The sequence below is a fragment of the Aythya ferina genome (assembly GCF_964211825.1).
Source record: "Aythya ferina genome assembly, contig: HAP1_SCAFFOLD_46, whole genome shotgun sequence".
NCBI lineage: Eukaryota > Metazoa > Chordata > Aves > Anseriformes > Anatidae > Aythya > Aythya ferina.
This window is the reverse complement of record NW_028181457.1, coordinates 1,497-140,683: the sequence shown is the minus strand read 5'-3', so window position 1 is coordinate 140,683 and position 139,187 is coordinate 1,497. Positions and strand designations below refer to the sequence as shown.

The window sequence follows — 139,187 nt, the reverse complement described above, 5'->3', positions numbered from 1 at the left end:
ATCATGGTGGAAAAGGGTAAGTTGCGGGTTTTGGAGAACATCAGGTAGGTTTGGGGGGACTTTGGGGGTGGATTCTTGGTATTTGGGGTTTTCTTCTCTTTTTTTTGGGGTGATCCCTTTCTTTTTTGGGGTGTTTTTGACGTGTTTTACGGTCTTTGTTGGGTTTCATTGGGTTCTCGTTTGACGTTAAGGTAAATGGGAGCGGATTGTGGGTTTTGGAGAAGATCATGTGAGTTTAGTGTGGTTTTGGGGGGAAATTCATAGTTTTTGGTGTTTTTTCTTGTGATCCCGTTCTTTTTTGGGGTGTTTTAGACGTGTTTTGGGGTCTCCGTTGGGTTTTGTTGGGTTTTCCGTGGTCATCATGGTGGAAAAGTGTAAATTGTGGGTTTTGGAGAAGATCAGGTAGGTTTAGGGTGGTTTTGGTGTGGATCTCTGGTTTTGGGGGTTTTCTTTCGTTTTTGGGGGTGATGCTGTTCCTTTCTGGGGTGTTTTTGACGTGTTTTGGGGTCTCTGTTGGGTTTCGTTGGGTTTTCCTTGGTCATCATGTTGGAAAAGTGTCAATTGTGGGTTTTGGAGAAGATCAGGTTACTTTAGGGTGGTTTTGGGGTGGATCTATGGAATTTGGGCCTTTATTCTGGTTTTTGGGATGATCCTGGTCTTGTTTGCGTTGTTTTTGACATGTTTTGGGGTCTCCGTTTGGTTTCATTGGGTTCTCCTTGGTCGTTAAGTTAAATGGGAGTGGATTGTGGGTTTTGCAGAAGATCATGTGAGTTTAGGGTGGTTTGGGGGTTGGATCCGTGCTTTTTGGGGATTTTCTTCCACTTTTGGGGGTGATCCCATTCTTGATTGGGGTGTTTTTGTCGTTTTTTGGGGTCTCCGTTGGGTTTCGTTTGGTTTTCCATGGTCATCATGGTGGAAAAGTGTAAATTGTGGGTTTTGGAGAAGATCAGGTAGGTTTAGGGTGGTTTTGGGGTGGATCTATGGTTTCGGGGGATTTTCTTCCAGTTTTGTTTTTGATCCCGTTCTTGTTTGGGTGTTTTTGACGTGTTTTGTGGTCTCCGTTGGGTTTCGTTTGGTTTTCCGTGGTCATCCTAGTGGAAAAGAGTAAGTTGTGGGTTTTGGAGAACATCAGGTAGGTTTAGGGTGCTTTTCAGGAGGATATGAGGTATTTGGCATTTTGTTCTATTTTTTCGGTTATTTTTGTTCTTTTTTGGGTGTTTTTGGCGTGTTTTGCGGTCTCTGTTGGGCTTCGTTAGGTTCTCGTTGGTTGTCAAGGTAAATGGGAGTGGATTGTGGGTTTTGGAGAAGATCAGGTTAGTTTACGGCGGTTTGGGGGAGAAATTCATAGTTTTTGGTGTTTTTTCTTCTGATCCCTTTCTTTTTTGGGGTGTTTTAGACGTGTTTTGGGGTCTCCATTAGGTTTCGTTTGGTTTTCCGTGGTCATCATGGTGGAAAAGCGTAAATTGTGGGTTTTCGAGAACATCAGGTAGGTTTAGGGTGGTTTTGAGGTGGATCTATAGTTTTGAGGGGTTTTCTTCCAGTTTTGGGGGTGATCCCGTTCTTGTTTGGGGTGTTTTTGACGTGTTTTGGGGTCTCTGTTGGGTTTCGTTGGCTTCTCGTTGGTCGTTAATTTAAATGGGTGTGGATTGTGGGTTTTGGAGAAGATCAGGTGAGTTTAGAGTGGTTTCGGGGTTGGATCCGTGCTTTTTGGAGATTTTCTTCTTGTTTTGGGGGTGATCCCGTTTTTGTTTGGGGTGTTTTTGACGTGTTTTGTGATCTCCATTGGGTGTTGTTGGGTTTTCCGTGTTCATCGTGGTGGAAAATGGTAAATTGTTGGTTTTGGAGAACATCAGGTAGGTTTAGGGTGGTTTTGGGGTGGATCTATGGTTTAGGGGATTTTCTTTCATTTTTGGGTGTGATCCGGTTCTTGTTTGGGGTGTTTTTGCCGTGTTTTGGGGTCTCCGTTTGGTTTCGTTGGGTTCTCGTTGGTCTTTAAGTTAAATGGGAGTGGATGGTGGGTTTTGCAGAAGATCATGTGAGTTTAGGGTGGTTTGGGGGTTGGATCCGTGCTTTTTGGGGATTTTCTTCCAGTTTTGGGGGTGATCCCGTTCTTGTTTGGGGTGTTTTTGTTTATTTTTTTGAGGTCTCCGTTGGGTTTCGTTGGGTTTTCCATGGTCATCATGGTGGAAAAGGTTAAATTGTGGGTTTTGGAGAAGATCAGGTAGGTTTAGGGTGGTTTTGGGGTGGATCTATGGTTTTGGGGGATTTTCTTCCAGTTTTGTTGTTGATCCCGTTCTTGTTTGGGTGTTTTTGACGTGTTTTGTGGTCTCCGTTGGGTTTCGTTTGGTTTTCCGTGGTCATCCTAGTGGAAAAGAGTAAGTTGTGGGTTTTGGAGAACATCAGGTAGGTTTAGGGTGCTTTTCGGGAGGATATGTGGTATTTGGCATTTTGTTCTATTTTTTCGGTTATTTCTGTTCTTTGTTGGGTGTTTTTGGCGTGTTTTGCAGTCTCTGTTGGGCTTCGTTAGGTTCTCGTTGGTCGTCAAGGTAAATGGGAGTGGATTGTGGGTTTTGGAGAAGATCAGGTTAGTTTACGGCGGTTTGGGGGGGAAATTCATAGTTTTTGGTGTTTTTTCTTCTGATCCCTTTCTTTTTTGGGGTGTTTTTGACGTGTTTTTCGGTCTTTGTTGGGTTTCATTGGGTTCTCTTTTGACGTTAAGGTAAATGGTTGTGGATGGTGGGTTTTGGAGAAGATCATGTGAGTTTAGTACGGTTTTGGGGGGAAATTCATAGTTTTTGGTGTTTTTTCTTCTGATCCCGTTCTTTTTTGGGGTGTTTTAGACGTGTTTTGGGGTCTCCGTTGGGTTTTGTTGGGTTTTCCCTGGTCATCATGGTGGAAAAGGGTAAATTGTGGGTTTTGGAGAACATCAGGTAGGTTTAGGGTGGTTTTGAGGTGGATCTATGTTTTTGGCAGATTTTCTTCCAGTTTTGGGGGTGATCCCGTTCTTGTTTGGGATGTTTTTGACATGTTTTGGGGTCTCTGTTGGGTTTTGTTGGGTTCTCGTTTTTCATCATGGTGGAAAAGGTTAAATTGTGGGTTTTGGAGAACATCAGGTAGGTCTAGGGTGGTTTTGGGGTGGATCTATGGTTTTGGCGTATTTTCTTCCAGTTTTGGAGGTGATGCCGATAGTTTTTGGGGTGTTTTTGACGTGTTTTGGGGTCTCCATTAGGTTTTGTTAGGTTCTTGTTTGTCATTATGTTAAATAGGAGTGGATTGTGGGTTTTGCAGAACATCAGGTAGGTTTAGGGTGGTTTTGGGGTGGATCTATGGTATTTGGGGTTTTCTTCTCTTTTTTGGCGTAATCCTGTTCTTTTTTGGGTTGTTTTTGATGTTTTTTGGGGTCTCCGTTGGGTTTTGTTGTGTTCTTGTTGGTCATTATGTTAAATAGGAGTGGATTGTGGGTTTTGGAGAACATCAGGTAGGTTTTAGTTTTTTTGGGGGTTATATCATAGCGTTTTCTTTTTGTTTTATTTTTTTTTTAGGATCTGGGTTGATTTTGGGGTTGTTTTGAGTTTTTTGGGTCTCTGTTGGGTTTCGTTGGGTTTTCCGTGGTCATTGTGGTGGAAAAGGGTAAATTGTGGGTTTTGGAGAAGATCAGGTAGGTTTAGGGTGGTTTTGGGGTGGATCTATGGTTTTGGGGGATTTTCTTCCAGTTTTGTTGTTGATCCCGTTCTTGTTTGGGTGTTTTTGACGTGTTTTGTGGTCTCCGTTGGGTTTCGTTTGGTTTTCCGTGGTCATCCTAGTGGAAAAGAGTAAGTTGTGGGTTTTGGAGAACATCAGGTAGGTTTAGGGTGCTTTTCGGGAGGATATGTGGTATTTGGCATTTTGTTCTATTTTTTCGGTTATTTCTGTTCTTTGTTGGGTGTTTTTGGCGTGTTTTGCAGTCTCTGTTGGGCTTCGTTAGGTTCTCGTTGGTCGTCAAGGTAAATGGGAGCGGATTGTGGGTTTTGGAGAAGATCAGGTTAGTTTACGGCGGTTTGGGGGGGAAATTCATAGTTTTTGGTGTTTTTTCTTCAGATCCCGTTCTTTTTTGGGGTGTTTTAGACGTGTTTTGGGGTCTCCATTGGGTTTCGTTGGTTTTTCCGTGGTCATCATGGTGGAAAAGGGTAAATTGTGCGTTTTGGAGATCATCAGGTAGGTTTAGGTTGGTTTTGAGGTGGATTTATGGTTTTGAGGGGTTTTCTTCCAGTTTTTGGGTGATCCCATTCTTGTTTGCGGAGGTTTTGACGTGTTTTGGGGTCTCCGTTGGGTTTCATTTGGTTTTCCGTGGTCATCATGGTGGAAAAGGGTAAGTTGCGGGTTTTGGAGAACATCAGGTAGGTTTGGGGGGACTTTGGGGGTGGATTCTTGGTATTTGGGGTTTTCTTCTCTTTTTTTGGGGGTGATCCCTTTCTTTTTTGGGGTGTTTTTGACGTGTTTTACGGTCTTTGTTGGGTTTCATTGGGTTCTCGTTTGACGTTAAGGGAAATGGGAGCGGATTGTGGGTTTTGGAGAAGATCATGTGAGTTTAGTGTGGTTTTGGGGGGAAATTTATAGGTTTCGATGTTTTTTCTTCTGATCCCGTTCTTTTTTGGGGTGTTTTAGACGTGTTTTGGGGTCTCCGTTGGGTTTTGTTGGGTTTTCCGTGGTCATCATGGTGGAAAAGGGTAAATTGTGGGTTTTGGAGAACATCAGGTAGGTTTAGGGTCGTTTTGAGGTGCATCTATAGTTTTGAGGAGTTTTATTCCAGATTTGGGGGTGATCCCTTTCTTGTTTGGGGTGTTTTAGACGTGTTTTGGGGTCTCCGTTGGGTTTCGTTGGCTTCTCGTTGGTCGTTAATTTAAATGGGTGTGGATTGTAAGTTTTGGGGAAGATCAGGTGAGTTTAGTGTGGTTTTTGGGGGAAATTCATAGTTTTTGTTGTTTTATCTTTTGATCCCGTTCTTTTTTGGGTGTTTTAGACGTGTTTTGGGGTCTCCGTTGGGTTTCGTTGGGTTTTCCGTGTTCATCGTGGTGGAAAAGGGAAAATTGTGGGTTTTGGAGAACATCAGGTCGTTTTAGGGTGGTTTTGAGGTGGATCTATGGTTTTGAGGGGTTTTCTTCCAGTTTTTGGGTGATCCCATTCGTGTTTGCGGTGGTTTTGACGTGTTTTGGGGTCTCCGTTGGGTTTCGTTGGGTTTTCCTTGGTCATCATGTTGGAAAAGTGTCAATTGTGGGTTTTGGAGAAGATCAGGTTACTTTAGGGTGGTTTTGGGGTGGATCTATGGAATTTGGGCCTTTATTCTGGTTTTTGGGATGATCCTGGTCTTGTTTGCGTTGTTTTTGACATGTTTTGGGGTCTCCGTTTGGTTTCGTTGGGTTCTCGTTGGTCGTTAAGTTAAATGGGAGTGGATTGTGGGTTTTGCAGAAGATCAGGTGAGTTTAGGGTGGTTTGGGGGTTGGATCCGTGCTTTTTGGGGATTTTCTTCCACTTTTGGGGGTGATCCCATTCTTGATTGGGGTGTTTTTGTCGTTTTTTGGGGTCTCCGTTGGGTTTCGTTTGGTTTTCCATGGTCATCATGGTGGAAAAGTGTAAATTGTGGGTTTTGGAGAAGATCAGGTAGGTTTAGGGTGGTTTTGGGGTGGATCTATGGTTTCGGGGGATTTTCTTCCAGTTTTGTTTTTGATCCCGTTCTTGTTTGGGTGTTTTTGACGTGTTTTGTGGTCTCCGTTGGGTTTCGTTTGGTTTTCCGTGGTCATCCTAGTGGAAAAGAGTAAGTTGTGGGTTTTGGAGAACATCAGGTAGGTTTAGGGTGCTTTTCAGGAGGATATGAGGTATTTGGCATTTTGTTCTATTTTTTCGGTTATTTTTGTTCTTTTTTGGGTGTTTTTGGCGTGTTTTGCGGTCTCTGTTGGGCTTCGTTAGGTTCTCGTTGGTTGTCAAGGTAAATGGGAGTGGATTGTGGGTTTTGGAGAAGATCAGGTTAGTTTACGGCGGTTTGGGGGAGAAATTCATAGTTTTTGGTGTTTTTTCTTCTGATCCCTTTCTTTTTTGGGGTGTTTTAGACGTGTTTTGGGGTCTCCATTAGGTTTCGTTTGGTTTTCCGTGGTCATCATGGTGGAAAAGGGTAAATTGTGGGTTTTCGAGAACATCAGGTAGGTTTAGGGTGGTTTTGAGGTGGATCTATGGTTTTGAGGGGTTTTCTTCCAGTTTTGGGGGTGATCCCGTTCTTGTTTGGGGTGTTTTTGACGTGTTTTGGGGTCTCCGTTGGGTTTCGTTGGCTTCTCGTTGGTCGTTAATTTAAATGGGTGTGGATTTTGGGTTTTGGAGAAGATCAGGTGACTTTAGAGTGGTTTCGGGGTTGGATCCGTGCTTTTTGGAGATTTTCTTCTTGTTTTGGGGGTGATCCCGTTTTTGTTTGGGGTGTTTTTGACGTGTTTTGTGATCTCCATTGGGTGTTGTTGGGTTTTCCGTGTTCATCGTGGTGGAAAATGGTAAATTGTTGGTTTTGGAGAACATCAGGTAGGTTTAGGGTGGTTTTGGGGTGGATCTATGGTTTAGGGGATTTTCTTTCATTTTTGGGTGTGATCCGGTTCTTGTTTGGGGTGTTTTTGCCGTGTTTTGGGGTCTCCGTTTGGTTTCGTTGGGTTCTCGTTGGTCTTTAAGTTAAATGGGAGTGGATGGTGGGTTTTGCAGAAGATCATGTGAGTTTAGGGTGGTTTGGGGGTTGGATCCGTGCTTTTTGGGGATTTTCTTCCAGTTTTGGGGGTGATCCCGTTCTTGTTTGGGGTGTTTTTGTTTATTTTTTTGAGGTCTCCGTTGGGTTTCGTTGGGTTTTCCATGGTCATCATGGTGGAAAAGGTTAAATTGTGGGTTTTGGAGAAGATCAGGTAGGTTTAGGGTGGTTTTGGGGTGGATCTATGGTTTTGGGGGATTTTCTTCCAGTTTTGTTGTTGATCCCGTTCTTGTTTGGGTGTTTTTGACGTGTTTTGTGGTCTCCGTTGGGTTTCGTTTGGTTTTCCGTGGTCATCCTAGTGGAAAAGAGTAAGTTGTGGGTTTTGGAGAACATCAGGTAGGTTTAGGGTGCTTTTCGGGAGGATATGTGGTATTTGGCATTTTGTTCTATTTTTTCGGTTATTTCTGTTCTTTGTTGGGTGTTTTTGGCGTGTTTTGCAGTCTCTGTTGGGCTTCGTTAGGTTCTCGTTGGTCGTCAAGGTAAATGGGAGTGGATTGTGGGTTTTGGAGAAGATCAGGTTAGTTTACGGCGGTTTGGGGGGGAAATTCATAGTTTTTGGTGTTTTTTCTTCAGATCCCGTTCTTTTTTGGGGTGTTTTAGACGTGTTTTGGGGTCTCCATTGGGTTTCGTTGGTTTTTCCGTGGTCATCATGGTGGAAAAGGGTAAATTGTGCGTTTTGGAGATCATCAGGTAGGTTTAGGTTGGTTTTGAGGTGGATTTATGGTTTTGAGGGGTTTTCTTCCAGTTTTTGGGTGATCCCATTCTTGTTTGCGGAGGTTTTGACGTGTTTTGGGGTCTCCGTTGGGTTTCATTTGGTTTTCCGTGGTCATCATGGTGGAAAAGGGTAAGTTGCGGGTTTTGGAGAACATCAGGTAGGTTTGGGGGGACTTTGGGGGTGGATTCTTGGTATTTGGGGTTTTCTTCTCTTTTTTTTGGGGTGATCCCTTTCTTTTTTGGGGTGTTTTTGACGTGTTTTACGGTCTTTGTTGGGTTTCATTGGGTTCTCGTTTGACGTTAAGGTAAATGGGAGCGGATTGTGGGTTTTGGAGAAGATCATGTGAGTTTAGTGTGGTTTTGGAGGGAAATTTATAGGTTTCGGTGTTTTTTCTTCTGATCCCGTTCTTTTTTGGGGTGTTTTAGACGTGTTTTGGGGTCTCCGTTGGGTTTTGTTGGGTTTTCCCTGGTCATCATGGTGGAAAAGTGTAAATTGTGGGTTTTGGAGAAGATCAGGTAGGTTTAGGGTGGTTTTGGGGTGGATCTCTGGTTTTGGGGGATTTTCTTCCAGTTTTGTTGTTGATCCCGTTCTTGTTTGGGTGTTTTTGACGTGTTTTGTGGTCTCCGTTGGGTTTCGTTTGGTTTTCCGTGGTCATCCTAGTGGAAAAGAGTAAGTTGCGGGTTTTGGAGAACATCAGGTAGGTTTGGGGGGACTTTGGGGGTGGATTCTTGGTATTTGGGGTTTTCTTCTCTTTTTTTGGCGTGATCCCTTTCTTTTTTGGTGTGTTTTATACGTGTTTTGGGGTCTCCGTTGGGTTTCATTGGGTTCTCGTTTGACGTTAAGGTAAATGGGAGCGGATTGTGGGTTTTGGAGAAGATCAGGTGAGTTTAGTGTGGTTTTGGGGGGAAATTCATAGTTTATGGTGTTTTTTCTTGTGATCCCGTTCTTTTTTGGGGTGTTTTAGACGTGTTTTGGGGTCTCCGTTGGGTTTCGTTGGGTTTTCCGTGGTCATCATGGTGGAAAAGGGTAAATTGTGGGTTTTGGAGAAGATCAGGTAGGTTTAGGGTGGTTTTGGTGTGGATCTCTGGTTTTGGGGGTTTTCTTTCGTTTTTGGGGGTGATGCTGTTCCTTTCTGGGGTGTTTTTGACGTGTTTTGGGGTCTCTGTTGGGTTTCGTTGGGTTTTCCTTGGTCATCATGTTGGAAAAGTGTCAATTGTGGGTTTTGGAGAAGATCAGGTTACTTTAGGGTGGTTTTGGGGTGGATCTATGGAATTTGGGCCTTTATTCTGGTTTTTGGGATGATCCTGGTCTTGTTTGCGTTGTTTTTGACATGTTTTGGGGTCTCCGTTTGGTTTCGTTGGGTTCTCCTTGGTCGTTAAGTTAAATGGGAGTGGATTGTGGGTTTTGCAGAAGATCATGTGAGTTTAGGGTGGTTTGGGGGTTGGATCCGTGCTTTTTGGGGATTTTCTTCCACTTTTGGGGGTGATCCCATTCTTGATTGGGGTGTTTTTGTCGTTTTTTGGGGTCTCCGTTGGGTTTCGTTTGGTTTTCCATGGTCATCATGGTGGAAAAGTGTAAATTGTGGGTTTTGGAGAAGATCAGGTAGGTTTAGGGTGGTTTTGGGGTGGATCTATGGTTTCGGGGGATTTTCTTCCAGTTTTGTTTTTGATCCCGTTCTTGTTTGGGTGTTTTTGACGTGTTTTGTGGTCTCCGTTGGGTTTTGTTTGGTTTTCCGTGGTCATCCTAGTGGAAAAGAGTAAGTTGTGGGTTTTGGAGAACATCAGGTAGGTTTAGGGTGCTTTTCAGGAGGATATGAGGTATTTGGCATTTTGTTCTATTTTTTCGGTTATTTTTGTTCTTTTTTGGGTGTTTTTGGCGTGTTTTGCGGTCTCTGTTGGGCTTCGTTAGGTTCTCGTTGGTTGTCAAGGTAAATGGGAGTGGATTGTGGGTTTTGGAGAAGATCAGGTTAGTTTACGGCGGTTTGGGGGAGAAATTCATAGTTTTTGGTGTTTTTTCTTCTGATCCCTTTCTTTTTTGGGGTGTTTTTGACGTGTTTTTCGGTCTTTGTTGGGTTTCATTGGGTTCTCGTTTGACGTTAAGGTAAATGGGTATGGATGGTGGGTTTTGGAGAAGATCATGTGAGTTTAGTACGGTTTTTGGGGGAAATTCATAGTTTTTGGTGTTTTTTCTTCTGATCCCGTTCTTTTTTGGGGTGTTTTAGACGTGTTTGGGGGTCTCCGTTGGGTTTCGTTGTGTTTCCCTGGTCATCATGGTGGATTAGGGTAAATTGTGGGTTTTGGAGAACATCAGGTAGGTTTAGGGTGGTTTTGAGGTGGATCTATGTTTTTGGCAGATTTTCTTCCAGTTTTGGGGGTGATCCCGTTCTTGTTTGGGATGTTTTTGACATGTTTTGGGGTCTCTGTTGGGTTTTGTTGGGTTCTCGTTTTTCATCATGGTGGAAAAGGTTAAATTGTGGGTTTTGGAGAACATCAGGTAGGTCTAGGGTGGTTTTGGGGTGGATCTATGGTTTTGGCGTATTTTCTTCCAGTTTTGGAGGTGATGCCGATAGTTTTTGGGGTGTTTTTGACGTGTTTTGGGGTCTCCATTAGGTTTTGTTAGGTTCTTGTTTGTCATTATGTTAAATAGGAGTGGATTGTGGGTTTTGCAGAACATCAGGTAGGTTTAGGGTGGTTTTGGGGTGGATCTATGGTATTTGGGGTTTTCTTCTCTTTTTTGGCGTAATCCTGTTCTTTTTTGGGTTGTTTTTGATGTTTTTTGGGGTCTCCGTTGGGTTTTGTTGTGTTCTTGTTGGTCATTATGTTAAATAGGAGTGGATTGTGGGTTTTGGAGAACATCAGGTAGGTTTTAGTTTTTTTGGGGGTTATATCATAGCGTTTTCTTTTTGTTTTATTTTTTTTTTAGGATCTGGGTTGATTTTGGGGTTGTTTTGAGTTTTTTGGGTCTCTGTTGGGTTTCGTTGGGTTTTCCGTGATCATTGTGGTGGAAAAGGGTAAATTGTGGGTTTTGGAGAAGATCAGGTATGTTTAGGGTGGTTTTGGGGTGGATCTATGGTTTTGGGGGATTTTCTTCCAGTTTTGTTGTTGATCCCGTTCTTGTTTGGGTGTTTTTGACGTGTTTTGTGGTCTCCGTTGGGTTTCGTTTGGTTTTCCGTGGTCATCCTAGTGGAAAAGAGTAAGTTGTGGGTTTTGGAGAACATCAGGTAGGTTTAGGGTGCTTTTCGGGAGGATATGTGGTATTTGGCATTTTGTTCTATTTTTTGGGTTAATTCTGTTCTTTTTTGGGTGTTTTTGGCGTGTTTTGCGGTCTCTGTTGGGCTTCGTTAGGTTCTCGTTGGTCGTCAAGGTAAATGGGAGTGGATTGTGGGTTTTGGAGAAGATCAGGTTAGTTTACGGCGGTTTGGGGGGGAAATTCATAGTTTTTGGTGTTTTTTCTTCTGATCCCTTTCTTTTTTGGGGTGTTTTTGACGTGTTTTTCGGTCTTTGTTGGGTTTCATTGGGTTCTCGTTTGACGTTAAGGTAAATGGGTGTGGATGGTGGGTTTTGGAGAAGATCATGTGAGTTTAGTACGGTTTTTGGGGGAAATTCATAGTTTTTCGTGTTTTTTCTTCTGATCCCGTTCTTTTTTGGGGTGTTTTAGACGTGTTTTGGGGTCTCCGTTGGGTTTTGTTGGTTTTTCCGTGGTCATCATGGTGGAAAAGTGTAAATTGTGGGTTTTGGAGAACATCAGGTAGGTTTAGGGTGGTTTTGAGGTGGATCTATGGTTCTGGGGGATTTTCTTCCAGTTTTGGGGGTGATGCCGATACTTTTTGGGGTGTTTTTGATGTGTTTTGGGGTCTCCATTAGGTTTTGTTGGGTTCTCGTTTTTCATTATGTTAAATAGGAGTGAATTGTGGGTTTTGCAGAACATCAGGTAGGTTTAAGACGTTTTTCAGGGTTAAATCATGGCATTTTTTATTTTTTTTTTTAGGGTCTGGTTTCATTTTGGTGTGTTTTTGACGTGTTTGGGGGTCTCCGTTGGGTTTCGTTGTGTTTCCCTGGTCATCATGGTGGATTAGGGTAAATTGTGGGTTTTGGAGAACATCAGGTAGGTTTAGGGTGGTTTTGAGGTGGATCTATGTTTTTGGCAGATTTTCTTCCAGTTTTGGGGGTGATCCCGTTCTTGTTTGGGATGTTTTTGACATGTTTTGGGGTCTCCGTTGGGTTTTGTTGGGTTCTCGTTTTTCATCATGGTGGAAAAGGTTAAATTGTGGGTTTTGGAGAACATCAGGTAGGTCTAGGGTGGTTTTGGGGTGGATCTATGGTTTTGGCATATTTTCTTCCAGTTTTGGAGGTGATGCCGATAGTTTTTGGGGTGTTTTTGACGTGTTTTGGGGTCTCCATTAGGTTTTGTTAGGTTCTTGTTTGTCATTATGTTAAATAGGAGTGGATTGTGGGTTTTGCAGAACATCAGGTAGGTTTAGGGTGGTTTTGGGGTGGATCTATGGTATTTGGGGTTTTCTTCTCTTTTTTGGCGTAATCCTGTTCTTTTTTGGGTTGTTTTTGATGTTTTTTGGGGTCTCCGTTGGGTTTTGTTGTGTTCTTGTTGGTCATTATGTTAAATAGGAGTGGATTGTGGGTTTTGGAGAACATCAGGTAGGTTTTAGTTTTTTTGGGGGTTATATCATAGCGTTTTCTTTTTGTTTTATTTTTTTTTTTAGGATCTGGGTTGATTTTGGGGTTGTTTTGAGTTTTTTGGGTCTCTGTTGGGTTTCGTTGGGTTTTCCGTGGTCATTGTGGTGGAAAAGGGTAAATTGTGGGTTTTGGAGAAGATCAGGTAGGTTTAGGGTGTTTTTGGGGTGGATCTATGGTTTTGGGGGATTTTCTTCCAGTTTTGTTGTTGATCCCGTTCTTGTTTGGGTGTTTTTGACGTGTTTTGTGGTCTCCGTTGGGTTTCGTTTGGTTTTCCGTGGTCATCCTAGTGGAAAAGAGTAAGTTGTGGGTTTTGGAGAACATCAGGTAGGTTTAGGGTGCTTTTCGGGAGGATATGTGGTATTTGGCATTTTGTTCTATTTTTTGGGTTAATTCTGTTCTTTGTTGGGTGTTTTTGGCGTGTTTTGCGGTCTCTGTTGGGCTTCGTTAGGTTCTCGTTGGTCGTCAAGGTAAATGGGAGTGGATTGTGGGTTTTGGAGAAGATCAGGTTAGTTTACGGCGGTTTGGGGGGGAAATTCATAGTTTTTGGTGTTTTTTCTTCTGATCCCTTTCTTTTTTGGGGTGTTTTTGACGTGTTTTTCGGTCTTTGTTGGGTTTCATTGGGTTCTCGTTTGACGTTAAGGTAAATGGGTCTGGGTGGTGGGTTTTGGAGAAGATCATGTGAGTTTAGTACGGTTTTTGGGGGAAATTCATAGTTTTTGGTGTTTTTTCTTCTGATCCCGTTCTTTTTTGGTGTGTTTTTGACGTGTTTGGGGGTCTCCGTTGGGTTTCGTTGGGTTTTCCGTGGTCATCATGGTGGAAAAGGGTAAATTGTGGGTTTTGGAGAACATCAGGTAGGTTTAGGATGGTTTTGAGGTGGATCTATGGTTTTGGCAGATTTTCTTCCAGTTTTGGGGTGATCCCGTTCTTGTTTGGGATGTTTTTGACATGTTTTGGGGTCTCTGTTGAGTTTTGTTGGGTTCTCGTTTTTTATCCTGGTGGAAAAGGGTAAATTGTGGGTTTTGGAGAACATCAGGTAGGTTTAGGGTGGTTTTGGGGTGGATCTATGGTTTTGGCGTATTTTCTTCCAGTTTTGGAGGTGATGCCGATAGTTTTTGGGGTGTTTTTGACGTGTTTTGGGGTCTCCATTAGGTTTTGTTAGGTTCTTGTTTGTCATTATGTTAAATAGGAGTGGATGGTGGGTTTTGCAGAAGATCATGTGAGTTTAGGGTGGTTTGGGGGTTGGATCCGTGCTTTTTGGGGATTTTTCTTCCAGTTTTGGGGGTGATCCCGTTCTTGTTTGGGGTGTTTTTGTTTATTTTTTTGAGGTCTCCGTTGGGTTTCGTTGGGTTTTCCATGGTCATCATGGTGGAAAAGGTTAAATTGTGGGTTTTGGAGAAGATCAGGTAGGTTTAGGGTGGTTTTGGGGTGGATCTATGGTTTTGGGGGATTTTCTTCCAGTTTTGTTGTTGATCCCGTTCTTGTTTGGGTGTTTTTGACGTGTTTTGTGGTCTCCGTTGGGTTTCGTTTGGTTTTCCGTGGTCATCCTAGTGGAAAAGAGTAAGTTGTGGGTTTTGGAGAACATCAGGTAGGTTTAGGGTGCTTTTCGGGAGGATATGTGGTATTTGGCATTTTGTTCTATTTTTTCCGTTATTTCTGTTCTTTGTTGGGTGTTTTTGGCGTGTTTTGCGGTCTCTGTTGGGTTTCGTTAGGTTCTCGTTGGTCGTCAAGGTAAATGGGAGCGGATTGTGGGTTTTGGAGAAGATCAGGTTAGTTTACGGCGGTTTGGGGGGGAAATTCATAGTTTTTGGTGTTTTTTCTTCTGATCCCTTTCTTTTTTGGGGTGTTTTTGACGTGTTTTTCGGTCTTTGTTGGGTTTCATTGGGTTCTCGTTTGATGTTAAGGTAAATGGGTCTGGGTGGTGGGTTTTGGAGAAGATCATGTGAGTTTAGTATGGTTTTGGGGGGAAATTCATAGTTTTTGGTGTTTTTTCTTCTGATCCCGTTCTTTTTTGGGGTGTTTTAGACGTGTTTTGGGGTCTCCGTTGGGTTTTGTTGGGTTTTCCCTGGTCATCATGGTGGAAAAGGGTAAATTGTGGGTTTTGGAGAACATCAGGTAGGTTTAGGGTGGTTTTGAGGTGGATCTATGGTTTTGGCAGATTTTCTTCCAGTTTTGGGGGTGATCCCGTTCTTGTTTGGGATGTTTTTGACATGTTTTGGGGTCTCTGTTGGGTTTTGTTGGGTTCTCGTTTTTCATCATGGTGGAAAAGGTTAAATTGTGGGTTTTGGAGAACATCAGGTAGGTTTAGGGTGGTTTTGGGGTGTATCTATGGTTTTGGCGTATTTTCTTCCAGTTTTGGGGTTGGTGCCGATAGTTTTTGGGGTGTTTTTGACGTTTTTTGGGGTCTCCATTAGGTTTTGTTAGGTTCTTGTTTGTCATTATGTTAAATAGGAGTGGATTGCGGGTTTTGCAGAACATCAGGTAGGTTTAGGGTGGTTTTGGGGTGGATCTATGGTTTTGGCGGATTTTCTTCCAGTTTTGGGGGTGATGCCATTCTTGTTTGGGGTGTTTTTTAAGGTTTTTGGGGTCTCTGTTGGGTTTTGTTGGGTTCTCGTTGGTCATCATGGTGGAAAAGCGTAAATTGTGGGTTTTGGAGAACATCAGGTAGGTTTAGGGTGTCTTTGAGGTGGATCTGTGGTATTTGGGGTTTTCTTCTCTTTTTTGGCGTGATCCTGTTCTTTTTTTTGGGTGTATTTGACGTTTTTTGGGGTCTCCGTTGGGTTTTGTTGTGTTCTTGTTGGTCATTATGTTAAATAGGTGTGGATTGTGGGTTTTGGAGAATTTCAGGTAGGTTTAGGGTGGTTTTGGGGTGGATCTATGGTTTTTGCTGATTTTCTTCTCTTTTTTGGCGTAATCCTGTTCTTTTTTGGGTTGTTTTTGACGTTTTTTGGGGTCTCCGTTGGGTTTTGTTGTGTTCTTGTTGGTCATTATGTTAAATAGGAGTGGATTGTGGGTTTTGGAGAACATCAGGTAGGTTTTAGTTTTTTTTGGGGTTATATCATGGCGGTTTCTTTTTGTTTTATTTTTTTTTTTAGGATCTGGGTTGATTTTGGGGTTGTTTTGAGTTTTTTGGGTCTCTGTTGGTTTTCGTTGGGTTTTCCGTGGTCATTGTGGTGGAAAAGGGTAAATTGTGGGTATTGGAGAAGATCAGGTAGGTTTAGGGTGGTTTTGGGGTGGATCTATGGTTTGGGGGGATTTTCTTCCAGATTTGGGGGTGATGCCGTTCTTGTTTGGGGTGTTTTTGACGTTTGTTGGTGTCTCTGTTGGATTTTGTTGGGTTCTCGTTTGTCATCATGGTGGAAAAGGGTAAATTGTGGGTTCTAGAGAACATCAGTTAGGTTTAGGGTGGTTTTGGGGTGGAACTATGGCTTTTTGGGTTTTCTTTCATTTTGTTGAATGATCCTGTTATTTTTGGGGTGTTTTTGACGTGTTTAGGGGTCTCCGTTGGGTTTCGTTGGGTTTTCCGTGGTCATCATGGTAGAAAAGGGTAAAGTGTGGCTTTTGTAGAACATCAGGTAGGTTTAGGGTGGTTTTGGGGTGGATCTATGGTTTTGGGGGATTTTCTTCCAGTTTTGGGGTTGATGCCGTTCTTGTTTGGGGTGTTTTTGTCGTGTTTTGGGGTCTCTGTTGGGTTTTTTTGGGTTCTAGTCTGTCATCATTGTATAAAAGTGTAAATTGTAGGTTTTATAGAACATCAGGTAGGTTTAGGGTGGTTTTGGGGTGGATCTATGGTTTTGGCGTATTTTCTTCCAGTTTTGGCGGTGATCCCGTTCTTGTTTGGGGTGTTTTTAACGTGTTTTGGGGTCTCTCTTGGGTTTCGTTGGCTTCTCGTTGGTCGTTAATTTAAATGGGTGTGGATTGTGGGTTTTGGAGAAGATCAGGTGAGTTTAGTGTGGTTTTGGGGGGAAATTCATAGTTTTTGGTGTTTTTTCTTCTGATTCCGTTCTTTTTTGGGGTGTTTTAGACGTGTTTTGGGGTCTCCGTTGGGTTTCGTTTGGTTTTCCGTGGTCATCATGGTGGAAAAGCGTAAATTGTGGGTATTGGAGAAGATCAGGTAGGTTTAGGGTGGTTTTGGGGTGGATCTATGGTTTTGAGGGGTTTTCTTCCAGTTTTGGGGGTGATCCCGTTTTTGTTTGGGGTGTTTTTGACGTGTTTTGGGGTCTCCGTTGGGTTTCGTTGGCTTCTCGTTGGTCGTTAATTTAAATGGGTGTGGATTGTAAGTTTTGGGGAAGATCAGGTGAGTTTAGTGTGGTTTTGGCGGGAAATTCATAGTTTTTGGTGTTTTATCTTCTGATCCCGTTCTTTTTTGGGGTGTTTTAGACGTGTTTTGTGATCTCCTTTGGGTGTTGTTGGGTTTTCCGTGTTCATCATGGTGGAAAATGGTAAATTGTGGGTTTTGGAGAACATCAGGTAGGTTTAGGGTGGTTTTGGGGTGGATCTATGGTTTTGTCGTATTTTCTTCCAGTTTTGGAGGTGATCCGGTTCTTGTTTGGGGTGTTTTTGCCGTGTTTTGGGGTCTCCGTTGGGTTTCGTTGGGTTCTCGTTGGTCTTTAAGTTAAATGGGAGTGGATGGTGGGTTTTGCAGAAGATCATGTGAGTTTAGGGTGGTTTGGGGGTTGGATCCGTGCTTTTTGGGGATTTTCTTCCAGTTTTGGGGGTGATCCCGTTCTTGTTTGGGGTGTTTTTGTTTATTTTTTTGAGGTCTCCGTTGGGTTTCGTTGGGTTTTCCATGGTCATCATGGTGGAAAAGTGTAAATTGTGGGTTTTGGAGAAGATCAGGTAGGTTTAGGGTGGTTTTGGGGTGGATCTATGGTTTTGGGGGATTTTCTTCCAGTTTTGTTGTTGATCCCGTTCTTGTTTGGGTGTTTTTGACGTTTTTTGTGGTCTCCGTTGGGTTTCGTTTGGTTTTCCGTGGTCATCCTAGTGGAAAAGAGTAAGTTGTGGGTTTTGGAGAACATCAGGTAGGTTTAGGGTGCTTTTCGGGAGGATATGTGGTATTTGGCATTTTTTTCTATTTTTTCGGTTATTTCTGTTCTTTGTTGGGTGTTTTTGGCGTGTTTTGCGGTCTCTGTTGGGTTTCGTTAGGTTCTCGTTGGTCGTCAAGGTAAATGGGAGTGGATGGTGGGTTTTGGAGAAGATCATGTGAGTTTAGTATGGTTTTTGGGGGAAATTCATAGTTTTTGGTGTTTTTTCTTGTGATCCCGTTCTTTTTTGGGGTGTTTTAGACGTGTTTTGGGGTCTCCGTTGGGTTTTGTTGGGTTTTCCGTGGTCATCATGGTGGAAAAGGGTAAATTGTGGGTTTTGGAGAACATCAGGTAGGTTTAGGGTGGTTTTGAGGTGGATCTATGGTTTTGAGGGGTTTTCTTCCAGTTTTGGGGGTGATCCCGTTCTTGTTTGGGGTGTTTTTGACATGTTTTGGGGTCTCCGTTGGGCTTCGTTAGGTTCTCGTTGGTCGTCAAGGTAAATGGGAGCGGATTGTGGGTTTTGGATAAGATCAGGTTAGTTTACGGCGGTTTGGGGGTTAAATTCATAGGTTTTGGTGTTTTTTCTTCTGATCCCGTTCTTTTTTTGGGTGTTTTAGACGTGTTTTGATGTCTCCGTTGTGTTTCGTTGGGTTTTCCGTGTTCTTCGTGGTGGAAAAGGGTAAATTGTGGGTTTTGGAGAACATCAGGTAGTTTTAGGGTGGTTTTGAGGTGGATCTATGGTTTTGAGGTGTTTTCTTCCAGTTTTTGGGTGATTCCATTCGTGTTTGCGGTGGTTTTGACGTTTTTTGGGGTCTCCGTTGGGTTTCATTTGGTTTTCCGTGGTCATCATGGTGGAAAAGGGTAAGTTGCGGGTTTTGGAGAACATCAGGTAGGTTTGGGGGGACTTTGGGGGTGGATTCTTGGTATTTGGGGTTTTCTTCTCCTTTTTTGGGGTGATCCCTTTCTTTTTTTGGGTGTTTTTGACGTGTTTTGGGGTCTCCGTTGGGTTTCATTGGGTTCTCGTTTGACGTTAAGGTAAATGGGAGCGGATTGTCGGTTTTGGAGAAGATCATGTGAGTTTAGGGTGGTTAGGGGGTTGGATCCGTGCTTTTTTGGGATTTTCTTCCAGTTTTGGGGGTGATCCCGTTCTTGTTTGGGGTGTTTTTGTTTATTTTTTTGAGGTCTCCGTTGGGTTTCGTTGGGTTTTCCATGGTCATCATGGTGGAAAAGTGTAAATTGTGGGTTTTGGAGAAGATCAGGTAGGTTTAGGGTGGTTTTGGGGTGGATCTCTGGTTTTGGGGGTTTTCTTTCATTTTTGGGGTTGATGCTGTTCCTTTCTGGGGTGTTTTTGACGTGTTTTGGGGTCTCTGTTGTGTTTTGTTGGGTTTTGCGTGGTCAACATGTTGGAAAAGTGTGAATTGTGGGTTTTGGAGAATTTCAGGTTAGTTTAGGGTGGTTTTGGGGTGGATCTATGGAATTCGGGCCTTTATTCTGTTTTTTTGGATGATCCTGTTCTTGTTTGCAGTGTTTTTGACATGTTTTGGGGTCTCCGTTTGGTTTCGTTGGGTTCTCGATGGTCGTTAAGTTAAATGGGAGTGGATGGTGGGTTTTGGAGAAGATCAGGTAAGTTTAGGGTGGTTTGGGGGTTGGATCCGTGCTTTTTGGGGATTTTTGTTCTTTTTTGGTTGTGATCCCGTTCTTTTTTGGGGTGTTTATGACTTTTTTTTGTGGTCTCCGTTGGGTTTTGTTGGGTTTTCCATGGTCATCATGGTGGAAAAGTGTAAATTGTGGGTTTTGGAGAAGATCAGGTAGGCTTAGGGTGGTTTGGGGGTGGATCTATTGTTTTGGGGGTATTCTTTCGTTTTTGGGGGTGATCCTGTTCCTTTCTGGGGTGTTTTTGACGTGTTTTGGGGTCTCTGTTGTGTTTCGTTGGGTTTTCCTTGGTCATCATGTTGGAAAAGGGTCAATTGTGGGTTTTGGAGAAGATCAGGTTGCTTTAGGGTGGTTTTGGGGTGGATCTATGGCTTTGGGTGTTTTCTTTCGTTTTTGGGTTTGATCCTGTTCTTGTTTGCGGTGTTTTTGACGTGTTTTGGGGTCTCCGTTTGGTTTCGTTGTGTTCTCGTTGGTCGTTAATTTAAATGGGAGTGGATGGTATGTTTTGCAGAATATCAGGTGAGTTTAGAGTGTTTTGGGTGTTGGATCAGTGCTTTTTGGGGATTTTGTTCCAGTATTGGCGGTGATGCCGTTCTTGCTTGGGGTGTTTTTGACGTTTTTTGGGGTCTCCATTGGGTTTTGTTGGTTTTTCCGTGGTCATCATGGTGGAAATGCATAAATGGTAGGTTTTGGAGAAGATCAGGTAGGTTTAGGATGGTTTTGGGGTGGATCTATGGTTTTGGGGTATTTTCTTCCAGTTTTTGGGTGATCCCGTTCGTGTTTGCGGTGATTTTGACATGTTTTGGGGTCTCCGTTGGGTTTCGTTTGGTTTTCCATTGTCATCATGGTGGAAAAGGGTAAATTGTGGGTTTTGGAGAACATCAGGTAGGTTTAGGGTGGTTTTGAGGTGCATCTATAGTTTTGAGGAGTTTTCTTCCAGATTTGGGGTGATCCCTTTCTTGTTTGGGGTGTTTTTGACGTGTTTTGGGGTCTCCGTTGGGTTTCGTTGGCTTCTCGTTGGTCGTTAATTTAAATGGGTGTGGATTGTGGGTTTTGGAGAAGATCATGTGAGTTTAGTGTGGTTTTGGGGGGAAATTCATAGTTTTTGGTGTTTTTTCTTCTGATCCCGTTCTTTTTTGGGGTGTTTTAGACGTGTTTTCTGTCTCCGTTGCGTTTCGTTGGGTGTTCCGTAATCATCATGGTGGAAAAGGGTAAATTGTGGGTTTTGGAGAACATCAGGTAGGATTAGGGTGGTTTTGAGGTGGATCTATGGTTTTGACGGGCTTTCTTACAGCTTTTGGGTGATCCCATTTGTGTTTGCGGTGGTTTTGACGTGTTTTGGGGTCTCCGTTGGGTTTCGTTTGGTTTTCCGTGGTCATCATGGTGGAAAAGGGTAAGTTGCGGGTTTTGGAGAACATCAGGTAGGTATAGGGTGATTTTTGGGGTGGATCTATGGTTTTGGGGGATTTTCTTCCAGTTTTTGGGTGATCCCGTTCTTGTTTGGGGTGTTTTTGACGTGTTTTGGGGTCTCCATTGGGTTTCGTTTAGTTTTCCGTGGTCATCATGGTGGAAAAGGGTAAGTTGCGGGTTTTGGAGAACATCAGGTAGGATTGGGGGGACTTTGGGGGTGGATTCTTGGTATTTGGGGTTTTCTTCTCTTTTTTTGGGGTGATCCCTTTCTTTTTTGGGGTGTTTTTGACGTGTTTTGGGGTCTCCGTTGGGTTTCATTGGGTTCTCGTTTGACGTTAAGGTAAATGGGAGCGGATTGTGGGTTTTGGAGAAGATCATGTGAGTTTAGTGTGGTTTTGGGGGGAAATTCATAGTTTATGGTGTTTTTTCTTCAGATCCCGTTCTTTTTTGGGGTGCTTTAGACGTGTTTTGGGGTCTCTGTTGGGTTTCGTTGGTTTTTCCGTGGTCATCATGGTGGAAAAGGGTAAATTGTGGGTTTTGGAGAACATCAGGTAGGTTTAGGGTGGTTTTGAGGTGGATCTATGGTTTTGAGGGGTTTTCTTCCAGTTTTGGGGGTGATCCCGTTCTTGTTTGGGGTATTTTTGACGTGTTTTGGGGTCTCTCTTGGGTTTCGTTGGCTTCTCGTTGGTCGTTAATTTAAATGGGTGTGGATTGTGGGTTTTAGAGAAGATCAGGTGAGTTTAGAGTGGTTTGGGTGTTGGATCCGTGCTTTTTGGGGATTTTCTTCCAGTTTTGGGGGTGATCCCGTTTTTGTTTGGGGTGTTTTTGACGTGTTTTGGGGTCTCCGTTGGGTTTCGTTTGGTTTTCCATGGTCATCATGGTGGAAAAGTGTAAAATGTGAGTTTTGGAGAAGATCAGGTAGGTTTAGTGTGGTTTGGGGTTGGATCTATGGTTTTGGGGGTTTTCTTTCGTTTTTGGGGGTGATCCTGTTCCTTTCTGGGGTGTTTTTGATGTGTTTTGGGGGCTCTGTTGGGTTTCGTTGGGTTTTCCATGGTCATCATGTTGGAAAAGGGTCAATTGTGGGTTTTGGAGAAGATCAGGGTGCTTTAGGGTGGTTTTGGGGTGGATCTATGGAATTTGGGCCTTTATTCTGTTTTTTGGGTTGATCCTGTTCTTCTTTGCGGTGTTTTTGACCTGTTTTGGGGTCTCCGTTGGGTTTCGTTGGGTTTTCCATGGTCATCTTGTTGGAAAAGTGTAAATTGTGGGTTTTGGAGAACATCAGGTAGGTTTAGGGTGGTTTTGAGGTGCATCTATAGTTTTGAGGAGATTTCTTCCAGATTTGGGGGTGATCCCGTTCTTGTTTGGGGTGTTTTTGACGTGTTTTGGGGTCTCCGTTGGGTTTCGTTGGCTTCTCGTTGGTCGTTAATTTAAATGGGTGTGGATTGTAGGTTTTGGAGAAGATCAGGTGAGCTTAGTGTGGTTTTGGGGGGAAATTCATAGTTTTTGGTGTTTTTTCTTTTGATCCCGTTTTTGTTTGGGGTGTTTTAGACGTGTTTTGGGGTCTCCGTTGGGTTTCGTTGGGTTTTCCGTGTTCATCGTGGTGGAAAAGTGTTAATTGTGGGTTTTGGAGAACATCAGGTCGTTTTAGGGTGGTTTTGAGGTGGATCTATGGTTTTGAGGGGTTTTCTTCCAGTTTTTGGGTGATCCCATTCGTGTTTGCGGTGGTTCTGACGTGTTTTGGGGTCTCCGTTGGGTTTTGTTTGGTTTTCCATGGTCATCTTGTTGGAAAATTGTAAATTGTGGGTTTTGGAGAACATCAGGTAGGTTTAGGGTGGTTTTGAGGTGCATCTATAGTTTTGAAAAGTTTTCTTCCAGATTTGGGGGTGATCCCGTTCTTGTTTGGGGTGTTTTAGACGTGTTTTGGGGTCTCCGTTGGGTTTCGTTGGGTTTTCCATGTTCATCGTGGTGGAAAAGGGTAAATTGTGGGTATTGGAGAACATCAGGTAGGTTTAGTGTGGTTTTGAGGTGGATCTATGGTTTTGAGGTGTTTTCTTCCAGTTTTTGGCTGATCCCATTCGTGTTTGCGGAGGTTTTGACGTGTTTTGGGGTCTCCGTTGGGTTTCGTTTGGTTTTCCCTGGTCATCATGGTGGAAAAGGGTAAGTTGCGGGTTTTGGAGAACATCAGGTAGGTTTGGGGGGACTTTGGGGGTGGATTCTTGGTATTTGGGGTTTTCTTCTCCTTTTTTGGGGTGATCCCTTTCTTTTTTGGGGTGTTTTTGACGTGTTTTGTGGTCTCTGTTGGGTTTCATTGGGTTCTCGTTTGACGTTAAGGTAAATGGGAGCGGATTGTGGGTTTTGGAGAAGATCATGTGAGTTTAGTGTGGCTTTGGGGGGAAATTCATAGGTTTCGGTGTTTTTTCTTCTGATCCCGTTCTTTTTTGGGGTGTTTTAGACGTGTTTTGGGGTCTCCGTTGGGTTTTGTTGGGTTTTCCCTGGTCATCATGGTGGAAAAGGGTAAATAGTGGGTTTTGGAGAACATCAGGTAGGTTTAGGGTGGTTTTGAGGTGGATCTATGGTTTTGAGGGGTTTTCTTCCAGTTTTGGGGTTGATCCCGTTTTTGTTTGGAGTGTTTTTGACGTGTTTTGGGGTCTCCGTTGGGCTTCGTTAGGTTCTCGTTGGTCGTCAAGGTAAATGGGAGTGGATTGTGGGTTTTGGAGAAGATCAGGTTAGTTTACGGCGGTTTGGGGGGGAAATTCATAGTTTCTGGTGTTTTTTCTTCTGATCCCGTTCTTTTTTTGGGTGTTTTCGACGTGTTTTGCTGTCTCCGTTGCGTTTCGTTGGGTTTTCCGTGTTCATCGTGGTGGAAAAGGGTAAATTGTGAGTTTTGGAGAACATCAGGTAGGTTTAGGGTGGTTTTGAGGTGGATCTATGGTTTTGAGGGGTTTTCTTCCATTTTTTTGGTGATCCCATTCGTGTTTGCGGTGGTTTTGACGTGTTATGGAGTCTCCGTTGGGTTTCCTTTGGTTTTCCGTGGTCATCATGGTGGAAAAGGGTAAGTTGCGGGTTTTGGAGAACATCAGGTAGGTTTGGGGGGACTTTGGGGGTGGATTCTTGGTATTTGGGCTTCTTCTCTTTTTTGGGGGTGATCCCTTTCTTTTTTGGGGTGTGTTTGACGTGTTTTGCGGTCTTTGTTGGGTTTCATTGGGTTCTCGTTGGTCGTTAAGTTAAATGGGAGTGGATGGTGGGTTTTGCAGAAGATCAGGTGAGTTTAGAGTGGTTTGGGTGTTGGATCCGTACTTTTTGGGGATTTTCTTCCAGTTTTGGCGGTGATCCCGTTCTTGTTTGGGGTGTTTTGGACGTGTTTTGGGTTCTCCGTTGGGTTTCGTTGTGTTTTCCGTGGTCATCATGGTGGAAATGCATAAATAGTGGGTTTTGGAGAAGATCAGGTAGGTTTAGGATGGTTTTGGGGTGGATCTATGGTTTTGGGGGATTTTCTTCCAGTTTTTGGGTGATCCCGTTCGTGTTTGCGGTGATTTTGACATGTTATGGGGTCTCCGTTGGGTTTCGTTTGGTTTTTCCATAGTCATCATGGTGTAAAAGGGTAAATTGTGGGTTTTGGAGAAGATCAGGTGAGTTTAGAGTGGTTTTGGGATTGGATCCGTTCTTTTTGGGAATTTTCTTTTAGTTTTTGGGGGTGATCTCGTCCTTTTTTGGGGTGTTTTAGACGTGTTTTGGGGTCTCCGTTGGGTTTCTTTTGGTTTTCCTTGGTCATCGTGGTGGAAAAGGGTCAATTGTGGGTTTTGGAGAACATCAGGTAGGTTTAGGGTGGTTTTGGGGTGGATCTATAGTTTTGGGAATTTTCTTCCAGTTTTGGGGGTGATCCCGTTCTTGTATGCGGTGATTTTGAAGTTTTTTTCTGGTCTCCGTTGGGTTTCGTTAGGTTTTGCGTAGTCATCATGTTGGAAAAGTGTAAATTGTGGGTTTTGGAGAAAAACAGGTGAGTTTAGAGTGGTTTTGGTTTGGATCTATGGTTTTGGGGCTTTCTTTCATTTTTGGGGGTAATCCCGTTCTTGTTTGGGGTGTTTTTGACGTGTTTTGGGGTCTCTGTTGTGTTCTGTTGGTTTCTCGTTGGTCGTTAATTTAAATGTGTGTGTATTGTGGGTTTTGCAAAAGATCAGGTGAGTTTAGAGTGGTTTTGGGGTGGATGTATGGTTTTAGGGGATTTTCTTCCGGTCTTGGGTGTGATCCCGTTCTTGTTTGGGGTGTTTTTGACATGTTTTGGGGTCTTCGTTGGGTTTCGTTGGGTTTTGCGTGGTCATCATGTTGGAAAAGGGTAAATTGTGTGTTTTGGAGATCATCAGGTAGGTTTAGGGTGGTTTTGGGGTGTATCTATTGTATTTGGGGTTTTCTTTCTTTTTTTGGGGTCATCCCGTTCTTGTTTGCTGTGATTTTGACGTGTTTTGGGGTCTCCGTTGGGTTTCGTTTTGTTTTGCGTGGTCATCGTGGTGGAAAAGTGTCAATTGTGGGTTTTGGAGAAGATCAGGTAGGTTTAGGGTGGTTTTGGGGTGGATCTATGGTATTTGGGGTTTTCTTCTGTTTTGGGGTGTTTTCCTGATCTTTTTTAGGGTGTTTTTGACGTGTTTTGGGGTCTCTGTTGTGTTTCGTTGGCTTCTCATTGGTCGTTAATTTTAATGGGTGTGGATTGTGGGGTTTGGAGAAGATCAGGTGAGTTTGGAGTGGTTTTGCCGTTGTTTCTGTGCTTTTGGGGGATTTTCTTTAGTTTTGGTGGTGATCCCGTTATTGTTTGGGTTGTTTTTGACGTGTTTAGATGTCTCTTTTGGGTTTGTTGGGTTCTCGTTGGTCGTCAAGTTGGAAAAGGGTAAATTGTGTGTTTTGGAGAACATCAGGTAGGTTTAGGGTTGTTTTGGGGTTGATCTATGGTTTTGGGGGTTTTCTTTCGTTTTTGATGGTGATCCCGTTCTTGTTTGCGGTGATTTTGACGTGTTTTGTGGTCTCCGTTGGGTTTCGTTTGGTTTTCCGTGGTCATCATGGTGGAAAAGGGTAAATTGTGTGTTTTGGAGAACATCAGGTAGGTTTAGGGTAGTTTTGGGGTGGATCTACGGTTTTGGGGGTTTTCTTTCGTTTTTGGGGGTGATCCCGTTCTTGTTTGCGGTGTTTTTGACGTGTTTTGGGGTCTCCGTTGTTTTTTTTTTGGTTTTCCGTGGTTATCGTTGTGGAAAATTGTAAGTTGCGTCTTTTGGAGAACGTCAGGTAGGTTTGGGGGACTTTTGGGGTGGATTCTTGGTATTTGGGGTTTTCTTCTGTTTTTTCTTCTGACCTTGTTCTTTTTTGGGGTGTTTTAGATGTGTTTTGTGGTCTCCGTTGGGTTTTGTTTGGTTTTCCGTGGTCATCTTGGTGGAAAAGCGTTAATTGTGGGTCTTGGAGAACATCAGGTAGGTTTAGGGTGGTTTTGAGGTGGATCTATGGTTTTGGGTGATTTTCTTCCAGTTTTTGGGGTGATCCCGTTCTCTTTTTGCGGTGATTTTGACGTGTTTTGGGGTCTCCGTTGGGTTTCGTTGGTTTTTCCTTGGTCATCATGGTGGAAAAGGGTAAATTGTGTGTTTTGGAGAACATCAGGTAGGTTTAGGGTGGTTTTGGGGTTGATCTATGGTTTTGGGGGTTTTCTTTCGTTTTTGATGGTGATCCCGTTCTTGTTTGCGGTGATTTTGACGTGTTTTGTGGTCTCCGTTGGGTTTCGTTTGGTTTTCCGTGGTCATCATGGTGGAAAAGGGTAAATTGTGTGTTTTGGAGAACATCAGGTAGGTTTAGGGTAGTTTTGGGGTGGATCTACGGTTTTGGGGGTTTTCTTTCGTTTTTGGGGGTGATCCCGTTCTTGTTTGCGGTGTTTTTGACGTGTTTTGTGGTCTCCGTTGGGTTTTGTTTGGTTTTCCGTGGTCATCTTGGTGGAAAAGCGTTAATTGTGGGTCTTGGAGAACATCAGGTAGGTTTAGGGTGGTTTTGAGGTGGATCTATGGTTTTGGGTGATTTTCTTCCAGTTTTTGGGGTGATCCCGTTCTCTTTTTGCGGTGATTTTGACGTGTTTTGGGGTCTCCGTTGGGTTTCGTTGGTTTTTCCTTGGTCATCATGGTGGAAAAGGGTAAATTGTGGGTTTTGGAGAACATCAGGTAGGTTTAGGGTGGTTTTGGGGTGGATCAATGGTATTTAGGATTTTCTCTCATTTTGGGGGTTGATCACGTTCTTGTTTGCGGTGATTTTGACATGTTTTGGGGTCTCCGTTGGGTTTCGTTGGGTTTTGTGTGGTCATAATGGTGGAAAATGGTGAATTGTGGGTTTTGGAGAAGATCAGGTGAGTTTAGGGTGGTTTTGGGGTGGATCTATGGTATTTTTGCTTTTCTTTCGTTTTTGGGGTGATCCCGTTCTTTTTTGGGGTGTTTTTGACGTGTTTTGGGGTCTCCGTTGGGTTTTGTTTGGTTTTGCGTGGTCATCGTGGTGGAAATGCATAAATTGTGGGTTTTGGAGAACATCAGGTAGGTTTAGGGTGGTTTTGGGGTGGATCTATGGTATTTTTGATTTTCTTTCGTTTTTGGGGTGATCCCGTTCTTGTTTGGGGTGTTTTTGACGTGTTTTGGGGTCTCCATTGGGTTGCTTTTGGTTTTCCGTGGTCATCGTGGCTGAAAAGGGTAAGTTGCGGGTTTTGGAGAACCTCTGGTAGGTTTGGGGGGACATTGAGGGTGGATTCTTGGTATTTGGGGTTTTCTTCTGTTTTCTTGGGGGGTGATCCCTTTCTTTTTTTGGGATGTTTTTGACATGTTTTGCGGGTTTTGTTGGGTTTCATTGGGTTCTCATTTGACGTTAAGGTAAATGGGATTGGATTGTGGGTTTTGGAGAAGATCATGTGAGTTTAGTATGGTTTTGGGGTGAAATTCATAGCTTTTGGTGTTTTTTCTTCTGATCCCGTTATTTTTTGAGGTGTTTCAGACGTGTTTAGATGTCTCCATTGGGTTTTCTTGGGTTCTTGTCGGTTGTCATGGTGGAAAAGGGTAAATTGTGGGTTTTGGAGAACATCAGGTAGGTTTAGGGTGGTTTTGGGGTGGATCTATGGTATTTGGGGTTTTCTTTCGTGTTTGGGGGTGATCCCGTTCTTGTTTGGGGTGTTTTTGACGTGTTTTCGGGTCTCCGTTGGGTTTGATTGGGTTTTGCGTGGTCATCATGGTGGAAAAGTGTAAGTTGCGGGTTTTGGAGAACTTCAGATAGGTTTGGGGGACATTTGGGGTGGATTCTTGGTATTTGGGGTTTTCTTCTGTTTTTTTGGGGGTGATCCTTTTCTTTCTTGGGGTGTTTTTGACGTGTTTTGCGGTTTTTGTTGGGTTTCATTGGGTTCTCATTTGACGTTAAGGTAAATGGGATTGGATTGTGGGTTTTGGAGAAGATCATGTAAGTTTAGTGTGGTTTTGGGGTGAAATTCATAGGTTTTGGTGTTTTTTCTTCTGATCCCCTTATTTTTTGGGGTGTTCTAGACGTGTTTAGATTTGTCCGTTGTGTTTTGTTGGGTTCTCGTGGGTCGTCAAGGTGGAAAAGGGTAAATTGTGGGTTTTGGAGAAGATCAGGTAGGTTTAGGGTGGTTATGGGGTAGATCTATGGTTTTGGGGGTTTTCTTTCGTTTTTGGGGGTGATCCCGTTCTTGTTTGGGGTGTTTTTGACGTGTTTTGGGGTCTCCGTTGGGTTTCGTTTGGTTTTACGTGGCCATCATGGTGGAAAAGCATAAATTGTGTGTTTTGGAGAACATCAGGTAGGTTTAGGGTGGTTTTGGGGTGGATCTATGGTATTTGGGGTTTTCTTCTGTTTTTTGGTGTGATCCCTTTCTTGTTTGGGGTGTTTTTGACGTGTTTTGGGGTCTCCGATGGGTTGCTTTTGGTTTTGCGTGGTCATCATGGTGGAAAAGGGTAAGTTGCGGGTTTTGGAGAACATCAGGTAGGTTTAGGGTGGTTTTGGGGTGGATCTATGGTTTTGGGGGTTTTCTTTCGTTTTTGGGGGTGATCCCGTTCTTGTTTGTGGTTATTTTGACGAGTTTTGGGGTCTCCGTTGTGTTTCGTTTGGTTTTCCGTGGTCATCGTGGTGGAAAATTGTAAGTTGTGTGTTTTGAAGAACGTCAGGTAGGTTTGGGGGACTTTTGGGGTTGATTCTTGGTATTTGGGGTTTTCTGCTGTTTTTTCTTCTGACCTTGTTCTTTTTTGGGGTGTTTTAGATGTGTTTTGGGGTCTCCGTTGGGTTTTGTTTGGTTTTCCGTGGTCATCTTGGTGGAAAAGCGTAAATTGTGGGTTTTGGAGAACATCAGGTAGGTTTAGGCTGGTTTTTGGGTAGATCTATGGTTTTGGGTGATTTTCTACCAGTTTTTGGGGTGATCCCGTTCGTTTTTTTGCGGTGATTTTGACGTGTTTTGGGGTCTCCGTTGGGTTTCGTTGGTTTTTCCTTGGTCATCATGGTGGAAAAGCGTAAATTGTGTTTTGGAGAACATCAGGTAGGTTTAGGGTGGTTTTGGCGTGGATCAATGGTATTTAGGGTTTTCTCTCATTTTGGGGGTTGATCTCGTTCTTGTTTGCGGTGATTTTGACGTGTTTTGTGGTCTCCGTTGGGTTTCGTTTGGTTTTCCGTGGTCATCGTGGTGGAAAAGGGTCAATTGTGGGTTTTGGAGGACATCAGGTAGGTTTAGGGTGATTTTGGGGTGGATCTATGGTATTTTGGGTTTTCTTCTCTTTTTGGGTGTTTTCCTGTTCTTGTTTAGGGTGTTTTTGATGTGTTTTGGGGTCTCCGTTGGGTTTCGTTGGGTTTTGTGTGGTCATAATGGTGGAAAATGGTGAATTGTGGGTTTTGGAGAAGATCAGGTGAGTTTAGGGTGGTTTTGGGGTGGAACTACGGTATTTTTGCTTTTCTTTCCTTTTTTGGGGTGATCCCGTTCTTCTTTGGGGTGTTTTTGACGTGTTTTGGGGTCTCCGTTGGGTTTCGTTTGGCTTTCCGTGGTCATCGTTGTGGAAAAGGGTCAATTGTGTGTTTTGGACAACATCAGGTAGGTTTAGTGTTGTTTTGGGGTGGATCTATGGTTTTGGGGGTTTTCTTTCGTTTTTGGGGGTGATCCTGTTCCTTTCTGGGGTGTTTTTGACGTGTTTTGGGGTCTCCGTTGGGTTTCGTTGTGTCTTGCGTGGTCATCATATTGGAAAAGTGTAAATTGTGGGTTTTGGAGAAGATCAGGTAGCTTTAGGGTGGTTTTGTTTAGATCTATGGTCTTGAGGGGTTTTCTTCCAGTTTTGGGGGTGATCCCGTTCTTGTTTGGGGTGTTTTCGACGTGTTTTGGGGTCCCCGTTGGGTTTCTTTGGGTTTTGCGTGGTCATCATGGTGGAAAAGGGTCAATTGTGGGTTTTGGAGAAGATCAGGTTGCTTTACGGTGTTTTTGGGGTGGATCTATGGTATTTTGGCTTTTCTTTCGTTTTTGGGTGTGATCCTGTTCTTGTTTAGGGTGTTTTTGACGTGTTTTGGGGTCTCCTTTGGGTTTCGCTGGGTTCTCGTTGGTCGTTAACGTAAATGGGAGTGGATTGTGGGTTTTGGAGAAGATCAGGTGAGTTTAGGGTGGTTTGGGGATTGGATCCGTGCTTTTTGGGATTTTTCTTTTAGTTTTTGGGGTGATCCCGTTCTTTTTTGGGGTGCTTTTACGTGTTTTGTGGTCTCCGTTGGGTTTCGTTTGGTTTTGCGTGGTCATCGTGGTGGAAATGCATAAATTGTGGGTTTTGGAGAACATCAGGTAGGTTTAGGGTGGTTTTGGGGTGGATCTATGGTTTTGGGTGATTTTCTTCCAGTTTTGGGGGTGATCCCCTTCTTTTTTGCGGTGATTTTGACGTGTTTTGGTGTCTCCGTTGGGGTTCGTTTGCTTTTGCGTGGTCATCATGGTGGTAAAGCGTAAATTGTGTGTTTTGGAGAACATCAGGTAGGTTTAGGGTGGTTTTGGGGTGGATCTATGGTATTTGGGGTTTTCTTCTGTTTTTTGGTGTGATCCCGTTCTTGTTTGGGGTGTTTTTGACGTGTTTTCGGGTCTCCGTTGGGTTGCTTTTGGTTTTGCGTGGTCATCGTGGTGGAAAAGGGTAAGTTGCGGGTTTTGGAGAACATCAGGTAGGTTTGGGGGGACATTGAGGGTGGATTCTTGGTATTTACGGTTTTCTTCTGTTTTTGGGGGGTGATCCCTTTCTTTCTTGGGGTGTTTTTGACGTGTTTTGCGTTTTTTGTTGGGTTTCATTGGGTTCTCATTTGACGTTAAGGTAAATGGGATTGGATTGTGGGTTTTGGAGAAGATCATGTGAGTTTAGTATGGTTTTGGGGTGAAATTCATAGCTTTTGGTGTTTTTTCTTCTGATCCCGTTATTTTTTGGGGTGTTTTAGACGTGTTTAGATGTGTCCGTTGGGTTTTGTTGGGTTCTCGTTGGTCGTCAAGATGGAAAAGTGTAAATTGTGGATTTTGGAGAGCATCAGGTAGGTTTAGGGTGGTTTTGGGGTGGATCTATGGTTTTGGGGGTTTTCTTTCGTTTTTGGGGGTGATCCCGTTCTTGTTTGCGGTGATTTTGACGTGTTTTGGGGTCTCCGTTGGGTTTCGTTTGGTTTTCCGTGGTCATCGTGGTGGAAATGCATAAATTGTGTGTTTTGGAGAACATCAGGTAGGTTTAGGGTGGTTTTGGGGTGGATCTATGGTATTTGGGGTTTTCTTCTGTTTTTTCTTGGGGTGATCCCTTTCTTTTTTCGGGTGTTTTTGACGTGTTTTGCAGTCTTTTTTGGGTTTCATTCTGTTCTCGTTTGGCGTTAAGATAAATGGGAGTTGTTTGTGGGTTTTGGAGGAGATCAGGTGAGTTTAGAGTGGTTTTGGTGTTTGGATCCGTGCTTTTTGGGGATTTTCTTCCAGTTTAGATGGTGATCCCGTTCTTCTTTGGGGTGTTTTTGACATATTTAGGGATCTCCGTTGGGTTTTGTTGTGTTTTCCGTGTTCATCGTGGTGGAAAAGTGTAAATTGTGGGTTTTGGAGAAGATTAGGTAGCTTTACGGTGGTTTTGGGGTGGATCTATGTTTTTGAGGTTTTTCTTTCGTTTTTGGGGGTGATCCTGTTCCTTTTTGGGATGTTTTTGACTTGTTTTGGGGTCTCCGTTGGGTTTCGTTGGGTTCTCGTTGGTCGTTAAGGTAAATGGGAGTGGACTGTGGGTTTTGGAGAAGATCAGGTGAGTTTAGGGTGGTTTTGAGGGGAAATTCATAGTTTTTGGTGTTTTTTCTTCTAATCCCTTTCTTTTTTGGGGTGTTTTTGATGTGTTTTGGGGTCTCCGTTGTGTTTCGTTGCGTTTTCCGTGTTAATCATGGTGGAAAAGGGTAAATTGTGGGTTTTGGAGAATATCAGGTAGGTTTAGGATGGTTTTGGGGCGGATCTATGGTTTTGGGGTACTTTCTTCCAGTTTTGGGGGTGATCCCATTCTGTTTTGGGGTGTTTTTGACATGTTTTGGGGTCTCCGTTGGGTTGCTTTTGTTTTCCGTGGTCATCGTGGTGGAAAAGAGTAAGTTGTGCATTTTGGAGAACACCAGGTAGGTTTAGGGTGGTTTGGGGGTGGATGTATGATTTTGGGGGATTTCTTTCGTTTTTGGGGGTTATCCTGTTCCTTTTTGGGGAATTTTTGACGTGTTTTGTGGTCTCCGTTGGGTTTTGTTGGGTTCTCGTTGGTCGTCAAGGTGGAGAAGTTTAAATTGTGGGTTTTGGAGAACATCAGGTAGGTTTAGGGTGGTTTTTGGGTGGATCTATGGTTTTGGGGGTTTTCTTTCATTTTTGGGGGTGATCCCGTTCTTGTTTGGTGTTGTTTTGATGTGTTTTGGCTTCTCCGTTGGGTTTTAGTGTGGTTCTTGTTGGTCAGCATGTTGGAAAATGGTCAGTTGTGGGTTTTGGAGAACATCAGGTAGTTTAGGGGAACTTTTGGGGTTGATCTATGGTGTTTGTGGTTTTCTTTCATTTTTGGTGTGATCCTGTTCTTTTTTGCGGTGTTTTTGACGTGTTTTGGGGTCTCCGTTGTGTTTTGTTTGGTTTCCATTGAGTTTTCTGGTGGTTGGGAGTGGATTGTACATTTAGGAGAACATCAGGTAGGTTTAAAGGTTTTTCGGGGGTTAAATCACGTTTTTTCTTCTGATCCAGTTCACTTTTGGGGTGTTTTTGATGTGTTTTGGGGTTTCCGTTGTGTTTCGTTTAGTTCCTAATGGATTTTATGGTGGTTGGGAGTGGTCTTTGGGATTTGGAGAACATCAGGTAGGTTTAGGGTGCTTTTCGGATTGTATCCGTGCTTTTTGGGCATTTTCTTCCAGTTTTGGGGGTGATGCCATTCTTGTTTGGGGTGTTTTCGACGTGTTTTGGGGTCTCCATTGGGTTTCGTTGGGTTTTCCGTGGTCATCGTGGTGGAAAAGAGTAAATTTTTTTTTTTTGGAGAACATCAGGGAGGTTTAGGGCTGTTTTTGGGTGGATCTATGGTTTTGGGGGGTTTTCTCTTTTTTTTTTTTTTTTTTTTTTTTTTTTTTTTTTTTTTCTCCCAAGAACCATATAAATTACATGTAAAACATTGTACATAGAGATTAATATCAAAATGCAATACACATCACGTGCACTTTAAGCTGGACTCTAGTATATGGCAAACACCCAAGGGTACATATTGCGTTGAAACCACCATTTTTTTAAATGTCATGCATACCACATAATATTCAGTCTTTTGTTTTGTATTTCTCTGATTTTATACAAATATACCAGTGCTTATTATACTATTTACTGGAAAAGAATAAAAAAATCAAATCTGTGTGCCCTCTTCAAATCAAAATTTTGTTGTGAGAGCACCGGATAAATATATATACACACACCAACAAGTGTCATAAGCTTTGCCTTTGCTGAAGGAAGATGAATAGTACAAAGAAAATCTGTCTAGTTTGTTTTACAAGCTTGTCTTTCTCAGTACGGAACAAACTGACCTCCCTGGTCGAACTTTGCAGTTGCCCATTCTGCCTTTGTCCTGCAGAGAAGAGCAAGAAAGGAACAAATCTATTTTTGCACCCCAAAAACGCATTAGAGGAGGATTATCACACCCACCTAAGGGTACTGCCTTGTTTGTTTATAAAGCACAAAGCATTTCTCTTGGACAGTCTCTCTTGCTGGCCTCTTTTGTGCCTTCCATTTATAATAAAGATATTAAGATGCTTACCCCTTGCTTCACAGAATCACAGAATCACAGAATCACAGAATTTTCTAGGTTGGAAGAGACCTCAAGGTTTTGTTTGTTTGTTTGTTTGTTTGTTTGTTTGTTTGTTTAAAGAACAGTGGAAGTGGAGAGTCGGATGACAAGCAAGAACAAACACTAGAAACTCCTTGTTCTGCCCCTGCTTTTTAATCACCCAGCATCACCCCGGCTGCAAAACAGCCTCTGCTGATTTACCTGCTTGTTAAAGCACCCCACAGGCTGCAAGTGCGGTGTGCTAGGTGTCAAGTTATATTTAACGGTGCACACGTAACCATTCATCTTCCCACAGTCGAAGCACAGAACAGCCTCTTGCTAACAGAACTCATCCCTGCTGCTGCAAGAAACCTCAAGGCCTGCAGGAAAACCTCAAGCTAAGAGTTCCAAAGCAAAAGCAGAAAACGCATCATTTGTACTCTTTCTATTTGAGGGAATTCTAGCTGCTAAACGCTGCCTACATCTGAGGGCACGTTCTGAGGCTGCCGGGAAGGACACTCAACACCCACTGACAGCAGGAGTGCAAAGATGCCAGCCAAGAAGGCAAAGGTTAGAGCTGAACGCTGCCTCAGCTTCCTCCAGCAGCCAGCTTTCACCACGCTCTCTGAGACTCGGAGCCCCGAGTTACCGCAGCCGCCACGTACAGCTGCTCCTTGCTGGCCCAAACTATTTGAAGAGTCTTCAAACTTCAGGGACCTGTTTTACGACAGCCTCAAGATCAAATTCATCTGTTCCTGAAGGCGCTGATCGTCCTGCTGTTTCTGTAGCTGTCAAAGAACAATCCTGAACCGAGGCACTCGTCTGATCAAACAGTGCTTCGGCACAGATTTGTCTTTAGCTTGACACATCAAGGTGAAGAGGAATCGATTCTTGCAAGCAACCTCTCAAGCAGGGATCTAATAAGGTGAGCAAAACGACAGATCTGTTGTGCAGATCTGAGCACGTCACTCTGCAGGGAATCACTTTCAAGCCTAAGATGTTTCATCCATCTCCCTGCCCCAGAGCGACACAAGGAAAGCTCTTAAGCAATTGCTAGCCTCTCCTCAGTGCTCACGAGTCCCAAATCACTAATTTTACAATATATAAACCATGGCAGCTGGCACCTAGTTGGCACACGGTGACACTGCACACGTTGGCAGTGTCGTCAGGAGCTGGAAAGTCAGGGGTGAGGGGGTTAAGGGAAAACCACACATCAGTTTAGCAACTTGGCTCCCGTAGGATACTTCCTACGGCAGGACTTTTAGCAAAGTCCCTCCCTCAGAGGGACCTGCTGGCTAATTAAAACGGGACTTCTGCTGGAGCAGTCAGAAGGCAGCAGGGTATCAGGAGATATCCAGTGGGCATCACCGTCAGTCTGTGGCAGTTTGGGGTCCAGGTATCAGTGGTTACGTGTGGTTTTCTCTGCTTCACTTTCTCCAAAGCTGTGAAAAAATATTTCTTTTACAGCACTGTACAGTCACACTTTACGGATGGAACCAGCTGCATCAACTTCCAGTACGACGGTGTTGGAAAAAGGTGCCTTTGGTGGTCAGGAGCACAACAGCTCTGGTGAGGTGTTATTTAAGTGTGTTCTTACATCTGAGTTTCCTCATAGCAGTATGGAGCTGAGGGGGTCCGGGTTTCCCAGGTAAGATTGATGGTTTTTCTCCTACCAAGCACCAGCTCAGTATACAAAGCTCTGTTAATAACACCCAAGCGTGTAGATGTTAAACTGAAACTCCTTTTAAACCTATTTGTTGTTACGAAAATAGCTTCATACACCATCTTCACAGGGTAAAAATTCACATGGAAGGACAGAAAAACCCAGAAGCGCTTCCTGAGCTTCACTTTACCAACAGCACCATCGGATTTAGATCCTGGCTGCCAGGCCAGGATGCAGGGTCTGTAAGCATTGCTGCGATGTGCAAGTGCCAAGGCAGGTTTCTGGCCTGCCCTGAATAAAATACCTTTTTTTTTTTAATACAAACAGCGTGCCAGGTACGCTGTAATGCCAATGTGCCAGCTCAATAGAGGATGTCAAACAACAGAGGCGTTTATCCTAATTTCTGGCATGAAAACACTTTTAACAGCATTCTTTTCACGAAGAAACCCCTCTCTATCTTCTCCAATGCTCCAGGATCTGCTGCTGCTGCAGCAGCCGCGCTGGTACAACCCACATCTTTGCCAAATCTTTTCAATAATTGTGCTTTACCTCGGCAATGTTGAGGTCACTCCTCTTCCTCCTCCAGCTGAGCAAGCAGCTCGCTGGCTCTGCCACACCGCAGGTGCGGAAGCGAAAGCTGGGAACACAGGAGTCAAACTCTCAGTGCTCACGAAGCCACCAGGGCAGAGGGCTGACACAGAGGCACCCCGGATCCGCTCTCCCTCCCCGCTGCGAGGCTCGCAGCAGCCCCAACCCGAAGCGCACACAATGCTTCGCATGGTGATGTCACCGCTGATTCTGAGTCCCCACGTGAGGATCTGCCTCACCACTCTCAACGTTGGTGGTTTTTTTTGTTTGTTTGTTTGTTTGTTTGTTTTTCTTTTAAACATTCTCAGCTTATGGGAAACCATCAGGTAAACCACAGATCGCTAGGGAAGAAGGCCCACACGAGGGAAGTCCGTGCTTTTCTTCCAGGCAGTGGCACGTGCTTTAACACGCCGCGTTCGACAAAGCAGCTCTCCCCGTTTTGCTCAGTGGCAACAGGCACGACTGCAACGCACACAGCTGTAGGCAGCACCTGCAGGTCCCAAACCCTTAACCCGTTTTTAGAGAGCACCAATTTTTTAAGTAGTGCTTTTCCCTTAATCCAGGACCCCTTCTTTCCTTTATTTCTATTGGGTGGCTCTCCTCCATTTTCCTCCTCAGTGTCTGAGCAGACACTGGGAATCGTTTCCGGAGGAAGGGCACTGCTGAAGCTCCTCCATCTACTCTCCGAGAAAAGAGAGTATGTTAAAGAATACATCTTTCCTTTCTTTTCCCTTTTTTAAATACAATTTCTGAAATCAACGCTGCGGCCTGGCAGCAAATACCTACGGGACTAAAGATGATTCCTCATCCTCACTGTAACGTTGTAGTTTACCTCCCAACGAACCCATCTCCTGAATCTCAGCTGAATCTCAGCTTTGTCCTCCGCAGAGTCAGTGCCCACGCCCAAGCGCGATGCTGATGGCACCCGAACATTTGCTGTAGCAGGCAGCAGAGCCAGCAGCTCAGGGGAGCAAGTTTTAAAACCAAGAGGCACTTAAACAACCTTTCATCGACCCCGTAACTGCGGCAGAGTCCCGACTGCTCGCCCCGGAGTCCTCACACCAGCAAAAAGCACCAACCAAAGCCTGGGGGAACTTTGGTACAGCACAAGAGAAGGGAGTGGGGGTAGCGGAGCCGCATGGCAGAGCTGCTGCTTTTCACCATTTGATCCTCCCTGATAATTGAAAGGAAGGCTGGGTGGGCTGACCCCCACCCCCACTCCTGGCAGCAAGTTTGGTCCACAACACACTGCAATAACGATTCTGCTCCCTCCCACCCCTACAGCTTCATCATCTGACACGGGTACAGTCAAAACAATGGCATACACGAGTAAAAGTCAAGAGTTGACATAGTAACTCCAGGATTTGGCTATCAACTGTCCGAGAAATCAGAACACCGAAGCTTCACAATGTGCCCAACATCGAGTTGTGCCAAGGGCGGAGGAAGGAAGAAGCTTTACGTTTCAGCCTTCAGAGCATCGCTCCATCAGAAGATCGATTTGTAGCCACCATGGCGTGCCAATGGAGATCTTTCTGTGCCAAAAGAAGTGCTTTGTCCTCTCAATATCGAAGGTAAGAGAACGGATGCACAAGACCTTAACTCTGACCAGCAGGGAAATTTAGGACAACTGAGCGCAGATCCTGCCAATTTCTACCACTTTGGACCGTGCTTTAAGTCTCATTGCAAAGCCTCAGTTAGAAAAAGGATCACCTCAGGGTATCTAACAAGAAGAACAGTTTTAATTTTTTTTTTTTTTTTAATTCTACCATAGGACTACGCAGTTCAACTGTCAATCATCTCGGAGAGTTCAAGGAGGAGGTCATCCTCGTCCTTCCCTGGGTCTAAGTCGATTTCGGCTTCCAGTCTGCCTCCTGAGATTTCCCAAAGTAGCTTCTCAAAATCTTCATCCGCAGATAAGGGCGCGTTCCCTGTGGAACTCAGCCGGCGTGTCCGTGCCTCTTCTAGCTGGGAAGAAGCTGAGGTCGAGGTCTCGAGATCCATCTCCATCTGCTCCTCAAATCTTTCCGGGCTTCCAAGATGCACTTCAGGTCTTGGGAGAGCAAGAAAGAACAATCAGGATATGCCATTTCTTAACGGGAAATCCCTTTCCTGCAAACCGGCTCTTAAAACTGTAGGCAAGCCCTCCTACGCTTCAATCTTACACAGGGATTGTTATCAATCAACCCAGGGCTACATTTAGAGCCCGATGCGTTACCAGGTACATTTTTCAGTCTGGGGGTTTATCTGTGAAGCCAGGGCACCTGGAGTTGAGGTGGCATTCTTGAGGACCAAAAGGCAGAGGACACTACTCATCATCTATCACCTCACGAGGAAGTAGAACTTCACCTCATCCTCGTTCAGGTATTCAGACAACCCAAGAAGTCACCGGAAAGCTGTGCTGACTTGCAGCATTTCAAGAAAGCCTAATTAAGCAATCCTGCTAGCTGCTAGAAAGTGGTTTCAGGTGACTTATTCCTTTGATGGATTTGGGCTTTAATTATCTCAGAACCCTCATTTTTTCCCACATGTGACAGAACTTATGTTTCCCTGGGGATATACACTGATTAAGAAAAAGAACAAGTTGGGGTTGTCACCTGTTTGGGGGATTTTCTTCAAGTCTGATGGCTGGGACGTGCTCCGGCACGTCTGAAACACCCTAGAAAGCAGCAAAACAGTATTTATGACACATGGGTAAAAGATTCCTTAATAGCTTTTTCCTCCACACTGCTTCTCCTCTGGCATTGCGGAGCCGTGGCCAAAATACAAAACCAAGGTGCTCCTGAAGAAAGTTCACATTCACCTGGAGGTTACTCATGATCTTGTGTCTTTTAAGAACATGGCATTAATGGACAAAATCCCCCACACCAGAGAAATCACAGCATCAGAGTACCGGTTAAAGAGTGCCATTCATCTCATAAATACAGAAGGGTTCTACAAGCATCCTGGAGACAGCTACTGGATTTCAAAGGAAACAGAAGGCCTGCAGAACGTTTGAGTTTTCCACCTTTTCAAATAGAGGAGGGTAGAAATTTAACAAGGGATCCATCGCTGCATTAGCCCCTGGCCTTACCATGGCTGCTTTTCTGGCTGGAGGTCCCATCATGTCAGCATCAAAGGCAGTCTGTAGTTCCACAGCTGCTATGACAGAGGGATAACTCCCAGGTGCCTTACGTTTCAGTGCCTTCTTCTTGGGGAAAGTGACTTTCCCACGCGAAGGCTTCGCAGGTGTCATAAAGCTGGCTAGAGTAAAAGCAAGAGAGAACTGATACAGTCTTGCTCTGCCTCAGGAAAAATCCAGGTTCTCTTAATCATTTCCACAGTCCTTCTACACACTTAAATGCATTTGGCCAGCACAATTACACCGCCATTGCCTGGATTCTCAGGAATCTTTTCCACATAGGAAACTCTGTCTACCAACAATCCATACAAAGGAACAAAGAAACCGAAGAGCTACAGTAAATAATAATCCAGGACAAGGGAAACCTCAGACACATAGCAATCCTAAGTGCAAGCTAGGTTCACAAATATAGACGGCTTTTATATTTAAAGTCCTGCTCCCGCTAGGAAAGGAAAAAGCAGCAGTTATAGTAGGACAAGAGTGTATGCAACTGTTGTACCAGCTTCCTCTCCCTTGCAGTGATGTCCCACAGTTAAGTTGTTCTACAAAGTCCACATTTGTAGTGTCATTTTCTAGTCTCCCGTTCCCTACCTAACATCTGGCTGGCAGGAAAAGAAACAAACTAAGAAAAAGAAAGTACACCCTTCGCTTCGTAGCATTGCGTGGCCAAATGCACCCAGCCAGAGTTACAGCATGAGAATTGTCATCTTCTGTCTGTATTTCAGAAGACAACCTAAGTAACTCTTAACCTTCAACACTTACTTTTAGCTTCCTGGCCCTGAAATTCAGCTGCCACTTTCCCTGCTGGTTCAGTATTAAAGAAGCCAGCAGTAGATTTGACAGCAGCTTCCTCCTGCCGAAGCTTCTCTTGTTGTTTTCTCTGTTGCCACTTCTCCCACCGTCTCTCTTCAAAGCTCTTCTCTGGACATTTACGAGTTCCACTCTGCTGAGTGGGCTAGAAGGAAAGAAAAGGAGTGCATGAATAGGACAAAAAAAAAAAAAAAAATCCGTGGAGATTTCGTTAAGAAAATCTGATCAGCAATCCCTCCAAAATGGTCTTGATGTGGAACAGCATATTAATATTGTTCAGGTTACTGTTGTGTTTTTTTTTCTCCATAAAATTCTGCCTGTAACAAGAGCCATGCTTTACTACGGACACAGTCTCACATATCTGCAATATCCACTATGGCAAGCTTCTTTAAACAGCTAGGGTGTTCTGCTGTACATCTATTTATCACATTCTTTTTAAGCAGCAGAAAGTCATACAAGTTCCCCTATACAGTATCCACTGACAGATTGATTTCCTTGAACACAGAACTCTGGCCTTCTGTATTAAATCCTTCATGTCTGACAGATCAAGTCAGTAAGAACAAAAAGAATTCCCTCCACGTTAACTGTGTAGATTTCAGCTGGTGCTAACAGGGTTTCTTTGTTGCTGTGGTATAGACAGACTGATTCCAAGTTTGAGGATTACAGAGCTGTCTGGAAATGCTGCTGGCGATAGGATTTAGACTGCACTGCAGCTCCTACCAGCTGCTGAAGGGTAAGAACACACTCAAGAGGGTGGCACACGGTGAGTAACAAAACTTGTCAGAATTATCAGAAATTGTACGAATGGATGTGTGTCTTCACAGAGGACTCACCTGTACATCAGGTCCAGAGGAAAGTTTAGGAAAAGGCCGGTTCAATTCCACTGTCTTCTTTTCTTCTTTTTCAGGTGCTTTAAAAAAAGACAAAAAAAAGTGTTGTCAACGGCAGAAATAAAGAAAGCTGGGTACTTGTTTCCTTTGTGCATTTATTTCCTTGTGTCCCATGAGAGAGAGAGAGAGAAAGGCTACAATGTGCAAGCCATTCAGCATTTATCCATGAAGCAGATCCTGAGCAAACTGAACTTGCTCAATATGGGAAGCACCTCACTGGGTCAGGCATTAAAGCATCTTATTACCTGTTAGTTTTGTGCTCCATACAGATTTCTGCTCTGCTGGGGCAGGTCCGGGTTGTGCTGAGGGAGCTGGCACATCTCCTTCACTCTGCTGCATCCGCAGAGCTTTCTCACGCTTTATTTCTTCCAAGGTTTTAACACGCACTTCTCCTTCCGGCTTGACTTTTCCTGCCGGCTCCTTCGCCTGCCCTTTGCTGGGCCCGGACAGAGCGAGCTGCTTCTTGGACTCACCCTGAATTTTGCTCTTGCTATGGCATTCTCCTGCTTTTTTCTTCTCTTCTACCAAGCGATTATTCTTTTTTTCGGACAAGGCTTCAGAGAAAGTTTGGATGCGACCTGCACGAGCAGCTCTTGCCCCTGCGCTGGAATCTTCAGTTTTACCATGCCCTTCAGCCTCGGCTTTGGCTTGAGTTTCGCGTCTCTGAAGAGCTTTCTCACGACGGATTTCCTCCAGTGTTTTCACATGGATCTCTCCCATCGGCTTGGCAGCCTTCCCTGTCATCATCAAGAAATGAGGAGAAGCACCAACATTTAAAGAGAGTCCAGCAATATTTTAAGTCTCCAAAATTTGTCAGAGCACTAAGGAAAACTCATCTTGAGCGTTCCCAATAATGCATCTTAGAACAATATCCTTAGGACAACATTCTCCTCTTCCTCTGAGCCACTTGTATTTTGAAGACCAGCCCTATCCAGAGAGAACTGCTACACAGAAATGCTGCTTTACTTTATTACTTTTTCAGACTGCATTTCAAATTCCTGCTCCTGGCAGTGGTTCTATTCTAATTGTACGTAACGGTTCACAGAAGCAGCTAAAAACCTCGACAAGGCACAAGTAGAAAATAAACACACACCTAGAGCCAGAGTTCTGATAGTGGCTGTCAGAAGAGCTTCAGCACTCAAGCAAGAGGCGTCAGTTCTTTGTTTTCGTTTAAATTAGTTTGTAGGGATGTATGAAAGCAGTCCAAGTTCGTGGAAAGGAAGGAGGAGAAAGCATATTTAATATCTAGCTGTTACCTCTCTCAGTACTGGTCTGCTTAGGAGGTAATCCCAGCCTGTCCTTCAGAGACTTGGGAACTCGAACTGCAAAACAGAAAAAGAACGAATTAGGGAGGCTGCATAATGTCAACTTCAGGTTCACATTTCAAAACAAGACAGGAAAGGTGACTTTGAATCCCAGTGATTACGACCTCAGCCAACATGCAAAAAGAAACATCACTGGAAAAGGACAAACAGAAAGACTAAATACGAAACCCAGGAATCCAATCCAGATGCCCGTTTAGTACCTGTCTCTCTCTTGGGTGCTTTGTCAGCATTTCCCGGAGCCTCTACCTTCTTCCCCAGCCTTTCAGCATGGCTGCGCTTCACTGGAAGGCTGCTTACATCATCTTCAGAGAAAACAAGGAATATTGTAAGAACTTTTCTTTGCAGGAAGGTTTGAGAACAGTCAACAATAAGCTTCTCTTTTTCAAGCATATTTTCATAGAATTGCCTTTCAGCTGCTAAATGATTTATTTATTTATTTATTTGCCATTTCTGCCGTCAACACAGATCTCCACTGCAATGTATTTTCCTTTCATACATCACAAATACTCTTTAATGCAGTCATATATAGAAGGCAGCACCTACGTAACAGCTTGTAAAAAGTTCTTACCTGCAGAGGCTTTCCGTTTTCCTTGTCTATCAGCAAGATCTACTCGAACCACAGGTTCCTCCCCTAAAACAAAAGGGAATTTTTTTTTCTATTTCACAGAAACCAGTAGCCAACAGAAATAGTATCCTGTTAGCCCATGTCCAAAAAACCCCAGTCAGACACTCTTTTGACAGCTAAACCACATAAACTCATATTTTAACTATAATTAACATAGAAAAAAATATTAATAGTCTCAGTGCTTGCTTCAAATTCCAGCTGAGATAGTAGAGAGTGAATCTGAGTCTGCTTGACACCTATACTTTGTGCAGAACAAAGCTGCATAAGCAAGCAGAATATTCTTAGGTACAAATGCTGAGAAATATTCCTTTCTAAGGTGAATGTCTACTAGTAAAAGTACTTCCACACTTTTTTCCCTTTAAAAGGCATTTGCACAGCTCTAAACAATTTATATACAAACTCCTGTCATACTGCGTCCACACCTGCCACTGTACGCCTCTTTAATGCTTCAGAAATTGCTTCTTATATAGCACTGGCTTCTACAGCTCTTTCTTCTCGTTACTCTTCTGTTTTTCAGTTACCCCCCTATTTGCATACTGACACTTTTTTTTTTTCTCCTGCCGCTGCACTTAACCTGAGCACCAAATCTTTCCAGTACAACCAGGGACTTTAAGCATAAAAGCACGTTTTGAACAGAAGGCAGCACCAGAAGGCTAACATGGGTGAATTGTTTTAAGTATTGCTTAACCCTCCAGTTTAGGAGTAATGAAATCAAAACAAAAGCATTCATTATTACCTTTCTTGGAAGACACTGTCACAGTTCTCACCACTGTCCGGACATTTTCCTCTTCTGGAGCAGGAAAAATCATAGAATCAACGGGACGAAGAGACGATCTTGAAGAACCTTCTGTTCAGAGCAACCAAAACATAAGGAAGTTTACCCAACATAAAAAACTATCACAAAGAACAAAAAACTTTAAATGACTTGTTACTGTCAAAAATACAGCAAGCAGAGCATGTAAAGAAGAGAGGTGACTAATTTGCCTCTGGTTGCCCTTTGAACTCCCATTTAGAATACCAGCTGGCTGAGAATCAGGTTGCTTTATGCCCCCAGCTAAAAATGGAAGTCTGTCCCTCAAGCAGCTCCCAGTCACCATCACCTGCCGTGAACAGGATAAGAAAGTAGGGAATATTAACTCACCACCGTGTCTCTTATTTTTTTCCTTCATCTTCTGCCATTTGATTTCCTCAAGTGTTTTTATTCCAAAATTCAGATTGCCCTCTGAAAACAGGAAACAGTTCATGAGACAGGCTTAGAGGCACTCACTGAGGACCACAGGTCCTCAGGCTTCTTAGCGCTCAGGAACTTTCTGAAGTATTTCGAATAAAGCCTGTCAACACTCCTCACAAGTGAAAGAGCCATAGAACCAATGGCATTTTGCCCCTCCTTTCATCCTTCAGGGTTCAAAATGTAGTTTTAATTTTAATCCATTTACACGATATTAGATCCCTCTATCGTTAGATATGGCTTATCAACAGTGGTTGCAAGGCTGCACGTGCAGCCATTTAAACTCCATGCTGTGGCCCTGTTTTGTTCTCCAAAAGTAAAGAAAAGGAGTTCACCTTTCTGACCCAATGGGCACATGATGGTATTAATGGCAGAAATGAGATCATGGAAATAACCGACTCCATTCAGCACCCCTACATTTTGTTGTGTTTTTACACCACACTGCTTTTGAGTTAACTGTCAAGTTCTTCTGATTTATCCTACTAAGGTGCTGGCATACCTTGTTTAGTAGTAATAGAACTGCCTTTCCGAGTGGAAATCACCCGTAATCCATTTTTGCCTTCCGCAGCTGGATGCTGGATGGGAGTTTTAGTTTCTTCTCCTTCCTCAGAAAGTTGGTCTGAAGGGGAAAAATCGATTCAGTTATGCATAGACCAGGTTGGTCATGATTACGTAGCTCATGCAGTGACACTTCAGCCCATGGTTCATATAAAAAACTTTGTTGCTGTTTTGTGTTTTTTTTTTTTTTGTTTTGTTTTGTTTGTTTGTTTTTAAACAGCTACACTGACCTGATGAACTCCTAAGTAGAATACACTAGGACAAAACATCTAGGACTCTAGATTCTCTCTGCAGCTTTAACTACTACACAACACATTGCTCTTCAGACAGAAAAAAGAAATTTCCTTCCTAGTTTCATATAGAACTTTACACAAAAGACCAGCTAAAGCCAGGAGTGGTTCTAAGCTTTCCTCCAACGTTTCAGGTTCTGTCCACCGACTGCCAGACAAAGCCACCAGTGACCTGGCCAGACTGCCTGCCCTATTGCTAGTCAGACCTCAGGTCATCTGTGATTTATACATTCATTTACAGCACAGATTCCTTCAAGAACCGAAGATTTAACACATTCATTTACAGCACAGATTCCTTCAAGAACCAAAGATTTACACAATCATTTACAGCACAAATTCCTTCCAAGAACCAAAACATGCTCACCATCATCATCTTCATCATCATCTGCAGCACTGATTACAACTGGAGGGTGTGTAGGGCTTGGGACATTTTCAGAGTTTTCCACTTTCGTCACCCCCTTAGCTGTGGAGAGGGATTTGACTGGACAGAAAGTTTGTTTTGCTGCAGTGACATCTGAGCCACTTTCAGATCATCGTCCGCGCACTCAGGCGGACTTGGCAGTGTAGCTAGAGGAAGACGAGGATCATCGGTAATATGGCAGTTTAAAACTTTGACCACAATGCAAAGAGATGGTAGCAAAGGCAGATAACCCGCACAGACAACGAGTTCAGCATCTCCTTTTGCCCATCCCATCACTGCTTACGCCGTGAACAATGACTTCCCTTCCAACAACAACACATCTCCCTACCACCCAGCAAAAGAGGAAACAACAGGAAGCAAACTGCAAGGCAAACATCACACTAAGCAAAGAGAAGCTGAGCACGAAAGCAGAAAACAAACACCAGCAGTACACTCGGTGCAGTACACCTATGACTGCAGACCTTTTCCTGCCCTCACAAATGAACAGTTACCTGACGCCCCCTACAGGATTGGCACCCACTAAGTACTACTCAAAATTAATTCTTCAGCGCTTAAAGAAAAAGGACCTAAACTCACTCTTGCTTGGTGGTAAGAACTGTCCATCGATGTAACGTCCCTTTGCATGATGAAAAGCACAGTTGGCTTTCTGACAGCCTCCCGGCTGGTTCTCCCAGTAGCAAGGAATCTCACTGCGCTTTTTCTGAAGACAGACAGAAAGAAAAGCTTGTGATAACATGCACCTGAGGCTTGCAAAGAGATGCACAGCTCCAGATCGTGACAGCTGTCACAACACAGTGCTGAAACATCATTCCAAAGGTCAGTTTCTCAGTTAAGTGTAGTATTTCTGGGCATATTCACAAAGTTTGCATAAGCTGTAACCACTATGCACATTTAGTTTGGTCATCACTCAGTTTGAGAAGACAGGCACTCTCAGACATCAGTTGAGGGTGGCTTAAACTAATACACCTAGGATTATACTAGGATTATTCAGAGGGAAAAAGAACATCTGAAATTGCCTAGGTTAACCCTGTCTAGAACTACTTCTTGGACACTTAGTTCTGCTGCACCTTTAACTTTCCCCACTTCCTACCCCAGGCAGCTACAACAGCGTTATCTGAAGGACTGTGGGTCAGAAGACACCTGATAGTTCATTATCAAGCCTGCTCCCATGAGGATAGAACAGCCTGTTTATTACCCCCCTGCTCCAGCAGGTTTTAGCAGTCTATTTAACAGCTATTCTGCATCTCTTGAGAAAACTGTCAGCATCTAATAAAAAAAAATAAACAAATATCTTGCTAAGACATACCTAAGGCATTGATTTTATTTCCCTCTGCTTCCTCCCACCCCCTCTCTTGGTAACAGAAACCAGTATGATTTTGAAGCAAACAAATCTATCCTGCAAAAGCACAATCAGTACACCTACGGCACTGAAAAATGCTTTTGTGGATTTATTTTGAGAACACATTGTTAGGCACTCACGTCAATTTCCATGTGTCTGAATCGGCAGACATTCCTGAAACAACGACCCTCCTGCCACAGCTTGCAGACTGTCTCATTGCCCAGAGCAGCTTCGCAGTGGCGGTAGGCACATTTGTCTCCCTGGAACCAAAAGGAAACCAACAAGGAAAATAGAGTACAGCCTCAAAAATGGCCATGCTGCTGCCTCATGTTGCTACAACTGAATTCACAATCTATCTGGTTCTCAAGTTAACCAAAGACCAGTGTGCTTCCTCCTCCTAATCTACTCCTTCCTGAAAAAAAAAGGGGAAAAAAAAGCAAGGCAAAGGAAACCCTGCCATACCTTGGTACAGGTAGAATAGAAATAGAAGTAGCAGTCATCTCCTTGTTTAGACATGCCGACGAGTTCTGCTAACAAGCTTGGGTTCTCTCCACAGGGACTTCCTCTGCTCTTGGAGAGAGCTGTCTTCACCCTTGCTTGGGCTGAAAGTCTTCTACTGGCTTGTGATCGGTGAAATCTTCTTTTTAAAAGTAACCCGAAAGAAAGTAACAAGTGAAAAATAATGAGGAACCAACATTTTTCCAGCTTTCTTCAGTTAATCAAATCAAGTTATCAGTCTCTCAAAGAGAGCAAAGCCTTGAAATCAGCTGTTACATGAACTAACTAAATATTAAAGTTCTGTAAAGCTGCCAGGAGCTTTGTCAGCAAGCGTTCTCTTCCACGTCCTCAATAATATGACTTGGAGCACATCTGGAAGCCTGAAAACGGAGTCACTCCTTAAAAAACCACCTGATGATACATGCAAGTCAATAATCAACTATGGCTACAAATAACTTCTCTAGAACACAGTTAGGACGCATTAAACAGCACGTTCCAGGCCCTGTGGGTCTTCGATTTCACCTACCTGGACAACCTCAGCAAAGTTATCGATCTTCAAAGGCTTCCAGTTAACTGCTCCTGTAGGCCGAACCAAGACTGAATCCGTGAATTAATAATAAAGGGGTAGGAAGAATTTTCCTCCTCACTTTGCCAAGGGAACCTCTCATCCACAATTCAAACATAGGATGCGCTTTTAAACAGCTTATAACTAAGAGAGGAAGCAAGTCCATTTGAATGCTCTCTCAGACTGGATGCAGCCAGGGTTAGTTAGCTCTTCAAAAAAATAAAAAACAAAAACCAAAACAAAACAAAAACAAAAAAAAAAACAATGCATTTAGAGATGAACTCGTGATTCAAAGTGGCTGCAAAAATGAGGCTCCATCTTCCACAGCCGGACAATTTAACTTTTTTTTTTTTTTTTTTTAATTTAAAATTCAGCATGTTCCAATCTCTGGTCTTCAAGATTTCTTCACCTATTAAGAAAACACAAAAACCTTTCCCCGTCTTTATTACCTGTACAGCAAAAAACATACCAGTGCATCTAAATCCACAGATGTGCATACGCATACACACATCTGTGTTTATACACACACGAGGAGGGAGTGAGAGAAAGTTAGCTAGAGCGACAGTGAAAATCAGAATTTTTGCCTTTTCGACACAGAGAGCGCGTAAAAATTCTCTCATTTTGAGGGAACTAGAAAAAAATGGAGGCTCTACAAAAGATTTTGATGAGTATGCCTTCGAGGCCGATGCTTTGTAACATGAGGGATCTGGGGGCCAGCACACAAATATGCATACGGATGTACATGCATACAGGATAAACATATCTATGCACACAAGCGTGCACAGTAGATGTTGTATGATCTCCATATCGAGAACAACTCGTAGCCCTGATCAGACACGTAGAGTTGCAATCAATTAACAGCAGCAAGACAGCAGATCAAGGGTACAGCAAGCTTTGAGAGGCAGGGGAATGCTCACTTTGCCAGTGGCACGGCTGCATGATACCAAGGATTTTGAATTACTTTGATTTTTTGGAAGCAATTTGGTTTTTCTTTCTGCGCTGTAGCAAATACCACAGGTTTGCCATCACGTGCTGTTCCCTAATCCATATATCCATCATCATCCATTGCTGCAGGATCATGAAAGGTTAGAGAAGACGACTTAGGTCCAATTTAACAGCCAATGAGTTTTCGATGAGCAGAGCTGCAACAGATTTTATTTCGCCACAAGCATTTTTTTTTCTTTTTTTCTGATATGAAGTCAGAAATTTTGATTTATTTTTTTTTAAAGACACTAAATGTCACAAAACCTGCAACCAGACCAGATAAAGTTCAATTCAGAGTGATTCTGAATCCTTTCATTAAAACGCTGCACATTTCTGTGCAAATTATTTCTGACTCTTCTGGACAAAAGTGGATGAAATAGTTCTTACAAATTAATAATAAAAGGTTGGAAGCTTTTACTCACACAAACACTAGTGAATTTTCCAGGAAATATTGTTTTGGCAGGGAATTTTCCCAAATCTAAAATAAAGAGAGGAAAAGTTGGGTTCTCATATTAGTTACTGCTTTTGACTGCTGGACAAAGGGAATAAAAACAGTAGTTAAGTGCAAGGTTTCCTTCTCTTCTTTAGTATGGATAGGAATCGTCACTTCGGACCTTTAGCACCTTCAGAAACACACCCAGTGCCATGCAGGTTCCTCTGCAGCTACTTCTAACAATTACTGGTGCTCCTTAGCATGGAAGTTTGACTCAAAACACTCTCCAGATTTAGCTCTTTTGACTGCCCAAGGAGCTCATCATTTTGCTTGTTGCCTTCCATTTTCCTGAACAGACCGGGAACGCTGTTCAGAATCTGAATGGATCTGGTCTAAGGAATGGGAAGAAAGCAAAACCAACGATACCTTGCAGTATTCCAAATTCCAAAAAAGCAGTCTCATTTTAAAAAGGACCTCAAAAGCTTTTTTTGTTTTTTAAACTGACATCTGCTAACAGAGCAATCCAAGCACTAAACCAACTGAAGTTGCCCCTGAAAGCCTGAATAAAAATGAGTAACTCTGGTGCACTCAGCAGGTCTGTAATAGAAGTTGGTAAGGGTTTTAGATTTCTTTTTTTTGCTCCAGGGTGCTGGTAAAATTTTTGCATTAAGAGATTTTGAACCTTTTGTACCAAAGAATTAGAGATGCGCTACAGTGCCAGTAGCTGGGGGTCTGGAAATACACACCAACAAGTGTCATAAGCTTTGCCTTTGCTGAAGGAAGATGAATAGTACAAAGAAAATCTGTCTAGTTTGTTTTACAGGCTTGTCTTTCTCAGTACGGAACAAACTGACCTCCCTGGTCGAACTTTGCAGTGCCTATTCTGCCTTTGTCCTGCAGAGAAGAGCAAGAAAGGAACAAATCTATTTTTGCACCCCAAAAACACATTAGAGGAGGATTATCACACCCACCTAAGGGTACTGCCTTGTTTGTTTATAAAGCACAAAGCATTTCTCTTGGACAGTCTCTCTTGCTGGCCTCTTTTGTGCCTTCCATTTATAATAAAGATATTAAGATGCTTACCCCTTGCTTGTTTTTTTTTTTTTTGTTTGTTTGTTTGTTTGTTTGTTTAAAGAACAGTGGAAGTGGAGAGTCGGATGACAAGCAAGAACAAACACTAGAAACTCCTTGTTCTGCCCCTGCTTTTTAATCACCCAGCATCACCCCGGCTGCAAAACAGCCTCTGCTGATTTACCTGCTTGTTAAAGCACCCCACAGGCTGCAAGTGCGGTGTGCTAGGTGTCAAGTTATATTTAACGGTGCACACGTAACCATTCATCTTCCCACAGTCGAAGCACAGAACAGCCTCTTGCTAACAGAACTCATCCCTGCTGCTGCAAGAAACCTCAAGGCCTGCAGGAAAACCTCAAGCTAAGAGTTCCAAAGCAAAAGCAGAAAACGCATCATTTGTACTCTTTCTATTTGAGGGAATTCTAGCTGCTAAACGCTGCCTACATCTGAGGGCACGTTCTGAGGCTGCCGGGAAGGACACTCAACACCCACTGACAGCAGGAGTGCAAAGATGCCAGCCAAGAAGGCAAAGGTTAGAGCTGAACGCTGCCTCAGCTTCCTCCAGCAGCCAGCTGGGGGTCACCTTTCACCACGCTCTCTGAGACTCGGAGCCCCGAGTTACCGCAGCCGCCACGTACAGCTGCTCCTTGCTGGCCCAAACTACTTGAAGAGTCTTCAAACTTCAGGGACCTGTTTTATGACAGCCTCAAGATCAAATTCATCTGTTCCTGAAGGCGCTGATCGTCCTGCTGTTTCTGTAGCTGTCAAAGAACAATCCTGAACTGAGGCACTCGTCTGATCAGACAGTGCTTCGGCACAGATTTGTCTTTAGCTTGACACATCAAGGTGAAGAGGAATCGATTCTTGCAAGCAACCTCTCAAGCAGGGATCTAATAAGGTGACCAAAACGACAGATCTGTTGTGCAGATCTGAGCACGTCACTCTGCAGGGAATCACTTTCAAGCCTAAGATGTTTCACCCATCTCCCTGCCCCAGAGCGACACAAGGAAAGCTCTTAAGTAATTGCTAACCTCTTCTCAGTGCTCACGAGTCCCAAATCACTAATTTTACAATATATAAACCATGGCAGCTGGCACCTAGTTGGCACACGGTGACACTGCACACGTTGGCAGTGTCGTCAGGAGCTGGAAAGTCAGGGGTGAGGGGGTTAAGGGAAAACCACACGTCAGTTTAGCAACTTGGCTCCCGTAGGATACTTCCTACGGCAGGACTTTTAGCAAAGTCCCTCCCTCAGAGGGACCTGCTGGCTAATTAAAACGGGACTTCTGCTGGAGCAGTCAGAAGGCAGCAGGGTATCAGGAGATATCCAGTGGGCATCACTGTCAGTCTGTGGCAGTTTGGGGTCCAGGTATCAGTGGTTATGTGTGGTTTTCTCTGCTTCACTTTCTCCAAAGCTGTGAAAAAATAGTTCTTTTACAGCACTGTACAGTCACACTTTACGGATGGAACCAGCTGCATCCACTTCCAGTACGACGGTGTTGGAAAAAGGTGCCTTTGGTGGTCAGGAGCACAACAGCTCTGGTGAGGTGTTATTTAAGTGTGTTCTTACATCTGAGTTTCCTCATAGCAGTATGGAGCTGAGGGGGTCCGGGTTTCCCAGGTAAGATTGATGGTTTTTCTCCTACCAAGCACCAGCTCAGTATACAAAGCTCTGTTAATAACACCCAAGCGTGTAGATGTTAAACTGAAACTGCTTTTAAACCTATTTGTTGTTACGAAAATAGCTTCATACACCATCTTCACAGGGTAAAAATTCACATGGAAGGACAGAAAAACCCAGAAGTGCTTCCTGAGCTTCAGTTTACCAACAGCACCATCGGATTTAGATCCTGGCTGCCAGGCCAGGATGCAGGGTCTGTAAGCATTGCTGCGATGTGCAAGTGCCAAGGCAGGTTTCTGGCCTGCCCTGAATAAAATACCTTTTTTTTTTTAATACAAACAGCGTGCCAGGTACGCTGTAATGCCAATGTGCCAGCTCAATAGAGGATGTCAAACAACAGAGGCGTTTATCCTAATTTCTGGCATGAAAACACTTTTAACAGCATTCTTTTCATGAAGAAACCCCTCTCTATCTTCTCCAATGCTCCAGGATCTGCTGCTGCTGCAGCAGCCATGCTGGTACAACCCACATCTTTGCCAAATCTTTTCAATAATTGTGCTTTACCTCGGCAATGTTGAGGTCACTCCTCTTCCTCCTCCAGCTGAGCAAGCAGCTCGCTGGCTCTGCCACACCGCAGGTGCGGAAGCGAAAGCTGGGAACACAGGAGTCAAACTCTCAGTGCTCACGAAGCCACCAGGGCAGAGGGCTGACACAGAGGCACCCCGGATCCGCTCTCCCTCCCCGCTGCGAGGCTCGCAGCAGCCCCGACCCGAAGCGCACACAATGCTTCGCATGGTGATGTCACCGCTGATTCTGAGTCCCCACGTGAGGATCTGCTTCACCACTCTCAACGTTGGTGTTGGTTTTTGATTTTTTTTTTTTTTTTCTTTTAAACATTCTCAGCTTATGGGAAACCATCAGGTAAACCACAGATCGCTAGGGAAGAAGGCCCACACGAGGGAAGTCCGTGCTTTTCTTCCAGGCAGTGGCACGTGCTTTAACACGCCGCGTTCGACAAAGCAGCTCTCCCCGTTTTGCTCAGTGGCAACAGGCACGACTGCAACGCACACAGCTGTAGGCAGCACCTGCAGGTCCCAAACCCTTAACCCGTTTTTAGAGAGCACCAATTTTTTAAGTAGTGCTTTTCCCTTAATCCATGACCCCTTCTTTCCTTTATTTCTATCGGGTGGCTCTCCTCCATTTTCCTCCTCAGTGTCTGAGCAGACACTGGGAATCATTTCCGGAGGAAGGGCACTGCTGAAGCTCCTCCATCTACTCTCCGAGAAAAGAGAGTATGTTAAAGAATACATCTTTCCTTTCTTTTCCCTTTTTTAAATACAATTTCTGAAATCAACGCTGCGGCCTGGCAGCAAATACCTACGGGACTAAAGATGATTCCTCATCCTCACTGTAACGTTGTAGTTTACCTCCAAACGAACCCATCTCCCCAGGAAGCGGCCATTTGAGATGGGAAGGGGCAGAGCAAGAGGAAGCTCTCCTTAGCCTAGCTCTTCCCCCAACACCACCTCGCCACCCAGCACCAAATTCAACTCACCTGCTCCACCCGATCACTCGAACGGGCGTCCGACGCTGGCACACGCCGCAGCGGTGGTTCTGATGTGCCTTAAATCACCTCTCCGCAGAATATCTCGGGTCTGTATGCTCAAATAACGCAGTATTTGAGAAATAACGCCCAGAGCTCACACTCTGAGTGCAGCCCAACAGCACCGAAGCACCGGTAGGCTAAACATTCCGAACCTGGCAACAAGGCTGACCCAAGCAACAGCACGGAACCCTTCTGCACCTTCAGCGTGGACATCAGCGTAAGGAAACACAGACCTCCTCGATCCAAATTTTAAGCGAGAAACGCAAAAGGTCACCCAACCGGCTTGTTTTCAGCAAGCTAAAGGAGAAATTAAGGCAACAACCGGGTGCATCCAGAGTTAGTCAGATCCTGAAGGCAGTTCCTTGGGGGAACGGAGGAGCAACGCGCCAGATGAGGGCTGCCTTACAGCGCACCCCTTAGAGGCACTGCTACGGAAGGAAGGCAGAAGGTTGGAACTCGAAAGAACTCGCAAGGTGCCCGTTAAGGGGGAAATCTTTCATTTTTTTCTCAGCAGAACCTCCCCACTTCCCCCCCTCCCCCCAAGAAGGCAGCCCGGGGACTCTTTGCTTCCTTAGGGAGAGGGCAGGGACGGGGCAGGGTGGTGGGACAGATGGCCAGAGGGTCGGATGGATGGACAGACAGCCGGACAGAGGGCCCAGCAAGGCCTGAGGAAGGGCTCAGGAGCAGGAGGGAAGGGCAGGGCGAGGGGAAGGGCAGAGAAGTACAAATCTTTTTTTCCTTGTGATAACTTTTCTTGACCAAAAAACACGATTGTGAATGAGGCAAAATGAAAGATGAAACATGGGGACATGCGGATACTCACGATGATGCAGCCTTCTATCTGCATGTTCACCTGCTCATAGAGCCACACCTGGATCCTCGACCTCTGCAGAACGAAGGAGGAGAGTAAGTCGGGCCACAAACACTGAGCACTTTTGTTCTCTCATGTGTTCAGAAATACCTGCTAGCCACAGCCACGACAGCTCCCAAACGCTCCGAGGAGCAACTCTCAGGGGCAGTTTCAATGAGCAATCTGACATTTGAGCGTTATACCATCGGGTGAATACTACACGTTTGGTGAAGAACACGTTTCCAGTCACAAGGGAACACCCCTGCACGCCCGGCTACACGAGGGGGAAACGCCGGGCTCCTTGTGCCCACCAGCACGCCGCACAGCTCTCCATCCCCCACAAACCCGTCCCGGGACACGGCCAGGAGCCGAAAACTCACCGAGGGGAATCCCCAGACCCTCCCCACTCCCCCCACACCTCCCAAATCCCCATCCCCGCCCCCTCCCCGCGGTACTCACGTTCTGCAGGTAGCGGAAGATGAGGTTCTGGGGCGCTGCGTTAAGGGCTCAGCACGGGGACGACAGTTCCGGGCTCGGGACAAGGCCCCAAACCCCACAGCGAGGCCTCAGGGCCCCGCGACAAGGCCTCAAGGCCCAGGCTGAGCCCCCAGGACCCCAGATCCGAGACCCCTGAGGTCCGAGCCGCCCCCCACCCACCTCCCCGGCACCCCCAGCCGCAGGAAGGATACGATGGGCTGCACAATCACCTTCTGCACCTTCTGGTCCTGCTCGCGGTACGCCGTGGCTGCCGCCACCTCGCCGCTCCTGCTCCCAGCACCGCAGGCAGAAGAGGCGAAGGCTGATGGTAGAACAGGGCTTGGGGTGAAGGGAAAGCGAGGGCAGGTGGGTGCAGTCTCTGAGCTCTCCTCCTCCTGATTTTGCTTTTTCTCCCCCATTACTGAGCTGGCAGAAGTCCCCGTGAAGTCCTTTGGCACGATGAAGGCCTGCGTGAGCTCCAGCAGCAGTTTCGTCGGCGGAGGTTTTCCCTGGTGGGGCCGGGGCGTCACAGCACACACACACACACACACACACACACACAGAGACGCGTGGTTTTGTCCAAACATTAAGTATTTACAACAAATTCGACAAGCGCTTTTCCTCTGCCAGCAGCAAATGCCTGAGGGCCCCCACAGCTTCACAAATCATAGCGGGAAGAGCCTACCGTGCTGCGAAAAGTTCGGAAAATAATTCAAAATTGACCTGCTAGGGGAAAAAAAACGATGGCTGGTGGCAGGGTACACAATACACCTGAATCTCAGCTCTGTCCTCCGCAGGGTCAGTGCCCATGCCCAAGCGCAATGCTGATGGCACCCGAACATTTGCTGTAGCAGGCAGCAGAGCCAGCAGCTCAGGGGAGCAAGTTTTAAAACCAAGAGGCACTTAAACAACCTTTCATCGACCCCGTAACTGCGGCAGAGTCCCGACTGCTCGCCCCGGAGTCCTCACACCAGCAAAAAGCACCAACCAAAGCCTGGGGGAACTTTGGTACAGCACAAGAGAAGGGAGTGGGGGTAGCGGAGCCGCATGGCAGAGCTGCTGCTTTTCACCATTTGATCCTCCCTGATAATTGAAAGGAAGGCTGGGTGGGCTGACCCCCACCCCCACTCCTGGCAGCAAGTTTGGTCCACAACACACTGCAATAACGATTCTGCTCCCTCCCACCCCTACAGCTTCATCATCTGACACGGGTACAGTCAAAACAATGGCATACACGAGTAAAAGTCAAGAGTTGACATAGTAACTCCAGGATTTGGCTATCAACTGTCCGAGAAATCAGAACACCGAAGCTTCACAATGTGCCCAACATCGAGTTGTGCCAAGGGCGGAGGAAGGAAGAAGATTTACATTTCAGCCTTCAGAGCATCGCTCCATCAGAAGATCGATTTGTAGCCACCATGGCGTGCCAATGGAGATCTTTCTGTGCCAAAAGAAGTGCTTTGTCCTCTCAATATCGAAGGTAACCACCTATAGTTACAGAACGGATGCACAAGACCTTAACTCTGACCAGCAGGGAAATTTAGGACAACTGAGTGCAGATCCTGCCAATTTCTACCACTTTGGACCGTGCTTTAAGTCTCATTGCAAAGCCTCAGTTAGAAAAAGGATCACCTCAGGGTATCTAACAAGAAGAACAGTTTTAATTTTTTTTTTTTTTTTTTAATTCTACCATAGGACTATGCAGTTCAACTGTCAATCATCTCGGAGAGTTCAAGGAGGAGGTCATCCTCGTCCTTCCCTGGGTCTAAGTCGATTTCGGCTTCCAGTCTGCCTCCTGAGATTTCCCAAAGTAGCTTCTCAAAATCTTCATCCGCAGATAAGGGCGCGTTCCCTGTGGAACTCAGCCAGCGTGTCCGTGCCTCTTCTAGCTGGGAAGAAGCTGAGGTCGAGGTCTCGAGATCCATCTCCATCTGCTCCTCAAATCTTTCCGGGCTTCCAAGACGCACTTCAGGTCTTGGGAGAGCAAGAAAGAACAATCAGGATATGCCATTTCTTAACGGGAAATCCCTTTCCTGCAAACCGGCTCTTAAAACTGTAGGCAAGCCCTCCTACGCTTCAATCTTACACAGGGATTGTTATCAATCAACCCAGGGCTACATTTAGAGCCCGATGCGTTACCAGGTACATTTTTCAGTCTGGGGGTTTATCTGTGAAGCCAGGGCACCTGGAGTTGAGGTGGCATTCTTGAGGACCAAAAGGCAGAGGACACTACTCATCATCTATCACCTCACGAGGAAGTAGAACTTCACCTCATCCTCGTTCAGGTATTCAGACAACCCAAGAAGTCACCGGAAAGCTGTGCTGACTTGCAGCATTTCAAGAAAGCCTAATTAAGCAATCCTGCTAGCTGCTAGAAAGTGGTTTCAGGTGACTTATTCCTTTGATGGATTTGGGCTTTAATTATCTCAGAACCCTCATTTTTTCCCACATGTGACAGAACTTATGTTTCCCTGGGGATATACACTGATTAAGAAAAAGAACAAGTTGGGGTTGTCACCTGTTTGGGGGATTTTCTTCAAGTCTGATGGCTGGGACGTGCTCCGGCACGTCTGAAACACCCTAGAAAGCAGCAAAACAGTATTTATGACACATGGGTAAAAGATTCCTTAATAGCTTTTTCCTCCACACTGCTTCTCCTCTGGCATTGCGGAGCCGTGGCCAAAATACAAAACCAAGGTGCTCCTGAAGAAAGTTCACATTCACCTGGAGGTTACTCATGATCTTGTGTCTTTTAAGAACATGGCATTAATGGACAAAATCCCCCACACCAGAGAAATCACAGCATCAGAGTACCGGTTAAAGAGTGCCATTCATCTCATAAATACAGAAGGGTTCTACAAGCATCCTGGAGACAGCTACTGGATTTCAAAGGAAACAGAAGGCCTGCAGAACGTTTGAGTTTTCCACCTTTTCAAATAGAGGAGGGTAGAAATTTAACAAGGGATCCATCGCTGCATTAGCCCCTGGCCTTACCATGGCTGCTTTTCTGGCTGGAGGTCCCATCATGTCAGCATCAAAGGCAGTCTGTAGTTCCACAGCTGCTATGACAGAGGGATAACTCCCAGGTGCCTTACGTTTCAGTGCCTTCTTCTTGGGGAAAGTGACTTTCCCACGCGAAGGCTTCGCAGGTGTCATAAAGTTGGCTAGAGTAAAAGGAAGAGAGAACTGATACAGTCTTGCTCTGCCTCAGGAAAAATCCAGGTTCTCTTAATCATTTCCACAGTCCTTCTACACACTTAAATGCATTTGGCCAGCACAATTACACCGCCATTGCCTGGATTCTCAGGAATCTTTTCCACATAGGAAACTCTGTCTACCAACAATCCATACAAAGGAACAAAGAAACCGAAGAGCTACAGTAAATAATAATCCAGGACAAGGGAAACCTCAGACACATAGCAATCCTAAGTGCAAGCTAGGTTCACAAATATAGACAGCTTTTATATTTAAAGTCCTGCTCCCGCTAGGAAAGGAAAAAGCAGCAGTTATAGTAGGACAAGAGTGTATGCAACTGTTGTACCAGCTTCCTCTCCCTTGTAGTGATGTCCCACAGTTAAGTTGTTCTACAAAGTCCACATTTGTAGTGTCATTTTCTAGTCTCCCGTTCCTTACCTAACATCTGGCTGGCAGGAAAAGAAACAAACTAAGAAAAAGAAAGTACACCCTTCGCTTCGTAGCACTGCGTGGCAAAATGCACCCAGCCAGAGTTACAGCATGAGAATTGTCATCTTCTGTCTGTATTTCAGAAGAAAACCTAAGTAACTCTTAACCTTCAACACTTACTTTTAGCTTCCTGGCCCTGAAATTGAGCTGCCACTTTCCCTGCTGGTTCAGTATTAAAGAAGCCAGCAGTAGATTTGACAGCAGCTTCCTCCTGCCGAAGCTTCTCTTGTTGTTTTCTCTGTTGCCACTTCTCCCACCGTCTCTCTTCAAAGCTCTTCTCTGGACATTTACGAGTTCCACTCTGCTGAGTGGGCTAGAAGGAAAGAAAAGGAGTGCATGAATAGGACAAAAAAAAAAAAAAAAATCCGTGGAGATTTCGTTAAGAAAATCTGATCAGCAATCCCTCCAAAATGGTCTTGATGTGGAACAGCATATTAATATTGTTCAGGTTACTGTTGTGTTTTTTTTTCTCCATAAAATTCTGCCTGTAACAAGAGCCATGCTTTACTACGGACACAGTCTCACATATCTGCAATATCCACTATGGCAAGCTTCTTTAAACAGCTAGGGTGTTCTGCTGTACATCTATTTATCACATTCTTTTTAAGCAGCAGAAAGTCATACAAGTTCCCCTATACAGTATCCACTGACAGATTGATTTCCTTGAACACAGAACTCTGGCCTTCTGTATTAAATCCTTCATGTCTGACAGATCAAGTCAGTAAGAACAAAAAGAATTCCCTCCACGTTAACTGTGTAGATTTCAGCTGGTGCTAACAGGGTTTCTTTGTTGCTGTGGTATAGACAGACTGATTCCAAGTTTGAGGATTACAGAGCTGTCTGGAAATGCTGCTGGCGATAGGATTTAGACTGCACTGCAGCTCCTACCAGCTGCTGAAGGGTAAGAACACACTCAAGAGGGTGGCACACGGTGAGTAACAAAACTTGACAGAATTATCAGAAATTGTACGAATGGATGTGTGTCTTCACAGAGGACTCACCTGTACATCAGGTCCAGAGGAAAGTTTAGGAAAAGGCCGGTTCAATTCCACTGTCTTCTTTTCTTCTTTTTCAGGTGCTTTAAAAAAAGACAAAAAAAAGTGTTGTCAACGGCAGAAATAAAGAAAGCTGGGTACTTGTTTCCTTTGTGCATTTATTTCCTTGTGTCCCATGAGAGAGAGAGAGAGAAAGGCTACAATGTGCAAGCCATTCAGCATTTATCCATGAAGCAGATCCTGAGCAAACTGAACTTGCTCAATATGGGAAGCACCTCACTGGGGCAGGCATTAAAGCATCTTATTACCTGTTAGTTTTGTGCTCCATACAGATTTCTGCTCTGCTGGGGCAGGTCCGGGTTGTGCTGAGGGAGCTGGCACATCTCCTTCACTCTGCTGCATCCGCAGAGCTTTCTCACGCTTTATTTCTTCCAAGGTTTTAACACGCACTTCTCCTTCCGGCTTGACTTTTCCTGCCGGCTCCTTCGCCTGCCCTTTGCTGGGCCCGGACAGAGCGAGCTGCTTCTTGGACTCACCCTGAATTTTGCTCTTGCTATGGCATTCTCCTGCTTTTTTCTTCTCTTCTACCAAGCGATTATTCTTTTTTTCGGACAAGGCTTCAGAGAAAGTTTGGATGCGACCTGCACGAGCAGCTCTTGCCCCTGCGCTGGAATCTTCAGTTTTACCATGCCCTTCAGCCTCGGCTTTGGCTTGAGTTTCGCGTCTCTGAAGAGCTTTCTCACGACGGATTTCCTCCAGTGTTTTCACATGGATCTCTCCCATCGGCTTGGCAGCCTTCCCTGTCATCATCAAGAAATGAGGAGAAGCACCAACATTTAAAGAGAGTCCAGCAATATTTTAAGTCTCCAAAATTTGTCAGAGCACTAAGGAAAACTCATCTTGAGCGTTCCCAATAATGCATCTTAGAACAATATCCTTAGGACAACATTCTCCTCCTCCTCTGAGCCACTTGTATTTTGAAGACCAGCCCTATCCAGAGAGAACTGCTACACAGAAATGCTGCTTTACTTTATTACTTTTTCAGACTGCATTTCAAATTCCTGCTCCTGGCAGTGGTTCTATTCTAATTGTACGTAACGGTTCACAGAAGCAGCTAAAAACCTCGACAAGGCACAAGTAGAAAATAAACACACACCTAGAGCCAGAGTTCTGATAGTGGCTGTCAGAAGAGCTTCAGCACTCAAGCAAGAGGCGTCAGTTCTTTGTTTTCGTTTAAATTAGTTTGTAGGGATGTATGAAAGCAGTCCAAGTTCGTGGAAAGGAAGGAGGAGAAAGCATATTTAATATCTAGCTGTTACCTCTCTCAGTACTGGTCTGCTTAGGAGGTAATCCCAGCCTGTCCTTCAGAGACTTGGGAACTCGAACTGCAAAACAGAAAAAGAACGAATTAGGGAGGCTGCATAATGTCAACTTCAGGTTCACATTTCAAAACAAGACAGGAAAGGTGACTTTGAATCCCAGTGATTACGACCTCAGCCAACATGCAAAAAGAAACATCACTGGAAAAGGACAAACAGAAAGACTAAATACGAAACCCAGGAATCCAATCCAGATGCCCGTTTAGTACCTGTCTCTCTCTTGGGTGCTTTGTCAGCATTTCCCGGAGCCTCTACCTTCTTCCCCAGCCTTTCAGCAAGGCTGCGCTTCACTGGAAGGCTGCTTACATCATCTTCAGAGAAAACAAGGAATATTGTAAGAACTTTTCTTTGCAGGAAGGTTTGAGAACAGTCAACAATAAGCTTCTCTTTTTCAAGCATATTTTCATAGAATTGCCTTTCAGCTGCTAAATGATTTTTTTTTTTTTTGCCATATCTGCAGTCAACACAGATCTCCACTGCAATGTATTTTCCTTTCATACATCACAAATACTCTTTAATGCAGTCATATATAGAAGGCAGCACCTACGTAACAGCTCGTAAAAAGTTCTTACCTGCAGAGGCTTTCCGTTTTCCTTGTCTATCAGCAAGATCTACTCGAACCACAGGTTCCTCCCCTAAAACAAAAGGGAATTTTTTTTTCAATTTCACAGAAACCAGTAGCCAACAGAAATATTATCCTGTTAGCCCATGTCCAAAAAACCCTAGTCAGACACTCTTTTGACAGCTAAACCACATAAACTCATATTTTAACTATAATTAACATGGAAAAAAAATATTAATAGTCTCAGTGCTTGCTTCAAATTCCAGCTGAGATAGTAGAAAGTGAATCTGAGTCTGCTTGACACCTATACTTTGTGCAGAACAAAGCTGCATAAGCAAGCAGAATATTCTTAGGTGCAAATGCTGAGAAATATTCCTTTCTAAGGTGAATGTCTACGAGTAAAAGTACTTCCACACTTTTTTCCCTTTAAAAGGCATTTGCACAGCTCTAAACAATTTATACACAAACTCCTGTCATACTGTGTCCACACCTGCCACTGTACGCCTCTTTAATGCTTCAGAAATTGCTTCTTATATAGCACTGGCTTCTACAGCTCGCTCTTCTCGTTACTCTTCTGGTTTTCAGTTACCCCCCTATTGGCATACTGACACTTTTTTTTTTCTCTCCTGCCACTGCACTTAACCTGAGCACCAAATCTTTCCAGTACAACCAGGGACTTTAAGCATAAAAGCACGTTTTGAACAGAAGGCAGCACCAGAAGGCTAACATGGGTGAATTGTTTTAATTATTGCTTAACCCTCCAGTTTAGGAGTAATGAAATCAAAACAAAAGCATTCATTATTACCTTTCTTGGAAGACACTGTCACAGTTCTCACCACTGTCCGGACATTTTCCTCTTCTGGAGCAGGAAAAATCATAGAATCAACGGGACAAAGAGAAGATCTTGAAGAACCTTCTGTTCAGAGCAACCAAAACGTAAGGAAGTTTACCCAACATAAAAAACTATCACAAAGAACAAAAAACTTTAAATGATTTGTTACTGTCAAAAATACAGCAAGCAGAGCATGTAAAGAAGAGAGGTGACTAATTTGCCTCTGGTTGCCCTTTGAACTCCCATTTAGAATACCAGCTGGCTGAGAATCAGGTTGCTTTATGCCCCCAGCTAAAAATGGAAGTCTGTCCCTCAAGCAGCTCCCAGTCACCATCACCTGCCGTGAACAGGATAAGAAAGTAGGGAATATTAACTCACCACCGTGTCTCTTATTTTTTTCCTTCATCTTCTGCCATTTGATTTCCTCAAGTGTTTTTATTCCAAAATTCAGATTGCCCTCTGAAAACAGGAAACAGTTCATGAGACAGGCTTAGAGGCACTCACTGAGGACCACAGGTCCTCAGGCTTCTTAGCGCTCAGGAACTTTCTGAAGTATTTCGAATAAAGCCTGTCAACACTCCTCACAAGTGAAAGAGCCATAGAACCAATGGCATTTTGCCCCTCCTTTCATCCTTCAGGGTTCAAAATGTAGTTTTAATTTTAATCCATTTACACGATATTAGATCCACATTTTAATCCATTTACACGATATTAGATCCCTCTATCGTTAGATATGGCTTATCAACAGTGGTTGCAAGGCTGCACGTGCAGCCATTTAAACTCCATGCTGTGGCCCTGTTTTGTTCTCCAAAAGTAAAGAAAAGGAGTTCACCTTTCTGACCCAATGGGCACATGATGGTATTAATGGCAGAAATGAGATCATGGAAATAACCGACTCCATTCAGCACCCCTACATTTTGTTGTGTTTTTACACCACGCTGCTTTTGACTTAACTGTCAAGTTCTTCTGATTTATCCTACTAAGGTGCTGGCATACCTTGTTTAGTAGTAGTAGAACTGCCTTTCCGAGTGGAAATCACCCGTAATCCATTTTTGCCTTCCGCAGCTGGATGCTGGACGGGAGTTTTAGTTTCTTCTCCTTCCTCAGAAAGTTGGTCTGAAGGGGAAAAATCGATTCAGTTATGCATAGACCAGGTTGGTCATGATTACGTAGCTCATGCAGTGACACTTCAGCCCATGGTTCATATAAAAAACTTTGTTGCTGTTTTGTTTTGTTTGTTTGTTTGTTTGTTTGTTTGTTTGTTTTTAAACAGCTACACTGACCTGATGAACTCCTAAGTAGAATACACTAGGACAAAACATCTAGGACTCTAGATTCTCTCTGCAGCTTTAACTACTACACAACACATTGCTCTTCAGACAGAAAAAAGAAATTTCCTTCCTAGTTTCACATAGAACTTTACACAAAAGACCAGCTAAAGCCAGGAGTGGTTCTAAGCTTTCCTCCAACGTTTCAGCTTCTGTCCACTGACTGCCAGACAAAGCCACCAGTGACCTGGCCAGACTGCCTGCCCTATCGCTAGTCAGACCTCAGGTCATCTGTGATTTATACATTCATTTACAGCACAGATTCCTTCCAAGAACCAAAGATTTAACACATTCATTTACAGCACAAATTCCTTCAAGAACCAAAGATTTAACACATTCATTTACAGCACAAATTCCTTCAAGAACCAAAGATTTACACAATCATTTACAGCACAAATTTCTTCCAAGAACCAAAACATGCTCACCATCATCATCTTCATCATCATCTGCAGCATTGATTACAACTGGAGGGTGTGTAGGGCTTGGGACATTTTCAGAGTTTTCCACTTTCGTCACCCCCTTAGCTGTGGAGAGGGATTTGACTGGACAGAAAGTTTGTTTTGCTGCAGTGACATCTGAGCCACTTTCAGATCATCGTCCGCGCACTCAGGCGGACTTGGCAGTGTAGCTAGAGGAAGACGAGGATCATCGGTAATATGGCAGTTTAAAACTTTGACCACAATGCAAAGAGATGGTAGCAAAGGCAGATAACCCGCACAGACAACGAATTCAGCATCTCCTTTTGCCCATCCCATCACTGCTTACACCGTGAACAATGATTTCCCTTCCAACAACAACACATCTCCCTACCACCCAGCAAAAGAGGAAACAACAGGAAGCAAACTGCAAGGCAAACATCACACAAAGCAAAGAGAAGCTGAGCACGAAAGCAGAAAACAAACACCAGCAGTACACTCGGTGCAGTACACCTATGACTGCAGACCTTTTCCTGCCCTCACAAATGAACAGTTACCTGACGCCCCCTACAGGATTGGCACCCACTAAGTACTACTCAAAATTAATTCTTCAGCGCTTAAAGAAAAAGGACCTAAACTCACTCTTGCTTGGTGGTAAGAATTGTCCATCGATGTAACGTCCCTTTGCATGATGAAAAGCACAGTTGGCTTTCTGACAGCCTCCCGGCTGGTTCTCCCAGTAGCAAGGAATCTCACTGCGCTTTTTCTGAAGACAGAAAGAAAGAAAAGCTCGTGATAACATGCACCTGAGGCTTGCAAAGAGATGCACAGCTCCAGATCGTGACAGCTGTCACAACACAGTGCTGAAACATCATTCCAAAGGTCAGTTTCTCAGTTAAGTGTAGTATTTCTGGGCATATTCACAAAGTTTGCATAAGCTGTAACCACTATGCACATTTAGTTTGGTCATCACTCAGTTTGAGAAGACAGGCACTCTCAGACATCAGTTGAGGGTGGCTTAAACTAATACACCTAGGATTATACTAGGATTATTCAGAGGGAAAAAGAACATCTGAAATTGCCTAGGCTAACCCTGTCTAGAACTACTTCTTGGACACTTAGTTCTGCTGCACCTTTAACTTTCCCCACTTCCTACCCCAGGCAGCTACAACAGCGTTATCTGAAGGACTGTGGGTCAGAAGACACCTGATAGTTCATTATCAAGCCTGCTCCCATGAGGATAGAACAGCCTGTTTATTACCCCCCTGCTCCAGCAGGTTTTAGCAGTCTATTTAACAGCTATTCTGCATCTCTTGAGAAAACTGTCAGCATCTAATAAAAAAAAATAAACAAATATCTTGCTAAGACATACCTAAGGCATTGATTTTATTTCCCTCTGCTTCCTCCCACCCCCCCTCTTGGTAACAGAAACCAGTATGATTTTGAAGCAAACAAATCTATCCTGCAAAAGCACAATCAGTACACCTACGGCACTGAAAAATGCTTTTGTGGATTTATTTTGAGAACACATCGTTAGGCACTCACGTCAATTTCCATGTGTCTGAAACGGCAGACATTCCTGAAACAACGACCCTCCTGCCACAGCTTGCAGACCGTCTCATTGCCCAGAGCAGCTTCGCAGTGGCGGTAGGCACATTTGTCTCCCTGGAACCAAAAGGAAACCAACAAGGAAAATAGAGTACAGCCTCAAAAATGGCCATGCTGCTGCCTCATGTTGCTACAACTGAATTCACAATCTATCTGGTTCTCAAGTTAACCAAAGACCAGTGCGCTTCCTCCTCCTAATCTACTCCTTCCTGAAAAAAAAAGGGGAAAAAAAAGCAAGGCAAAGGAAAACCTGCCATACCTTGGTACAGGTAGAATAGAAATAGAAGTAGCAGTCGTCTCCTTGTTTAGACATGCCGACGAGTTCTGCTAACAAGCTTGGGTTCTCTCCACTGGGACTTCCTCTGCTCTTGGAGAGAGCTGTCTTCACCCTTGCTTGGGCTGAAAGTCTTCTACTGGCTTGTGATCGGTGAAATCTTCTTTTTAAAAGTAACCCGAAAGAAAGTAACAAGTGAAAAATAATGAGGAACCAACATTTTTCCAGCTTTCTTCAGTTAATCAAATCCAGTTATTAGTCTCTCGAAGAGAGCAAAGCCTTGAAATCAGCTGTTACATGAACTAACTAAATATTAAAGTTCTGTAAAGCTGCCAGGAGCTTTGTCAGCAAGCGTTCTCTTCCACGTCCTCAATAATATGACCTGGAGCACATCTGGAAGCCTGAAAACGGAGTCACTCCTTAAAAAACCACCTGATGATACATGCAAGTCAATAATCAACTATGGCTACAAATAACTTCTCTAGAACACAGTTAGGACGCATTAAACAGCACGTTCCAGGCCCTGTGGGTCTTTGATTTCACCTACCTGGACAACCTCAGCAAAGTTATCGATCTTCAAAGGCTTCCAGTTAACTGCTCCTGTAGGCCGAACCAAGACTGAATCCGTGAATTAATAATAAAGGGGTAGGAAGAATTTTCCTCCTCACTTTGCCAAGGGAACCTCTCATCCACAATTCAAACATAGGATGCGCTTTTAAACAGCTTATAACTAAGAGAGGAAGCAAGTCCATTTGAATGCTCTCTCAGACTGGATGCAGCCAGGGTTAGTTAGCTCTTCAAAAAAATAAAAAACAAAAACCAAAACAAAACAAAAACAAAAAAAAAAACAATGCATTTAGAGATGAACTCGTGATTCAAAGTGGCTGCAAAAATGAGGCTCCATCTTCCACAGCCGGACAATTTAACTTTTTTTTTTTTTTTTTTTAATTTAAAATTCAGCATGTTCCAATCTCTGGTCTTCAAGATTTCTTCACCTATTAAGAAAACACAAAAACCTTTCCCCGTCTTTATTGCCTGTACAGCAAAAAACATACCAGTGCATCTAAAGCCACAGATGTGCATACGCATACACACATTTGTGTTTATACACACACGAGGAGGGAGTGAGAGAAAGTTAGCGAGAGCGACAGTGAAAATCAGAATTTTTGCCTTTTCGACACAGAGAGCGCGTAAAAATTCTCTCATTTTGAGGGAACTAGAAAAAAATGGAGGCTCTACAAAAGATTTTGATGAGTATGCCTTCGAGGCCGATGCTTTGTAACATGAGGGATCTGGGGGCCAGCACACAAATATGCATACGGATGTACATGCATACAGGATAAACATATCTATGCACACAAGCGTGCACAGTAGATGTTGTATGATCTCCATATCGAGAACAACTCGTAGCCCTGATCAGACACGTAGAGTTGCAATCAATTAACAGCAGCAAGACAGCAGATCAAGGGTACAGCAAGCTTTGAGAGGCAGGGGAATGCTCACTTTGCCAGTGGCACGGCTGCATGATACCAAGGATTTTGGATTACTTTGATTTTTTGGAAGCAATTTGGTTTTTCTTTCTGCGCTGTAGCAAATACCACAGGTTTGCCATCACGTGCTGTTCCCTAATCCATATATCCATCATCATCCATTGCTGCAGGATCATGAAAGGTTAGAGAAAACGACTTAGGTCCAATTTAACAGCCAATGATTTTTCGATGAGCAGAGCTGCAACAGATTTTATTTAGCCACAAGCATTTTCTTTTCTTTTTTTCTGATATGAAGCTAGAAATTTTGATTTTTTTTTTTTTTTAAAGACACTAAATGTCACAAAACCTGCAACCAGACCAGATAAAGTTCAATTCAGAGTGATTCTGAATCCTTTCAATAAAACGCTGCACATTTCTGTGCAAATTATTTCTGACTCTTCTGGACAAAAGTGGATGAAATAGTTCTTACAAATTCATAAAAAAAAGGTTGGAAGCTTTTACTCACACAAACACTAGTGAATTTTCCAGGAAATATTGTTTTGGCAGGGAATTTTCCCAAATCTAAAATAAAGAGAGGAAAAGTTGGGTTCTCATATTAGTTACTGCTTTTGACTGCTGGACAAAGGGAATAAAAACAGTAGTTAAGTGCAAGGTTTCCTTCTCTTCTTTAGTATGGATAGGAATCGTCACTTCGGACCTTTAGCACCTTCAGAAACACACCCAGTGCCATGCAGGTTCCTCTGCAGCTACTTCTAACAATTACTGGTGCTCCTTAGCATGGAAGTTTGACTCAAAACTCTCTCCAGATTTAGCTCTTTTGACTGCCCAAGGAGCTCATCATTTTGCTTGTTGCCTTCCATTTTCCTGAACAGACCGGGAACGCTGTTCAGAATCTGAATGGATCTGGTCCATTCAGATTGGAAAGCTGAATGGACCAGATCAGAAGCTTTTTTTTTTTTTTTTTTAAACTGACATCTGCCAACATAGCAATCCAAGCGCTAAACCAACTGAAGTTGCCCCTGAAAGCCTGAATAAAAGTGAGTAACTCTGGTGCACTCAGCAGGTCTGTAATAGAAGTTGGTAAGGGTTTTAGATTTCTTTTTTTTGCTCCAGGGTGCTGGTAAAATTTTTGCATTAAGAGATTTTGAACCTTTTGTACCAAAGAATTAGAGATGCGCTACAGTGCCAGTAGCTGGGGGTCTGGAAATACACACCAACAAGTGTCATAAGCTTTGCCTTTGCTGAAGGAAGATGAATAGTACAAAGAAAATCTGTCTAGTTTGTTTTACAAGCTTGTCTTTCTCAGTACGGAACAAACTGACCTCCCTGGTCTAACTTTGCAGTTGCCTATTCTGCCTTTGTCCTGCAGAGAAGAGCAAGAAAGGAACAAATCTATTTTTGCACCCCAAAAACGCATTAGAGGAGGATTATCACACCCACCTAAGGGTACTGCCTTGTTTGTTTATAAAGCACAAAGCATTTCTCTTGGACAGTCTCTCTTGCTGGCCTCTTTTGTGCCTTCCATTTATAATAAAGATATTAAGATGCTTACCCCTTGCTTGTTTTGTTTGTTTGTTTGTTTGTTTGTTTGTTTGTTTGTTTAAAGAACAGTGGAAGTGGAGAGTCGGATGACAAGCAAGAACAAACACTAGAAACTCCTTGTTCTGCCCCTGCTTTTTAATCACCCAGCATCACCCCGGCTGCAAAACAGCCTCTGCTGATTTACCTGCTTGTTAAAGCACCCCACAGGCTGCAAGTGCGGTGTGCTAGGTGTCAAGTTATATTTAACGGTGCACACGTAACCATTCATCTTCCCACAGTCGAAGCACAGAACAGCCTCTTGCTAACAGAACTCATCCCTGCTGCTGCAAGAAACCTCAAGGCCTGCAGGAAAACCTCAAGCTAAGAGTTCCAAAGCAAAAGCAGAAAACGCATCATTTGTACTCTTTCTATTTGAGGGAATTCTAGCTGCTAAACGCTGCCTACATCTGAGGGCACGTTCTGAGGCTGCCGGGAAGGACACTCAACACCCACTGACAGCAGGAGTGCAAAGATGCCAGCCAAGAAGGCAAAGGTTAGAGCTGAACGCTGCCTCAGCTTCCTCCAGCAGCCAGCTGGGGGTCACCTTTCACCACGCTCTCTGAGACTCGGAGCCCCGAGTTACCGCAGCCGCCACGTACAGCTGCTCCTTGCTGGCCCAAACTACTTGAAGAGTCTTCAAACTTCAGGGACCTGTTTTATGACAGCCTCAAGATCAAATTCATCTGTTCCTGAAGGCGCTGATCGTCCTGCTGTTTCTGTAGCTGTCAAAGAACAATCCTGAACTGAGGCACTCGTCTGATCAAACAGTGCTTCGGCACAGATTTGTCTTTAGCTTGACACATCAAGGTGAAGAGGAATCGATTCTTGCAAGCAACCTCTCAAGCAGGGATCTAATAAGGTGACCAAACGACAGATCTGTTGTGCAGATCTGAGCACGTCACTCTGCAGGGAATCACTTTCAAGCCTAAGATGTTTCACCCATCTCCCTGCCCCAGAGCGACACAAGGAAAGCTCTTAAGTAATTGCTAACCTCTTCTCAGTGCTCACGAGTCCCAAATCACTAATTTTACAATATATAAACCATGGCAGCTGGCACCTAGTTGGCACACGGTGACACTGCACACGTTGGCAGTGTCGTCAGGAGCTGGAAAGTCAGGGGTGAGGGGGTTAAGGGAAAACCACACATCAGTTTAGCAACTTGGCTCCCGTAGGATACTTCCTACAGCAGGAGTTTTAGCAAAGTCCCTCCCTCAGAGGGACCTGCTGGCTAATTAAAACGGGACTTCTGCTGGAGCAGTCAGAAGGCAGCAGGGTATCAGGAGATATCCAGTGGGCATCACTGTCAGTCTGTGGCAGTTTGGGGTCCAGGTATCAGTGGTTATGTGTGGTTTTCTCTGCTTCACTTTCTCCAAAGCTGTGAAAAAATAGTTCTTTTACAGCACTGTACAGTCACACTTTACGGATGGAACCAGCTGCATCAACTTCCAGTATGACGGTGTTGGAAAAAGGTGCCTTTGGTGGTCAGGAGCACAACAGCTCTGGTGAGGTGTTATTTAAGTGTGTTCTTACATCTGAATTTCCTCATAGCAGTATGGAGCTGAGGGGGTCCAGGTTTCCCAGGTAAGATTGATGGTTTTTCTCCTACCAAGCACCAGCTCAGTATACAAAGCTCTGTTAATAACACCCAAGCATGTAGACGTTAAACTGAAACTGCTTTTAAACCTATTTGTTGTTACGAAAATAGCTTAATACACCATCTTCACAGGGTAAAAATTCACATGGAAGGACAGAAAAACCCAGAAGCGCTTCCTGAGCTTCAGTTTACCAACAGCACCATCGGATTTAGATCCTGGCTGCCAGGCCAGGATGCAGGGCCTGTAAGCATTGCTGCGATGTGCAAGTGCCAAGGCAGGTTTCTGGCCTGCCCTGAATAAAATACCTTTTTTTTTTTTTAATACAAACAGCGTGCCAGGTACGCTGTAATGCCAATGTGCCAGCTCAATAGAGGATGTCAAACAACAGAGGCGTTTATCCTAATTTCTGGCATGAAAACACTTTTAACAGCATTCTTTTCATGAAGAAACCCCTCTCTATCTTCTCCAATGCTCCAGGATCTGCTGCTGCTGCAGCAGCCATGCTGGTACAACCAACATCTTTGCCAAATCTTTTCAATAATTGTGCTTTACCTCGGCAATGTTGAGGTCACTCCTCTTCCTCCTCCAGCTGAGCAAGCAGCTCGCTGGTTCTGCCACACCACAGGTGCGGAAGCGAAAGCTGGGAACACAGGAGTCAAACTCTCAGTGCTCACGAAGCCACCAGGGCAGAGGGCTGACACAGAGGCACCCCGGATCCGCTCTCCCTCCCCGCTGCGAGGCTCGCAGCAGCCCCGACCCGAAGCGCACACAATGCTTCGCATGGTGATGTCACCGCTGATTCTGAGTCCCCACGTGAGGATCTGCTTCACCACTCTCAACGTTGGTGTTGGTTTTTGATTTTTGTTTTTTTTTTTTTTTTCTTTTAAACATTCTCAGCTTATGGGAAACCATCAGGTAAACCACAGATCGCTAGGGAAGAAGGCCCACACGAGGGAAGTCCGTGCTTTTCTTCCAGGCAGTGGCACTTGCTTTAACACGCCGCGTTCGACAAAGCAGCTCTCCCCGTTTTGCTCAGTGGCAACAGGCACGACTGCAACGCACACAGCTGTAGGCAGCACCTGCAGGTCCCAAACCCTTAACCCGTTTTTAGAGAGCACCAATTTTTTAAGTAGTGCTTTTCCCTTAATCCATGACCCCTTCTTTCCTTTATTTCTATCGGGTGGCTCTCCTCCATTTTCCTCCTCAGTGTCTGAGCAGACACTGGGAATCGTTTCCGGAGGAAGGGCACTGCTGAAGCTCCTCCATCTACTCTCTGAGAAAAGAGAGTATGTTAAAGAATACATCTTTCCTTTCTTTTCCCTTTTTTAAATACAATTTCTGAAATCAACGCTGCGGCCTGGCAGCAAATACCTACAGGACTAAAGATGATTCCTCATCCTCACTGTAACGTTGTAGTTAACCTCCAAATGAACCCATCTCCCCAGGAAGCGGCCATTTGAGATGGGAAGGGGCAGAGCAAGAGGAAGCTCTCCTTAGCCTAGCTCTTCCCCCAACACCACCTCGCCACCCAGCACCAAATTCAATTCACCTGCTCCGCATGATCACTCGAACAGGCGTCCGACGCTGGCACACGCCACAGCGGTGGTTCTGACGTGCCTTAAATCACCTCTCCGCAGAATATCTCGGGTCTGTACGCTCAAATAACGCAGTATTTGAGAAATAACGCCCAGAGCTCACACTCTGAGTGCAGCCCAACAGCACCGAAGCACCGGTAGGCTAAACATTCCGAACCTGGCAACAAGGCTGACCCAAGCAACAGCACGGAACCCTTCTGCACCTTCAGCGTGGACATCAGCGTAAGGAAACACAGACCTCCTCGATCCAAATTTTAAGCGAGAAACGCAAAAGGTCACCCAACCGGCTTGTTTTCAGCAAGCTAAAGGAGAAATTAAGGCGACAACCGGGTGCATCCAGAGTTAGTCAGATCCTGAAGGCAGTTCCTTGGGGGAACGGAGGAGCAACGCGCCAGATGAGGGCTGCCTTACAGCGCACCCCTTAGAGGCACTGCTACGGAAGGAAGGCAGAAGGTTGGAACTCGAAAGAACTCGCAAGGTGCCCGTTAAGGGGGAAATCTTTCATTTTTTTCTCAGCAGAACCTCCCCACTTCCCCCCCTCCCCCCAAGAAGGCAGCCTGGGGACTCTTTGCTTCCTTAGGGAGAGGGCAGGGACGGGGCAGGGTGGTGGGACAGATGGCCAGAGGGTCGGATGGACGGACAGACAGCCGGACAGAGGGCCCAGCAAGGCCTGAGGAATGGCTCAGGAGCAGGAGGGAAGGGCAAGGCGAGGGGAAGGGCAGAGAAGTACAAATCTTTTTTTCCTTGTGATAACTTTTCTTGACCAAAAAACACGATTGTGAATGAGGCAAAATGAAAGATGAAACATGGGGACGTGCGGATACTCACGATGATGCAGCCTTCTATCTGCATGTTCACCTGCTCATAGAGCCACACCTGGATCCTCGACCTCTGCAGAACGAAGGAGGAGAGTAAGTCGGGCCACAAACACTGAGCACTTTTGTTCTCTCATGTGTTCAGAAATACCTGCTAGCCACAGCCACGACAGCTCCCAAACGCTCCGAGGAGCAACTCTCAGGGGCAGTTTCAATGAGCAATCTGACATTTGAGCGTTATACCATCGGGTGAATACTACACATTCGGTGAAGAACACGTTTCCAGTCACAAGGGAACACCCCTGCACGCCCGGCTACACGAGGGGGAAACGCTGGGCTCCTTGTGCCCACCAGCACGCCGCACAGCTGTCCATCCCCCACAAACCCGTCCCGGGACACGGCCAGGAGCCGAAAACTCACTGAGGGGAATCCCCAGACCCTCCCCACTCCCCCCACACCTCCCAAATCCCCATCCCCGCCCCCTCCCCGCGGTACTCACGTTCTGCAGATAGCGGAAGATGAGGTTCTGGGGCGCTGCGTTAAGGGCTCAGCACGGGGACGACAGTTCCGGGCTCGGGACAAGGCCCCAAACCCCACAACGAGGCCTCAGGGCCCCGCGACAAGGCCTCAAGGCCCAGGCCGAGCCCCCAGGGCCCCAAATCCGAGACCCCTGAGGTCCAAGCCGCCCCCCACCCACCTCCCCGGCACCCCCCAGCCGCAGGAAGGATACGATGGGCTGCACCATCACCTTCTGCACCTTCTGGTCCTGCTCGCGGTACGCCATGGCTGCCGCCGCCTCGCCGCTCCCGCTGCCAGCACCGCAGGCAGAAGAGGCGAAGGCTGATGGTAGAACAGGGCTTGGGGTGAAGGGAAAGCGAGGGCAGGTGGGTGCAGTCTCTGAGCTCTCCTCCTCCTGATTTTGCTTTTTCTCCCCCATTACTGAGCTGGCAGAAGTCCCCGTGAAGTCCTTTGGCACGATGAAGGCCTGCGTGAGCTCCAGCAGCAGTTTCGTCGGCGGAGGTTTTCCCTGGTGGGGCCGGGGCGTCACAGCACACACACACACACACACACACACACACAGAGACGCGTGGTTTTGTCCAAACATTAAGTATTTACAACAAATTCGACAAGCGCTTTTCCTCTGCCAGCAGCAAATGCCTGAGGGCCCCCACAGCTTCACAAATCATAGCGGGAAGAGCCTACCGTGCCACGAAAAGTTCGGAAAATAATTCAAAATTGATCTGCTAGCGGAAAAAAAACGATGGCTGGTGGCAGGGTACACAATACACCCAAATCTCAGCTTTGTCCTCCGCAGAGTCAGTGCCCACGCCCAAGCGCGATGCTGATGGGACCCGAACTTTTGCTGTAGCAGGCAGCAGAGCCAGCAGCTCAGGGGAGCAAGTTTTAAAACCAAGAGGCACTTAAACAACCTTTCATTGACCCCGTAACTGCGGCAGAGTCCCGACTGCTCGCCCCGGAGTCCTCACACCAGCAAAAAGCACCAACCAAAGCCTGGGGGAACTTTGGTACAGCACAAGAGAAGGGAGTGGGGGTAGCGGAGCCGCATGGCAGAGCTGCTGCTTTTCACCATTTGATCCTCCCTGATAATTGAAAGGAAGGCTGGGTGGGCTGACCCCCACCCCCACTCCTGGCAGCAAGTTTGGTCCACAACACACTGCAATAACGATTCTGCTCCCTCCCACCCCTACAGCTTCATCATCTGACACGGGTACAGTCAAAACAATGGCATACACGAGTAAAAGTCAAGAGTTGACATAGTAACTCCAGGATTTGGCTATCAACTGTCCGAGAAATCAGAACACCGAAGCTTCACAATGTGCCCAACATCGAGTTGTGCCAAGGGCGGAGGAAGGAAGAAGCTTTACGTTTAAGCCTTCAGAGCATCGCTCCATCAGAAGATCGATTTGCAGCCACCATGGCGTGCCAATGGAGATCTTTCTGTGCCAAAAGAAGTGCTTTGTCCTCTCAATATCGAAGGTAAGAGAACGGATGCACAAGACCTTAACTCTGACCAGCAGGGAAATTTAGGACAACTGAGTGCAGATCCTGCCAATTTCTACCACTTTGGACCGTGCTTTAAGTCTCATTGCAAAGCCTCAGTTAGAAAAAGGATCACCTCAGGGTATCCAACAAGAAGAACAGTTTTAATTTTTTTTTTTTTTTTTTTAATTCTACCATAGGACTACGCAGTTCAACTGTCAATCATCTCGGAGAGTTCAAGGAGGAGGTCATCCTCGTCCTTCCCTGGGTCTAAGTCGATTTCGGCTTCCAGTCTGCCTCCTGAGGTTTCCCAAAGTAGCTTCTCAAAATCTTCATCCGCAGATAAGGGCGCGTTCCCTGTGGAACTCAGCCGGTGTGTCCGTGCCTCTTCTAGCTGGGAAGAAGCTGAGGTCGAGGTCTCGAGATCCATCTCCATCTGCTCCTCAAATCTTTCCGGGCTTCCAAGACGCACTTCAGGTCTTGGGAGAGCAAGAAAGAACAATCAGGATATGCCATTTCTTAACGGGAAATCCCTTTCCTGCAAACCGGCTCTTAAAACTGTAGGCAAGCCCTCCTACGCTTCAATCTTACACAGGGATTGTTATCAATCAACCCAGGGCTACATTTAGAGCCCGATGCGTTACCAGGTACATTTTTCAGTCTGGGGGTTTATCTGTGAAGCCAGGGCACCTGGAGTTGAGGTGGCATTCTTGAGGACCAAAAGGCAGAGGACACTACTCATCATCTATCACCTCACGAGGAAGTAGAACTTCACCTCATCCTCGTTCAGGTATTCAGACAACCCAAGAAGTCACCGGAAAGCTGTGCTGACTTGCAGCATTTCAAGAAAGCCTAATTAAGCAATCCTGCTAGCTGCTAGAAAGTGGTTTCAGGTGACTTATTCCTTTGATGGATTTTGGCTTCAATTATCTCAGAACCCTCATTTTTTCCCACATGTGACAGAACTTATGTTTCCCTGGGGATATACACTGATTAAGAAAAAGAACAAGTTGGGGTTGTCACCTGTTTGGGGGATTTTCTTCAAGTCTGATGGCTGGGACGTGCTCCGGCACGTCTGAAACACCCTAGAAAGCAGCAAAACAGTATTTATGACACATGGGTAAAAGATTCCTTAATAGCTTTTTCCTCCACACTGCTTCTCCTCTGGCATTGCGGAGCCGTGGCCAAAATACAAAACCAAGGTGCTCCTGAAGAAAGTTCACATTCACCTGGAGGTTACTCATGATCTTGTGTCTTTTAAGAACATGGCATTAATGGACAAAATCCCCCACACCAGAGAAATCACAGCATCAGAGTACCGGTTAAAGAGTGCCATTCATCTCATAAATACAGAAGGGTTCTACAAGCATCCTGGAGACAGCTACTGGATTTCAAAGGAAACAGAAGGCCTGCAGAACGTTTGAGTTTTCCACCTTTTCAAATAGAGGAGGGTAGAAATTTAACAAGGGATCCATCGCTGCATTAGCCCCTGGCCTTACCATGGCTGCTTTTCTGGCTGGAGGTCCCATCATGTCAGCATCAAAGGCAGTCTGTAGTTCCACAGCTGCTATGGCAGAGGGATAACTCCCAGGTGCCTTACGTTTCAGTGCCTTCTTCTTGGGGAAAGTGACTTTCCCACGCGAAGGCTTCGCAGGTGTCATAAAGTTGGCTAGAGTAAAAGCAAGAGAGAACTGATACAGTCTTGCTCTGCCTCAGGAAAAATCCAGGTTCTCTTAATCATTTCCACAGTCCTTCTACACACTTAAATGCATTTGGCCAGCACAATTACACCGCCATTGCCTGGATTCTCAGGAATCTTTTCCACATAGGAAACTCTGTCTACCAACAATCCATACAAAGGAACAAAGAAACCGAAGAGCTACAGTAAATAATAATCCAGGACAAGGGAAACCTCAGACACATAGCAATCCTAAGTGCAAGCTAGGTTCACAAATATAGACGGCTTTTATATTTAAAGTCCTGCTCCCGCTAGGAAAGGAAAAAGCAGCAGTTATAGTAGGACAAGAGTGTATGCAACTGTTGTACCAGCTTCCTCTCCCTTGCAGTGATGTCCCACAGTTAAGTTGTTCTCCAAAGTCCACATTTGTAGTGTCATTTTCTAGTCTCCCGTTCCCTACCTAACATCTGGCTGGCAGGAAAAGAAACAAACTAAGAAAAAGAAAGTACACCCTTCGCTTCGTAGCATTGCGTGGCCAAATGCACCCAGCCAGAGTTACAGCATGAGAATTGTCATCTTCTGTCTGTATTTCAGAAGACAACCTAAGTAACTCTTAACCTTCAACACTTACTTTTAGCTTCCTGGCCCTGAAATTCAGCTGCCACTTTCCCTGCTGGTTCAGTATTAAAGAAGCCAGCAGTAGATTTGACAGCAGCTTCCTCCTGCCGAAGCTTCTCTTGTTGTTCTCTCTGTTGCCACTTCTCCCACCGTCTCTCTTCAAAGCTCTTCTCTGGACATTTACGAGTTCCACTCTGCTGAGTGGGCTAGAAGGAAAGAAAAGTAGTGCATGAATAGGACAAAAAAAATAAATAAAATCCGTGGAGATTTCGTTAAGAAAATCTGATCAGCAATCCCTCCAAAATGGTCTTGATGTGGAACAGCATATTAATCTCGTTCAGGTTACTGTTGGGTTTTTTTTGTTTGTTTTTGTTTTTTTTTTTTTTCCATAAAATTCTGCCTGTAACAAGAGCCATGCTTTACTACGGACACAGTCTCACATATCTGCAATATCCACTATGGCAAGCTTCTTTAAACAGATAGGGTGTTCTGCTGTACATCTATTTATCACATTCTTTTTAAGCAGCAGAAAGTCATACAAGTTCCCCTATACAGTATCCACTGACAGATTGATTTCCTTGAACACAGAACTCTGGCCTTCTGTATTAAATCCTTCATGTCTGACAGATCAAGTCAGTAAGAACAAAAAGAATTCCCTCCACGTTAACTGTGTAGATTTCAGCTGGTGCTAACAGGGTTTCTTTGTTGCTGTGGTATAGACAGACTGATTCCAAGTTTGAGGATTACAGAGCTGTCTGGAAATGCTGCTGGCGATAGGATTTAGACTGCACTGCAGCTCCTACCAGCTGCTGAAGGGTAAGAACACACTCAAGAGGGTGGCACACGGTGAGTAACAAAACTTGTCAGAATTATCAGAAATTGTACGAATGGATGTGTGTCTTCACAGAGGACTCACCTGTACATCAGGTCCAGAGGAAAGTTTAGGAAAAGGCCGGTTCAATTCCACTGCCTTCTTTTCTTCTTTTTCAGGTGCTTTAAAAAAAGACAAAAAAAAGTGTTGTCAACGGCAGAAATAAAGAAAGCTGGGTACTTGTTTCCTTTGTGCATTTATTTCCTTGTGTCCCATGAGAGAGAGAGAGAGAAAGGCTACAATGTGCAAGCCATTCAGCATTTATCCATGAAGCAGATCCTGAGCAAACTGAACTTGCTCAATATGGGAAGCACCTCACTGGGGCAGGCATTAAAGCATCTTATTACCTGTTAGTTTTGTGCTCCATACAGATTTCTGCTCTGCTGGGGCAGGTCCGGGTTGTGCTGAGGGAGCTGGCACATCTCCTTCACTCTGCTGCATCCGCAGAGCTTTCTCACGCTTTATTTCTTCCAAGGTTTTAACACGCACTTCTCCTTCCGGCTTGACTTTTCCTGCCGGCTCCTTCGCCTGCCCTTTGCTGGGCCCGGACAGAGCGAGCTGCTTCTTGGACTCACCCTGAATTTTGCTCTTGCTATGGCATTCTCCTGCTTTTTTCTTCTCTTCTACCAAGCGATTATTCTTTTTTTCGGACAAGGCTTCAGAGAAAGTTTGGATGCGACCTGCACGAGCAGCTCTTGCCCCTGCGCTGGAATCTTCAGTTTTACCATGCCCTTCAGCCTGGGCTTTGGCTTGAGTTTCGCGTCTCTGAAGAGCTTTCTCGTGACGGATTTCCTCCAGTGTTTTCACATGGATCTCTCCCATCGGCTTAGCAGCCTTCCCTGTCATCATCAAGAAATGAGGAGAAGCACCAACATCTAAAGAGAGTCCAGCAATATTTTAAGTCTCCAAAATTTGTCAGAGCACTAAGGAAAACTCATCTTGAGCGTTCCCAATAATGCATCTTAGAACAATATCCTTAGGACAACATTCTCCTCTTCCTCTGAGCCACTTGTATTTTGAAGACCAGCCCTATCCAGAGAGAACTGCTACACAGAAATGCTGCTTTACTTTATTACTTTTTCAGACTGCATTTCAAATTCCTGCTCCTGGCAGTGGTTCTATTCTAATTGTACGTAACGGTTCACAGAAGCAGCTAAAAACCTTGACAAGGCACAAGTAGAAAATAAACACACACCTAGAGCCAGAGTTCTGATAGTGGCTGTCAGAAGAGCTTCAGCACTCAAGCAAGAGGCGTCAGTTCTTTGTTTTCGTTTAAATTAGTTTGTAGGGATGTATGAAAGCAGTCCAAGTTCGTGGAAAGGAAGGAGGAGAAAGCACATTTAATATCTAGCTGTTACCTCTCTCAGTACTGGTCTGCTTAGGAGGTAATCCCAGCCTGTCCTTCAGAGACTTGGGAACTCGAACTGCAAAACAGAAAAAGAACGAATTAGGGAGGCTGCATAATGTCAACTTCAGGTTCACATTTCAAAACAAGACAGGAAAGGTGACTTTGAATCCCAGTGATTACGACCTCAGCCAACATGCAAAAAGAAACATCACTGGAAAAGGACAAACAGAAAGACTAAATACGAAACCCAGGAATCCAATCCAGATGCCCGTTTAGTACCTGTCTCTCTCTTGGGTGCTTTGTCAGCATTTCCCGGAGCCTCTACCTTCTTCCCCAGCCTTTCAGCAAGGCTGCGCTTCACTGGAAGGCTGCTTACATCATCTTCAGAGAAAACAAGGAATATTGTAAGAACTTTTCTTTGCAGGAAGGTTTGAGAACAGTCAACAATAAGCTTCTCTTTTTCAAGCATATTTTCATAGAATTGCCTTTCAGCTGCTAAATGATTTATTTATTTATTTATTTGCCATTTCTGCCGTCAACACAGATCTCCACTGCAATGTATTTTCCTTTCATACACCACAAATAATCTTTAATGCAGTCATATATAGAAGGCAGCACCTACGTAACAGCTCGTAAAAAGTTCTTACCCGCGGAGGCTTTCCGTTTTCCTTGTCTATCAGCAAGATCTACTCGAACCACAGGTTCCTCCCCTAAAACAAAAGGGAATTTTTTTTTTCTATTTCACAGAAACCAGTAGCCAACAGAAATAGTATCCTGTTAGCCCATGTCCAAAAAACCCCAGTCAGACACTCTTTTGACAGCTAAACCACATAAACTCATATTTTAACTATAATTAACATGGAAAAAAAATATTAATAGTCTCAGTGCTTGCTTCAAATTCCAGCTGAGATAGTAGAGAGTGAATCTGAGTCTGCTTGACACCTATACTTTGTGCAGAACAAAGCTGCATAAGCAAGCAAAATATTCTTAGGTACAAATGCTGAGAAATATTCCTTTCTAAGGTGAATGTCTACGAGTAAAAGTACTTCCACACTTTTTTCCCTTTAAAAGGCATTTGCACAGCTCTAAACAATTTATATACAAACTCCTGTCATACTGCGTCCACACCTGCCACTGTACGCCTCTTTAATGCTTCAGAAATTGCTTCTTATATAGCACTGGCTTCTACAGCTCTTTCTTCTCGTTACTCTTCTGTTTTTCAGTTACCCCCCTATTTGCATACTGACACTTTTTTTTTTCTCTCCTGCCACTGCACTTAACCTGAGCACCAAATCTTTCCAGTACAACCAGGGACTTTAAGCATAAAAGCACGTTTTGAACAGAAGGCAGCACCAGAAGGCTAACATGGGTGAATTGTTTTAATTATTGCTTAACCCTCCAGTTTAGGAGTAATGAAATCAAAACAAAAGCATTCATTATTACCTTTCTTGGAAGACACTGTCACAGTTCTCACCACTGTCCGGACATTTTCCTCTTCTGGAGCAGGAAAAATCATAGAATCAACGGGACAAAGAGAAGATCTTGAAGAACCTTCTGTTCAGAGCAACCAAAACGTAAGGAAGTTTACCCAACATAAAAAACTATCACAAAGAACAAAAAACTTTAAATGATTTGTTACTGTCAAAAATACAGCAAGCAGAGCATGTAAAGAAGAGAGGTGACTAATTTGCCTCTGGTTGCCCTTTGAACTCCCATTTAGAATACCAGCTGGCTGAGAATCAGGTTGCTTTATGCCCCCAGCTAAAAATGGAAGTCTGTCCCTCAAGCAGCTCCCAGTCACCATCACCTGCCGTGAACAGGATAAGAAAGTAGGGAATATTAACTCACCACCGTGTCTCTTATTTTTTTCCTTCATCTTCTGCCATTTGATTTCCTCAAGTGTTTTTATTCCAAAATTCAGATTGCCCTCTGAAAACAGGAAACAGTTCATGAGACAGGCTTAGAGGCACTCACTGAGGACCACAGGTCCTCAGGCTTCTTAGCGCTCAGGAACTTTCTGAAGTATTTCGAATAAAGCCTGTCAACACTCCTCACAAGTGAAAGAGCCATAGAACCAATGGCATTTTGCCCCTCCTTTCATCCTTCAGGGTTCAAAATGTAGTTTTAATTTTAATCCATTTACACGATATTAGATCCCTCTATCGTTAGATATGGCTTATCAACAGTGGTTGCAAGGCTGCACGTGCAGCCATTTAAACTCCATGCTGTGGCCCTGTTTTGTTCTCCAAAAGTAAAGAAAAGGAGTTCACCTTTCTGACCCAATGGGCACATGATGGTATTAATGGCAGAAATGAGATCATGGAAATAACCGACTCCATTCAGCACCCCTACATTTTGTTGTGTTTTTACACCACGCTGCTTTTGACTTAACTGTCAAGTTCTTCTGATTTATCCTACTAAGGTGCTGGCATACCTTGTTTAGTAGTAGTAGAACTGCCTTTCCGAGTGGAAATCACCCGTAATCCATTTTTGCCTTCCGCAGCTGGATGCTGGACGGGAGTTTTAGTTTCTTCTCCTTCCTCAGAAAGTTGGTCTGAAGGGGAAAAATCGATTCAGTTATGCATAGACCAGGTTGGTCATGATTACGTAGCTCATGCAGTGACACTTCAGCCCATGGTTCATATAAAAAACTTTGTTGCTGTTTTGTTTTGTTTGTTTGTTTGTTTGTTTGTTTGTTTGTTTTTAAACAGCTACACTGACCTGATGAACTCCTAAGTAGAATACACTAGGACAAAACATCTAGGACTCTAGATTCTCTCTGCAGCTTTAACTACTACACAACACATTGCTCTTCAGACAGAAAAAAGAAATTTCCTTCCTAGTTTCACATAGAACTTTACACAAAAGACCAGCTAAAGCCAGGAGTGGTTCTAAGCTTTCCTCCAACGTTTCAGCTTCTGTCCACTGACTGCCAGACAAAGCCACCAGTGACCTGGCCAGACTGCCTGCCCTATCGCTAGTCAGACCTCAGGTCATCTGTGATTTATACATTCATTTACAGCACAGATTCCTTCCAAGAACCAAAGATTTAACACATTCATTTACAGCACAAATTCCTTCAAGAACCAAAGATTTAACACATTCATTTACAGCACAAATTCCTTCAAGAACCAAAGATTTACACAATCATTTACAGCACAAATTCCTTCCAAGAACCAAAACATGCTCACCATCATCATCTTCATCATCATCTGCAGCATTGATTACAACTGGAGGGTGTGTAGGGCTTGGGACATTTTCAGAGTTTTCCACTTTCATCACCCCCTTAGCTGTGGAGAGGGATTTGACTGGACAGAAAGTTTGTTTTGCTGCAGTGACATCTGAGCCACTTTCAGATCATCGTCCGCGCACTCAGGCGGACTTGGCAGTGTAGCTAGAGGAAGACGAGGATCATCGGTAATATGGCAGTTTAAAACTTTGACCACAATGCAAAGAGATGGTAGCAAAGGCAGATAACCCACACAGACAACGAATTCAGCATCTCCTTTTGCCCATCCCATCACTGCTTACACCGTGAACAATGATTTCCCTTCCAACAACATCACATCTCCCTACCACCCAGCAAAAGAGGAAACAACAGGAAGCAAACTGCAAGGCAAACATCACACAAAGCAAAGAGAAGCTGAGCACGAAAGCAGAAAACAAACACCAGCAGTACACTCGGTGCAGTACACCTATGACTGCAGACCTTTTCCTGCCCTCACAAATGAACAGTTACCTGACGCCCCCTACAGGATTGGCACCCACTAAGTACTACTCAAAATTAATTCTTCAGCGCTTAAAGAAAAAGGACCTAAACTCACTCTTGCTTGGTGGTAAGAATTGTCCATCGATGTAACGTCCCTTTGCATGATGAAAAGCACAGTTGGCTTTCTGACAGCCTCCCGGCTGGTTCTCCCAGTAGCAAGGAATCTCACTGCGCTTTTTCTGAAGACAGAAAGAAAGAAAAGCTCGTGATAACATGCACCTGAGGCTTGCAAAGAGATGCACAGCTCCAGATCGTGACAGCTGTCACAACACAGTGCTGAAACATCATTCCAAAGGTCAGTTTCTCAGTTAAGTGTAGTATTTCTGGGCATATTCACAAAGTTTGCATAAGCTGTAACCACTATGCACATTTAGTTTGGTCATCACTCAGTTTGAGAAGACAGGCACTCTCAGACATCAGTTGAGGGTGGCTTAAACTAATACACCTAGGATTATACTAGGATTATTCAGAGGGAAAAAGAACATCTGAAATTGCCTAGGCTAACCCTGTCTAGAACTACTTCTTGGACACTTAGTTCTGCTGCACCTTTAACTTTCCCCACTTCCTACCCCAGGCAGCTACAACAGCGTTATCTGAAGGACTGTGGGTCAGAAGACACCTGATAGTTCATTATCAAGCCTGCTCCCATGAGGATAGAACAGCCTGTTTATTACCCCCCTGCTCCAGCAGGTTTTAGCAGTCTATTTAACAGCTATTCTGCATCTCTTGAGAAAACTGTCAGCATCTAATAAAAAAAAATAAACAAATATCTTGCTAAGACATACCTAAGGCATTGATTTTATTTCCCTCTGCTTCCTCCCACCCCCCCTCTTGGTAACAGAAACCAGTATGATTTTGAAGCAAACAAATCTATCCTGCAAAAGCACAATCAGTACACCTACGGCACTGAAAAATGCTTTTGTGGATTTATTTTGAGAACACATTGTTAGGCACTCACGTCAATTTCCATGTGTCTGAATCGGCAGACATTCCTGAAACAACGACCCTTCTGCCACAGCTTGCAGACCGTCTCATTGCCCAGAGCAGCTTCGCAGTGGCGGTAGGCACATTTGTCTCCCTGGAACCAAAAGGAAACCAACAAGGAAAATAGAGTACAGCCTCAAAAATGGCCATGCTGCTGCCTAATGGTGCTACAACTGAATTCACAATCTATCTGGTTCTCAAGTTAACCAAAGACCAGTGTGCTTCCTCCTCCTAATCTACTCCTTCCTGAAAAAAAGGGGGAAAAAAAGCAAAGCAAAGGAAAGCCAGCCATACCTTGGTACAGGTAGAATAGAAATAGAAGTAGCAATCGTCTCCTTGTTTAGACATGCCGACGAGTTCTGCTAACAAGCTCGGGTTCTCTCCACAGGGACTTCCTCTGCTCTTGGAGAGAGCTGTCTTCACCCTTGCTTGGGCTGAAAGTCTTCTACTGGCTTGTGATCAGTGAAATCTTCTTTTTAAAAGTAACCCGAAAGAAAGTAACAAGTGAAAAATAATGAGGAACCAACATTTTTCCAGCTTTCTTCAGTTAATCAAATCAAGTTATCAGTCTCTCAAAGAGAGCAAAGCCTTGAAATCAGCTGTTACATGAACTAACTAAATATTAAAGTTCTGTAAAGCTGCCAGGAGCTTTGTCAGCAAGCGTTCTCTTCCACATCCTCAATAATATGACTTGGAGCACATCTGGAAGCCTGAAAACGGAGTCACTCCTTAAAAAAACACCTGATGATACATGCGAGTCAATAATCAACTATGGCTACAAATAACTTCTCTAGAACACAGTTAGGACGCATTAAACAGCACGTTCCAGGCCCTGTGGGTCTTCGATTTCACCTACCTGGACAACCTCAGCAAAGTTATCGATCTTCAAAGGCTTCCAGTTAACTGCTCCTGTAGGCCGAACCAAGACTGAATCCGTGAATTAATAATAAAGGGGTAGGAAGAATTTTCCTCCTCACTTTGCCAAGGGAACCTCTCATCCACAATTCAAACATAGGATGCGCTTTTAAACAGCTTATAACTAAGAGAGGAAGCAAGTCCATTTGAATGCTCTCTCAGACTGGATGCAGCCAGGGTTAGTTAGCTCTTCAAAAAAATAAAAACCAAAAAGCAAAACAAAACAAAAACAAAAAAAAAACAGCGCATTTAGAGATGAACTCGTGATTCAAAGTGGCTGCAAAAATGAGGCTCCATCTTCCACAGCCGGGCAATTTAACTTTTTTTTTTTTTTTTTTAATTTAAAATTCAGCATGTTTCCAATCTCTGGTCTTCAAGATTTCTTCACCTATTAAGAAAACACAAAAACCTTTCCCCGTCTTTATTGCCTGTACAGCAAAAAACATACCAGTGCATCTAAAGCCACAGATGTGCATACGCATACACACATCTGTGTTTATACACACACGAGGAGGGAGTGAGAGAAAGTTAGCGAGAGCGACAGTGAAAATCAGAATTTTTGCCTTTTCGACACAGAGAGCGCGTAAAAATTCTCTCATTTTGAGGGAACTAGAAAAAAATGGAGGCTCTACAAAAGATTTTGATGAGTATGCCTTCGAGGCCGATGCTTTGTAACATGAGGGATCTGGGGGCCAGCACACAAATATGCATACGGATGTACATGCATACAGGATAAACATATCTATACACACAAGCGTGCACAGTAGATGTTGTATGATCTCCATATCGAGAACAACTCGTAGCCCTGATCAGACACGTAGAGTTGCAATCAATTAACAGCAGCAAGACAGCAGATCAAGGGTACAGCAAGCTTTGAGAGGCAGGGGAATGCTCACTTTGCCAGTGGCACGGCTGCATGATACCAAGGATTTTGAATTACTTTGATTTTTTGGAAGCAATTTGGTTTTTCTTTCTGCGCTGTAGCAAATACCACAGGTTTGCCATCACGTGCTGTTCCCTAATCCATATATCCATCATCATCCATTGCTGCAGGATCATGAAAGGTTAGAGAAGACGACTTAGGTCCAATTTAACAGCCAATGAGTTTTCGATGAGCAGAGCTGCAACAGATTTTATTTCGCCACAAGCATTTTTTTTTCTTTTTTTCTGATATGAAGTCAGAAATTTTGATTTATTTTTTTTTAAAGACACTAAATGTCACAAAACCTGCAACCAGACCAGATAAAGTTCAATTCAGAGTGATTCTGAATCCTTTCATTAAAACGCTGCACATTTCTGTGCAAATTATTTCTGACTCTTCTGGACAAAAGTGGATGAAATAGTTCTTACAAATTAATAATAAAAGGTTGGAAGCTTTTACTCACACAAACACTAGTGAATTTTCCAGGAAATATTGTTTTGGCAGGGAATTTTCCCAAATCTAAAATAAAGAGAGGAAAAGTTGGGTTCTCATATTAGTTACTGCTTTTGACTGCTGGACAAAGGGAATAAAAACAGTAGTTAAGTGCAAGGTTTCCTTCTCTTCTTTAGTATGGATAGGAATCGTCACTTCGGACCTTTAGCACCTTCAGAAACACACCCAGTGCCATGCAGGTTCCTCTGCAGCTACTTCTAACAATTACTGGTGCTCCTTAGCATGGAAGTTTGACTCAAAACACTCTCCAGATTTAGCTCTTTTGACTGCCCAAGGAGCTCATCATTTTGCTTGTTGCCTTCCATTTTCCTGAACAGACCGGGAACGCTGTTCAGAATCTGAATGGATCTGGTCTAAGGAATGGGAAGAAAGCAAAACCAACGATACCTTGCAGTATTCCAAATTCCAAAAAAGCAGTCTCATTTTAAAAAGGACCTCAAAAGCTTTTTTTGTTTTTTAAACTGACATCTGCTAACAGAGCAATCCAAGCACTAAACCAACTGAAGTTGCCCCTGAAAGCCTGAATAAAAATGAGTAACTCTGGTGCACTCAGCAGGTCTGTAATAGAAGTTGGTAAGGGTTTTAGATTTCTTTTTTTTGCTCCAGGGTGCTGGTAAAATTTTTGCATTAAGAGATTTTGAACCTTTTGTACCAAAGAATTAGAGATGCGCTACAGTGCCAGTAGCTGGGGGTCTGGAAATACACACCAACAAGTGTCATAAGCTTTGCCTTTGCTGAAGGAAGATGAATAGTACAAAGAAAATCTGTCTAGTTTGTTTTACAGGCTTGTCTTTCTCAGTACGGAACAAACTGACCTCCCTGGTCGAACTTTGCAGTGCCTATTCTGCCTTTGTCCTGCAGAGAAGAGCAAGAAAGGAACAAATCTATTTTTGCACCCCAAAAACGCATTAGAGGAGGATTATCACACCCACCTAAGGGTACTGCCTTGTTTGTTTATAAAGCACAAAGCATTTCTCTTGGACAGTCTCTCTTGCTGGCCTCTTTTGTGCCTTCCATTTATAATAAAGATATTAAGATGCTTACCCCTTGCTTGTTTTGTTTGTTTGTTTGTTTGTTTGTTTGTTTAAAGAACAGTGGAAGTGGAGAGTCGGATGACAAGCAAGAACAAACACTAGAAACTCCTTGTTCTGCCCCTGCTTTTTAATCACCCAGCATCACCCCGGCTGCAAAACAGCCTCTGCTGATTTACCTGCTTGTTAAAGCACCCCACAGGCTGCAAGTGCGGTGTGCTAGGTGTCAAGTTATATTTAACGGTGCACACGTAACCATTCATCTTCCTACAGTCGAAGCACAGAACAGCCTCTTGCTAACAGAACTCATCCCTGCTGCTGCAAGAAACCTCAAGGCCTGCAGGAAAACCTCAAGCTAAGAGTTCCAAAGCAAAAGCAGAAAACGCATCATTTGTACTCTTTCTATTTGAGGGAATTCTAGCTGCTAAACGCTGCCTACATCTGAGGGCACGTTCTGAGGCTGCCGGGAAGGACACTCAACACCCACTGACAGCAGGAGTGCAAAGATGCCAGCCAAGAAGGCAAAGGTTAGAGCTGAACGCTGCCTCAGCTTCCTCCAGCAGCCAGCTTTCACCACGCTCTCTGAGACTCGGAGCCCCGAGTTACCGCAGCCGCCACGTACAGCTGCTCCTTGCTGGCCCAAACTATTTGAAGAGTCTTCAAACTTCAGGGACCTGTTTTACGACAGCCTCAAGATCAAATTCATCTGTTCCTGAAGGCGCTGATCGTCCTGCTGTTTCTGTAGCTGTCAAAGAACAATCCTGAACCGAGGCACTCGTCTGATCAAACAGTGCTTCGGCACAGATTTGTCTTTAGCTTGACACATCAAGGTGAAGAGGAATCGATTCTTGCAAGCAACCTCTCAAGCAGGGATCTAATAAGGTGAGCAAAACGACAGATCTGTTGTGCAGATCTGAGCACGTCACTCTGCAGGGAATCACTTTCAAGCCTAAGATGTTTCACCCATCTCCCTGCCCCAGAGCGACACAAGGAAAGCTCTTAAGCAATTGCTAGCCTCTCCTCAGTGCTCACGAGTCCCAAATCACTAATTTTACAATATATAAACCATGGCAGCTGGCACCTAGTTGGCACACGGTGACACTGCACACGTTGGCAGTGTCGTCAGGAGCTGGAAAGTCAGGGGTGAGGGGGTTAAGGGAAAACCACACATCAGTTTAGCAACTTGGCTCCCGTAGGATACTTCCTACGGCAGGAGTTTTAGCAAAGTCCCTCCCTCAGAGGGACCTGCTGGCTAATTAAAACGGGACTTCTGCTGGAGCAGTCAGAAGGCAGCAGGGTATCAGGAGATATCCAGTGGGCATCACCGTCAGTCTGTGGCAGTTTGGGGTCAAGGTATCAGTGGTTACGCGTGGTTTTCTCTGCTTCACTTTCTCCAAAACTGTGAAAAAATAGTTCTTTTACAGCACTGTACAGTCACACGTTACGGATGGAACCAGCTGCATCAACTTCCAGAACGACGGTGTTGGAAAAAGGTGCCTTTGGTGGTCAGGAGCACAACAGCTCTGGTGAGGTGTTATTTAAGTGTGTTCTTACATCTGAGTTTCCTCATAGCAGTATGGAGCTGAGGGGGTCCAGGTTTCCCAGGTAAGATTGATGGTTTTTCTCCTACCAAGCACCAGCTCAGTATACAAAGCTCTGTTGATAACACCCAAGCGTGTAGATGTTAAACTGAAACTGCTTTTAAACCTATTTGTTGTTACGAAAATAGCTTCATACACCATCTTCACAGGGTAAAAATTCACATGGAAGGACAAAAAAACCCAGAAGCGCTTCCTGAGCTTCAGTTTACCAACAGCACCATCGGATTTAGATCCTGGCTGCCAGGCCAGGATGCAGGGTCTGTAAGCATTGCTGCGATGTGCAAGTGCCAAGGCAGGTTTCTGGCCTGCCCTGAATAAAATACCTTTTTTTTTTAATACAAACAGCGTGCCAGGTACGCTGTAATGCCAATGTGCCAGCTCAATAGAGGATGTCAAACAACAGAGGCGTTTATCCTAATTTCTGGCATGAAAACACTTTTAACAGCATTCTTTTCATGAAGAAACCCCTCTCTATCTTCTCCAATGCTCCAGGATCTGCTGCAGCTGCAGCAGCCGCGCTGGTACAACCCACATCTTTGCCAAATCTTTTCAGTAACTGTGCTTTACCTCGGCAATGTTGAGGTCACTCCTCTTCCTCCTCCAGCTGAGCAAGCAGCTCGCTGGCTCTGCCACACCGCAGGTGCGGAAGCGAAAGCTGGGAACACAGGAGTCAAACTCTCAGCGCTCACGAAGCCACCAGGGCAGAGGGCTGACACAGAGGCACCCCGGATCCGCTCTCCCTCCCCGCTGCGAGGCTCGCAGCAGCCCCAACCCGAAGCGCACACAATGCTTCGCATGGTGATGTCACCGCTGATTCTGAGTCCCCACGTGAGGATCTGCTTCACCACTCTCAACGTTGGTGTTGGTTTTTGATTTATTTTTTTTTTTTTCTTTTAAACATTCTCAGCTTATGGGAAACCATCAGGTAAACCACAGATCGCTAGGGAAGAAGGCCCACACGAGGGAAGTCCGTGCTTTTCTTCCAGGCAGTGGCACGTGCTTTAACACGCCGCGTTCGACAAAGCAGCTCTCCCCGTTTTGCTCAGTGGCAACAGGCACGACTGCAACGCACACAGCTGTAGGCAGCACCTGCAGGTCCCAAACCCTTAACCCGTTTTTAGAGAGCACCAATTTTTTAAGTAGTGCTTTTCCCTTAATCCATGACCCCTTCTTTCCTTTATTTCTATCGGGTGGCTCTCCTCCATTTTCCTCCTCAGTGTCTGAGCAGACACTGGGAATCGTTTCCGGAGGAAGGGCACTGCTGAAGCTCCTCCATCTACTCTCTGAGAAAAGAGAGTATGTTAAAGAATACATCTTTCCTTTCTTTTCCCTTTTTTAAATACAATTTCTGAAATCAACGCTGCGGCCTGGCAGCAAATACCTACGGGACTAAAGATGATTCCTCATCCTCACTGTAACGTTGTAGTTAACCTCCCAACGAACCCATCTCCCCAGGAAGCGGCCATTTGAGATGGGAAGGGGCAGAGCAAGAGGAAGCTCTCCTTAGCCTAGCTCTTCCCCCAACACCACCTCGCCACCCAGCACCAAATTCAACTCACCTGCTCCGCCCGATCACTCGAACGGGCGTCCGACGCTGGCACACGCCGCAGCGGTGGTTCTGACGTGCCTTAAATCACCTCTCCGCAGAATATCTCGGGTCTGTATGCTCAAATAACGCAGTATTTGAGAAATAACGCCCAGAGCTCACACTCTGAGTGCAGCCCAACAGCACTGAAGCACCGGTAGGCTAAACATTCCGAACCTGGCAACAAGGCTGACCCAAGCAACAGCACGGAACCCTTCTGCACCTTCAGCGTGGACATCAGCGTAAGGAAACACAGACCTCCTCGATCCAAATTTTAAGCGAGAAACGCAAAAGGTCACCCAACCGGCTTGTTTTCAGCAAGCTAAAGGAGAAATTAAGGCGACAACCGGGTGCATCCAGAGTTAGTCAGATCCTGAAGGCAGTTCCTTGGGGGAACGGAGGAGCAACGCGCCAGATGAGGGCTGCCTTACAGCGCACCCCTTAGAGGCACTGCTACGGAAGGAAGGCAGAAGGTTGGAACTCGAAAGAACTCGCAAGGTGCCCGTTAAGGGGGAAATCTTTCATTTTTTTCTCAGCAGAACCTCCCCTCTGCCCCCCACCCCCCCCATGAAGGCAGCCCGGGGACTCTTTGCTTCCTTAGGGAGAGGGCAGGGACGGGGCAGGGTGGTGGGACAGATGGCCAGAGGGTCAGATGGACGGACAGACAGACAGCCGGACAGAGGGCCCAGCAAGGCCTGACGAAGGGCTCAGGAGCGGGAGGGAAGGGCAGGGCGAGGGGAAGGGCGGCCCCGGGCCTGACAGGAGACCTTGGGCCTAACCCCGGGCAGCAGCTCCGCGTCTCACAGGGCCCAGAAGGGGCTGATACAGGGGAAGGAACACCCCAGCCCCCAGCCCTGCCTCCAGGCCCTGCGGCCTTCACCTCCCCCCCTCCCCTAAGGGCACCCCGACCCACAGGGCCTGCGACACGGCCTGCTCCCCCTCAGGGCAGCAGAGGGGAGCCCGGCCGGGCAGGAGGCCTTTCCCCTGCCCCCCGCTGGTCTATGAAGGGCTCTAGTTACCGGCGAGCAGGGATTTTTACTGATCCTGGCCGGACAACAAAGACTACTTATTAGAGAAGTACAATTCTTTTTTTCCTTGTGATAACTTTTCTTGACCAAAAAACACGATTGTGAATGAGGGAAATGAAAGATGTAACATGGGGACGTGCGGATACTCACGATGATGCAGCCTTCTATCCGCATGTTCGCTGCGCTGCTGGGATAGCAGCTGCGGGAGCCTGGCAGCAGAGGGCAGTGAAGCCAAGCAGCTGGGATCCGTCTCTGGGGAAGGGGGCACTGAGAAAGCGCTTGCAAACGGGGCACAAGCCCTCAGCCTCTGGAGGCGGCGCCTGTCAGGCGTGAAGGAACGGGATCCCTTCACGGAAGATGCTGTGGGCTTGCTGAGGCTCGAAGAACAGACGGTGCTGGCTGCTACCAGCGTGCTGCAGCAGCGGCAAGACAGAGCCGTGGTGGTTTTCCTCAGCTGGGCAGCTGAGCTCCAGCACAAGCGCTCTCTCCCTGCCCCTCCTCCAACGCCAAGGGGAGAAAAGAGGCTGGCAAGGGCTCAAGGGCTGCCAGAAGGACAGGGAGATCACTCCACAAGGAGCGTCACGGGCAAAGCAGGCTCAGCACAGCCTGTTCCAGTCCAGCCCGGGGCCTGCTGCTGCGGGGGCTCTCCACAGGCCGCGGCCTCCTCCAGGCCACAGCCACCTGCTCCACTGGGGGCTCCTCCACCCGCAGGGGGGCTGCAGCGTGGAGATCTGCTCCACGGGGGACCCATGGGCTGCAGGGGGACAGCCTGCTCCACCAGGGGCCTCTCCCTGCACAGGCCGCAGGGGAACTGCTGCTGTGAGCCTGGAGCACCTCCTGCCTCCTGCTGCACGGACCTTGGGGGCTGCACAGAGCTTTCTCACTCCTCCCTGAGCCAGACGCTGCTGGGCAGCAGCTTTTGTTCCCTTTCTTAGATGCAAGATCTTCTTAAATTCAGTCCAGCCAAGTAGGAAAAGTAAATGTGGACAGCTGTATCTTGGCAAAGAAGATAGTAGGGAGCAAGGAGGTTCAGCAGTCAAGATGGAAGGTGATGCCATGAGGCTTACAGGCTAGTAATGTTCTAGTGAAACCCAGCCTTCCTAAAGAAACCTGCCTGACTACTTGATGTGAATAACAGACTCTGTTCAGCTCTTTCCTAACATAGAAACGGTGCTGACTGCTTCTTCAGAGTAACAGAAGTTCGTGATACTACTGAAATAGTTGTGGTTCAGATGTAGATCTGATTTCTCCTAAGCACACTGAATTCACAACTGTTGATCCTCCAGAGGAGGCTTTGCAATTGAACACCTGGAGAATAGGTAAATTTCCCGCTGTTGTTCTCCTCTCCTCTTGTTTTGTTTTGTTTTGTTTTGTTCCTAGTAGCATAGGCTTAAGACTCTGAAGAAACAAGCTGCTTTTTTTCATTTCCAGCACTGGCTGTTTCTCCTGAGCCCCGCCTTCTATTTTTGCAGTCATAGGATATGTGGATGTAAATTCGTGGAGAGAGGTAGAAAACTCTTTCAACTGGTGTTTTTTTGGCTATGTGGGGAGAACAAATAGAGTGGCTTTGAATATTCTGGCTCTTATTCAGAGCAGCATGTGGAGGGAGACAGATGCGTTTGCTTTTTTAGTGCAATGGCTTCAGAAGCAAGAGGGGAAAAAGCACTTTCTCTGGGAGCTGAAGAAGGTGTCCTAATCACAGGAGAGGTTTCTAAATGGCATATCTTTGCGAGGGTTCCTGTAGTTCAGAGGTTTTTGTTTGTTTGTTCGACGTTGGAAGGTTTTACTCTTAATATTCATGTCCTTCAGCAGAAGTGAGAAATGTGATTTTATTTTGTGCAGTGTCGTGGACCCTCCGAAATCTCCTGGGAATGTTGAATACCTCGCCCAGTACCAATGTGATGACCGTGGAGACAAGGAGAAAGCAAGAAGATCAAAAGAACGTGACCTCATTTCAAAAGAAACCGTTTTGTCCGGCAAAGAGTCTTGTGAGCCTGGTGAGAAATTGCGGCATACTTCCTCTCTCGAGTCTGACACTGAATGTAGCTCTAAAAACCTTTCCTCCTCAGCTGTTACAGAGAGATGCCAAGATACAAAGGACAAGACTAAAACCACTGAGAAAGAGCATTACGAATGCAAGAGGGAACATGCTCCTAGTGAAGAGAAGGAGAGTCAAAAAGCAGGTCCTTCCAGCAAGAGAAGGGTAAAGTTGAATACAAAGAATACAAACTTGAGCTCCTGATTGGCTTCATGCTGAACTCTGTGCTGTTCTTGTCCTAATCTTGGTCTCTCCATAGATAATATGGTTTAAATCCAAATAGAATCGTGCGATGAGGAAGATCTCACTGCAACAAATTAAACATCTAAAATCAAAGTTGACATTTTCCGTGATTTTCTTCCTGAGCAGAAGTGTGCAGTACTCCTTTTATATTAACGTAGAGATTATTTCAAACAGTCTTGAAGTGCTTGATGACTTAACAGTCTGCAGATTGATTATCAAATCAAAAAAACCCCGACTTGGTAGACTATTTTTTTCCCAGTTTTGAATGACCACTAGGAAGAAGGTTATTCCGGCATCAAAAAAGTCATGTGGAATGTAACAAAATTTACTGAACCAGTAAGTAAAAATTATATTTTTCTATTAGTTCCATTGTTGCAACTCTTCAGACGCTTATGGATGGCATAGATAACAGAGGGGAGATCGTGGTAATCGGAGCTACCAACAGACTGGATTCTATAGATCCTGCTTTACGAAGACCAGGACGCTTTGGCAGACACTTCCTCTTCAACTTGCCAAATTAAGAGGTGAGAACTTAAATTCAACGTTAGTGCTACCATGGCAAAGTCCAACTTTATAGGAAAAAAAAAATAATTGACAACTTGAACAAAAGAGTGACACGTGGAGACACTGCGTTGTTCCATGGAGGGCAAATCTAGTACTGGATATATATGGTCAGGATGATACCACCAAGTAGTTAGTTCTATAATCAAACCTTTCATTCCCAAAGTTGTACCTGTTTGCTTAATTATTTAGTCCACTTGGGCGCTTTCATCATGAAGTTGTGTTTTTGGTCTCAATCCTTCACTTATGAGTGAACAGGGGACGTGTTTGCATTTGATTGTGCCCCGGATCAGTGGTAGTAGTTTGAGTCATAATTCTTTTCTTCTTTATAGTAATTGTAGCAATTGGAAGCATTGTGCCAGAAGTGCTTTCTGTGAATTTACTGACTGGAAAGCAAATGTGATGAAGTAATGAGACTGTCCCAATGAAAGCTTGCTAAGTTTTAGAGAAGTTTTTTGGACAGCAAAGAAATGTTTCTGGATAAATTTTTCATTACAGTATTTTCCTCTGGGTCCTTAGGTCTCGTAGTTTGGAAACTTGTTATTGAAGCTATAAATGCCTTTTCTTTCATTGTAGGTTCCTAGAAAAAGTTCAGTATAACAAATAAGAAATATTCAATTTCCTGGTTGAAAATGCAGAGTGTATATTAAATAACTGTAAAATACTTGAAAGTTGAGCAAGTAAGAAAAGTGTATTAATAGATGAGGGGTTTTGAGGGAGGACTGTTTTTTTTTTGTCTGTTTGTTTGCCTTTTGGTTTGTTTGTTTCTTGTTGGTATTTTTAAGGAAAACTTGGGACAAGCTAAAATGCAATGATTTTGCTTCCAGGCTAGAAAAGAAATTTTCAAGATTCATACTTGTGACTGGACCCCTCAGCCACCGGACATGTTGCATGATGAACTAGCTGAGAAATGCATTGGTAAGACTGAAACAGAAACGGATTCTTGCTTGTGACCAAGTTGTAAAGAACCTTAGCTTGTACCAGGCAGTACCCATGCTCTTGTGCCTTGCTGCACAACTAGTCAACGAGGCAGCTGGCACACCTTCATAGCAATCTGAGTGAGATGCTTTCATCTATTTACTCTTTGTTATCGTTCCTCTTGTTGTCTGAGAACATTAAATGGTTCTGGGGCATCTTCCTCAAGAGTATAGTTTTTGATGAGGAGTCTGCTTCAGCTGCATAAGCGCAGGATATCAGGCAGTGAGCAACATGAAACTTCCCTGCAGAGCGGTAGCACTTTGAATTCCCTGTTAAGCTGTTTGGTTTTGGCATTACAAATTCTTTAAATGTTGCATGTTGTAAACCTGGGCCTTGACCGATGTAACGTTTGATTTTTGTTTGTTAGGATACTGTGGTGCAGATATCAAATCTTTATGTACTGAAGCTGCGCTGTGCTCTCTACGCCGATGCTATCCTCAGATTTATGCAAGTAGGGAGAAGTTGCTACTAGACGTTAATTCTATTAAAATAAAAGCAAAGGACTTTTTCATGGCTATGAAGAAGGTTGTTCCAGCTTCAAACCGGATCAAGGCTTCACCCGTATAAGCACTATCACCCATTTTCAAGCCACTTTTTAAAAGATCAGTAGAGAATATTTTACAAGTTGTGCAGAAGATCTTCCCGCATGCACAGCTTGCGCTAAAGAAGGACCGACAGCAAGGTATAACCACAGCATCCACTTCTTTATAATTCTGCTAAAGCAAAAACTTGCGGTTTGTGCAATCAACTTAAACCTTTCAGACATAATGGTGGTAGAATTTTATTATTTCCATGTGCATGTCTTTTTTTTGGGCAAGTCTGGAATACAACGCATAGGTTTTATTGTGGATTTGAAACTGAAATGCCAAACGGAAGCTCTGAATGACTCAATACACAGTAAAGGATGATGCGTTCTCTACTGAAGCATCCTGCTTCTGACGGCAGCTAAGATAATTAGCATTTGTAGAGGTTGACTTGAGGTTTGAAGTATAAGGCACCTATTTTTCTTTAAAAAATCAAAACTCAGATCTTTGGAGGGGAAGCATTTCTAGGTCAATGTTTCTAATTCCTTTCTGAAGAATGTCAGGACCAGGATACAAGTATAACTGGTCTAAGCTAAATATTGTTTTAGCTATCATCATTTTTAACCAGTCTCCTAATTTAAATGTTTGTGGATCGTACTATACACGTGAGATCAATTAGCATTGATATTTACTAGATGAATGGAATTCTGTGGCCATCACATCCTTTATCCCCGTGCTTTCATTGTGGGAACCTCCTCCAGAAAGAAATGGTCTTGTTTGTTTTTGTTTTATTTTAGCTATTTAGCAACTGCAGAAATTGTTCGTAATCTTCTTTATTCTAAGGGGGAGAAAAAAATCACCAAGAGTAGCGTACCTTACACGTACACATCAGTGGGACTTAGTACAGCTTTGTAGGGCCTTGTGCCATCTCCTTAGATCTGTGGTGGGCTGAACTCTAGGAAATAGCTTTCAGTGTGTGCTCTCAAATGAAGAAAGGGTTTTGGCACTGATTTAGAAGCTGTATTAATGGAAGAGAAAGAGACCAAGGCTATTCAGGAAAGTTAACAAACCTCTTTTGCCTTTCAGAGCATTTCAATCCTATTTTACAAGATGATATGTTTGACAGTGATGACGTTGCATCCTTGGTTTCTGGAGATGAATTAAAAGATGGAATGCCTAACGGACCAGAGAAAAAATGCCTCTGTTTCAGCAGGTAAAGAAAGATAGATCCCTGTTACGTTTAAATTCTCAGGTCTGCTGAGTCTTTGTAAACAGTTCCAGCTGTTAAAAGTGCGAGGGGTGGTAGACGAAGGGGCAACATCAAGTTTGTGTGTTGAAGGGGTGCTTGGTATTCACAAGAAGAAAGGGTGGAGGGACTAAAGTTGTAATGAAGTTGCTCTGAATGACCAAATTGAAAAGCCCAGGCTTCTCTTCGTAAGCCAAAGTGATCCGTAGACTACCAGAACACGTTGACTTAATCCATGGCATTCTTTGAAAGACTCAAGACCACATAAATGTGCTGTCTGTCCTTTTAGCTAAAAATACCCCAGCTTTATGGGTTTGTGTTGCCACCTTTTGCCCTTCTGTTTTCCAGGATTGTTAAACCAGTAGTGAATTATGTAGCAGAAAGAAAACCGAGAAAGGGCTTGTTAAAACACCTTGAGAAAAAATTGAATGGTGTCTTTATTTGTTAAGCCACCAAGTTGTGTTAATCTTGTGATATTTTAGTATGGAAGTCATGCAAGCCCACAGTTGGAAAGTTAGATCATGTTGTCACAGCTGGATCAGTTATTTTTCTCAGTTTCTATTGCTGTGCTGTCCAGAAGATTTTCTGTGCTTTAGAGCAAGGCTAAGTCTCTAGCATCTTTGATTTAAGCCAGCAAAGGTACAGCCTGATTGTAGTGGGGAAACAAATGCTCCTCACCAATTTATTTTTAAATAAAAATAAATTTATAATAAAGTAAATAATAAATATATAATAAATAATAAATTTATAATAAAGTAAAGCAAGATTGCAGGGATATTAATTTGCAGTCTTGGTTTAGTAAAGAATAGGAAACACAAGGGAAGAAGGTGAAACAATTGGAATGACTGAATAACTTAACTGGAAATCTTACATGTATTTAATGTACCGCTGCCATTTGGATTATTTGGGGAGGGAAGAGAAAGTCTATAGGAAAATTACTTGGAACATCTGTGTGTCTATTCAGCACCTCATTTATAAACTTGTTTTCTTAACTCCTGTTCTAGGAGTGCTTTCTGTGAACCAACATCATGCCAGCCCCGTCTGCTAATAGTAGGAAAAGAAGGGTACAGCCAGGTTTCTTACGTGGCACCCGCGGTCTTGCATGCTTTGGAGAAGTTTCCCGTTCACACCCTGGACCTTTCTATTCTGCTTACAAACGTTGCATCGCCAGAAGAAATCTGCGGACAGGTACCTTTTTTCTTTTTCTTCTCATCGGATTCACTGACTGTATGTAAAGGATCAATGGAGTTGCAAGTAAGGTGAACAAAATTCATTGGTAATGGAGGTGGCCTTGTTTTAATGTGCTGGGATGTTTGCTTCTGTCTGAAAATCCCCTTTTGTTTTAGACAGCACCACAAACAATCTGGATGTTGTACATGTCGACATTTTCCATACCCAGTTTTACAGTGAGGCTGTTGCTAGCAGCTCAGGAAGCTGGGCGGTGTTGCTAATGAACATCTCTTTGTGGAAAGAAATGCTGCTCATGTCACTGGGATCCAGAAAGTAGTTCTCATTGCCTCCTAAGACTGTGTGCTCCCAGTAGATGGCTCTGTATCAGACTGCATGTCGGCTACTTTTTGTAGCCTTCTTCTAAATTATATTAGTAAGGCAACCAAGGTTTGGGGCTTCTGTTTATTTTGTTTTCGCACGGACGTACACAACTTGTGCTGTTGCAGTATGTGCAATAAAAGCATTAACATTCAGAAAACACTTCATTTGCACGGTGATGTGGTTTTAACTAGAAAAAATGAACAGATTTGGTGTTTTTACTTTTAGGCAGGAAATCCATTTTCTTGTTTGGCATCACTACCTTAAAATATTTTTACTTTTCGTGGAAACATTTGAGAGCCATACAAGTAAGGACAGACATGTTACACGACTGAATACTGATGTGTCCCTTAAGAGGGACATTTCCTTTCTTTGTTATGCGATGATTGTGGCTGTGGCCATATAGCTACGGTGTCTAGCCACTGCCTGAATATATCCTTCCCATCTTCTGACTAGAGTTCTCCGAGTACTGATAATCTGAAAGGGTGCACAGAGAAATTCCTTATGTGAAAGGATGCTTGCCACTCTGTTCACGCAGTTTCATTTCATGGGGCAGTCAGATGGCTATGTAGCTATGTATTAAGAGGTTCTTGTACGTGTTTTAGTTTTCTTACGCAAGCTTTCCTTTTCACTAGCTGATCCGAAATGCTCAGAAGACAGCACCAAGCACAATTTATGTCCCAGATATCCATTTATGGTGGGACAACGCTGGACCTGCCTTGAAACTTACTTTTCTAACTCTACTACGTAACATTCCAGCATTTTCGCCAGTTTTGCTGCTTGCTACGTCTGATGTACGTCACTCAGATCTCCCAGAAGAGGTATTTGTCAATACTTTTCTTACTATTTCTTCAGTGTCTTGTAATTTATATATGCTTTCAGCATCAAAATGCTGTGCTTTCTTAAATGCATGCTGTTATTACTCAGGCACCCTAACAAATCACTTAAAATTTGCTTAGAGAAAAAGAATACTGTGAAAGCATCTGCTTCAGGTTTTTTCTGAGTCAAGCAAGTGACTTTCACCCCCTTCTCACACATGCAAATAATAAATTAATACAATAATTCTGGTGGCTACAAAGTGGTTCAGTCAAGAATATGAAGTGCTTGAAATGACAAGAGGATGTTCTTACTGAAGAGATTTCTTCTGACAGTCTGCCATTCCATGCTATGTTGGGTAAACTGCTAATAATGCGATTTAGTAGAGAATTGAAACACTTTGATTAAAAAAAATAAATAAATAAATCAGTTTCTTTCTTCATATAGGCCAAAGCTTTCCAAGCTGGAAAGCTGAGTTCCAATTTCTGCTAAAGTAACTTTGGAATCGAATTCTAGTTGTATTCCTAAATAAACTGTAGTAAAAGTACGTGCAGAACTTCATTGACTTCTGAGAGTTTACATTAAGGGAAGGTGCCCAAAACAGGACCACGCTGTTGTCATTCTGATGATTTGGTCTCAGTCATTGGGGGAAGAGAACGGGTCTTACCTAGACGTGTTTATTATCAACTGCTTTGAAAGTGCTTGAGGTCCCACAGAAGTTTTTGTACAGGCTGTAAATTCCTTCTAAAATAAGTAGTGAAATTCCTTACCTACCTTTTAATACTAGAACTTGAAAATGGAGGAAGACGTAGAGGTACTAGCTACTTCAGACACCTTTTGGGAGAGAAATAAAAACTCAGCAAAAAGCCCTCACTTGTCTGCTGAAGCCTTTCTCTTCCCTCGATAGCCATAAAGGTTCTAAGTAAAGGCTGCAGCAAGGCAAGTAAATACAAAGGAGGCGCTGTTGGATGTGGTGAAAGCCATTACTTTATCAGTGTAGCGTACAATCCCTTCAGCGAGCATTAATTCTATAGGTGATTCTTAAAGGTGATATTTGAATTTGCTGTGCCAGCCTTTGAAAATGTAGCCTTTTAAGGCCAGGAAGATAACTTTTTTCAGTTTGTGTTCTTCAGGTTATTATTAATTTGAAAAGGTACTCGTCTTTTTGGAATAGAAGATGAGTTTTTTGTGGCCTTAAATCTGAAATGTCTCTCGTCCTTCTGCTTTAGATCCAAAAATTATTTAATAAGGAATTTGGAGAAGTGTGCAATATTGAGTTGCCTGGTAGGGCAGAGAGAGCATCTTTTTTTGAGGACCTAATTCTAAATGAAGTGGCTAAGCCTCCTGTAAAGAAAAGAGGTGAGGAGGATATGAGAAGTACATCTAAAACTTTCCTATCGAAGTTACTAGCTCGTTGGGCTTTGCTTTGGTGGTCATTTTCTGTCAGTAATTTGTCATATGCTTGTATTTGAGTACTGTAAATTGGCTAATTTTTCCTGATTAATTGAAGTTGATTGGACATTGGAAGTCGTGCCTGTAGCACCACCAGCTGAGCCTCAGAAGCCACAAGAATGATCCCCACAAAAGTAGGGATGTTGGAGGAGGAAGAGGAGGATACCTTGCGTGACCTTAGAATTTTCTTGAGGGACGTTACTCACAGACTTGCCACTGACAGACGTTTCAGGGAATTTGCAAAGCCCGTTGACCCACAGAAGGTAAAGTAGTGCTGATCTGTGTGTGTCTGTAACTTCTCAGTGTTCGTATTTCTCAGCGTTTTGGGTGAGGTTCAACTTTGTTTTTAGGGCTGCACTGTAAGGATTTTGCAAGAAGCAGAGGCAGTGCTTTTACTTCTGCTGACTCTCAAATGTCTCTTATGGGATTATTCGCTGAAAGCCCTGGTTTCATTCTAAAAAGCCAGTCCAAATGCCAACACAGTTTGCTCGTGAAAAGGCTTTGATATGTAGGCGTGTCACAGCACTGAAAAGCACAGAGATCTTTCCTTATAATTACAAACAGTATTTACAGGACTACTTTAATGAAGTCTGAAGCCCTTTATTGGACTGTCAGTTCCTGTGGGAACAGGAATAAGAGCAGCAGTTTGTAAAAATAAGTTTTGAGATCCTGTTCTCTGTTTCATCTGGAACTCCTCAATAGGAATCAACCATAAGTGCAGTGTGTTTTCTTTTTCCTCCAATTGGCTGCTTAGATGCCTTTTTCTCCTTAATTTATGAGATAAGCCTAAACTAGGGGCGTATATTTCAAAGACAGATGTAACTTGAATATACCTGCGGATCAGCAAAGTCCTCTTCTTGTGGGCATTCACTGGCTTTTCTTCCCCTTTTCTCCTAGGTTCTTGAGCTGTGAAAAATCTAGACAGATACATATGTCCTCATCTGAACTGGTCATTAGTCTCCTCTTCTGGTCTGAGGGAAGAAATGAGCACCTCAGGGCCCAGTTATCTCATTCTAAAGTAGATGCCTGCAATAGGTGCTTCACAGGTGCAATTCATGCACCTTTTCCTCAATGTCGACAACGAAGAGAATGCCGGATGGCTTGCTCAGCTTTCACTGTTGTGATTTTCTGAAGCAAAGTGAAATGAATCTCCCACCCTCAGTGTTTCTTCTCTACCATGCATGTGCTTCTGACCTCCCTACTTCTTGTTGTCCTCTCCTAGCCGCTCTAATGAAAAATGAAAGAGCCCTTCCATTTTTGAGAAGCAAACTGGTTAATTTCAGCAACTTCTGATGCATCGCAAATGTTCAGGGTTTTTAGGAAGTCGTTTATTTAAAGTTTTCAGAATAATTTTGGTAGACAGTGTGCAAGGTTATGAAAACCTCTGAATGCTTGTATTTGATCTGCAGGTACCTGACTATGCCACAAGGATTAAAGAGCCGATGGATCTTTCAACAGTTCTGACTCAAATTGACTCGTGCCAGTACCTCGCTGCAGGAGACTAGCTGAAGGACATCGATCTAATCTGTAACAATGCCTTAGAGTACTACCCGGATCAAAGATCTACAGGTGAGGATGTGCTTTTTAGCCCTAGTTTAAAAAATCTGTCAAATGTATAGATGGAGAAATGCTGTGTGCGGACAATAGACTTCGGATGGATTAGATGATTTTGGACGTCCAGACTGTAAATATTTTATCATTTTGCTACTTGGGCATGGAATTGTGATATAAGTGTTCCCAAGGAACTAGTGCTTTTGTTTTAATTAACTTCGATGTTGTTATGCTGAAAATATTCACTGAGAGAACCTTTCGGAACCAACCTATGAAGAAAGCAATTTTTTTCTGTGATCAAAACAGTTTCATTGGTTGGTAGACAACATTCAGTTAAAGTCTGTAAAATTTCAGATCGTCACAGCGCCTATGTTTTGCAAGACACTGCATATTCAATGGTGAGGAACGAAACGGATACAGAGTTTGGACGACTTTGTGAACAAATTAAAGAATCTCGTGAGAAAAGAGGTACGTGGTTTAACGCTAAGGATTTGAAGACTTGTCTCTGCATTTGTAACTGAAAATGCACGACAAAGATCTTTGGTATCTATTCTTTCTTGCAAGGTCGCACCTCTGCAGCGTGTGCTCCATGCGACAGCTCCAAGTCACCACAGCAGAACCCTGCTACTGAAGACGAGAAACCAGATGAAGAGAGTAATGAAAATGAGGAGATGCCAGCGGCACCTGTAGATGCCAGTACACCCATTTCTAATGGCAAGTTGCATTTTATTCAGCTGCTCTTGTCGTTAATACCTTCTCTGTTCTTGAGGCGCAACAGGTGTCTCTGATGCCTGGCTCTTTATGGCAGAGGTAGTTTGTTTTCAAATTGACTTCCAAATGGGAGAGAGAAATCCAGAGGTCATTCATTCAATATAGCGATGAATTAAAGTTCAAAGAAAGTTGGTTCATTTGATGTACTCTTACTGGAACTTCATTTTGTAAACAGAACGACCCCCCACTCAAGAATATCACAGCTTCCCTCCCATACTAAAAATGATAGTACTCACCCTTGTAGGAGCAGCAATGTGAAGAAGGTCAAGGGCAGTAAGAAGGGTTCAAAGCTTTGATATAACAAGCCTTACACTTTTTTTGACAGAGCTCCTAATAAGCATCTTTAGCAAGGTCTGGAGATGGGAGAAAAACTCAAACTAGATTTTAATTCTAGGATGTATAATGTCAAGCTTGACTGTTCCTCTGAACAGTCAATTGAATTTATTTTTTTTTAATTTAAATTAATTAGTTTAGTTTTTTTAATTTAAATTCAATTGAATTTAAAGTTTTGAATTTAAATTCCAATTGAATTTATTGAAAAAAATTCCAATTGAATTTAAAGTTTTTGTTGTTGTTTTTCACGAAACACTAAGTTTATGTGAAAGGTTTTGCTGCAATATCTTTTTGCCAAGGATATTAAGCTTAAGTTATCCACAAGAAAATGGTGGGGAGAGGGAAGCTTTAGTTTTGAAAGCTTTTTTTTTTTTTTTTTTTTTTTTTTTTTCTCTCCAGGTTTTTCTTGAGCACAGCAGCGTTTCAGTGTCTGCCTGCCATTAGTTGCCCCACTACCAAGTCAGGAGGGTCAATTAAACTTGCGTGAGGCAGAATTTCTTTATCTGAATCTACGTGGTTCACATAAATATATTCTTGTTTCCTTCTTTCCCTAGGATTATTCTTCTCCCAGTATTGAATGTTTCAACGGACACCGTTTAAGATCAATGAGCAAAAGCATCCTGCGGTGTTCAGTCTCCAGCTTTGAAGAAAGTATGGCGATACTGAGGGGAAATGTCAAGAGGAGATGCTTTTCAAGGTACTGTATTTCTATATGTTCAATCTCTGTTCGATTTGTAGATTGAAAAGCAAGAGAGAAAGCATGTGCAGTGAGTTGTGGCCTGATAAACCTCCGGCTAAAATCAGCAGAGGCCTATGAGCATGCTGATGGTGTACCAGTACCTTAAAACTAGAGTCCCTCTTCTCAGTGAAAGTCTCCCGCTTTTCTAAAAAAAACTGTTTTTTTTTTTCCCAACCCCTTTGAGGTGTTCTTGTGGTTTAACCCGGCCGGCAGCTAAACACCACACAGCCCTTCTGCAACCCTCCCACCTCCCTCTCTGGAATGGGGGAGAGAAATGGGAAAGTGAAGCCCACGAGTTGAGATAAAGACAGTTTATTAAGACAGGAAAATAATAATGATGATGATGATGATGATAGTACTGCTACTAGTAATGTGTACAAAACAAGTGATGTACAATGCAGTTGCTCACTACCCGCTGACCAGTGCCCAGCGTAACCCCTAGCAGCCCGGCTGCCCCGCCCTATCCATGGTGCAGCGTGTTGCCATAAGGCATAGAATTCTTTGGCCAGTTGGGGTCAGCCATCCTGAGTCTGTCCCCTCGCAGCTGTTGCTGTGCGCCGATTCTGATCGCCAGTAGGACAGTGAGACACCGAAAGGTCCTTGGCTTGTTGTAAGTACTGCTCTGCAGCAATTGAAACATCGGGGTGGTATCAGCACTCTTCTAAACATCCTTTCACACATTCTAAGCCAAAACATAGCAACCTACCCACTACTAGGAGGAGAACTAACTCTGTCCTAATTGAAACCAGGACATGTATCTTTTCCACTTGGGTGCTATTGCTCATAATTTTGAGAATTCAACATGAGCAAGCTAGGAAATGTGGGTACATACAGAACCGCGTGTATATGGCACGCAACAGACTTGGGATCTGGATCCTGCGTGAGGCCTACAGGCTTCTCTTTGTATACCATAGAGCACTGGCTTGTAAACATGGTGAAATTTCCCATCCTTGATGGGTCTAATACAACAAGTCTTTTCTCCCTTCTCTGCCCTGTCCTCTTTCTTAATGTAGGCAGTTGAGAAAGCCAAAATTGGAACGAAAAAAAGAATATAACACAGGTAAGTGGCTGTAAGTCCCCGGGATACCTATTTACGCTGGTTACTGAAGAGGATGGCACTTGGTCACTCCATCGCTTTCATTTGGCCCCAAAGCCTTCTGTAGTCATCTGAATTCACTCCTCAGTGACTTTTCTGTGAAGAGAGGTAGGTGCAAATAGGAGATTTTATGAATTCCTTGGGGAGGGAGCAGTGTAAATTGCAGCTTGGTAGGCACAAAGCAAACTGTTCTAATTGTGCAAAGTAAATCGATACTTGATAAGTTCAAACTTAGTTTTATAGCTGGCAACCACAAAAGTAAACCTTAGCTGTGATCCTACCAGCACAGTGGTGTAGCTCTTCCCTTCCCCTTGTCCTCTTGTCTCTTTTAATGACAGTGCAAGCAACAAACCTGTGCCAAAGGGTGCTGTATGGTAAACAATGGGCAGGCTTTTTTCTAAAAAGCACGAGTTTGAGTTATGTGGTGTTTGGGTGTTTCTCTTGAAACGATTCTTACCTCCTTGAGCTGTTAGATCATAATGCAGGAAATGGAAGTGCTGCATGCATAAACAGAGTAATCAAACATACACCTCTTAGGAAGAGGCTTGCAATGTCATAGTGTTTGTTTTGAGCACTGTTAGATACAGTTTTACATGAATGGAGTGAAAACACCTTAGAGAAAGGTGTTGATTGTTCTCACTTTTCCAAGACAGAAATAACTGGAGTAGATTTCCCTCCTGCATGGAACAAAAGTTGCACGTTTGTTTTTGTCTGGCTAGCTTTCAGTCTCTTTAAAAATTTCCCTACAGGTCCCAGTTTTAAGTAGACAGTTTAAACGTGCAGAGCGATAAAGAAGTGGAATGCAGTGGTTGTGACAACAACTTCTGATCTGAAATGTAAAGAAAACTCAATCCACTTCAGGGTGCCTTTTTTGTTTGTCTGTTTCCATTTTACAAGAGCAACGGTGAAATAAGGAGAATCCCATCTTCACTGTTTCAAAATCCTTTGTTTCTGCGTATCAGTCACCAGAACACTGAGGAGTAGAGCTGGTGCAAAAACTGTGAGACGAGTCCACGGAGAAAACAGGGACTTGGAGCTGCGCCGCAGCTGTAGAGTCGGACACAGTCGGTACTCGACTACTAACTCGTCCATTCTATTTGACAAACTTATGACAAAGTAAGTCATCTTTTCTTGCAGACCTCTTAGAATGATCTTTCTTAGCAAGCCTTTGCACTATGGCATGATGTTGGCCTCGACTTGCTCTTTATTTTGACAGCAAAGAGTTATGGCTGCTCCTGGCATTTCCTTCATGTTTACAGGGAGACACCGTTACCTGGCTAGATAAACAGATTTTCTTGAAGGTGCTATTTCAGCATATAAGAATTGATTTAAAAAACAACAACAACAACAACAACAAAAGTGCTTCATGGCTTACTAGTTTTGTAATCTCACATTTCTCCAGGAATACTTGATTTGCTGCATTTCACCATTACACTCGTCAGCGCCACTGATTCTGGTTTATCACTATTTGCATTGCAAATATCCTTGTCCAAAGCTTAAACTGATGTATGCACTGCTTGAAAACAAAACCTGAAGTTGCAGAGCAGAAGACTCAAGTCATTATGTTAGCAGCTGTGTAACCATACTGCTTTCCAAGCATAAGATGTCCAGCTTATTTTGTTTCTATGAAGAGTTTAAATGGCTCCCGTTAAGCAAAGATGTCCCCACACTGATACTTACTATTAAGCAAGGATTCCACCTCCTTTGGCTGAGGTCTGCTCCCTTACTCATATTCGAACATTCATCCAAGTAGCCTGCAATTCCACCCTCTCGGGGGAAAGTCCATAGAATAGAAAAGGTTCCTCCAGTCTCTTCCTCAGCCTTTTTTTTTGAAGCATGCAATAAAGCAAAACATTCACAGGCTGCCCTTCCATGCAAAACAAGGCAAATTAGTAAGACAGGAGCCACAAAACTGATTGTCCTTTAAAGTTAAAATGAGATTTGAAATAGATCGAGTTAGCAAGTGTTGTAAGTCTGTAGCTAAGTCTGGTTTTGCCAATGCAGCACAATTCCCTATCACGTAGCCAGAGCTGCTTCTGTAGCTCCAAGAAGCAAAACTGCTTTGACAAAATACTGTGTCATCAAAGCATTCGTTGGCTCAGTAGGCACGGCTCAGGTTCAACAAGTTTGTGAAAAAATGAGTACTAACAGAAGCAGCAGGGTCCAAAGAAACACTTAAGGGGCTTTACCTTGAGTGTTATGCACCCTGTCAATAGAAAAGCACTGTAACAGAATCTGCCACGGCAGTCTGCATGTTACTGAAAGACCATCGGAGTAGGACTGCAGCAAGATCGTTCCGAAGTTACAAAAAAAACATATGGGGGTGGGAGTTTAGTTGCGTTAGATAACACAATCTTAGATAAAGATTTTGGTCTTAACGTAAAAGTAAGGATGTCTACTGATCTCTTCAACTCCAACAACTGAAGCCCAAGTCTGAAAAATCGCCTTTAAGAATGCAAAGAAAATATTTAACTCTTCTGTATGTTCATACTTTGCTATCAAGCAAAGGAATGAATGCTGATGCCTTAACTATGTAGGGCTGTAGCTTACAGAGAGACTACACCTTCCTGTTTTTTTCCCTTTAAAAACGTTAAATGCACGTGAAATTATTTCGGGGTGTTTTCACATGCAAAGCCTAATGCAGTGCATGCAAGCCCTGTCATCTTCTTCCTCTAGTAGTGTCGCATTAAGGGGTGTAGCCGATTGACCGTCACGGGTCCCGTCAGATTCAGGGTGCTGAACTATCACGGTCACGGACTCACCAACAACGCAGTACGGCCTCGCTCTAGTCGCGTTCAAGGAGAACTCTCACAGCTAGGAAGAATGCAATTAAGTGCAATTTCTTACGGCGACAGGTACACAGGTTCTTTGGATTGTCAGTGATAAATTCACTGTCTGCAAAAGCAAGCTAGCATGCATGAAATGCACAGGCACACAGCCTAGGTATTAAGACATTAAAAAGCATCAAAACTCTACAGATTTCTAAGATTCCACAGAGACGCCTGGTATAAGCAAGCGTTCAGATCTTACCCCACGGCGTCCCAATGGAGTGGGGGTGGGGGAGTGAGAGGCTCAGCCTGTCGAGTGATGTCAGAAGGAATCCTTCCTGATAGTATCTTCCCTAACATCCCCTTTCTCTTAAAGCAATTGATATTATTTTCTATCTTTAAGGTGGAGCTTGAGTGACTCTAGTCATGCATATCTTGGTTGTGCTTGGTAGAAATGATCTCACTTGCGTTTAAAGGTACAGGCTCTGAGAAATTCCAAGGGCGTGCTCAGTGAGGGGTGGTTGCACCTTGGAGGCGGGTAGCTTTTGGGATGGAGGTGTGCTTATGATGCCTAGTCACTTAAGGCGATTACTCCACAAGTAGTAACTTAGTGTTGATTTAACTACAGCATATCTAAAACATAAGAAGGATGTTAGTATGGAAGAAGCCGATGAAACCAGTCCTTAAATCTTACTACTTATTGTGCGTGAGCAGACTGGCGTGAGTTTTAGCTATACTGGCAAATATCAAACCACACCTGTGTCGTCCCAGAGCTGGGAAAAAAAAAAAAAAAAACAAAAACAAGGAAATGTTGAAGCAAATAGGGAGGCCTGTAGCTTGTGCAGTCTTTTAGCTGAGAAAATAAAGGAGAGAGACGGGTAGCCTTGAGCTAGCAGAAGCAAGGAAGAGAAGGGCTAAAAGGGAAAAAACAGGAAGGAGAACACGAGCTCCAGACTGACCTATAGTAACCTTTTTCTCATTAAGGGTCATTAGCACATTAAAAATCACACCTGTCAAAATGCTAATCTATGCTAATGTGGGATTCGTTGTGTGTCCCCCCTCTCCTGTTCCCCCTCCCCCCCGGTATTCCTCTGTAATGCACAAGCTCAGTGGAGATAAGTTAGATGAGCTGTAATAACCAATCCAAAGGAGCCAAAGAGAGAGTTTTCACAAGTTTCCTGTGTATAAATGATGGCGATTTGAGTCAGAGGTGTGCTTGCTTTGCGAAAGATGGCCAAGTACCTGACTCTGCAGAGTTCTATAAGTAATTATATAATTAAAAGACCTTCATGTGCATTCCGACTCTGGGTGCTTATTGGCGTGGTGCACTCTGCACGAACCTGCGGACAACATCTGTACTCAGTGTCATGCCTACAGACAACCCTTTACTGTTGGGACCTGCATATTTTTCTGTGCATTCAACACAACCCCTTTGGCACAACTAGTTAACCACGTAGCTGCCAGTCCACCACTCAGTTGCACTTGTGAAGAGGAAAAGCTATTTCCATCTACTGTAGGAGCACATCCTCTAAATGCAAGCTTCACTCACCTGGTCATTTACTGCAGGACAAGATTTGAAAACTGTTGTTGAGTTCTGGGTTTCCTGCTTACAGGAAAAATTAAGTGCTAGATCACCCTCTACTCCGCTTTGTCTGCTGCATTTAATGGAGATTAAACTGATTTCGTTTGCTCCTCCGTTTATGGACAATGAGCTGAAGGAACAGGTACAGCACATTAGCCTGGAATGCCTTCCCTCCCAACCAAAGTAAACTGGAGCTGTAACTAACACAAGCAAAAGCAAGGCTTCTGTGTTTTCAGCTGAATAAAGTTCCAACAAAATCATCCTCTGGGATTTGAAGCTTACTTCACATGACATGCCAACGACTCTTTTCCCTCTATTGTAAAGCGGATCCCTGCTGTTAGTTGCTCTAGAAGCAAAGGAATCGTCGGTTTGGTTACCAAATAGCCGCTTCTGCAAATGAGAAGTGTTGTGTTCTCTCTTCCCTTTGAATGACTCCACACTTCTCATCAGCTACTGGATTGCTGACCTAGAATCAGAGAACATCCCAAGGTGGAAAGGACTCCCAATAATCACCAAGTCCAACTCGTGGCTCCACACAGGACCACCCCAAAGTGAGACCCGATGTCTGAGAGCATTGTTCAACACTTGTTGACCTCCGTCAGGCTCGGTGCCATGAGCAGTGCCCTGGGCAGCTGTCTCAGTAGCCAGCCACCCCCTCAGCGCAGCACCTGAGGCGCACGGGGCTCGGCGGGGCAGCCCGGGAGGGGAGGACGGCAGGGCGAAGTGGCAGCTCCCTCAGAGCCGTCTCCCCGCCGCCTCGGCCGCATGTCGTGGCTTTTTCGTGTCGGGGCTTTTTCATGTCGTGCCCTCAGGCTCTCACCGTGGGTGAGATGCTGCTCCCCAGCGCGGACCCCTTGCGCGCGGGGCCTGTCCGCGGTGGCGGCGGGAGGGAAACCCCAACCCCAAAGCCCTCCCGGCAGGGAGAGCTCGGGGTGAGGGCCGATCCGGCACCGACAGTAAACACACGCCGGAGGAAACGCTCTGGTTTTAGCCATGAGCAGCGCGGCCAGGTTCAAAAGGCGTCACGCTGGAGCTCCGAGTTCGGCGGCGTTCCGAGGCCGTTGTGGCGGTTGTGGAGACGGCCCCGGCTGAGGTGGCTGCTGCTGTCGCTGCTGTCCCCTCTGTCCCTGCTGTTGCCGCTGTTGCCGCTGTTCCCGGACCTTGGAGACCCCCAGCGGCTCCCTGTGCCAGGCCCTGTGGCCCCGGGGAGCTGCCCGCCGCCTCGTCGGCCAGCCCGGCAGCAATCCTGCCAGCACAGAATAGCCCACTGCATTTCAGGGTAAAGTGACGATTAATTTCTATTTCCTGGCCTGGGTGCTGCTTTCTTCTTTAAGGAAGCTTCAAGGTTAAAGGTTCAACTCAGTTATGTCAGGGTTCAACTCCGTTTCGTGAAGGGGCTCTTGTACGAAAGCTTAAGCTGGGATTGACTCTCTGCTAAGCGGAGGCCAAACGTGGACCTACTGAGAAACAGGTCCTAAGTGATAACATTTTCTAAAGAGACTGCTAAACACATCTGAAGAGTGCTGCTGCAGAACTCTGAATGGGGGGATAGCAACTGTCTTAACTGATCTGGAATCTTGAATTTACTTTTCAATGGACAAGAGGTGTGTCTCTCAAGGCAAACAAAGAGAGGAGTAACACCCTCTCTTGTCACTCATGTCAACATAAATTTATGCTCAGAGCGTAGGTGTAGGAACAGCATCGGTATGCATATGGAACATCGGGAGAGGAAGCTCTATCGGTATTTACAGTTTTTCTACTACCTTGTCAGAGAGACGTCATCTCCAAATGAGAAATGGATGTATTTTGAAACAGTGGTGGTGGATCGGATTTCTTCTTTGTAGTGTTAATATTTGCTCTTGAATCGTACTTAATACCTGGTAACACCTCAATCAGTTGTCAAAAATAAACTTAAAAATGTGTAAGGCTTATCTCATTGGTCAGTATAAAGATCAAGGTCTTCCCTTCCCTTCCCTTCCCTTCCCTTCCCTTCCCTTCCCTTCCCTTCCCTTCCCTTCCCTTCCCTTCCCTTCCCTTCCCTTCCCTTCCCTTCCCTTCCCTTCCCTTCCCTTCCCTTCCCTTCCCTTCCCTTCCCTTCCCTTCCCTTCCCTTCCCTTCCCTTCCCTTCCCTTCCCTTCCCTTCCCTTCCCTTCCCTTCCCTTTTTTTCTCCTTTCCTTTCCTTTCCTTTCCTTTCCTTTCCTTTCCTTTCCTTTCCTTTCCTTTCCTTTCCTTTCCTTTCCTTTCCTTTCCTTTCCTTTCCTTTCCTTTCCTTTCCTTTCCTTTCCTTTCCTTTCCTTTCCTTTCCTTTCCTTTCCTTTCCTTTCCTTTCCTTTCCTTTCCTTTCCTTTCCTTTCCTTTCCTTTCCTTTCCTTTCCTTTCCTTTCCTTTCCTTTCCTTTCCTTTCCTTTCCTTTCCCCCCAGTATTGTTTTTCTGTTCTCCTTCTCACTGCAGTCTTGATTTTGTTTCTCGTCCCTTAAGTATGTTTCCAATGTGTTGCTGAAACATTTTCCCTTTCAGTCCTACAAAAGGAGCTGTCACTGGTGAAGATCAGAGCTTATCCCTGAGCCCAGGTGCTGTCACCTTAGTCTTCCAATCGGACAAGGACGACTTCATTTCTCATGTAAATGCATTTGTCAGGTTTGCGTATTGTTTTTTCAGGAATGGAAAGTGTGTATAGAATGGATTTAAAATCAATTTTAAATGTAAAACGTCAAGGCAAAAAAAGTTCTAATTACAACCTCTGCACACAATTTGCCAGCTGTGGGACTAGGAGTTTTCTTATTTACTGTGTTTTGTTTAACGTGTCTGAAGTTTAATGGATAGCAATCAAGGCGTGCTAGAAATCTGAAAGCACTTTATGCTTTGTTCTCTCCGTCGTTTTGGTATAACAAACTAGCTTATGTTTTAAACGCTCCATGAGGTTAGTGGTTTCCCTAAAGGTAACAAGTCCCTGTGTGCTACAGTAAGACAGTAACAAAACATGAAGTATAGAAGTTCATCCTGTCATTATTCAGCTTCTGCCTATGGACACACAGCTATGCTTATTTAAAGCGGTATCACCTTGAAACCTAATCAGCATTTTAAAAAGGACTTTGTAGCAGTTATTGGCTTTTGTCCTGGAGGGCTGAGGTTTGTTTTGTTTTGTTTTACATTCAGCATTTCCGTTTCTAGCTTACATTCCCCTGTTGTTTTGCATGAGGAAAACGTGCAGCTTTACAAAGTAGAACGGAAAGAGCTGCTTTTTAGTCTAACTTTTCAGTTTGTTGTAGGAGTTTTAAATGTGGTAGGAGTAAAACAGCAGAAGTACTGCTGCCAAAGTTATATTGAAACTCGTCTTTCTTGGAGAAGCAGAAGAAGCCCAGGGAGAAATAAATTTGCAAACATGCTCTTCATGCTCTCCTTTCCCAAGATTTCTCTGAGATATAGACCATCCTCTGTGGGTTTTGAGGTATATGGTTCCCAGGAGTGAAAAGGAGGGCCAAACATCTCTCCTCTTGGATCTCAACATGCTAGGGCTTTAGTGTACTGCCACTTACGGCTCCGCTTTTTCACCTGGAAAAAGCGACCACATGATGTAGACTGAGGAGCCCTCAGAAATTAACTTGCTATCACCAAGTGACGCCCATGAAAGGTGTATTTAAAAGCTAGGCTCATTATAGAATCACAACAAACCCCTCATGACTGGTGCAGTAGACAGTGAGGTAGAGGGCGAGCCCTGGAAAGACAGAAGAAAAGTAGCAGTGAGTTCTGGGTACCTTTGTGCAGACGAAACAGAAAAACGCAGGCAGTGAAGTAATAGTGTTCCGTTGCTCATGTCAGCAATAGATAATTGCAACAATTATCTATTAGATCATAGGTACTAATTAACAGATAATTGCGCAACTCCGGAAATCAATAAATAACTGATTCCCCTCAGAGAATGTCTTCTACATTTTTATATTAAAAAGACTCCAGAGTTGTAATGGATTAAAATCCTACGGAAGGGAAAGAAATGGCATCAGCCACTAGTTCTGCAGAAGCGAAAAGTAATACTGATAGAGTTTAGATGGAAATTTTCACTTTGTGTGTTTAGTTTGGGGATTCTTTTTAAATCATTCATACCAGCGATTTAGTTCTTAAGGCTGTTTCTTTGAGATTAAGTGACAGGACTTCTGCTACTCTTTTCTTCTTGGAATGCTTCTTGATATTCTTACGTCAACCAGAACTTCTGTCTCTGTCGCAGATGTGAACAATGACCGTAGCTAAGAAGCCCAAATCTTCAAAGCCTAAAAAGCCCTCTTCAAGGCGGTCTGGCAAATCCAAGAAACCAAGTACTAAAATACTGATGTCACGCACCGCAAACTGGGGCCGGATAGTGCCTGCAGAAGATTCAAGCCAAGTCTCTGTGGCCCAAGGACGTGGAGGTGGTATTTACTGTAGATCATCTGAAAAATCTAAGGCTTTTGCCCCAAGAGATCTAAGTAAGTGTGCGTTTTATCCTGCCTCCATTTTCTTCAAAGCAAAAGTAGAAAATGCAGTTCTTACTTGTTGCACTGATAGAGAAGGGGACTACTGTGAACAAAGACTTGAAAAGCGAATCCCCTAAGGCAACTGAAGTGACTGATGTTACAGAAATTAATTTTGATATATTTACAGTCAACAGAGAAATATGGGGAGCTTTTTGTAATGCACAGATTCCTCCATGTCTTTTCTGTTTTGCAAAGAAAAGTGTTTGATGGTTGCTATTCACAGCTTCCATTCTTCACAGGTTTTTTGAATGATAACATTGCTCAGGAAAAAATCTGGTATCTGTAGGGGTACCGTCATTCCTAGTTCCTAGTTTTTACGTGTTTACCGTATAATTTCAAGTCTAAGTTTGTGGTTTAAGTTATAATAAGGAAAAAAACAGTAGTTGAGTTAATCAGGTTAAAGATTATAGATGGAGAGGAACTTGGCATTAGGTGCTACAAACAGAATGGCAGTTAGCCTTGCCTTAGAAAAATTAAAATGGTTGACTAAAGTTGTTTGTTTTTTTTTCCCCAAAACATTGTGTTGACCAGCCAATTTGAATTTGGTGGTATTAAAGCTGTCTGCAATAAGTTTTTCTGGTTTGGATTGTAGCTAGCTCCTCTAGGTGCTCCTGCAGAATAGTATTTTTTTAAATACCTTTCTTCGAAACAAACAAACAAGATCTCTTTTTAAATTTAACTTTCTTGCAGTCGTTAATGATGGAATTGCTCCACCACAGAGCATTCTTTTTCCACCTGAGAAGATTTGTATGGATTGGCGAGAAACACAAAGTGTTGGAGTTGGCCTGTACAATCTTGGCAACACATGTTTTCTTAATGCTACTCTACAGTGTTTGACCTACACACCCCCACTTGCCAATTACATGCTTTCTCTTGAGCACAGCCAGTCATGTGAGTACTTTCTAACAGTATTTTGAATCTGTTGGATAGCTCTGAAGGTGAAAGAACAGCAGTGATTCTGTGAGATAAGCTTATTTGCCTGATTTTACCTGTAGCAGCTGGCTTTGAGCACCGTATTAGCAGTGGGCTCCGAATAGCATATGGAGTGCAATTAATGCACCATGTTTTATTTATTTAGTTATTTGTTTGTTTGTTTGTTTGTTTGTTTATTAAAGGATCATTTATTGCTTCATGGGAATAATGAAGTGCATTGGACAGTAATGCATTTAGTAGTAATTTTGGAGAGTAATACATTTTGCAGCCTGTGGAGTTCACATTCCTGTCAGCCTTTACAACTGCGACTTTGCAGTAGTCTTTTAGATTTCTCATCACAAAATGCATTTGAATACAGGCTTAGTGGATATTTTTCTTCTGTAAAGTTGTGTGAAATGAAATGTTACAAGACTGTTGGGACATTGGCATCTTGGGAGAATAGAATGTAGCAAGGAGAGTGGATATTGTATCTGTAGTTTAAATTGTACTTAGATGTTTGTAGTTATGGATATTTCGCTGGACTGGGATGCTTTGTTCTTTCACTCTTCAGGTCGTGAACAAGAGTTTTGCATGATGTGCACGATGGAGACTCACATTAACCAGGCCCTGCGTTGCACTGTTGATGCCATCAAGCCTACGCATGTTATCAGTAATCTCAGTCGTAAGTGGCTTCAGATGTGTTTCTTTTCGATAGCTTGTAATCTTCAAATAATTATTTGATGTGTATAAGTGGTTTTAACACTCAAATGAAGAGAGATTTTAGAAATACAAGATTGATTTCATTTTTAAATGGGGTCAATACTATCATCTTATTTAGGAATAGGACAACATTTCCATTTTGGCAGTCAAGAAGACGCACACGAGTTCTTGCGCTATACTGTTGATGCTATGCAGGAAGCGTGCTTGAACGGAAGCACCGAGTAAGCATAAACAAGTTCACTTTCATACATTCTCTAGCACCTTCTAGTCCTTTATTTACTCTCAGAAATGATCTCTAGCACTTTTTAGTGCCTTATTTACTATCAGCAACGAAAGTCTACATCATCCTTGGTTTTCATCAAACTCTTTGAAGAGTTAACTCTGTGCCTTAAATCTTCTGAGGTCTGATTATAATTTATTTCCAGATTGGACAGATCTTCTCAAGCTACCACCATCATTCATCAAATATTTGGAGGATTTCTAAGATCGAGAGGTACTTGAAAAAATATTCCTGTCCTTAGAACTGATCTGTGTCTTTTGTCGGTAGTAAAGCAGTCTGTAGTTTGTCTAAAGTAGTATCTGTCAACAACTTGAATTTGGACAGTTAGTCTCCTTCACATAATGTTAAGCATTTATATTTTGCTTCCAGTGAAGTGCTTGAATTGCAAAGCAGTTTCGGATACGTATGAGGCATTTCTTGATATCACTTTGGATATAAAGGTAAGATGTTTTCTAAATATAATTCATGATGTTTAAGTACATGCATAACTTTCTAAATTAAACTTGTTTAACTTAAAAAACCAAACCACATATAATGTTAAAACATAAGAGCTTGGTGGTGCTAAGGAAGTGGATTGGACTTTGTCCTTCCGTGGAACCCATGTAAATAGTCTCCACATTTGCATTGGGTTTAAGGGGAAGGAATTCTCTTTCTGCAAAAATGATAATGCTGTCATACTTCTTTGTTGTTCTACCTCAATATACATCTAATTGTTAGACTGATGAATTTGTCCCCAGTATTGATGACAAAGCACACTATAGATGCTGTCTAGGCTACTGGAAAAGTATTTGTTCCAAAGTCAAATGCCTTCCAGGTGAGGTCAATGCTGAGCATGCTCTTTCTGCCTCCTTCTTCACAGTGCTCCTAGTAGATCGCTTGAGTATGTTAGTAAGATTCTCTTATAAACTACTAGTATGTCTCTGGAATTTTGAATTACGGTGACTTTACGCTCTTCTTTCTCGCTGCTCTAGGCGGTTTCGTCTGTTAGCAGAGCTCTGGAACTCTTTGTGAAACCTGAAGAGCTGGATGGAGAGAATTGCTATAAATGTAGCGAGTAAGATTTTGACGGATTAGGTCTTAATCCTAGATGTCAGTTTTCTATGTTGCATGACTCTGTTGGACTACCTCTAAACTTTGGATCTACTTACAAGTTTTGTGGAAGTTTATAAAAGACTTGGATTTTTGTTTCTTTGGAGGGGGGAAGTCTTGTTCATAGGCATTCCCTATGGGTTTGCAATTCTCTGGCTTGTATTTTGCCATCAGAATTCAAAAAGAGCTACTTTTGTTCTTTCTATTTATTAGCTCTCGACAGTACTTTTCTTGATGTAAACTGCCCAGTTTCCGTTGTTCTCTGGGCTAGTGGCTAATTTTCACTGCTTATGCCGTAGGTCCTACCTTGGAGCGGGCAATGTGTCAAACTGAACTATTTTGTTTCAAAGGATGGCAGATGGTTTCAGTGTCTTTCCAGACAAGCTCAGTACATGAAGACTTCCTACTGTTAAATGTCTCCCTCCTGTAGAATGACCATGTGCTTCTGTTGTATTTTTGATGTTGATAGTCGACCTATGTCGGAGATTATTTGCAATTTCTAGTCCTGGGGACCAAGTCTCTCTCGTTCCGCTTTCAGTATTTGTATTTCCCTTGAAAGCTGAAAGAATGTTTCCAGGATTGGAGTTCAAATAGCCACTTTTGTAGACCAAGAAATGGTACCTTGCCATCCAACCTGGTAATACCCTTTCGTGAGAGATTCCTGTTCCCACTATGCTCTGAGTTGTTGGGAAAATTGACCTTCTTCTCTGTATTAACAAACCTGACACGCAGTGCATGGGTTTATGAAAAGAAAAAAGACCAACCTATTATGCAAGTAAATATCATTCAAATAGCATAGGCATGCGTGAGACATTAAAAGGAGTTTGTTTTGGGGGCGAAAAAAGAAGATGCCTTCAAACACTTATCTCTGCTTGTTTTTAAGGTGTAAAAAGATGGTTCCTGCGTCCAAGAGATTTACCATACACCGTTCTTCCCAGGTTCTCACAATATCACTGAAAAGATTTGCAGATTTCACAGGTGGAAAGATCAACAAGGTATATTTACCACTGTAATGCAACTATATCATTGTGTAATGGGACATCCCCCAAAGCTGAAAGTTGTTAATATTTTCAGACAATAATTGTAGACTAACGACTATGGCTTATTCTTTCTCTTAATATCAATAAAGTTCCCGCTTGACAAGAAGCATATGCTTTCCTCTGAGAAGGCTGATTCATCAGGAAACAGTTCTCTGCAACTTCTAGTCTTAACCATTGTTTATGGGAAGACTTATTTGTAGTGAATCAAGAAATATATTCTAGAAATATATTCTAGAAATAAATTCTAGTCTGTGTTTTTTGGAAGTGTTTTTCTCTGGCTAGTCCACGAAGTACTCTGGGATAATTTTTCTGTCTTCTTGGTGTCTCTTTAGGAGGTGAAATATCCGGAGTATTTGGACCTGAGAGCCTACATGTCGCAGTCAATGGGAGAACCACTGCTCTATGCCTTATATGCGGTGCTGGTACATCACGGTGTCAGCTGTCACTCAGGACACTATATATGCTATGTAAAGGTAGAAGTCAACAGCATTTCTAACAGGGTAAAGGTTGTGCTGGCAAACCAATTAAAGCATGACTAGCAGCTACTGTTTCTAGGGAAAAAGATTTCATTATATTTTTATTTGACGTGTGTGTATTTTGTTCCTATCCGTGATTTCATTTGGAAAACGTGCAATTCACCTAAAGAAATCGTTGTCTTTATTTGCAGGCTGGTAATGGACTTTGGTATCAGATGAATGATGCTAAAGTAGTGCGTACTGACATTAAAAGAGTTCTTGGTCAGCAAGCTTACATACTTTTTTATATCAGGTAATAACAAATCTTAAAATGTGTTCAGAAGAGATTTACTTTCCCGTTATTGATATTTTTCTGTTTTGCAAGTGTTTTTCTTGCTATCCGGGGAGAAGATTATTATTTGTCTAATTCAGTTCTGTCTAACCTGAAATTCTCTGTGTCGTTTATTATCTTTTGTTGCTTGGCCTTAAACTGCAGCACTTGTGTAAATTGCTATCTATGTGTTATCTGTAGCTGGCTAATTTAGAGAAGGAGAGAAATGAAGGTCATCTGTGGTGTAAGAATGAATTATTGCTGTGCAAGTGATAGTCTTAGTAGGAAGACTGTTCTCTACTTTTCAGTTTGTAGTCTTGGCGAAGCCTTCTGTAGAGAAGGCTTCCATATCGTATGAGCTGTTCATCTAAAATTATATGATGGGATTTAATCCAAGAGTAGGCTGAAAGAAAAACTAAACTACGATCACTGCTCTTTTCTGAAGGCGCTATGATTTGACACTTGGAGAACGTGCGTTTTACTTGCCAGCACCATCTTATCCCTGTTCATTCCCTCCTGGTCAGCAGGGGGCTAATAGTAAGCAGGCTGGATTTATGGGACCACGACTTCTTCCTCATATGATTAAGGTAATTCAGGGAAGCGGGAGGGCAGATAACGGCACCAAACTGCTAGTGGGTTTGGGGTTTGGTGTGGGGTTTTTTGTTTGGTTTTCGGCATCTTAGTTTTGTTTTCCTTCCCATGCTGCAGCTTTCTTCACAGCCCTCATGCTACAGCCAGAGTCATTCAAACAGTGGTTACTGCTAAATTGTGCAGCCATGCGACTCCATTACTTTATACCTCCAAGACAGCTTTCTAAAGCACAGAGAGCTACGCTCTTTGACAATTTAAGCAGAGTGTACTAATCCTCAAATCATTTAAAAGAGGACTTGTTTTTCCTATTCTCGTCACTTTAGCTAAGACAGGGAAAACTAATTGTCTTATTCCTGAGCACCAGAACAATTATTTCAGGCTTTTCAGGGTATGTTTAAAGGGAAAAATAAATATATTTGGGAATAGCAGCAGGTAATGTTAAGTTGCTTGGCTGGTTTTCAAAGATGATGTTAATTTGATACCAATCTGCAGTAAACCAAAAGCAGGAATTGAATACGCTTATTGGACTTGCATTTATCCTTAAAGGGCAGTGTGTTTTTCTTTTTAGGTGTTAAGACCATTTGTAGAAACACTCAGTAGGAGAGTTTTGTGCTTCAAAATGTTACATGCAGTGTTTGCGTTAATCCATCTTGCAATTTCTTCTTTTTAAATACAGAATTCAAGCCGTTTAAATGGAAATGGATCCATAAAAGAGGACGCAAAGACCACTGGTGTCACCCTAAAAAGGCCATCTTCAGCACCACCAATGGCCTGTGTTCAAAACCAGGCAATTACCAGGCCTTCAATGACTGATACGTCAAGAAAACAGAAGATCACCATCAGTATTCACAATAAATTGCCTGCTCGTCAGACTGTGTCACAGCCTGACTGTCTTAGCAGTGCTGTGGAGGATGAAGATCTCTACCAGGCTGTTCCTTCATCCACAATTACAAATTCGGTAATGCAAATGAAGCAAATGCAAACAAACAAAAAAGTTTCTGATGAAATTTTTGTGGAGCCAACAGTGAATGAAAATCCTAAACTCAGCTCTGATAACACAGTCCCTTATGGTGCAGAATCTTCAGGAAAATCTGAGGAGGAGTCAAAGGGCTTATCTCAAAGGAATTGCAATGCAATGTCCTCTAATGGAATTTTGGTTGGAAAGGTAGTCCGTACATTGCAGCATTCCAACTCTTCCTGTCAGAATGCTGACAAAGGAAGATCCCAGCATGAGCTGCCAAAAACAGATTCACTAAATGGTGCTATTAGGTTAGTTACTGAATCTAAAGAAAACGGACTGAAACTTGATGATTCCACTTGCCGAGTTGAACCTGTTAAACCTTCTGAGATATTCTTTTCTAAAACAAATGGATCGCTTGAAACATAGATTTGCTCCATCGAGAATTTCTCACCTACGATGTATCCGGAAGTGTTTATTGTGTTCCTAATTCAGGTGAAATACTGAGAAAACACAGCACAAATGTGATCATAAGACTTTGTCGTATTATCCCATTAGAATTTGCAGACCTGAGCTTACATTAGAACTTGTCAACTTAAGCTCAGCTGAGATAAAAATTCCTAATTTCATAAAGTAGATTTTGGGGGGTGAGTTGGGGTTATCTTTGAAGTGTAGATAATGCATACAACTCACAGCGGTCTTGCTTACTATTTAATGGAGACATTCTGACAAGACTAGTCCTCAGTACTACTACAAATAGTATTTTTTTGTCTGCTGACTTGTGCGTTTTAATTGCAGATGCCTGGAGCTATGCCTTCAGTCAATCGAGAAGTCATCACGGAGTCCCTCACAGCCAGCCAGCTGAACAGCTTGTCAGAGGAAATGAGGTAAAATGAGCACAGTCTTATTAAGACAAGACTTTATGGAAGTTCATTACAGTTTTATCTGTCTACTAATAGTACTTAATGGAAGGATTTAAATTAGTACAATTCCATACTGTGTGTCCAGTGTCACGAACAGAACTAATGATCGGCACTGAGCATATCACTCTGATGCAGGTTGGTGCCTCAAGGAGAACTTGTGTTCCTTTATAGAATGTTTTTCCGTTTTTCTCCACTGTCTGGAGAAACATTGGCTGTTCCCCACTCGCCCTTATGCCTTTTTTCTCAGAGCAGCAGGTGGAAGGAGACAGATGCGTTTGCTTTTTTAGTGCAATGGCTTCAGAAGCAAGAGGGGAAAAAACACTTTCTCTGGGAGCTGGAGAAGGTGTCCTAATCACAGGAGAGGTTTCTAAATGGCATATCTTTGCGAGCGGTCCTGTAGTCTGGAGGTTTTTGTTTGTTTGTTTGCCTTTGGAAGGTTTTACTCTTAATATTCACGTCCTTCAGCAGAAGTGAGAAATGGGTTTTTATTTTATGCAGTGTTGCGGAACCTCTGAAATCTCCTGGGAATGATGAATACCTTGCCCAGTACCAATGTGTATTCTAATCAGTACAAGATTTAATATACATACAATTAGCATCCAAAGGGTAGCTATGCCCTGATATGCTTCAAGTTCTTTTAAGCTTAACTTTCGGATCTCCAGAAGTAGACTCAACCTTCCAGGTTCCTGTTACGGGTCCCTTTAGTCGTGATGCATGTGTCCACCCCTTTTCCACCGTTCTTCTAGCCGTCTCTTTCGTAGTTCAGTAAAGTCCACCTGTATTCTCTCAAATGGTCGATATGCAATTCGTCTTCCTCCAGCAGGTGCTTGCCTAATCACCTTCTTATTCACCTTTTGACATGTTAAGCATCCTTGGACGGTTTGTTTGGCTATCTCATATATTCCTACAGACCCATAAAATTTTAGAAATTGATCACTCAATGCTTTTGTTCCCCAGTGGGTTTGTAGGTGTAGCTGTAAAAGTAGACACCTAGTTTGTTCCTTTGGCAGTATTTCTCTTCCATCAGGCAGAATCCATTTTCCTTCTTTCAGTTCTGCTCCTATGGTCTTTATAATTTTTATTTCTGCTTCTGTATACTTTTTCTCTTGTGTCCCTTTTCCGTTATCCGTTTCTTGTAGGGTGAGGACTACATCATGCTTCCTAAGAGCTGCTTCCCTAGCTTCTCTATCCACTAGGTTATTCCCTCTTATGTGGAAGGCAGTTCCCTTTTGATGTCCTCTGACATGTACCACAGCAATCTCCCTAGGTCCTCTCAGTGCCTGCAATATTTGAGTAACTAAAGTTTGGTGAATCAGCCCTTTTCCCTGTGTGCCTATGAGTCCCCTTTCTTCCCAAATTTTCCCAAATGGGTGGACTATTCCATAAGCATATTTAGAGTCTGTATAAATAGTGCCACTTTTTCCTTTCAATAGTTCTAGGGCTCGTAATAATGCATAAAGTTCACGTGCTTGAGTGGACCAGGCAGCGCTGAGTGGTCCTGACTCTATTAGGACCATATCCCCATTTACAATGGCATACCCTGATCTTCTTTTTCCATCTACTACTTTGGATGATCCATCAATAAATAATTTTTCCCCTGTTTCTAATTCTGTCTCCTCGAGATCGGGTCGGATTTTGGTTTGCAATTCAATCACTTCCACGCAGTTATGTTGTAGTTCTGTTAGGGGTTCCCCATATCGAAATTGTGCAGGGCTCTGTGCAGCAGTTATTTTTCATTCTAAATCAGGGGAGTCGATCAGGATGGCCTCATCCTTCAGCATCCTACTATCAGTTAACCATTTTTCAGCCTTCTGCTGGAGTACTCCCCTAACATTATGTGGAGTATATATCTTCAGAGGTGCCCTACAAGTGACTTTTCTAGCTTCCTCAATCAGTAAGGCAGTAGCCACAAATAGCCTGGAAGCACACTGGCCACCCCCTCCTCACAGGGTCTAATAGTCTGGAACAATATTCGCCATTTGCCGAGGCGATCGGCTCCGGGGCAGACGCGTTCTGCAGCGGAGCGGGGGATCGGGCCAGGCAGGGCTAATTTTGTCCGGCATCGAGCCTACTTGAGGGAGCCGCCAGGACCCGGCAGCCCTCGTGAGGGAGGCTGACGAGGCGAAGGCGGAGCCAGCAGCGTCAGCGGTGGGCTATTTAAATCGGGACCCACCGCCATTTCACTGCCATTTGCCGAGGCGATCGGCTCCGGGGCAGACGCGTTCTGCAGCGGAGCGGGGGATCGGGCCAGGCAGGGCTAATTTTGTCCGGCATCGAGCCTACTTGAGGGAGCCGCCAGGACCCGGCAGCCCTCGTGAGGGAGGCTGACGAGGCGAAGGCGGAGCCAGCAGCGCCCCCTCCCCAGCCGTTCAAAAGCAGCCCCTAGGGAGCGCGAGCGACCAGGAGCGCGGCGAACAGGGCGTGGCGCGTCAGAAGGGAGTGGCGCGGCAGTTAGCGCGGCAGTTCGCGCAGGCAGGACGCGCAGGAAGGGCAGAGCGCTCCCCCTACACACAAACAACACCTCGTTAACAACAGCTGTAACTAGGCGATAATGGTCGCCACCAGGCACGGCGCGCTCTCCAGAAAGTCGGTACACACGCAGACCGACTACCCGTTAAAAAATGTCGCAGTTCAGGTCACCGGGTGCATGGAGTGTCTGAGCCTGTTGCTGCCATCGGCGGGAGGCAGAGAAACTGCGTGCGTGAGGTGCGAGCAGGTGGATGACCTGGTCCGCATGGTGGCGGAGCTCAAGGAGGAGGTGGAGAGGTTGAGGGCCATCAGGGAGTGTGAGCGGGAGATAGACTTCTGGAGTAACTCCCTGCAGGGCCTCAAGGGGAGGTGCCAAGGTGAGACTCCCCAAATGGGGGCGGACCCCCTGCCCTGTCCCCGTCGGGCAGAGGGAGGGGATCTGGGAGCTGAGGAGGAATGGAAACAGGTCCCTGCTCGACATCGCAGGCGATGCTCTCCCCTTCCGGCCCCACCTTCCCAGGTGCCCTTACACAACAGGTTTGAGGCCCTAGAGATTGAGAGGCCGGTGTGTGAGGAAGAGGTAGCAAATGTTCCCAGGAGGATGCCTGGGGCGAGGAGGTCGACTCCGCGCCTCAGGACTGCCTCCACCAAAAAAGACAGGAGGGTTATTGTTGTTGGTGACTCGATTCTTAGGGGAACAGAGGGCCCTATTTGTCGGCCGGACCCTACCCGTAGGGAAGTCTGCTGTCTCCCTGGGGCCAGGGTCAGGGACGTTGCCAGGAAGCTTCCTAACCTGGTACGCCCCTCTGACTATTACCCCCTTTTGATAGTCCAGGCAGGCAGTGATAACATCGAAGAGAGAAGCCTCAAGGCTATCAAAAGGGACTTTAGGGGAATGGGTCGGTTAGTGGATGGAGCGGGAGTGCAGGTGGTGTTTTCGTCCATCCCTATGGTGGCAGGGAGGAGTTCAGAGAGGACACGGAAAGCCCACCTGTTAAACACGTGGCTCCGGGGCTGGTGCCAACGCAGAAATCTTGGGTTTTTTGATCATGGGGCACTTTACTCAGCACCTGGCCTGATGGCCGCAGACGGGTCCCTATCTTTTAGGGGAAAAAGGATCCTGGGCCAGGAACTGGCAGGGCTCATTGAGAGGGCTTTAAACTAGGTAGGAAGGGGGATGGGGCTGAGGCTAGGATTGTTGGGGCTGTGCCAGGGGGAACAATGGCAAGGCCGGAGGATAAGGCAATGGCCCAGCTGAAGTGCATCTACACCAATGCACGCAGCATGGGTAACAAACAGGAGGAGCTGGAAGCCATCGTGCGGCAGGCAGGCTACGACTTGGTTGCCATCACGGAGACGTGGTGGGACCAGTCTCATGACTGGAGTGCTGCAATGCCTGGCTATAAGCTCTATAGAAGGGACAGGCAGCATAGAAGGGGTGGTGGTGTGGCTCTCTATATTAGAGAGTCTTTCGAGGTTGTAGAACTCGAGGTTGGGAATGACAAGGTCGAGTCCCTTTGGGTTAGGATCGGCAGGGACAACAAGGCTAGTGTCCTGGTCGGGGTCTGCTATAGACCGCCGAACCAGGATGAGGAGACGGATGAGGAATTCTACAGGCAGCTGACAGAGGTTGCAAAATCATCAGCTCTTGTACTCGTGGGGGACTTCAACTTCCCTGACATATCCTGGAAGCACAACACAGCCCTGAGAAAGCAGTCTAGGAGGTTTCTGGAGAGCGTGGAAGATAGCTTCCTGACGCAGCTGGTTAGTGAGCCTACCAGGGGAGGTGCCCCGCTAGACCTTCTCTTCACAAACAGAGAAGGACTGGTGGAGGACGTGATCGTCGGGAGCTGTCTCGGGCAGAGTGACCACGCAATGGTGGAGTTCACTATTCTTGGCGAGGCCAGGAAGGGGACCAGTAAAACCGCTGTATTGGACTTTCGGAGGGCTGACTTTGAACTGCTCAGGGCACTGGTTGGTGGAGTCCCTTGGGAGGCGGTTCTGAAGGGCAGAGGGGTCCAGGAAGGCTGGGCGCTCTTCAAGAGGGAAGTCTTAATGGCGCAGGAACGGTCTGTTCCCACGTGCCCAAAGACGAGCTGGCGGGGAAGAAGACCGGCCTGGCTCAACAGAGAATTGTGGCTTGATCTTAGGAGGAAAAAGAGGGTTTATAAGCTTTGGAAAAGTGGGCAGGCCACTAAGGAGGACTTTAAAGAAGTAGCGAGGCTGTGCAGGGACAAAATTAGGAAGGCCAAAGCTCATCTGGAGCTCAATCTGGCTACTGCCGTTAAAGATAACAAAAAACGTTTCTATAAATACATCAACACAAAAAGGAGGACTAAGGAGAATCTCCATCCTTTACTGGATGCGGGGGGAAACTTAGTTACAAGAGATGAGGAAAAGGCGGAGGTGCTCAATGCCTTCTTTGCCTCAGTCTTTAGCGGCAATACCGGATGTTCTCTGGATACTCAGTACCCTGAGCTGGTGGAAGGGGATGGGGAGCAGGATATGGCCCTCATTATCCATGAAGAACTGGTTGGTGACCTGCTACGGCACTTAGATGTGCACAAGTCGATGGGGCCGGATGGGATCCACCCAAGGGTACTGAGGGAACTGGCAGAGGAGCTGGCCAAGCCACTGTCCATCATTTATCAACAGTCCTGGCTATCGGGGGAGGTCCCAATCGACTGGCGGCTAGCAAACGTGACGCCCATCTACAAGAAGGGCCGGAGGGCAGACCCAGGAAACTACAGGCCTGTCAGTTTGACCTCAGTGCCAGGAAAGCTCATGGAGCAGATCCTCCTGAGAGTCATCATGCAGCACTTGCAGGGGAAGCAGGCGATCAGGCCCAGTCAGCATGGCTTTATGAAAGGCAGGTCATGCCTGACGAACCTGATCTCCTTCTATGACAGAGTGACGCGCTGGGTGGATGAGGGAAAGGCTGTGGATGTGGTCTACCTTGACTTCAGCAAGGCTTTTGACACCGTCTCCCACAGCATTCTCCTCAAGAAACTGGCTGCTCTTGGCTTGGACTGGCGCACGCTTCGTTGGGTTAGAAACTGGCTGGATAGCCGGGCCCAAAGAGTCGTGGTGAATGGAGCCAAGTCCAGTTGGAGGCCAGTCACTAGTGGCGTCCCCCAGGGCTCGGTGCTGGGGCCGGTCCTCTTTAATATCTTCATCGATGATCTGGACGAGGGCATCGAGTGCACCCTCAGTAAGTTCGCAGATGACACCAAGTTAGGTGCGTGTGTCGATCTGCTTGAGGGTAGGAAAGCTCTGCAGGAGGATCTGGATAGGCTGCACCGATGGGCTGAGGTCAACTGCATGAAGTTTAACAAGGCCAAGTGCCGGGTCCTCCACCTGGGGCGCAATAACCCCAAGCAGAGCTACAGGCTGGGAGAGGAATGGTTGGAGAGCTGCCAGGCAGAGAAGGACCTGGGAGTGATGGTGGATAGTCGGCTGAATATGAGCCAGCAGTGTGCTCAGGTGGCCAAGAAGGCCAACGGCATCCTGGCTTGTATTAGGAACAGCGTGACCAGCAGGGCTAGGGAGGTGATCGTCCCCCTGTACTCAGCTCTGGTGAGGCCGCACCTCGAGTACTGTGTTCAGTTTTGGGCCCCTCGCTACAAGAAGGACATCGAGGTGCTTGAGCGGGTGCAGAGAAGGGCGACGAAGCTGGTGAGGGGCCTGGAGAACAAGTCCTACGAGGAGCGGCTGAGGGAGCTGGGCTTGTTCAGCCTGGAGAAGAGGAGGCTCAGGGGCGACCTTATCGCTCTTTTTAGGTACCTCAAGGGAGGCTGTAGCGAGGTGGGGGTTGGCCTGTTCTCCCACGTGCCTGGTGACAGGACGAGGGGGAATGGGTTTAAGTTGAGCCAGGGGAGTTTTAGGCTAGATGTTAGGAAGAACTTCTTCACTGAAAGGGTTGTGAGGCACTGGAACAGGCTGCCCAGGGAAGTGGTGGAGTCACCATCCCTGGAAGTCTTCAAAAGACGTTTAGATGTAGAGCTTAGGGATATGGTTTAGTGGAGGGCTGTTAGCGTTAGGTTGGAGGTTGGACTCGATGACCTTGAGGTCTCTTCCAACCTAGAAAATTCTGTGATTCTGTGATTCTGTGAATATCCCACAGGTTTCTTGATTCCTGCCTATTCTTGACTTAGCTGTAATTGCAACTAACATATGCAGTTTGGTTAGAAACATTTACAAATAAATAAAAGGGTCTTTGTAAATCTGGGAAGCTCAGCACTGGAGCTTCTATTAACGTTTTCTTGATCAACCTCAACTTTTCCTCATCTTCCTCGTTCCACTTAATTTTTTCTCCAGTCAATTTTTCATATAAAAACTTTGCCTTTTCACTAAACCCTTCAATCCAGGGTCTACAATATCCCAAGAGCCCGAGCAGTTGCCTCACTTCCTTCTTCGTTTTGGGTGATGATAGGGCTAAAATCCCAGATACCCTGTCAGCATCCGATTTTTTCTTTCCTTGGCTAAGCCCATGTCCTAAGTACCTTACTTCTTTTTCCACGAATTGTAATTTAGATTTTGAGACCTTCAACCCTTTTTCCCTAAGAAATTAAGTAATTCGATAGTGGTTCTCCGTGTCTCTTTTTCAGTCTCCCCAGCTATTAATAGGTCATCCACATATTGCAACAATTTCACTTCCCCCTTTACCTCAAAAAGTTGTAATAATTTTTCTGAGGTTTGGCCAAATAACTTTGGGGATTCAGTAAATCCCTGAGGAAGTACAGTCCATCTAAGCTGTTGTCGCCTTCCTGTTTCGGGGTCTTCCCATTCAAAGGCGAAGTAATTCCAAGACCCTTCACTTAATGGGCAGGCCCAGAAAGCATCCTTCAAATCTATTACACTATACCATTTATGCAGAGGTGTTAGGTGGTTTAATAAAGTATATGGGTTAGCCGCCACTGGAAATTTGGTTATGGTTCGCTGATTCACAGCCCTAAGATCCTGAACCAACCTGTATGATCCATCAGCCTTTTTTACTGGCAAAATGGGGGTATTATGTGGGGACATACATGGTTCCAGCATCCCCTTTTGGAGCAACCTGTCTATAACTGGTGTTATAAATGGCTAAATCCCCAAATAGGATTATAATCAATTTTTACAATTTATTAAAGGAATAGAAGTAAGCAAACAGTGCTGGGTGTGCCAGGAGTCTCCGCTCCACCTAGATGCACACCCGTTACATCAAGATGATGATTTTTTTTTGCTCCTAGACTAATACATATTCATTACTACTTCTAAAAAAAGCAGGGTTATTATAATTAGTTCCAGAATCTGAACCCCCCTACTGGAGCATGCGTATCAGTCTCTGGTGGTCCTTCTGGGGGTCTCTGGGGGTCTGCCATACTGAAGGCTCATAGTCTTCCTCTCAGGCTTTTTTTCTTGTCCTTCTTCTTTGTACTTCTTGGGTGCATGTCAAAAGCTTGCACAGCGTTCCCTGCAAGCTTTGTCTTTTAGCTGTCCTTCAGCTTTTCCCTTCTCCTTCATCTCCTGGTCAGATATCAGGGGCTCGCATAGTGTCCCATGCAAAAGTCATAATAGTTAGCAGTTGTTCTGAAACCCCCAGATATCAGAGACTTCAAGGAAAAAACTTACGAATACATTTTCCTTCAAGCTCTCTATTGACAAGAATTGTTCAAACATTCCTCACACTGGTTTGAGTCCTCTTTTCCCCTCCAATGGGATAGGATATTACCTAATCCTTATTGGCTGTTGTGGATCCACTATTTCTACTACCAAGGGTTCCATATCTAATTTTTCTGAATCTCCCTCTTGGTACCATACCTGTGGGTCTATTTCTCCCTCATCTTCTTGGGTTAGGGTATATAGCTGAATTTTAAATTCTCCCCCCTGGCTCTTGATTTCCAACCCTAATCTTATTATTAAGTCCCTTCCTAATAGATTGTGCTCAGCCTCAGGCACCAGCAATAGGTCATTGAGACATAGTTTCTTTTCTGATTCTATTTCTATATTTTCCAATATAGGAACCTTAAAGGGCTCACCTTTTGCTCCTACTACCATGGTATTCCCCTTTCCTTCCTTAACGCCTTTTGGTAATTTTCTCATAGGTGATTTCTCTGCTCCAGTATCTACCAAAAAATAACACCTCTTCCCTCTGGGGACCTATTAATAATTTTATCAAGGGCTCATTCGATGTTCGGGTCCCCAAAAGATATAGCCCCTGACACCCCTAGTCTTCCTTCAACATTTCTTCATCCTGTTTCTTTTTTCTACAGTTCCTATGAAGATGCCCCTTTTTGCCACAATAGTAACAGATAAGGATTCTATCTTGTCCATTCCATTTATCCATGGGTTCTCTTTCACCCTGTTTTTCTCCTGATCCTTTCCTGCTTTCCTGTCCACTTGGTTTTTGACTTTCCCTTATTGCTGCCACAAAAACTTGCTTTTGCCTTCTGTTTTTCCCCATCTCTCCTCACATAGACCTTTTGTGCTTCCCTCAATAATTCTTCTAATCCTTTTTCATGCCAATCGTCAAGTTTCTCCAATTTCTTTCGGATGTCTTCCCAGGATTTTGCTACCAACTGGGTTCTCAACAGTGCCCCTCCTGCAGGGGAATCAGGATCTATCCCCAAGTACATCTGAAGGCTTTTTCTCAGCCTGTCTAACCCTTCAGTTGGAGATTCGTCTCTGCACTGACACTCGTTAAAAGCTTTATTTATATTTTGTCCCCTTGGAACCAATTCCTTTATCTCTTGTATCATTATGGTCCTAAGATCCCTCATATTTTGCCTCCCCTGAGCAGCCTGATGATCCCACTTAGGGCTGGTATTTGGCCATTTCACATCCCCTGGAGGACCTCCCTGATTTTGTCTTTCCCACAGTCTCATTCCTGCTTGCCTGATCATTCCTCTTTCTTCTATAGTGAAGAGGATTCCTAATATGGACTGCATTTCTTCCCAGGTATACGTGTTTGGACCTAGGAACTGGTCCAATCTTTCGGCAACTCCTAAAGGGTCATCTAAAAGGTTTCCCATTTCCTTCTTAAAATTTCTTACATCTGACGTGTTCAAAGGAACCACTACAAACCCTATTTCCCCCTGGTGCCCCCCAAGGGGTACCTTCCTCAAAGGTGATTCAAAGATTGAAGCCGAAATTCCTTGAAGTGGTATATTCTTTATTGCAGCGCTGGATGCATGGGGGATCTCTCCACCTATCATGCATACCCAAAGCGGAAAGCAGTCTTGAATTTATACAATCAATCTATTAATGTTCTACAAGCGCCTATACATATTCATCACCTATCCCCACCTTCCCTCGTTTCTCATGCTAATTAGCTTTTTGGCACCTTGCACCTGTGTATAGCCTCCCAAGAATTGCAGGCAGGGGTCTTTGGGATGTGGGCAGTGGTCTTTGGGAGGAAGAGCCCGAGTCCTCCTCACAGTGTACTTTTCACCATTGGTCAGGATTCTGCTGAGTTGGCATGTTTCTGAATTGCAAGAGCTGGCTTTTGCTGATTCTTCTGTTTGTTGTATCTTAATCATGAATTCCAATGTTCTGTTTTGAGATTTATAGTCCTTACATCTGTTTCTCTGTCTGTCTGCCGCTTCCTTATCGGGGGATTGTCCTTGCCTCCCCAATGTCTATTGCCCTTGCCTCCCCAATGTCTCCTTAATCAATCCCCCCTTTTCTTTTCCCATGCAAATTCTTTTGCATCAGATTTATTATTCACAGTAACACAACAAAGCAGGCATCTAAACAACATGTACACAAATATTCCTAACACCACTAGTGCAATTAGAGCAATGAAAACTTGTTTCAACCATTGGAAATTGGGCAACCAGGAGGTTAACTTATTCCATATTTCACTAAAATTCCATGAAAGATCATCTTTACTGATTTCATGTATGATCTTTGTTTGCTTCCCTATTTCTTCCAGGTCAGCAGAGATTCTTCCGCTCTGATCTACATACAGACAACAACTTGTGTTTATTACTGTACAGACTCCCCCTTGAACGGCCAATAACAAGTCTAGGGCCATCCGATTTTGTAATGCTACCTGTGATAAGCTAGATATCTCTTCTTGTTGAGCCTTTATAGCATCCGGAGTTTTGTTTTCTAACTTCTCTATAATTGCAGAAATATTAACTATTGCCTTTTCCAATTCACTCACTCCTAACCATGGGATAAACCATCGAACAAAACTATGAAAAGCGGTGGGTCTCTCTGTCAACGGATTGTTAATTTGTCATCTGATTCTCCTGATATGATCACTCAAGTAACCATCATATTGGGGACTGCTGCTCCAAGAGTGCAAGTTCCCTTCCAATTCTCGGGCAAGACCTTATGGGCTGTATCATTGCATAGCCAATACCACCCTTTTCCTTCTGGAACCAGCCAGCTGGTTGAATTTGCCCAACCGCTAGTCATACTAATATCAATTGTTCGATCACAAGATGTCTGATTTCCCACATAAGTAGTATTCGTATTTATACAATCCTGTTTTCCCATGCCCTTAGGCAGGTTACACCTTTGTACACATGCATAGTAAGATTCCAACGGCAGGAAGCTACTCACTTCTAGTTCCAAAACTTCTTCATATTTTCAACCCCAAGATGTGTTTTCCCACAAATTAGTCCAAGATAAATCTGCAGGCAAGGGAATCCCGATTAACGATACACTCTTATTCCCATGCTCTGGCAGATTGGTGCATACCCAACATCTCGTCTTATTAATTACTTGAGATATTGTTTATATCAGGGACAGGTGTAAGTTCTCATCCCAAGTTGCCCACCCCAAATCCGAGAACATCACCCCCGCAATCATTAGGATCTGGAAAACCGCAGTTTTGCTGGTCCAATTGGGGTGGTGGTCCATATCCTCGCCGGGGCCTTCTTCACCCTTGAATAGTGGATCCAAGCTGCTTGCTCCTTAATCTTAATGGCAGCGTGTGTTGTCAGTAATACCTGGTATGGTCCCCTCCACTTCCCTTCCATTTTTCCTCTAGGGGTTGTCCTGAAAAAGTCTTTATATAATCCCCGAGCTTAAAGGGGTGGATTGGTTGATCCAACCCTCTAGCCCTGGTCCCTAAAACAAATTTATGTACTTTCTTTAATTGTTTCTGAAGTTCAGATATATAAGCATATAAATATTCTGATCGTAACTGCGTTAGGTCCTCTCCACTAAATAGAAATTGATACGGCCTTCCATATAAGATTTCAAAGGGACTCATATTCCCTTTTATTTTAGGTTTCACTCTGATTCTAAGTAATGCTAAAGGGAGGGATTGAGGCCATGACAAATTAGCCGATTTTAGCTATTTGTTGTTTAATTAAACGGTTCATTTTTTTCTACCTGTCCACTTGCCTGCGGTCTATAAGGAGTATGCAGCTGCCAATCTATCTTTAGAATCTTACTTATCTGTTGTACCACTTGTGCACAAAAATGTGAACCTCTATCAGAAGACATTGCTACTGGAATCCCAGAGCGTGGTATTACTTCATTTAACAAGACTTTAACCACTTCTCTTGCTTTGTTTGTTCGACAGGGAAAGGCTTCAGGCCTTCCTGAAAACGTGTCAGTCAGAACCAGTAAATCACGATACCCCCCCTTTTCTAGGGAGTTCTGAAAAATCAATTTGCCACTGTTGCCCCAGATAATTTCCTTTATCGATTATTCCAAATTTTATTCTATTCTTGGTATTGGGGTTATTGTGTAAGCAAATGCTCCATTGTTGAGTTACTTGTTTTATCATATCGTCCCACTAATGTCTGACTCAGGCTCTTATGCAATATGTCAGCCCCCGGTGTGTTTTATTGTGTTCTGTAAGAACTATGGGCCATGTCAAATTAGAGGGTATTATTACGCAGTTATCTTTTAAATATACCCATCCATCTGGTTTCATTTTACCTTTCAAATCTTCAATTAATTTTAAGTCTTCTTTTGTATAATTTGGCTTTTGGTTCATGTATATAGTTTGGATTTTACCATCTGGTATCAAAGACCATACCTTCACTTCAGTTATTTCAGCTGCCCGCTTAGCCTCCTGATCTGCCAATCGATTTCCAATTTCAAAATCGGCATTCCCCTTTTGGTGTCCCCGACAATGCATGATAGCTACCTTTTCTGGTTGTTTTATAGCCCCTAACAATTTTAAAATTTCTTCAGCATGTTTTATCTGTTTTCCCTGAGCGGTCAGCAATCCACGTTCTTTCCAAATCGCTCCATGAGCATGTACCACGCTGAATGCATATTTAGAATCTGTCCAAATACTGATTTTCCTTCCTGCTGCTAGTTCCAGCGCTTGCGTAAGAGCAATTGTCTCTGCTTTCTGGATGGATGTCCCAGGGGGTAATGGTTTGGACGCGATTACCTGTTGAGTGGTTGTAACAGCGTACCCTGCCTTACGTTGTCCTTGTTTCACAAAGCTGCTTCCATCAGTATACCAAGATTCGTCAGCATCTTCTAAAGGTTCTTCCTTAAGATCGGGTCGACTAGAATACACAGTCTCCATTGTTTCTATACAATCATGGGTTATGGGTTCATCCAGAGTTCCACTAAGGAAAGAAGCTGGATTTACGATGTTAGTGAGCACAATTTCCACATCATCTTGTTCTACTAATATTGCTTGATATTTTAAAACCTCTGAGGTGAAAGCCAATGGTTTCCTTTTTGTTCCAAAAGTGCTGAGGCCATATGGGAGACTAACACTGTCATTTTCTGTCCCATTGTAAACTTCCGAGCTTCTTGTATATTGATAACAACAGCTGCAACAGCCCAAAGGCATCCAGGTTATCCTTTACTTACTCCATCTAATTGTTAAGTAAGCTACTGCTCGTTTATAGGGACACAATCTTTGTGCTAGTACTCCCAAAGCTATCCCTTGTCTCTCATGAGAGAACAATCAAAAGGGTTTTGAGAGATCCGGTAATCCCAAAGCCGGAGCTTGCATCAATTCTCGTTTAAGTTGTTTAAAGGCTTTTCGTGCTTCTCCAGTCCAGACTAACTTTGACTGGTTAATCTTTATCAATTCATATAGAGGCTTTACCATTAGCCCATAATTATAAATCCAAAGGCGACACCAACCTGTCATTCCTAAAAAGGTTCGTAGCTCCTTTACAGTTTGAGGTTCTGGAGTCCGGCAAATGACTTCCTTACGTTCAGGTCCTAGTTCTCGTGGTCCTCCCGAAATTTCAAATCCCAAATAGGTCACTGTCCTGGTTTCAGTTAGAACAGAATTAATTTTCTTCCTGGTAGCTGGTGGAATGCTGTGTTTTGGCTTAGGATGAGAAGAGTGCTGATAACACCCCGATGTTTTAATTGTTGCAGAGCAGTGCTTATACCAAGCCAAGGACATCTCAGCCTTTTGCTCTGTCCTGCCAACAGGCAGGCTGGGGGTGCAGTAAGAGCTGGGAAGGGACAGACCCAGGACAGGTGACCCAAACTAGCCAAAGGGGTATTCCATACCATCTGACGTCATGCTAAACAATACATAGGGGTGGCTAGCCGGGGGGAGGGGGCCGGACTGCTCGGGGTTAGGCTGGGCATCGGTCAGCGGGTGGTGAGCAATTGCATTGTGCATCACTTGTTTGTACATATTAGTAGTAGTAGTACTATTATCATCATTGTATTATTATTATTATTATTATTGTTATTATTATTTTCCTGTCTTATTAAGCTGTCTTTATCTCAACTCACGGGCTTCACTTTCCATTTCTCTCCCCCGTCCCAGAGAGGGAGGGGGGAGGGTGAGCGAACGGCTACATGGTGTTTAGCTGCCGGCCGGGTTAAACCACGACAGGTCTGCATCTAGAGATGTCTTTTATATTTATCATGCTGTTGTGGAGATGGGTCCTCTGGCTTTGGTCATGTTTTTTCATGTTCTGCAATTCTCTCCCAAGAAGAAGCCCTTGTTGGGCAGAGAGGTAGAGGTGTGCTCCAGAAACACAGTGATGGCAAGGAGTCCTCCACTTCATTCTTCCAATTTTTTCCAGCTGGAAGCATTCATAGTTGTCAACTGAATTGGTTTAGAGGAGTAGGAAACACAGCATTGCTGGATTTCTGCTTTCTCCTAGATCTTAGCAGACCACATGATGATAGTTGTTCTTGTTTTATGTTCTTATGGTACATTATGTTATTATACATTTTTTCTCTGTTATGTTATTTTATGTTCTTATGTTATGTTCTTATGTTCACAACAGAACTCATTTCCAATACTGCCTCAGAGACACCTGGGCCAAAGAGCAGGGCCTTGAGCGGGTAGCTCACCTTGAGCGAGCTCATTTCCTTCCCAGTAGCTGAAATGTGCCGTTTTGGGGGCATTTGGGGGCTACAGCGTGCTGCTGAGAGGGATGTTGGAGCTCCTGCAGGGCAGTGCTTCCACTAAGGCAAGGCCTTTTCTGCATCTTCTACTGCCCTTCAAGCAAGGATGCTTGGGGCACACAAGAAGCTGGCAGGGGGCACAGCTGCAGGGATTGCAGGGATTCCTAAAGTCATAGCCAAATACAAGAAAGACAGGAGGACGTGGTGCTTCCGAGAGAAAGGAGCTCTCTTTTGGGTCAAAATCCATCCATTTTTCAGGGCAGAAAGAGATGCTGTGCATTTGTCTCATCCCCCTGAGACAGCCACTGGGTGACGATGGTGCCAAGTGTCTTGAAAGAGACCTTGCTTTCTCAGGCCCAGGTGTCCAGCTGCACACCAAGGCTGTCCCTGGCTTCCAGGCGCAGTTGCCAGGCCCAAGGCCGAGCTCCCCTGCGAACCCCCAGCCCAGCAGACCTTGCTCCTGGCATTGTGGAGCAGCCATTTCACGGCAGCCTTTTCTCCTGGCAGTCTGCTTAGAGCCGAGAGCTCTGCCACCGGGACGCCTGAGAGCACAGGAAACACACACACAAAGAAAACAACAACAAGAACAAAAAAACACCATTGGGTGACTTCTTGTGAACGCAGCGATCATTTAATCCCTTTGTTTTCCCAGGTGGTGTGGATGATACTGGCTGCACTGTTGGAGTTTGGATTTGGAGAGGAACACGTGAGCACAATCGTATGTTGCATCAGAAGTAGTCAGCATTGTGGAGAAGGTGGGCGTCATTGCCGGCGTCCTAGTGAATGCTGATACTCTTTTTGCAGCTGATGATGAACCTGGCACTTGACTAAGATGACAATCAGTGCCTGTGCGTTTCTTGAGGTGGAGGGACTTTACCATCCAGCAACCTGAGAGCTAAGTTGGGTGGCACCTGGTATTTGCATATCTGGGGTGGCTAATGGGAGCTGGGAGTCAGAGCAGCGTGGAGCCAGCTGGCTGAATAGACTTGGTGCCACGGTGAGGGTGGTTCAGGCTGGGTCATGTTCAGGCTGCTTGTGGCTGGGTCACCAGCCTAATAGAAGCAGCGGGATTATTTTGTAGCTTGAGTGCGTGTGCCAGGCATGACAGTTTCCTTCTGTTCGTCTGTCCTGTAGTGTTGCTTCTGCAATGTCTGTTCTGTGCTTCTCAGGTCTTGATATCCTCCTAGCTTTTTACACTGGACTGACTAGACATGCGACTTGATAGCGGTGCTGAAGGGCCTCAATGCTTGTTTTGTCATCATGACTCTGATCTGAGCACTTCTTGTCTTGCAGTCACTGCTTGAAGTACAGATCTCTTTCAGGTCTTGTGCATCGTATTCAGTTTGAGATCACATCTGTTTCCATCCTCACTCTTGAAGAAGTCAACTGGGCTGCATCAGGAGCTCTTGCTTGGGAATTGATTTCCTAAGCGTCTTCCTATGGAGTTTTCACTCCCCATCCTTCTGGTCTCTTGTCTTGAAGGCAGGCTTTTTATGCATCCATCTTCACAGTTCTGGCAGTTGCTTCCAGTCACATGTCGTGACATTTGAGTCTCTCCTTGGGTCTGCTGTAGAGCACCTGTTCTGACTTGCTGTTGCCACAGGGCTTCCCTCTGGGGGTCGCTTTTTCTTGTGCCTTGTGTTGTGTGTTTTGTTTGTAGTGTTTGTGGTGTGCCTGTGTGTATGTGTTTGGTCTGGAACTGTCCTGCCTGGCAGTTAGTGATGATAGCTAATGTCCATGGGTGTACTAATATATTGTCCGGACTGTTTTGGCAAAGACATCCGGTCTGCCTCTGGGCACGTACTGAAGGGCAGCTGGCACAGTCATCTCTGTGGTGTTTGGCAAATGCGGAGGTGGGAGAGTATATCTTGTTGCGAGCAGCTGCTCGCATAGCGCTTGAATGGTGTGCTTGAGGAGGTCTTTTGAATCTTGAAAGCTTACAGATACGGGGTTTTGAAATTCTTATTTTTATTTCTTTCCTGTCCCCAGTAGAGTGTAAAGCTTTGGAGGAACCTGACACAGGGAAGAGCTCCTTCTGGAACTGTCCAGCATTCGGTAGGCAACTCGGTGACTGGCCTGATCCCCTTTCCAGGTGCTGAGGCAATGGGGCTGCTGTTTTGAAATGATAATATTGTAAATGGGGTTCCTTTGTGTTGTTGAGGGATGGGTGCTTATGCTGGCAGCTGAATGATTATCTTGTGACTGTGTTTTCCTTTGTTCAGGCTGAAAGGCAGTGTGTAGTCCATGACATCATGACCTGAGGTGCCTCTGGAGTGAGTGGTGTGTGATGAGCAGAGGTAGCTGTTATTTTTGGGGTGTGGTTGTCACTGCAGTTATTTTTTTACATCCAATCAAGTAAAATACACATGTTAATTCGAAAGAACCTTTTTGCTGGGAAGAAAGTGATTATGCAGGATTATGGATCAGGAGGACTTCATGTCCTTTTCCAGCCTCAATATTTACACTAAAAGCAGATAAGAAATTTGAAGAAGAACAGGAAAAAGAAAAAGAAAATAAATGGGAGCTGTTGCATAACCTACCATCTCCATATCCTACCAATCCACCTCCGGTGGCTGTGGTATCTCTAGCAGTACCACCGTTGCCCCTGCTTCCACCACCATCAGCACCAGAATGAGACCGACCTCCGGCTGCATGCAGGAGAAGTAGGACTGCCATATCTGAGAGAGCTTCTCTATATCCCTTAAGGGAGGTAACTGGTGTATAACTGGGTTGGAGTTTTAACAGTTAGGGTTTTAAGGGTTTCAGGGTTATTGTGTTAGGGTTTTAGAATTTTTTGGGTTGTAGTGTTGATAGCTTTTTTAGTGTTAGGGTCCTAGGGTTTTATTTTTGGTCAGTTACTTAGGGTT

The 139,187-nt window shown here is 44.3% G+C and overlaps 5 protein-coding genes, 1 long non-coding RNA gene and 2 pseudogenes across 8 annotated transcripts; 2 read left to right on the top strand and 6 right to left on the bottom strand.

Moving 5' to 3' along the window:
* Nucleotides 1-37,549: 37,549 nt before the first annotated feature.
* LOC311428354 (zinc finger CCCH domain-containing protein 11A-like) lies at nucleotides 37,550-38,904 on the bottom strand. Its single transcript, XM_084539865.1, has 3 exons — nucleotides 38,846-38,904; nucleotides 38,370-38,431; nucleotides 37,550-37,825 (listed from the first exon to the last, which is right to left on the bottom strand). The coding sequence occupies exons 1-3, from the start codon at nucleotides 38,876-38,878 to the stop codon at nucleotides 37,558-37,560; spliced, it is 363 nt and encodes a 120-aa protein (XP_084395991.1). The 5' UTR covers nucleotides 38,879-38,904; the 3' UTR covers nucleotides 37,550-37,557.
* A 204-nt stretch (nucleotides 38,905-39,108) lies between these two features.
* On the bottom strand, nucleotides 39,109-42,952 carry LOC311428353 (zinc finger CCCH domain-containing protein 11A-like; the record flags this gene model as incomplete). Its single annotated transcript, XM_084539864.1, has 6 exons — nucleotides 39,109-39,185; nucleotides 40,839-41,330; nucleotides 41,850-41,915; nucleotides 42,119-42,220; nucleotides 42,487-42,549; nucleotides 42,940-42,952. 6 exons carry the CDS (start codon nucleotides 42,950-42,952, stop codon nucleotides 39,109-39,111), a joined length of 813 nt encoding a protein of 270 aa, XP_084395990.1.
* LOC311428350 (zinc finger CCCH domain-containing protein 11A-like) lies at nucleotides 42,487-52,964 on the bottom strand. The gene is made up of 10 exons (XM_084539862.1): nucleotides 52,116-52,964; nucleotides 47,404-47,456; nucleotides 46,842-47,016; nucleotides 46,520-46,639; nucleotides 45,617-45,740; nucleotides 44,984-45,186; nucleotides 44,271-44,390; nucleotides 43,685-43,765; nucleotides 43,280-43,390; nucleotides 42,487-42,549 (listed from the first exon to the last, which is right to left on the bottom strand). Exons 3-6 carry the CDS (start codon nucleotides 46,893-46,895, stop codon nucleotides 45,071-45,073), a joined length of 414 nt encoding a protein of 137 aa, XP_084395988.1. The 5' UTR covers nucleotides 46,896-47,016; nucleotides 47,404-47,456; nucleotides 52,116-52,964; the 3' UTR covers nucleotides 42,487-42,549; nucleotides 43,280-43,390; nucleotides 43,685-43,765; nucleotides 44,271-44,390; nucleotides 44,984-45,070.
* Nucleotides 52,965-56,182: 3,218 nt separating this feature from the next.
* LOC311428352 (zinc finger CCCH domain-containing protein 11A-like) lies at nucleotides 56,183-66,363 on the bottom strand (annotated as a pseudogene). Its single transcript has 15 exons — nucleotides 66,110-66,363; nucleotides 65,548-65,722; nucleotides 65,226-65,345; nucleotides 64,323-64,446; nucleotides 63,690-63,892; nucleotides 62,933-63,052; nucleotides 62,060-62,395; nucleotides 61,910-62,017; nucleotides 61,115-61,177; nucleotides 60,752-60,853; nucleotides 60,483-60,548; nucleotides 59,539-59,963; nucleotides 57,479-57,625; nucleotides 57,003-57,064; nucleotides 56,183-56,458 (listed from the first exon to the last, which is right to left on the bottom strand). The product of its transcript is annotated as a zinc finger CCCH domain-containing protein 11A-like (transcript).
* Nucleotides 66,364-74,822: 8,459 nt separating this feature from the next.
* LOC311428349 (zinc finger CCCH domain-containing protein 11A-like) lies at nucleotides 74,823-76,958 on the bottom strand. Its single transcript, XM_084539861.1, has 4 exons — nucleotides 76,949-76,958; nucleotides 76,139-76,308; nucleotides 75,663-75,724; nucleotides 74,823-75,118 (listed from the first exon to the last, which is right to left on the bottom strand). The coding sequence occupies exons 2-4, from the start codon at nucleotides 76,298-76,300 to the stop codon at nucleotides 74,851-74,853; spliced, it is 492 nt and encodes a 163-aa protein (XP_084395987.1). The 5' UTR covers nucleotides 76,301-76,308; nucleotides 76,949-76,958; the 3' UTR covers nucleotides 74,823-74,850.
* A 413-nt stretch (nucleotides 76,959-77,371) lies between these two features.
* On the bottom strand, nucleotides 77,372-86,665 carry LOC311428347 (zinc finger CCCH domain-containing protein 11A-like; annotated as a pseudogene). The gene is made up of 14 exons (XR_014698856.1): nucleotides 86,208-86,665; nucleotides 84,764-84,816; nucleotides 84,202-84,379; nucleotides 83,882-84,001; nucleotides 82,979-83,102; nucleotides 82,346-82,548; nucleotides 81,589-81,708; nucleotides 81,003-81,083; nucleotides 80,598-80,651; nucleotides 79,802-79,864; nucleotides 79,434-79,535; nucleotides 79,165-79,230; nucleotides 78,176-78,645; nucleotides 77,372-77,449 (listed from the first exon to the last, which is right to left on the bottom strand). The product of XR_014698856.1 is annotated as a zinc finger CCCH domain-containing protein 11A-like (transcript).
* A 12,632-nt stretch (nucleotides 86,666-99,297) lies between these two features.
* Nucleotides 99,298-102,456, top strand: LOC311428355. The gene is made up of 3 exons (XR_014687655.1): nucleotides 99,298-99,461; nucleotides 100,967-101,171; nucleotides 102,318-102,456. It is a non-coding gene; the product is annotated as an uncharacterized lncRNA (long non-coding RNA).
* Nucleotides 102,457-104,151: 1,695 nt separating this feature from the next.
* Nucleotides 104,152-122,753, top strand: LOC311428351 (ubiquitin carboxyl-terminal hydrolase 42-like; the record flags this gene model as incomplete). The annotated part of the gene is made up of 19 exons (XM_084539863.1): nucleotides 104,152-104,260; nucleotides 105,316-105,362; nucleotides 106,296-106,514; nucleotides 112,279-112,370; nucleotides 113,973-114,210; nucleotides 114,949-115,149; nucleotides 115,742-115,852; nucleotides 116,009-116,111; nucleotides 116,316-116,383; nucleotides 116,540-116,610; nucleotides 117,142-117,224; nucleotides 118,143-118,254; nucleotides 118,632-118,772; nucleotides 118,967-119,067; nucleotides 119,531-119,672; nucleotides 120,353-120,634; nucleotides 121,433-121,521; nucleotides 122,056-122,113; nucleotides 122,697-122,753. Exons 5-19 carry the CDS (start codon nucleotides 113,982-113,984, stop codon nucleotides 122,751-122,753), a joined length of 1,848 nt encoding a protein of 615 aa, XP_084395989.1. The 5' UTR covers nucleotides 104,152-104,260; nucleotides 105,316-105,362; nucleotides 106,296-106,514; nucleotides 112,279-112,370; nucleotides 113,973-113,981.
* Nucleotides 122,754-139,187: the final 16,434 nt, after the last annotated feature.

Excerpts from the sequence above, each read along its gene's own strand:
- LOC311428354 (XM_084539865.1), bottom strand. The coding sequence starts at position 38,878 with ATGATGGGACCTCCAGCCAGAAAAGCAGCCATG. Across the intron at positions 38,432-38,845 it reads CAGCCAGAAAAGCAGCCATG|GGTGTTTCAGACGTGCCGGA; the intron begins GTAAGGCCAGGG and ends GCTGCTTTCTAG. Across the intron at positions 37,826-38,369 it reads GAAGAAAATCCCCCAAACAG|ACCTGAAGTGCATCTTGGAA; the intron begins GTGACAACCCCA and ends TGCTCTCCCAAG.
- LOC311428350 (XM_084539862.1), bottom strand. The coding sequence starts at position 46,895 with ATGTCTAAACAAGGAGATGACTGCTACTTCTATTTCTATTCTACCTGT. Across the intron at positions 46,640-46,841 it reads TCTATTCTACCTGTACCAAG|GGAGACAAATGTGCCTACCG; the intron begins GTATGGCAGGGT and ends TTTTGGTTCCAG. Across the intron at positions 45,187-45,616 it reads GTTCTTACCACCAAGCAAGA|CTACACTGCCAAGTCCGCCT; the intron begins GTGAGTTTAGGT and ends GTCTTCCTCTAG.
- LOC311428349 (XM_084539861.1), bottom strand. The coding sequence starts at position 76,300 with ATGACACCTGCGAAGCCTTCGCGTGGGAAAGTCACTTTCCCCAAGAAG. Across the intron at positions 75,725-76,138 it reads CAGCCAGAAAAGCAGCCATG|GGTGTTTCAGACGTGCCGGA; the intron begins GTAAGGCCAGGG and ends GCTGCTTTCTAG. Across the intron at positions 75,119-75,662 it reads GAAGAAAATCCCCCAAACAG|ACCTGAAGTGCGTCTTGGAA; the intron begins GTGACAACCCCA and ends TGCTCTCCCAAG.